Source organism: Phoca vitulina, unplaced genomic scaffold, assembly GCF_004348235.1.
Source record: "Phoca vitulina isolate PV1807 unplaced genomic scaffold, GSC_HSeal_1.0 scaffold61, whole genome shotgun sequence".
NCBI lineage: Eukaryota > Metazoa > Chordata > Mammalia > Carnivora > Phocidae > Phoca > Phoca vitulina.
Window position 1 is genome coordinate 6,792,959 of NW_022589764.1, and position 144,179 is coordinate 6,937,137.

The window sequence follows — 144,179 nt, forward strand, 5'->3', positions numbered from 1 at the left end:
GCAGAACTACAAGGATGCAGGGAGGAGGGGATGGAGGGATGGTGGGGGTCACGGGGAAAGCAGGGATGAGGGATGACAGTGTGAACCGTGCTGGGAGGCAGAATACAGAGCTGCAGAGACGCGGGCAAAGGGATACAGGATGCAGGTTTGAGAGATGGAAGGAGGAGAGAAGCCGTGTTGAGGAAAGCAGGTGCAGGGAGGTAACCAGTGGGGACCCAGGGATTAGGGATGTAGGGGTGTGGGGGGATGGATGCAAAACTGAATCATGTAGGGCTGAGGTGTGCAGCAATGGGGGGGGGAAGAGTGAGGGAGGCGGCACTGAAAATCCAGGTTTTATCTTAACTCTTCCAATATTTAAATGTGGGCGACAAATTTAAATTTGGGTAAAATACTGAGCCAGCTGAACAAAACATGAGACTCAAGCTCAGGGGCACCACACAGGCCTTTGGAGGTCAAGGTGAAGACGGTCCTGGGGAGCATGACATCGGGCAGCGAGCCCTCGCCGAGGCCGGCCGTGCATGCAGGGGCTTTGGTTCTGGGCGCAGAGGCCGCCGGGCCCCTGGCTGAGCTGCTCCTGCACATGGTAGGCTGTGACTGGAGGTTAAGTGTGGGGCAAGACCTGGCTGGCAGGCGAGGGCTGCCCGTGCCCCCTGGGGGAGCCCAGAGCCTGGGAGGCGGAGGCCCTGCAGGGAGGAGGTGCAGGTGACGCCCCTTGAAACCCTGGCTGGGCTGGTGCCCGGGCTCACACCCAGATGTCCCCAAGGGCACAAGCTGGAGGGTGGAGAGCATGGTGCTGGTTCACAGGGCACTGTGATCACGCCGCTGGCCCAGGGAGCCACGATGAAGGATCTGGCCCCATGGGGGTCCAAAGCAAGCACGAGGCCTAGGAGGCACAGAACCCAAGGCAGGCAGGTGGGGATGGGGTCCACCTGAGAGCTGTCTCCTGGTCCCTACCATCGCCACCGTCCCCACACATAGCTGGAGCTGTGTCCTTTTGCCAATAGCCTCCGTCCTCACTGACCTGTCTGCCCTCCCCGGTGCCAGGCTCCATCCTGTCCTGCACCCTGGCAAAGAGCGTTTGTCAACGTTTGTGCATGACAGCACGAGGCACCTTGCTTATTTCGCAGCCCCAAGGTACGTTTGAGAGAGGAGGACACCTGCAGAAGAGCATCCCTTGCCCAGTATCTCCAGGTAGTAATGAGGACACCAGGAATTCACAGCCTTCTTCCATTAGGCTAAGGTCCTGGGGGTGGGGAGAGTTGGGCCTGGCCCCAAGGCAGCAGCCAGATCAGCATTAGTGTTTGGAACCAACTGCTTGAGCCACCAACTGGGGCGGCGCAACCATAAGGGAATGTCAAGTTGATGCCTTGGAGAGCCGGAGGTAGGTGCGATGACAGGTGTATGTGCTTGGTGCGGGGTGGGGTTCAGAGGAGGAGAGCGGGCCGGGGGTGCTTGGAATCGGCTCAGAGCCAACTCTCCCCTGACGAAAGAGACCCTGGACTCCCTGAGGTCCCAGGCATGCCCAGGGCCCTGCTTCCTCAAACCCCCCCCCATTCCTCTGGGAGGGAATTTTCAACTCTCGGGACTCACAGCTGGTTCCGACACGTGGAGTCTCGGAAAATCAGACAACACGGGGCCCCCTCGGGAGGTTTTCATCTGTATGTGGCAACAGCAAGGCAGTGAATTAACAAAGCCTAAAGCAGAACAGTGCTGGGCCCGCCCCACCTGGCTCAGGTGAGGAAACGTGGAGAACATCCACCAAGGGATGCTCTTCTGTAGAGGCGGTTCCTATCCCCAGCAGAGACCTGGCTGTGAGATCCCACGCGTGGTCCAGGACACCGTCCAGGCAGGCAGAGCCGGGGGTGGAAATGTCCTCTCCGATCCCATGGTCCTGGGCTTCAAGGCTGCCAACAGGCTGAATTGAGCTCCCCAGAAAGAAGTCACCCCAAGGTCCTGTAGCGGGACAGCAGGCCCCCAGGCTTGGGAAATGCTGCGGGGTTCCAGAGCCACCCTTTCTGCCCTTTCCTCCGTTCCACCCTTCTCACTGCTCCAAGGTACACCCAGACCATCCTGATCATGACCATGGCGAGGGCGTTGTCCACCCTAGAAGGCAGGTGACGCTGCTGTGTGCACACCACGGTGACAGCTGGAGAAGGGCCACAGTCAGCTGTGACCTGCGAAGTGTAAGAGACCCCTCGGGGAGAAGGCAGGTCCAGGGCGGCCACGATGGGGTGGTGGTGGAGGAAGCAGAGGAAATGGTTGATGTTGAGGGAGGGACACATAGGAGGGGATAGGCAGCCCTGTGGCCCCTGGGACCTTCGGGCCCTCGGGTCGTGGCTCACCTGGGCTTACAACCCTCAGCCTGGCCTTGGTCCCCGCAGTGTCACAAACACCTCCTGAGAGAGCTTAATTGTACCCGATGAGCACGGTGTGGACCCCAGTCATACGAGACCCTAAGTACCGTCTCACCAGAGTCTGGGAAGGCAAGGAGCTCTCTGGTCTTTGGGTACAGCCCTCACAGCAGAGGTGTGCCCTCTGTTACACCCTGAACGTGGCATTTCCTGTTCCTGGGTCCTCCTAAGCTTCCAACTTCCTGAAAACCTTCCCTACCCACCCAGCGCCCCAAGACCCAGCCTGGGGTAACTCAGCCTTCCCCAAGCCCTCAGTCTGGCTTCCCCCCACCTAGCTCAGACCCCCCTGGGGCCCACGTAATGTCAGTAGAATCCATCAGCCATTCGGTCCCTGATGCCACCTGTGGGGCAGGTCTCCGGCTGCCAGAGCAGTCCTGATGAGGCCACCAAGCAGACACGCCACCAGGGCAGTGCAGTGAAGGCAAGGGACGTGACCCCCGGGGGGCTTGGGAGGGTCATCGCCTTCCGGGGCAAGAACCATGGAAGAAGGCTTGGGCCACATACTGGTCCTGCAGAGCTGAACGGGTGGAGTTGGGTTGGGGGGGGGAGGTCTCGTGTTGGGAAACCAGCCCCTTGACGTGGAGAGGACTTGACAATGCCACCCACAGAGGCAGGACGGCAAAGGGTGAGGCCTCGGGGGCTCTGCCACTCGCAGAGCAAGTGACTCCACGTCTTCCAGCCTCCGATCTCCACTGGGAACCCCGGACAGAGATTCACAAAGGGGCCTCGGGGACAAAATTAGCTTTATAGCTAGAGATCAATTATTACGCAAATTAATGTATGCGGAACAGACAAGTCACCAGAAGTACCCTTTTCTCGTCCGCTTTGGCTTGTTCGCCATCATTATGTCCCAACCTCCAAGCAGGCAGCACAAGGCAGGCATTGCATTGGGAAGCCAGATGTTAAACAGACGTGTGCCAAACGTCATCATTTAGCATTCGAATGTGCTGCAAGCAGCCTGGCCAGGTGCCCCCAGTCATATCGGAGTCCTGGACCGAGCACCCCATGTGGGACACGGGAGCTACAACTCAAAGTCATGGTTAAGTCACTCAGGGAGGACCAGTAGCGTCTCATTCCCATCAGGAAGCTGGTCTCCACTCCCTACCCACACTCCCCATGTCCCTTCATGTTCCCTGCCCTTCATATAATCCCCACGGCTCTCTAAACGCATGCCATTGTCATCGTCCAAATAGTGGGTGGGGCGGGGTCTTGGAAAACAAACACACATATGTGCACAACAGGTGGATCTGGTCGGTCGCTACTAGGTGGGCGAAATAAAATCTAACTTACAACCACAGTGAGGTGCGAGTGTGCGAGTGTGTGTGTGTGTGTGTGTGTATTTGGTGATGACACAGGATGGCGCGAGGGCCCCTTATCCTGTATCAGAAGATGCATGATTTGTAGAAACACTGACAAATGTGTTAATTGGAGGATGAACGGCTCTGGGCGCCGTAGGTCTGTCAACCTTGGATTATACATCATAAAGGAGATCTTGATAAAAGAGTGAGTGCACGGCAGTGACATCTCATTAATTCAGCCCTGGCAGGAAACAATGAAATCTAATTTTTCAAGATAACTTGGGTTACCCCTGTAATCACTCAAACTTACAAATTAGCATTTTATCAGAAACATTGTTATCCTTAACCGAAGTATTCCGACCACAATTTAATCTTCCTCGGGTACCTCGGGGCCGCCTGTGGGAGATGGGTCATTCTGCGGGCTGTGATCAGGACGGCTTCAGCAGTAAGGGCGACCGTTTGGCCCCAGAGGAAAGGGCTCCAGGTCACCGCATCTTTTTGCCTCGCATCTACCGTGTGGCTGAAGCAATTGACAAAGGACCATAGGGATCAATTATAGCAAAATGGCCGAGGTTAACATCATCATAATTGGTTGAAATGCTGGGGCTGAGCTGACACATAATGGATTGCATTGCCATCCGTCCAGACTTTGCCGAGGGGACAGAGAGGCTGGAGCTGGTGCTGGGAGGCAGGCACACGCACCCATCTCATAACCCCAGGGTGCTGGGAATGACCCCTGGGGCCGATCTGCAAGCTCTGGCAGTTTATACACCACAGCGCTCAAGACCATCCGCCTTGTTGTTACTGGTTGGGCTTTTACCCCACCACGTTCCATGGAGGATTTGAGGTGGCAACCACCTGTCACCCTGAGCTTGGACCCTCTGCCCACCATCACCAACTAAAGGCTAAACCCTCACTCATGGTGACTGTTGCCCGAGCACGCTGTGAGAACAGTCACAAGTCACTGCGACTGATGACAGTAAATAACAGTAAAAGTAAACCAAAGTTTGCCATCTTCTTGTTTGTAAATTAGCGGGGTTTATAAATATTAAATATAGTGGTCATGCATTATGCTGACTGTTTCATACAGATTGTCTCATCTGGTGTCCACATCAACTCAATGAGGTAGCAACCAATAATACCCCCATTTTACAGATGAAGAAATGGAGGCCTCAAGCAAAGACCACACTGAAGTATTCAAGAGCTCTGCAGCCCAAGCTTTCCGCAGCTTTGCTGCCTGCCTCCTCATCAAGCCCCACTGCCCGACCATTTCTGCCACATCACTTGTACTCTGGTTCAGGAGAGAGAGGGGCGCAGGGACGGCTGGCCCACTGGCCCTTGCCTGCCTCCCTCCTGAGTGTCACAGACCAGCAAAGTATTTATAAATCTCCGGTTTCATCATCTACTTTCAAAAGGTTTTCATGATTATTATACAAAAAATTAGCTGAATTATTTACTTCGTCGAGCAATTTCCTCCCTTATGTAGCCCACACCTCAGCTGTTCTGGTGGCATTAGACGCTGTATCAGGTCCTACAGGGGCAGGTCACTGAGGAACAGCACTTGGCTGCTAGGACCGGACCGTGGTGTAAACGAGAGAGCATTTTGTTTCTCCCTCATGGAAATGAAGGCAGAGGTGGGGTGGAGGCTCCGCTGTGTCCTCAGGGACCTTCTGTCTTTCTGCTCTACCTTCCTCGGTGTGTGACTCTGTCACGAAAGTCATCACATCCCTGTCCCAGCCAGAAGAAAGAGGAAAAAAAGAGCAGGCAGAAAGGACACAGGCTCCTTCTTAAGGAGTTGTGTTTGTCAGGGTTCGGCCCCCAAAACAAAACATCCAGAAACTACACTTGGTACGTCAATCCAAAGGAGGCCAACACAGGGAGCTGGAAGGTGGAAGGATAAAGAGTAAATACGGCTGCCTAGATAGTGGTGACGTCACCAGCCAGCCCATGCAGCCCTGCAGCTAGGGCGGGGGAACAAAGGGGAGAGGTGGCGTGGCCACAGCTCGCAGCTCAGAAGAGCGTTGTGCCGCACCTCCCAAGGAGCAGCAGGGCTGACGCTGGGAGAGCCCAAGGGAGCAAAGGCTCATTTGTCCTCCACTGCGCAGCGATGGAGTGTGTGCACAACCGGAAGTTCTGTGCCGTATGTGGGAAATTACAGCAACCCAGTAAAGTCAGAACTACTGAGGGTTGAGAGGCACCAGGAATGAAGTTTCTCCCTTGCTGCAGCCAGCTAATAAAGCTTACCTTTTTGGGCCATTGATGTGACCCTGGTGGTCTTAGGTTAGCGGGCTGCGACAGGTGGAGGGCCCAGCATGATCCAGCCAAGACCCTCAGTCCTGCAGACCAGGTCCTTGACGTAGTGATTGCATGCACACCCCTTGAGTCACCTTCTGTCTGAGGCCACATCCTGCCTGCGACAGCAAGGTGAGTGTCAGTCTGAGCTCCAAATATTTCACTAAGCCCTTCAGGGAATTGAGTGTTGTTTGTCTGTAAGGGGTTGTCTACAAGGAGAGGGCAGATGTGGATTGAGTAAGTCCCTCCTCAAGCCACCTCCAAGGGCTACGTCTGCCCTTGCTCTATAGATGTCTTCTTACAAATGAACAACACTCAAGACGTGGACAAGCACAGAGATCACAGGAGGGTCCTTGGCTCCACAGTTGAGGACAGCTGGTTCTGGGCCACGTTCTGGAGACATTAGACTGCATACACATCATTCTACCAACCACCACAATTCTTGAGGGATCACTTTAGTCTGAATCTGTGCCCCAACCAGGACAAATACCTGTTTATTCCATACCTCCACATTACAAGTCTTACTCATACAAATGCCATTATTTCCCTAAGGACAATCTGAAGTCACAGTGGCCACTTTGGGTAACTTTTGACATAGACAGGATTGCTATTTTGATTGGCATCTGAAAACAAGTAGAAAAAAAAGATAATCCTGAATATCCAATGGCTTACATTCTTTTACTTGACATGAGGGGACCTCTAAACTCAATTCAAATTCTAAAACTGTCTACCTAGAAGATTTCCCAAATCCCAGGTGAGAAAGGAAAAACTTCAGTGATGAATTCAGACTCATGCCTGGCACATACACCCCAAGCTTTTCTGACCTCCCCCGGCCAGTCCATGTGTGGTTGGGCCAGGAGATGGAAAGCCTTGCATGGGAGAAGCTAGTTGGCATGACCCTAAAATTTTGCACAAAAGGCTGCACACAAATCCTTAAAAACACAAAGTAGGAACTCTGCCAACAGAGACACTTGTCAATATTGCAAACAAAAGAGTAGCTGGCAGTTAATCATCCCACCCTAGCCACAAAGAAACAGCAACTCAAAAGTTCTGAGGTAGGGGCACGTGGGTGGCTCAGTTGGTTAAGCGGCTGCCTTCAGCTCAGGTCATGATCCCAGGGTCCCAGGATTGAGCCCCGCATCGGGCTCCCTGCTCTGCCAGAGGCCTGCTTCTCCCTCTCCCACTCCCCCTGCTTGTGTTCCCTCTCTCACTGTCTCTCTCTCTCTCTCTGTCAAATAAATAAATAAAAATCTTTAAAAATTAAAAATTAAAAATTAAAAAAAAAGACATCTATGTCTAAAAAAAAAAGTTCTGAGGTATTCTGAAGGGGCTCCAAGGGAGACGACAGCCAGTTCCCTCTCCTCTTCTTTTCCACCCCCTCTTCCTTCTTTTGTTCCATCTCATGAAAAACTTTGGAAATTAATTGCAATAGATTGTATTTTCTATAAATGTCTACTATAGTATTCCTAGTTTCCTATGCTTTTCCTGAGTCTACCTACTCCCTCAATAGGAGATGGAGTTCATGTCCATTCCCCTTGAGCTTGAATGGGCCTTTGTAACTGATTTAATGGCTATACTGGGGTAGAAGTCACGTTGCAATGACTTCTGGAGCTGGGCTAGAAGAGGCAATTCAACTTCTGTGTAGTCAACCACCATGCTGTAAAGGATGCCCAACGAGACCCATGCAGAGACCACATGGAGGGGTCCACATGGAGGGGAAGCACCAGGCAGGTGAAGAATGAGCCATCAGATGATTCTGGCCCCATTCTTGGAGTCTCCCAGCTGCAGTCCCTAGTGATCATGGGACAGAACACATCATTCTGCTGTGCTGTGTCCAAATCTCTGATCCACAGTATCTGTGAAAGTAAGTGATTGTTTTATACCTTTAAGCTCTGAGGCAATTGTTACACAGACAATGGAAATTCTTTTTTTTTTTTTTTAAGATTTTGTTTATTCATTTGACAGAGAGAGACACAGCGAGAGAGGGAACACAAGCAGGGGGAGTGGGAGAGGGGGAGAAGCAGGCTTCCTGCTGAGCAGGGAGCCCGATGTGGGGCTCGATCCCAGGACCCTGGGATCATGACCTGAGCCGAAGGCAGACGCTTAACAACTGAGCCACCCAGGCGCCCCAGGCCATGGAAATTCTAACATTAAATAATCACAAAAATGTTCTGTCATTATGTGCACACTCCAGAACTAACCACTCAGGCAAACAAACCTAACACAAAAGAAAAATAAACTAGGTTGTAAGGTCTCTTAAAATCCACAGGAGATACTGTCCTATTTGGTTATAGAGAGCTTATATAAATTTAAAAGTAGACAATTCAAGAACTTCCAAAGGAAAGAGAAAAAAATTCACCCATTGGTTTTGTGGTTGACTCAAATTTTTTCAAAGGGAAAGAGTTTAACTGTGATATTCATTAATGACCTTGGTTACAAAATAAGAATAAAAGCAGGTCATTCACAGCTTTTAGCTTTTAAATATGGCTGGGAAACTCTTTTAAAGCCATTTTATAAAATAGAAGGATATAATTGAATAAAAAGTTCATGAAATGTTCTTGATAGACGACTGTAGACAAATTAGAATGAGTTCATAATTTTAATTTGAAACATCTAATTTCTGCTTCCATATAGGATGTAGAAAGCTGCAAGGAACAATGAGAAAATCTGGATAGTTTACAATTAGGAGTACCCAATTTTTCTTGAGTCTATCAGAGATGTAAGGTTACAAGGGAACCAAATAAGCTGAATTCCAAAGAAGGAGCAGACCCTCCTGCAAGAGGAAATGCAGTGCACAACCCGTTTCCCCTTTGGCCAAGCACAGGAGAAGCATGGCCATCAGGAGGTATGAAGACATTAGGTAACATTTTAGCAAATCATTAAAAGCCAAGTGTGGGCCTGGATGTAAGTTTGGAAAGGCTGAGGAATCCAGATTTAGGCGAATCGGCACCCACTTGTTCTCAAGGGAAATATTTGGAGCGGAGCAGAGGTGTGGGGAGTGACAGGCATGTGAGGATGCAGGAAGAGGCAAGCTGCTTTTGGAGGATAGGCACAAGGCCTTGCCCTTTTCCTGGATCCAACCCTCCTATGAAGCAAAAGCCAGAGACAGAGAGGGAGGGGCACAGGTAAAAGTCCATTGCTTTTCAAGAAAGACTAAAAGCAAACCCCATTTGCCTCTGGGAGAGAGGTAGGAAACCTCTTGCCCCAAGAACACAGGGAAAAACCCATGGCTATGGTGGGAGGGAAAGGCAAGAAATCATTTTGGGCCTAGGATCTGACACCAATACAAGCAGAGGTCTGTTACCAGTGACGGGGGAAGGTCAGGAAACTCCCATTCAAAAGCAGAATTTAGAGACAAGGCAGAACTGAGTTGCCATGGGAAGGTTGGGCAGGAATGCTGAAAAAGCCCCGCACTGAGGTTTACAATCTGTCTCAGAGTGAGGCTGGACCAGGATAAGAGAGTGGCCCCTCTCACCAGAGGCCTAGTGTTGAGAAACAAGTCATAGCACAATCCCTGATGGAGAGACAAGAGTATAGAAGGAGCCTCCCAGTGGCACAGCTATGAAAGGAAAGGCTGAAAGGTGAAGGGATTATCAGAAACACTGAGAGAAACCATCTGGTGCCCCAGTCCCCACTATCAGCACAGGTAAAAGCATCCCACATTTAGAGAAATTGAAAGTGTCAGCTGCTCTACAGGTAGAAATAGTAACAACAAAACCCAAAGCTGGTTCAACTCCTAACTGGATGCACTGAACCTTGAATACTAAAATCCAGACAGAAGAGGCATGCTCATTTGCAGGTGTAAATGCAATTTACCTCAGTCTGTACTGTTCTTCTACACACAGTGTCTGGCATATAATCAAAAATTACAATTTAAAAAAAAGTAAGAGAAAACAATCTAGAGATAAAGCAACCAGCAGGAAATCGATTTGATGACCCAGATGGTTGGAACTATTAGACAGGGATTTAAAAATAACTATAATTAAAAATAACTATAAAAATAACTATAATAAAAAAATATTTATAATAACTATAACTATAAAAAGAACTTAACTTAATATGTTAATGCATCAGTGGAAAGGGGGGATACAAACATGAACAGATGGGGAATTTCACCAGAGAGATGCCAGCTATAACAAGGAGTGAAATAGCAATGCTAGAAATAAAGTATATGATATCATAGATGAAGAATTCTTGCGACCAGTGCATAAGTAAAATGAATATAGCTTTGGAAAAATCAACAAATTTGAAGATAGGTCAATAGAAATGCTGTGAGCTGAAACACAAGGAGAAAAAAGTGGTGAAAACAAATCAGAGCATTCAAGAGCTGTGGGTAGGACATCATCAGATGGTCTAACACACATGTAATTAAAGTCGCAGATGGAGAAGAATTTTAAGATAATGTGAAGAGAAGAAATATTAGAAGATAATAGTCAAGAATATTCCCCCAAAATAATAATAGGCATTCAACTACAGATTCAAGAATCCAGAGAACTCCAAGCAAAATAAACAGCAAAAAGAAAGAGGAAGAAAAAGAAAAAAAACACCAATACCACCAACCCCTCCCTCACCCCCCCCACACCTATACACATCATTGTCCAACTGCTCAAAGCTGAAGAAGAAAGGTTGAAGGCAGCCAGAGAAAAGCGGGAAGTTACACACAGAAGAGCAAAGAAAGAGTTATAGAACACTTCTGATCAGAAACTATGCAAACCAGAAGACAATGGAATGGCATCTTTAAAAGTGCTGAAAGGAAAAAAAAAAGCCTTTCAACTCAGAATTCTATACTCAGTGAAAATATCTTTCGAAATTAAGGTAAAACACATTTTCAAACAAACAAAACCAGACAGAATTCATTGACAGCAGGCTTGCATCATAAAAACTGTTAAAGGAACTTCGTGAGGCAGAAGGAGTGCTTGATAGTCACCCCAAGCAGGGCAGGATGAGCCTTCCCCACCCCCCACCCCACCTCCCATCCTGGAATAGTTGAGATGTTGAGACTGATAATGCCATATACACTAAGAAGATATGGAAAGGTTTATTATTCATGGGATTTCCTGAGGAGAGAAGGGCAGGCAAAAGCCAGTCCAAATGGCAAGAGCAAAGTGGGGCCAGTGACTTTGGCTTATACTGTGGCTGAGGATAGGGCTGAGGAAAGGGTTCAGGCACTCGGGCTGGGGTTTGTGTGGTTTGAACTTCCTGTGGGCACCACCAGAAGGAGTATTCAGGTTTTCTTATCAGCTTTCTTAATGGCTTTTGCCCCAGATGTGGGGCAAAAAGGGAAGAAGGAGGAGTGGGCCTCGCAAGCTGTGAATGGTCCAACATCAGAAGTGGAGTCTTACTCTTTATTACATGTAGTATGATAGCAGGTGGAAACTTGGATTTACACAGGAATGAAGAGCATTATTTTTAATCATAGTAAAAGATAAATTCACAGCTTCTGGTTCCAGACAAAATGAGTAATCACACATCACCTAATTCCTCCCACTATTTGCAACCATGAACAAAATACATAAAACAACCATCAGAAACTCTAAGAGATGGAGATGGGAAGTTGGGCTGACCAGAGACCTTGAGGAACAACCAGGCAGAGATTTCCTTGGGTTTTTTGTGTGTGCATGTGTGTGTGTGTGTGTGTGTGTGTGTGTGTGTGTGTGTTTAGCCTCCTACATACCCTCATCTGAGTGCTAGAGACACCCACAACCCAGAAATGTCAACAGACCCAGACCAAAAAACCCAAAAGCTCCAAAGAAACCTTGTTCTCTCTGGCCAAAAGCTTTGACAAAGGGGAGTCCTACAAGATGGAACCCACTCTACTCCAGATGGAACTCCTCACAAAAAGCTACACCACCACCCCCAACCTTCAGTGGCAGGGACTGGAGTCAGGGCTGTCAACCATCCCTGCCCTACACTAATGAGGAGGCAGCCTCCCTCCTCCCATTGGGAGGATGGCAATGGGGACCATACGCAGAGACCTGTTGACCATGCCTGCACTAATGAGGAGATCCACCTCCTCCACCCTGGGATTTGGGGCAGACTTTGGAGTGAACCCTCACTAACTTTTCTGATCCTACACTAACATGAGCAGAGGTGGTACCCCTCTCCCTCCATTCCTAGCACTGCAGAGACTATGGAGGGATCCCTGTCTACCATCTCTGTCCTGCACTAAGCAAATGTCAGCAAAAGGTGGTGCTCCTCCACCACCCACTGGTGTATCAGTTGCAGGGACTATAACTACTCCCCTGTGTGCTAAGCAAACAGCAACAGGGAGGGAGTACCCTTCCCCTCCAATCAGAAACTGAGTGAGGGGATAGGGCGGTTACAGGAATACAAAAAAACAACTGGAGACAGGGACACTTTACATCTGTGTATGATATCCTGAGCAGACCCCAAAGCAGTCAACGCATGACCAACCAGAATCAAAACATCAAGACTGGAGAACTTAACTTAACGTCAAATACTGCTCTTATTTCAGATTGGCCTCTGAGCAGCATACAAGATGAGCAGACCAGAATAGCACAGCAAACTAAACGGGCATTGGAACCACAGCCCACAAAAGTGTGCCAGAACATGCACTCTGAACCTAAACAGGTTGACTGCCTGCTGAGAAAGATTTAAATAGAAACCAGAATCTCTGTAACAACACTCAAAATGTCCTCGTTACGCACAATTACTCATCATACTAAGACCAGGGAAATCTCAACTTGAATGGGAAAAGACAATCAACAGACATGAACACCAGGATGATACAGATGCTATAATTATGGGACAAGGATTTTAAAGGAGCTACCACAAAAATGTTCCCAAAAGCAAGTACTAGAACTCTGGGGGAAAAAAGAAAAAAAATACAAACCTTAAGCAAAGAAAGAAGACTTGAGAAGAACGCAATAAAATATTGAGAGCTAAAAAATAAGGTAAGCAAAATTTTAAAGCTCACTGAATGGGCTGAATAGCAGATGGAGATGACATTAGAAGGAATCAATGAACCTGAAGATAGAATAATAGACATTATCTAATCTGAACAGATAGAGAATCGATTTTTAAAATGAATAGAATCTCAGAAACATGTGGGACAATAACAAAAAAAATCTAACATTCATGTCTTCAGAAACTCAGTAAGAGAAGAATGTGGTGTTGAACAAATACTTAAATAATGACTGAAAATTTCCCAAATTTGGCAAAAGACAAACTTACAGATTCAAGAACTTAAGCAAACCCCAAATAGGATAAACTCAAAGAAATCCATGCCTAGGTATATCATAATCAAATTTCTCAAAACTAAAGACAAAGAAAAAATCTTGAAAGCAGCCAGAAAAAAAAAATGTATTACCTGCAGCTGTAAAATATTTAAATGACAACACATTTCTCATCAGAAATTATGAAGGCCAGGGGCATCTGGGTGGCTCAGTCAGTTCAGCATCTGACTCTTGGTTTTGGCTCAGATCATGATCTAAGGTCATGAGATCGAGCCCCACGTCCAGCTCCACACTGAGCGTGGAGCCTGCTTAAAATTCTTGCTCTCCCTCGCCCTCTGCCCTCCCCCTCACTCCCACACACTCTCTGTCTCTAAAAAAAAAAAATCATGAAGGCCAGAAGGAAGTGTTATAACATTTTCCAAGCGCTGAAAGAAAAAATTGTCACCCAGAATTCTGTATTCAGCAAAACTATCTTTCCAAGATAAAGGTGAAATAAAAGTATCCTCATATGAAAAAAATTAAAGAAAAATTTCATCAGAAGACCTGCACACACACATACAAAAAGCTAAAGGAAGTTCTTTAGACAGAAAGTGATAACAGAAGGAAACCTGGAACATTAGGAATGAAAAAGAGCAACAGAAAGTGTGTATTAGTTTTCTGCTGCTATATAACTAATCACCAGAAACTGGGAAGCTTGAAAGAGCACATGGGGATCAGGAGTCTGGGATGGCTTACCTGGCTTCTCTGCTTCAGGGTCTCACCAAGCAGCAATCCAAGTGTCAGTGGGTCTGTGTTCCTTTCTGGATCTTAGGGTCTTCTTCCAAGCTCACATGGTTGTTGGAAGAATTCAATTCCTTGCAATTGTAGGACTGAGACCCTCAGCTCCTACAGCTGCCTACAGTTCCCTGCCATGTGGCCCCCCAAATATGTTCATATCATAGCAGCTTGTTTCTTCGAGGACTCTTGTGATTAGCTTACCCCCATCTGCAACAAGGCAATGTGAATCAGTGGTCCACTTCTGTCAGGGAGAAATCAATGAAGCCCAGCAGGGAGCTGAACATGCACCCCAACCTAAACAGAAGAATTTAAAAAAAAAAAAAAGAAAAAAATCAAACAGGTCTCACAACACAATACCCCAAATGCCCAAGATACAATAAAAAATCACTTGTTATATAATAATGAGGGCAATCACAACTTGAGTGAGAAAAGATAATCAAAAATGCCAACACTGAGATAACTCAGATTTGGAATTATCTGACAGGAATTTTAAAGCAGCAATAATAAAAATGCTTCAATTATGAACACTCTGAAAACAAATAAAAAATAGAAAATCTCAGCAAATAAATGGAAGATATAAAAAAGAACCAAAGAGGAACCATGTAACTAAAACTTCAATATTTTAAACTAAAAACGCACTGGACAGTCTCAGTAGTAGATTGGAGATGAATGAGGAAAGAATTAGTGAACTCAAAAAGAGATTAATAGAAATTTCCAATATGAACAACCTGAGAAGACAGACTAAAATTTTTTTTAAAAAGAACAGTGCTCAGTCAGTTAAGTGTCTGCCTTCGCTCAGGTCATGATCCCAGGGTCCTGGTATCAAGTCCCTCATCAGGCTCCCTGCTCAGCGGGGAGTCTGCTTCTCCCTCTGCCCTTCCCCTCTCCTCGTGCTCTCTCTCTTTTGCTTCTCTCTCTCTCAAATAAAAAAATATATAAAAAAAAGAACAGTGCTTCAGGAACCTATGCGACAATAAAATAGTAAAATCTAACATTTGTATAATTAGAGTCTCAGAAGAAGTGGAGAAAGAGTATGGGGCTGAAAAAATTTTTTGAAGAAAAATGGCTGAAAATAATTTTTAAAAATTCAACAAATCTAAAAGTAAGCAGGAAAAGAGGAAAAAGAATGGATGGAACAAATAGAAAATAACTAACACAATGGCAGATTTAAATCCAACCATATCGCTAGTGATGTTAAGTGTAAATGGTCTAAACCCCCCCCCCCAATTAAACAGAAGAGATTGTCAGATTACAGGGGAAAAACAAGACCAAATATATACGGTCTAAAAGAAAATCAGTTTAAATATGAAAACACAGGCAGGTTACAAAAGTAAAAGGATGAAAAAAGATACACCAAGCAAACACTAATAAAATAAAAGGGGAGGTGTTTATACTAATATCAGACAAAGTAGACTTCAGAACAAGGCATGTGACCAGGGTCATTTCATGATAATAAAAGGGTCAATCCATCAAGAAGACATCACAGGTTCCTCAAAAAATTAAACAGAATTACCACATGATTCAGCAATCCACTCTGAGATTACCCAGCGTAACTGAAAGCAGGGACTCAAACAGATATTTTTACAACCATGTTCATAACAGCATTATTCACAATAGCCAAAAGGTAGAGACAACCCAAATTTCTATCAACAGAAAAATGGATAAACAAAATGTGGTATATACAAATAATGGTATCTTATTCAGACTTACAAAGGAATACAAGTTTGACACATGCTCTAATATGGGTAAGCCTCAAAGACATTATGTTAACGGACACACAAAATAACAAATATTGTCTAGTTCCATTTATACGAGGTACCTAGGGTCATCAAATTCACAGCGACAGAAAGTAGAGTGGTGGTTGCCAGGGGCTGGGGGAGGGAGACTAAGGAGGTGTTTAATGGGGGAAGAGTTTCAGTTTGGGAAGATGAAAAACTTCTGGAGATGGATGGTAATGATGGTTGTACAACAATATGAACTTACTTAATCCCACCAAATTATACACATAAGATGGTTAAAATGGTAAATTTTGTGTTACATACATTTTACAACTAAAAAAGAGAAGTCATCACAATCCTAAATGTGTATGCTTAACAATAGAGCAACAATTGATAGAACTGAAATGAGAAATACATAAATCCACCATTACAGTTGGAGACCACAATATTCCTCTGTCAATAATTGATAGAATAAGTAGATAGAATATTGGCAAGTATGTGGAAATCCTGAAAAACACTATCAACCAACTTGACCTAAGTGACATTAATAAAACAATTACCTGGAGCAATAGAATACACATTCTTTTCAAGTGAGTATGACATCGGGCGACAGATATTTTGAGCCATAAAGCAAACCAACAAATTTAAAAGAATTAAAATACAAATTTTAGTCTCTGACCACAGTGGAGTTCAACTAGAAATTACAAAACTGTATCTTGAAAACTCCCATATATTTGGAAATTAAATGATATATTTAAAGATAATCCTTGGGTCAGGGTGCCTGGGTGGCTCATTCGGTTGAGCGTCCGACTCTTGATTTTAGCTCAGGTCATGATCTTGGGGTCGTGAGATCAGCCCCGCACCCAGTTCTGCCCCGGGCAGGGAGCCTGCTCGAGATTCTCTCTCCCTCTGCCCCTCCCCTGCTCATGCTGTCTCTAAAAAAATAAATAAATAAAATTAAAAAAATAACCCTTGGGTCAAAGAGGAAGCCAAATGAAGACTTACAAAACACTTTTAATTGGACACAACAGAATTTGTAAGATGTACCTAAAGTTTAGGGGGAAATTCACACCATTAAATACTTCTATTAGGAAATGAGAAATGTCTTAAATCAATGGCCCAAACTTCCACCTTAAGAAACTAGAAAAAAGTGGGGGAGTGTTGCTTGTATTTTGTCTTTTTTTTTTTTTTATCTAGGGGTTAAAATCACAGCCTGGCTACTAGATGTAGTACTGGTTACTACATTTTTCCCTTTCTCAGGATAAACTCACACTGGCTGCCCCTTTTCTTTTGCTGTGAAAGGAGTTCTTTGATCAGAAGCAATTTTGTGTGAAGCAGTGAAGGCGGCTACGGGAGGCAAATTCACATCCCAGATATACACTCCAGGCAGTTGCCATTTCTTTTTTAAAAACAGCTTTCTTGAGATATAATTTGTATATCATAAAGTTCACCTGCTTTTTTCACTAGCACAGTGTTTTTGAGGTTTATCCATGTTATAGCATGTATCAGCACTTCATTCTTTTTATGACTAATATTCCACTGTATGGATATACCACATTTGTGTATGCATTATTCTTCAGTTGATGGATACTTGGGTTGTTTCCACTTTTTGACTATTAAAAATAATGCTGCTATGAACAAGTTTTTGTATGGGCACATGTTTTCATTTTTCTTGGGCATATATATCCAGAACTGCTGAGTCACATGGTAACTGTTTTAAAAATTTAAGATCTTCTCAACTGTTTTCCAAAGTGGCTGCAATCATTTTACATTCCCATCAGCAGTGTAAGAGGGTTCCAATTTCTCCACCTCCTCACCAATACCTATCATTGTCTTTTTTTAAAAAAAAGATTTTATTTGACACACAGAGAGAAAGCGAGCGAGTGCAAGTGCACGAACAGGGTGAGCGGCAGGCAGAGGGAGAAGCAAGCTTCCCGCTGAGCAGGGAGCCTGACATGGGGCTCGATCCCAGGACCCTGAGATCATGACCTGAGCCAAAGGCAGATGCTGATCCGACTGAGCCACCCAGGCGCCCTGATTGTCTTTTTGATTATAGTCATCCTAGTGGGTATAAAGTGGTGTGTCATTTCTTGTGTTCTTGTGTAATGTGGGCAACTTCATGTTATCATGTGAATAAATTCCCCTGTTTTTCTTCTCTGACCCCATTTGGAAGTCCTATTTTGTGTTCTATTTAATGTTGTGTGGTCTGACAGCCAGAGAGAAGGCAGGGAAAGCTCAGCTGGAACTACCTTTCCTAGAATACCTAGTCTCTGGTCTCTTTACTGAGATTTTCATCATGTTTCTCTTCCCCTCACTAGGAAGTGCATTTCATGACCCACGGAGGTCACCTTGGGCTTTGGAGCCTTTCTCTGGTTTAGTGTGGGACCCCCATATCCATCAGAGAATCCGTGCTGGTGGTCCAGAAGCCCCCTCCCCTGTTTGTTCCCAGCAGCCCCTTCCGCTCCCCGCTGCAGTAACCGGGGAAGGATAAGGACATGCCCCTTCCCCAGACCAGTCTGTTCCTCTCGCGAGTCAGTTGCTGGATTTGGCGGATTCACCAGGACCATTTGCGGGAGTAGCCTGGCACACCCGAGCAAAATTGTTTTCTTCTCTGACCATTTTTTGACATTTTTGACATTTGGTTGTCTTTTTCCTTGTTTGCTGATGGGTTCTTTCTGTGTTTTTTGCAGGAAGGAAGCGCCAGTATTACTATATCGTGTTTGTGTCATCAGGCATTTTTTGCAAGGGAGCTGTTGTAAGCCACTTTCTCCAGACATTCTTAGGAATACTTTTAGAGATTTAGCTTACTTCTGGAGATTCCCCATTATTCACTCTTTGGACAAAGTCACTGTGCACCTGTGTGCCACGTAGGGGCCTCAAAGGGGGCTACGGCACAGCCCCAGAGTCCTGCCCTCATGGAACCTCCTACTTAGTAAATTACGTCCAAGTGTCTCAATCACAGCTTCCTTATTTTGCATAAAAATGTGTTTGTAAAAGACAACGTCAATACTCCAAATTGAAGGATTTATACCAAATTCATCCAGGTTACAAATTAACTTACATACCCTCCAACATTCTGTGACCCTTCTAGCGGATATAGTGTGGCCAGAAAGGAAGCTTCAGAGCAGAAGGGAAGGAACCTGCCTTCATTTTTAAGGTCCTGATGTTGTATGTGAAAAGCTGCATCAGATACAGCTCGTTTTCCACTCTTTGCTTACGGGAGGAGTTAAAATCATTTGCAAATTCCTTAGCTGATGATATGCCAAAAATAAATGCAATTCTGGCAGAAAGTATTAAAGACTTGTAGCAAAGAGAAGACAGTTTGAGATCTTGAAATATTAAGATGTTTAAAAAAATCTCTTTTTATAAGCACCATAAACCAGAGCTGTTCCTCAGCAATTTGCAGAAACCAGATTAACACGATGCTACAGCCAGTATTTACTCAGAGCCAGTTGCTGCACGTCGCCTCCCGGCAGCCACCTCAACTGCACCCCCCGGAAGACCGCAAGTCCTCCAGTACCTCTAAGGCAGCGATGGCATTAACTCAGCCAGCAAAAAATCAGAGCCACGGGGGCAAGACAGTGTGCTCTGGACGACGGGGGAGACAGAAATAAGTGACACGGCACCTGCCCGGGCAGAATTACTAAGGCGAGTGGAAGAGCCCTGCCAAAGCAAGGCGGAGATTCCTAGGACGAAGTAGTGACATACGGCACGCTGCTGTGATAAATTCTGAATTTCCAGAGAACTGTCAATAGAAGGTGATGACTGATACGGTCCTACCTGATAGGGACTTAACGGTCCCTAGTCAGAGCTCACAGCACACAGGCCTAGAGCCTGAAGGTCAGACCCAAACATGACCTTTTTGCTGCCAGCAGAGGCCCATGGAATTTTCTAGAGATCACACCCACCCTCTCTGGTGCCCTTGGGAAGTCTAGTTTTATTAGGCCTTTTTTTTTTTTTTTTTTAGGGGCCATGTATGAGCTCATCATTCACAAATTTGTTTAAACTGCATTTGGAAATCTTCTCCTCTTCCTGCTAGTTCTCTGTCGCAGAGGTCATCAGCTCCCCCAAATCCTGGATAGGAAGCATCCCTGATTTGCTTATAATTTTTAGGTCCCCAAGACTATCCCCTTCTAAAAGTTTCTCAGGAATTAGAGCAATTTCATTTATACGTCTCCTTTCACGGATTTTGAACCTTTCAAACACTGGAACTTCATGACTGAGCTCAGATCCCAAAGCCATAAAGATGCTCAACTGGCAAAGCAGGAGCTCCCTACTTCCTCCAAGAGCACTGAGTACAGCCGGTGATTCCCATCACTTCCCCGGCTCTTCATGGGCTAGCTCAACAGGGAAATGTTGGTGAGTCTCTTCTGCGTAGAGCTAACTACGGAGGAGATTCAGGGGAAATTTTTATATAGTTAGCAAAGGAGCTGCTTCCTTGTAGGAACAGAAGCCTACTAAAGAAATAGCGGCTCAAGCCAGAGTCTCATGTACCCATGACAGACGAGAATGTGTGTTTGCCCTGGAAAAGAAAGGTCCATGCAAACTAGGCTACTCCCATCTGAAGCACTGCCCATGCCCTGTGCCTCTGCTCATGTTCCTAGGAAAGAACCAGTTAACCTCAGCAGCTTCTAGAAACATAATGGAAATGTACCACCTAGTGACCAGGGCTAGAACTGTTAACTCAACTAGACCGAAAAAACCCCTCTGCAGAAGAGATTCTGAGCGTCAGGCCTTCTTAACTGGCAGGTTACTACACCAAGGTGGTTCAATTCCCCTGTGGTTTACAGGTAAACTATAATTAATAATCTTGTGAAGAAAAGATGCCTTTTCTTTCCATGAGATTTATGGGAACATGCTGAGAAATATTTTATAGCTTCTGGATCTGATAGGCTGGTTAAGCCTTCTAGCTATTAACACAGATGTTTAAAAAGTAATACTCAGATACTCTAATTTGAAATAATGGTCTTTCTTTCCACAAAAGGGCCTACAACAGATTTATAAAGACTTGATGACATTTCTCACACTGAAACACACTGTTTAACACTTCCACTGTGTGTCAATGAGCCAGCCAATTATGAATACATCTGTTGAAATGGAGTAAGGCTCTGAAAAATAAGACTTTTACCCCAGTAAGAGTTGTTACGATTACTCGATTCCATCCTAATACAGAAAACAGATCTATGTACTTCTTAAAGGAAACTGTAGTTTTATTAATTTTCCAGTACTCCTGCAAATATGTTACTAACAAAATTCAAACCAGAGCAACTACACACAAAAGTTCTGCCGTTTACTTCAAGCGTCATATATAAAGACCAGCCTACGGAGATAGTACACTGCGAAACGTAGAGGGAAGTTAGGTACAGAACTTTTTTTAGCGAGAGAATAAAAACACGTTCCACTTTCTGCAAACATAACTGAAAATCTTTTCAAGGCTGGAGATCCAAGTGACATACTGACTTAATCTTAAACTAAAGTCATAGGAATTACGCAGATTTTCAATCACTGCAGCTTCTGTTCTAGTTTAAATAAGTTCATATTTTTTACACTTGATCTTAGCCAAAAGGCCGAAAGCGATGAGTAAGTTTAAATTTTTTCACAGAAAAAAATAAATTTCAGGCAAATGAAAACAAATTCCAGATAAACATGGTTTGTTTTTTATTTATTTTTTATAATTTTACCTTCATCAAGGCAGGCAAAGTACAGATGCTGTACATAAAAACATACAAATACATTACTCACAGCACATCAATTCCTACGGGCAAAGAGACTGCTAAGCACTGCTCCTCTCTGAAGCACATAACCACAGCTAAATGTACAAAGAGCCATCTGCTGGTCCCACGTAGCCAACGCCGATCAGCAGGACGTCTATCAGCGTCCATATTCCCAGGCCGCCGAAGCTGAAGAGCTTGCCAAGGCCTTCCCGCCACTGGCCCAGGTAGAAACGGTCGGCTCCAAACCCGCCGAGGGTGATGCTGCAAGAGCAAACGGGTTATGGGGTGCGAGTCCATCAGTCACCCTCCAGCCACAGCCAGCTATGGCTCAATACCGGCACGAAGTCACACGTGTGAAAGGGCCTCAAATGATCACAATCCTTTGTGAGGACACAATGCCTACTTCCCAAATTCACGACACCAAATAATCACGGGCAAGAGGTCTGTTTAAATGTCAAAGGTAAACAAACAATTTTTAGCTGTGCTGAAATCTAATGGTTCCTCTTTTAAAGAAAAGTAATCCATCTCATTGCTTTTTAGTCTTGAAAATGGCACATGCGGGGGAACAAAGCAGGGAGCCAGTCCAACAGAAAGGACACGAACACGGAGTCGGGAGGTGGGGTCGTGAGGCCGTCCCAGATCCAAGTCGTCTGAACTCTGTCACTCATCTCCAAAAATGGAGTGTTAAGAACAAATGACTCTTAAGGTTCCTTCAAATTCCAAGATCTAACAATATTCAGACAACTTCTCACTGTACTTTTAAGCTTATTAAGGAACATTTCCAAACACATAAAAGAAAGTTGAAGACAACAGTAGCCCCGACCCAGCTCCACCACTGATCAGCATGTGGCCAGCCCTACTGCATCCGTAGCCCCCCTGCCCCCATGCCGGAGTACGGGGAAGCAAACCCTGGACATTATCCCATTCAGTGAATATTCTGAAAGAAACTATGTTGAGCTCTGAAAAGAAAATGATGCTTACTTTTTAAAAGTCAAGTTGTAAAATGCACCACGGTAACTTAAGACGTGAACAATCAAGGGGGAAGTGGCTGACAGGTGTACAGGAACGATCTCCATAACTCTTCTGTCTCAAGTTATTTCAAAATAAAAAGGTTATTTTAAAAAAAAAAAAAAAGTCCGTTGTTCATTTTCATTTGAACCACTGCTGACAAAGATGATGGCCAGTTATCAAATCTCATTTTTGTTGTATCGAATTTTCTACCTTGGACTATTCTTTTACTCTCCAGTTGGGCCTTCCCGCCAGGCAGGCTCTGCTCTGTCCCTCCCCAGCCCAAACCCTAAAGCAGTGCTGCTCAACAAGGGGCAACCTGGCAGTCTCTAAAGACATTTTTGCTTATCACACCGTGGAGTGCTACCGGCATCTAGTAAGTAGAGTCCAGAGAAGCTGCTAACCGCCCTGCTCGCCCCACAGCAAAGAATTATTTGGCCTGAATTTCAACAGTGACGAAGGTGAGAATCCCCTGACGTGTCACGCTACAGGCCACAGGGTCTTGGGCTCTAGCGCCAAACCTTCAACTGTAGATGCTCCAACTTTTTAATTAGTGAATAATCGGCATCACACCTGCCCTTCCCTCTGGGAGTAAGAATTGGTATTTTTTCCCCCAAACTGTTGAAAAGTTTTAACAAATTCAAGCACATTTTTATGTTAAAATTATAAGTCCATAATTATCTCTGGATGGTGGAATTAGAGGTGATTTTTAATGTTTTATCTCAATTTTTCCTGTTTTTAGTATGGAGTATATGTTAGTTTTTATAATAAAGGAGGAAGTTACTAAAAATTAAAACTACAAATCATAAACCTATCTATTTCAAATAGTATATACCATTTTACTGACTCACATACACTCAGGATGGAAAACCCTGACTGGTTCTAATGATCTATAATAGTAACTCAGTAAGGCATCTCTAGGATGTGCAGACATCTTGGGAGAAAAGCAAACATCCTGCCATTAATGTCCACGAAGGTCCTGGTCTGATCGTCTAAGTAACTCCCTGCAGCTACGTTTCCTAGGGCCTCCCTAACACATGTGAAAGAATCTAAGTCAAGGAGGAACTTGGCTGAGCTCAATGTATGGAAGATTCCACTGATCCCAATGAATCCGAATGGCATCCTTTACTTACTAGTAGCCAAGCTTACCTCAGGGCCAGAGCAGTAGACCACTTATAACCTCCAGTCCAGTTGCAGTACAGCATCTTTGGAAAAGTGCGGTTACCTAAAAAAAAAAAAAAAAAAAAGGGAAAACACTCTACATAGAAACAGGGGTATAAAAATATTCTTACACAGAGACTAGTGGCCTTGTAATTTAAAATCTAAAAGGCAACTCTCTCTACGATAATTAAAGTTTGCTACAGTGACTGGTAAAAAGAAAGCCCTTACCATCTACAAACATACATTTAATGTTCAAATCAGTTAAGTAAGGGTTACAGCTTTAAGTATGTGAAGCTATCAAGATTTAGATGAAGTTTAGGGCAAATAAGACAGTGTGGTCTTATTTATCAAACAGATAAATCAAGCAACGGGGAAAGGAGACAGAGCCCAGCCCAGGCACACAGAAACACTTCCTGTGGGACGCAGGGCACACACAGATTGGCCTGGAAGAGTCCAGAGACAACTAGCTATCCATGTGGGATAAAAAGTAAACCTGAATCTACTTCACACCATATACCAAAACCAATTCCAGGTGGATTACAGACCTATATGTGAAAGGTCAAACTTCAACTTTTAAAAGAAAATATAGGAAATAAAAGGGCTATGAGCTTTATTAAAAAAAAAGTCAAGCTCTATCCAAAAGATACCCCCAAAAGTGGGCGGAGGGGTAGTTAAAATCTGGGAAAGGATTTTAGGGACACCAAAAGGTTATTATCCAAAATATGAAAGAATTCCCGGAAATCTTCAAGAAAAAAGACAACATTTATGAATAATAAGTATTGGAGATCATGTGCATCAAGAAGAGTTACGTACCAATGGTGGGAATGTAAACTGTTAAAAGCATTTTGGACAATAATACATGCTACAGAGTATATTGCTAGACACAGCCCTGCACACGTGCAACCAGTAGGTATGTGCAAAAAATAATAGCACAACCTGTGAGAGCAAAAAACTGTAAATAATCCAAATACATAGAACAGAGAAACTATGACACAATCTTACAGTGGATTATTATACAGAAGTAAAAAAAAATAAGTTAATAAGACACATGGATCATCTTAGAGCCATAATGTTGAGAGGAAAAGAGGAAGGACAAGACCATAAACAGACTATTATTTTATGTAAGTCTAAAACAGGCACTACTGAATAATGTTATCATCCTTTAACTTATTATTTACATGTGATAGAAGGACACAAAATGTAAAGAAAAGCAAGCGGGATGATAAGAAAATTCATCTACGGGTGGTTAGCTCTCGAGAGAAGCGAGGACAAGCAGGTGCAGGAGAAGCACTCAGCCAGCTGGCATGGCATCCGACTGCTTTAGTCGGTAATTTGGGCAAAACGTTATTACTGTACATTATGCTTTATACCTTACACATTGTTTCTTGGGTTATCCTATACTACATTTTAAAATATAAGAGAATTGCACGGGGCGCCTGGGTGGCTCAGTTGGTTGAGCGACTGCCTTCAGCTCAGGTCATGATCCTGGAGTCCCGGGATCGAGTCCCGCATCGGGCTCCCTGCTCAGCAGGGAGTCTGCTTCTCCCTCTGACCCTCCCCTCTCTCATGTGCTCTCTCTCTCTCTCATTCTCTCTCTCAAATAAATAAATAAAATCTTAAAAAAAAAAAAAGATAAGAGAATTGCAAATTTTCTGGGTATTTTTTTTTTTTTAGTTCACTGAGTTTAATTTTTTATCTTTCAGTGGACACACAATGTTACATTAGTTTCAGGTGAACAACACAAGAAGTAATTTAACAACTATGTTATGCTATGCCGGCCACAAGCGTAGCTACCATCTGTCACCACTGAGTTTATTAATGGGGCTTGCTGTAACTAGAAAGTGCTAATAAATGTTTCTGATTAAACAATTTAAATTTAGGGCGCCTGGATGGCTCAGTCAGTTAAGCGTCTGACTCTTGGTTTCGGCTCAGGCTGTGATCTCACGGTGGTGGGAATGAGCCCTGCATTGGGCTCCATGCTCAGTGCAGAGTCTGCTTCAGATTCTTTCTCCTTCCGCCTCTGCCCCTCCCCACTCACTCTCCCCTTCTCTCAAATAAATAAAAATCTTAAAAATAAATAAATAAATAAATGGGCGCCTGGGTGGCTCAGTCAGTTAAGTGTCTGCCATCAGCTCAGGTCATGATCCCGGAGTCCTGGGATCGAGTTCCACACTGGCAGCCTGCTTTTCCCTCTGTCCCTCACCCTGCTCGTGCTCTCTCTCTCTCAAATAAATAAATAAACTCTTTAAATAAATAAATAAATAAATAATTTAAATTTAATTCTCAAACTGCTAATTAAAGTTCCATATGTAAGCTTAAAGAAAAGTATTTTGCTCATGAATTTCCTTGAACTCCAACTCACCCAAGCAATGAATGTGGTCCCTCACGGTGCAGTTGGCAGTGTAACGCTGCCTGGGACAGGACACCGTCATGCAGCTGGTGGAATTGGAACACTCATAATCAGTTTCTGGAAGCTGCCAGCAAAACCTGCAAGTCATGTTGATGATGAAGTTCTTCTGGGATTTGAAGTCTTGATCCTATATGCCAAAGGACAGAGAATGAATCTATCATAATAGTTCGTTAATACGTCAATAAAAATACAAGGCACAAAACTCCTAAAAGACTTGTGAATAATACTAGCAGGAAGTGGGAGGAAAATAGGTACCAAACCAGTATGTACGCAAAATAAACGTACACAGTATGATCCTTTCGTCATAAAAATATACACCCAAAAATATATGCCTAAGGAAAAAAACCTACATAAATTTACATCAAAATAACAAAGGTTATTCCAGGATGGTAAGATTATTTTACCACTTTCACTTGGCTAAATTTTTCATAATTGAGCATGGGTACTTCTGTAATACATAAAGAAAAAAGGGAAAATGTATTTTATCAAGCCACAGAGTCACAGGGAGCTGGAAGGACAGATGAGTACATCTGTTCAAGGTCACTGAGCTGCAAGTTATGTGCAGGACCCATGGTCCCGAACCGCAGTCTGACGCTCCTAGAAGTACAACACATGGACTGGCTGCCGAGTCTCAAATCCTCCTGAATATCTCCACCGGGGCCCAGGACCTCCGGGCTGTTACTGCTGCTCACACCTCTACTAAGCATAATCAACCAACATGTCGCCCCAGGAAATCACTCTCAACTTTGAAAGAGCCACATGTTGAGATTCAGCCAAGTTTTCATTGTTGGCGCTAAGCTTTTAAGACTAGATTTTTTTCACTTCAATTTAAAAAACCCATTATTTTGTTTTCTCTTGGAAGAGTAGCACGTGTTGTGTGCTGCACCTTTGGAAATTACAGGAAAAAACCGGTAACCTCTCCAGAGAGAACTACTTTTAATCTTTCATTTTTAATTCCTATAATACAGATTTATGTAAGTGCAATTATACTGAAAGCATTTTGTATCCTTTTTTCCCCACTTGACATTATAATATAATAGTTTTCAAAATCATTTTTAAATGGTCAATCACCTCTGGAAGTATAAATTTACTAATTTTTTTGATCAATGCAAAACTGCGGTTTCTGAATAACATCCAAAACTGGGGAAGGCACCATTTGATTTAGGCAGTATCGTCTGAAACATCTGTGTATCTCTAGTGATGCACTGATAATGCACGCTTCTTATCAACTGTTTTTTAAACGTCGTAGTCCGCGAATGTGGTACAGATTCCCAGACGAGACAGGAGCAAGGGGTAAGCTGGTCCTGTCTAGCCATGAGCAGCCACTGCCCTCCGCAGCAGCAAGCCCTGCTTAGTCTCTGGCCTTCCGGGGAATCTATTCTATGCATGAGCGTGTTTATGTCAGATATATTTCTTTTTTTTAATTTAACTTTCCCACTGATATTCACTTTTCACTGAATTCTGTAGCTATCAGTAAGTATCTTGAGAGCTGCCTAGTTCTTTTTAATAGCTGCTATTTATTTCATTTCATAGTGAATCATAAACAGTTCTCTCCTGGACATTAAGCTTGTTTTAAATCTCTGTCCGGGTGAACAACGCAGCTAAGAATATCCTTAGGCATATTTATTTGCATCCACGTACAGTATCTGTAAGATAAATTCCTAGACGTGGAATTGCTGGGACAAAAGATATATACATCTGTAAGATTCACGGATGTGACAACTGCCTACAAGAGGCTGACCAATCTGCCCACCCACTAACAAGACAGAGTGTCCCTTCTGTCCTCATGCACTCAGTGTTACCAAGCTTTTTTATTTCTTTGCCAGCCTGATAGGTTTAAAAATACATCCATTTACATTTCTTTAATTATGAGAAAAATTAAACATTTCCTCATATGTTGAAAGCCCATCTGTATTTCCTTTCCTCTGAGCCATCTACTTATGTCCTTATACCATTTTTCTATAGCACTGTCATGTTTTTCTCATTGGCTTTTAGGAAATCTTTACATATTATAGATATTAGTGCATTAGTTGTCACAGGTGTGAGAAATACTTTTTCCTAGTTTGCCATTGATCCTTTGCCTTTATGCTTTTTTAGGTCATTTTTAGCAGTCGAATGTATCAATTCTTTCTTTTATGGCTTCTAAGTTTTATTTCATATTTAGAAAAATATTTCCTACTTTGAGATTATAGCATAATAATCAAGCTTTCTCTGCTTACCTTGTGGCTTCATTTTATTACATTAAATTTCTGATCTCTCTGAATTTATTTTGGACAAGAGAGGGATTCCACTTTTCTCCCCAGAGCAACCCGGGCATCCCAGCACTGACTGAATCCATCTTCTCTCCGGAGAAGTACAGACCCCCTCAAAAGCTTATATATAGTAAAAAGATGTTACCTTTCCCTCTGTGAAACAGCTGTCATTACTAAGAGCCCAGAACCCATCGGAAGAAATTACACCTGCTTCAGATACACTAGCAGTCTGATAGCTTCTCCAAGTAACGCAAAACAACATTTCTGACAAGCACACTTCCAGCGGACATCAACTGGAGCAGGAGTGATAGGACATGGCAGGGGATGCACGGTTTTTACATTTATTTCTGTAAAAGAATCCAGGTGAGATTCCCTTAGCCTGGGAGTTCTTATTCAGCATGTCTGGAGAAGGACTAGAGGAGTTCATTTTTTGGCCAGTAAGTTCAAAATAAGAGGGGGCAGGGAGGCACCTGAGTGCATGCACGTGCAGATGAGAGAAAATAAGCATCTGCACGCTTACACGGGGATGGTCGTGGAGGATTCCTTCCTGAAATGGTAACTTATTTACCAAGAAGGGACCCTACAGATCTTCGTAAAACAAATAAACACACGTGACTTGCCCTGGCTCACCAGGCAACAGTGGTCCCAGGACCCATGTCTGCAGGCAGTCAATTCATGTTTTTACTGCTCTCCACTTTCAAGAACAGACCACACCCTCTTGGGGCAGACTTCCAAGTCCTACACCTGAGGACGGGGCACCTGTGATTTGACAGGACTCAGGGTCACTGGCCAAGGGAGGAGGCAGGTGATGTGAAAGCTCCTGGAGGAGGAGGAGAGAAAAAAATCCCGCCCAGGACACATCTCAGCCAGGGCCTGAGCACGGCACCAGGCACCATGACCGAGGAGTTCAGAAACTTCCCTTAAGCTTTGTAACTTCTCTCTACCTTTGTTATTTTTCCTATCTTCTGCTATTTCCTACTAAATGAAACAGTTTATTTTGGAAACATCTAAAGAAGGAAGAAACTGAGTATCCTGTCTCACCCAGTAACCAGTGCTGGGAGTGAACATCAAAGCCGCCGAGGCAAACCACAAAGGAGGCTAATTCTGGAAGAGTTCCCCCATTTTTCACGAAGTACCTACTATCTGTCAGACCTATAACATTTTTTATTTTTACATTGGAGTACAGCTGACACACAATGTTATGTTAGTTTCAGGTGGAGAGAACATTTTTCAAAGCCTTCAAATTAGTAAGTTTCACCATTAGGTAATTAGGGAGACCACTGTATTTAAGATTCAGCAACAAAGACTAATAATTCAAGGGCAGTCATGAACACTATCTGGCACGTACGCTCAATTTTCCGGTGTGCTGATACAAGATATAAAACGGCAATACTTAAGTTTTATGAAAACTAAACTGAGACACTGAGAGCACAAAATCTTATTTCCCCTTTGAAGAGAAGCCTTCCTTGCTCCCTCTCTGATACTAGACTTCATCAGGAAAATTACAGAAAGAGTGCAGGGGTGTAAGAAACTTTCCAGTCTAGCCCTCCACAGACCAAGTTCCAAAGATTGAAGGGGGAAGGTACCCTGTTCAAGTGACAGAAATGCTAGGACTGCCAAGTCAAAAGAGATCTGCAAGAGAGGACATGGTATGGAATCTGTTTCTTCCTCTTCAACCATTTCCCAAAAGTAGGGTTCCACGGAAACACTTTAGGAAAAGCTGTTCTGGGCCCATCTGCTCATTTCCCTCATTTGACAAGAGACAGATTAATAAGTCACACAGCTAGTTACGGCAGGGCCAAGAGTAAAACACTACTTCATTATTCGTTTCTACTCTTCCTCTCACCCAGAGAGTGGCCCCAAACAAGGGAGTGTGCAATAATTTTAACCTGGTCCACTTGTTAAAAAATGCAGATACCTGAGTCTCCCTGCCCTGCTCACGTTTAGCAGGCCAGGGGCTGGCTCCAGAAGTGATTCTAATGGCAGCCAGAGTCAAGCAGCTTGGAAGCAGGTATCCCTAGAGCACTCTATGGAACACCCAACTATGAAAGCCTTCCTAGGCCTCTTCCTGTCTGTCAAAATATCAGGAGATGGGATACAGGGGTGATGACTGTAATAGGGTCATTTCTAATAGGCAACAGTGCACGTGAGCCTTTTCTATTTCTGACTTTCTGTAAGGAGTCTGATAGTTGCTCCAATTTCGTTTGTCAAGAAATTGCCATCTGAACCCTGGCAACCAAACCTCACTTGGAAAGGAAAGTTTCAGTCTTCTGATCACCGTCTTTGTTCCTAAAATATGACTTGCAGAATGCAGAGCACTTTCTTTCAGGATTTCCCCCACAGTCAAGTCTAAACTGTACTTAGAACTTGAGGTTTACAGTGAGTTCATTTAAAATTAGTAAGTTGCAGTACTTACAACACAGGTGACGGAAGGTTTGACCGTGCAGTCAAAGGTGACAGGCTTGCCATAGACACAGGAGAAATTTGTCTTGCATTCTACACAGTCTGCAGGAAGTCTGCTACACAAACCATTACTTGGACACTTCATCACATAAGGTGGGATATCAGTACTTTCTGTGAAAAGTTAAGAGAGATGCATATTCTCATATAATATTGATCAGCATCACAGGAGAAAACAATTTCCTGAGGGTAAGGGACACGATTGCCAGCGATGAAATGCTGCACTGGAATGGAAAATGACAGGGCTGGAATCAGAGACACCTGCAATTAAAGCAAGGTTCTGCCACCAAGCTGTGTGACCTGGTCCAAGAGTTCAACAGCTAAGTAAAAAGAATTTAATTACTGCCCCCCAAATGAGCATGAAAACCAAAGGTACTTATGTACATACAATGTATACACAAAGCTAGGTGTAAGCTGGGGCCTCAAAAAAAATCTACTCTGTAACAAGATGAAAAATTAAGGCTTAGAGAGGGTAAGATTTGTTCATGATCACAGAGTGACAAAACTGGAACCACGACCCAAATCTCTGTTTCTAATCCAATATTCTTTTATCTGAATTCACTGATTTGGTAATTACGACACTGACCCTCCAACTGAATCAATCAGTACAACAGGGTACCAACTATAGAAAATGTTCTCTGTCATTATTCCACACTGGTACTTCAAAAAGCCATAATTTGCTAGTACCACTTACAGTTTTATACTACCAAAGTTCAACATAGTTCTCCATATTAATAGCTTGTTTGGTGGGTTATAATTTTTTTCCCAGCCAACCTTCCCAGGAGTACAATATATTTTTATCAATTAAGAGAGGCTCATTTGCAAGTATACTTGGGGGAGGAAGAGACACTTCCAAAAACATCCAAAAGAATAAAAAATTCTTGTGCTTTCTCTATAATTTGTGTTTTAAATTCAAGTATGCTCCTGTCTTGTAGTAGTCTTAACATCCAAATAACAATCAGTAAAATACCTCTGCCAGGTTCAATTCATTGAAATAATGGAACTTTAAAGGGATGAACTATAGAGACAAAGGTTCTGTTTAGCAAAACACACTAAGACTCATTTAAAACTGATCCTACTTAAAGTCACTGGATTACGTAGTCAATTCTACTTTTCTTTTCTTTTATTCTGATTACTCTTGTGGCTGGAAGTTGGACACTTAGAAATCACAAAGCCAAAACGACTTTAGAGGGCCAGGCTAACTTCACCACCTTAAAGATGAGGAAAGTGATGCTGAAGGGGTGAATAATTTGCTCAAGCTCCCAGTAGCTCAACCAGACCTACTGTCCAAGTCTTAATCTGTCTGTGATCCTTCCATTTCACACAGTGCTGGGAGGGAGCCTCTAATGTCCAACATCAGGAATGGGGCTTAAGAAGAAAAAGAAAATTTCTGAAGGGAAAGAAGCACTGGTTGAAGGTGATCTTGATGAACGAGGCGGAAAAATAATAAAGAGATAGAAATGAGGAATGTGGAACTGGAAAAAGAGATGAGGCTGGAATTGGTACTGCAATATCAAGACAGTCTACAGAAAAACATCTGTGTATCTGTCTTTAGTTCACATAACCTAAAATACAATAAAAATTTCAAAAAAAACTGTAAAGTTATTTTATCTAAAAAAAGAAGAAAGAAACCACTAGATATAAATATACACATTTACTAGAATAGAAAATGTCTAGTACCTGCTGCCCTGGGAACTACTGTGAAAGTACGTGTTGGGCCCGGATCCTTTACTGACTGAGCCAGCGGCTGCGACTGCTCTAAATTTAAGGATCCTACAATTAGAGAAACATGTTATCCTGGGATATGAAAACCTTGGTTTGTGTGGTTAAGACGCAAGGTCCACACCAGGCCAATAAATGCTCATGAAAACATCACAGCTTGACTGCCCAGAAAACTAAACAAAGAAACGCCAATGGGGTCGACACCAATGTGGATCGATAGGCAACGAGGGAACAAAGCGTGGTCTCGGGTTCCAGGTCCGCTTCCCCGGCCGAGACCCCAACCCTCGGTCCCCCGCTCCAGGGCTCATCAGCCGAGCTCGAGGCTCTGGGGTTCTTGAGAGGAGGGGCGGCCGCGGAGCGGGCGGTCAGGACCCCCCATACCCGGCTGCAGAGACCTGCTGCCCCGCGCCCGGCACTCAGCCTCCGCCCTCCGCCCGCGGGCCTAGCGCGGACGCTTCCCGCAGCTCCCGGGGGCCTCGCTACCGCTCAGCCCGACCCCGCGTGGACCCCGACCTTTAACTCACCCCCGCCGGACAAGATATAGAACTGGAAGAGGAAGAGCAGCACCCGGCAGAGGCGGCGCAGGGCCCGCAGCGGGACCGCCGCAGCCTCCATATCCCCGGCGCGCGCACTTCCGGGCCGCGAGGCGGGACTAGGCAGAGGGGCGGGGCGCCGGCGCGCGCCGTAGGGGCGTGTGCAGGCGCGTCCCCGGGCAGCCCAGGGCGCAGGCGCGGGCCGGCTCCGCGTGGGTTCTGCAGAACCTCGCGGGCCGCCCTCCCCGCTGCGGGGGTGAACGTGGGGTGGCCGCGACCTGTGAGGTTGTTTGGTTTCCCAGATTTCCCCACGGACGAGGCGCTCACTTCTCCTTCCATGGCTAGCGACCGGGAAGTGTCACCGGGACCGAAATTCACACCTGAAGTGGCTGCAATCAGAGGCGGGCAGATTGGGGAAGTTAGCCATCATCTCTATGTGGATGGATATGTATGTTTAGAGGTTAAAAACTGCTCAGTACTCTGCGAAGGTGTTGATGACGTATTTGATTGCATACCGAAAAGGTACTTATTTGCAAATGAAGAAACTGGCACAAACCCAGTAGGGGAAGTGACACCCCACGCCAAGGTGTGACAGGCAGCCTCAAAGGACGCCACCCTTTCCTGCGTTGCTGACCTGACCAGTGCCCAGCTAGCATCTCTCTGCGGTCAGCTTTGGGTTCACCTCTAGCCAACTCTTTAAAGACACTCCAGAAAGTTCCTTTGAGATTGGGAGAGGGCAGTAAATATACCTGGCAAGTATTCAGGTCCAGAAGTACTGGGACAAGAACCCTGGGATGTGAAAGGGGGGTCCAAAGCATGGGCCCCTCCCTGGAGAAGGCCAGCCTTGGGGAGGGGAGCTGCACCCCCGGGGCCTCTGGCTCCCTGTGTGCTCAGATGGCAGACTGCACCTATTTTTGTCACAGCATACTTTCTCCTGTGTTGTTGACGTGCGTTCCTCCTTCCCACCCACCTGCCACAAGATTCTTTTGGGGGCCTTCTGACTCCCCACTCCTTCACTAGCAGTTCTGATGAATGAAAAGAATATACCGAATGGTGTCTGGCACACAATAAGACCTCAATAAATATTACCTTAAAAATTACATCACACAATTTGCACCTCTTAGTACTATACAGGTCTGATACATAATACAGTTTTGTTTACTAACTGTTCAGGATGCTAAATAATAAAGATGTTGAGAAGAGAGAGCATGTCTTAAATTTATTTTGAATTCCACAGCATCTAGCCATATAACACCCAATAAATACTTCTTGATTGGTAAATAAATTCTCTACTGGCATAAAGCTATTTCAATTCGGTTCTGAGCAGTAAGGCGTTCCTCTCAGTTAAAATCAGAAATCCCTTTGAATTGTGAAACTGAATAAAGGGAACCTCATTTAAGATGGAGCCAGGAGGCCAGAAGGGGGAGCTCTCATGCCCTACCACTCCTAATGGACTACAGAATTGTACTCCAAGAGAGGCACCTTGTATTCCCAACAGGAAGAACCTATACTTTATTACCCCAGCAAAAAGAAGACAGATTTTCTCTTTGCCTGGGGACGGTCCAGCCAACGAGAAACTGTCACAACCCAGCCAATGAAAAGCCGCTACACTTAAACTCCCAGTTTACTCCAGTGGACTTTTTGTTTATAACAGCCCTTCCAAACTCCCTCCTGACCCCTTTATAAAAAAGCAGCCCCCTCTCCTTTGTTCTCCAGACTTGTCTATGGTTTTGTGATAGCTTACATGTCTCAAATTAAAATTATCTGCTATTCCCGAATGAACCCATTTTTGCTGGTAAAATAATGGACAGTTTTATTTTTAAGGTTAACAGAGTCTGTAAATCAGTAGAATGTCATCTCATGAAAAAAGTAATTTAACTCTAGGGGAGCAGCTTACTGTGGTATAAGCCCATAGCTGAAATACTGGAAACACTGTGTGTTGTCTTTTATTTAGGAATTTATTTTTTCTACAGATGAACAGTTGTCAATTAGAAGCATTAAAACAGCAACTCTTAACCTACACCGCAAACAACAGTAGATTCCACAATACTGAATTTGAGGTTCTGAGTCCTTTGTCAATAATCCAGTATTTAGTACTAGTCGCTTCTTTTGTGGCTGTTGGTTAATTAAAACAAATTAAGTGACGATTCCAATTTCGGAGATAACGTTTCAGTGTGAACTTTAGTAAAACAATCATAAAAATACCTGAGATGTATTGTCCTAGAAAATAAGATTTTCCCTTATATTTAAACAAGCTTTGCAGGTTTTAATCTGAAGTCTATCTTTTGAAAACCACAATCTCAGCAATAACCTCTCCAAATCTTCATATCCTAGTATTTCCCTCTTTCAATAAATAACATTTCCCACTTAAGTCTTTCAAGGCATTTGGGAAATTAAAAATCTCCCAAGCTTGTCCTCATATTCTCTTCAGACACATTAATGAACTAAACTTTTTATATCAGCTACTTATGGTCTCCTTTCTCACTGTGCCCATCAGTGAGTCAAAAGTTCTTAGAAGTACTAGCGATAAAGAAAAATGCATTTTTAGGGGTCAAAACAAGGTTACATAGAAGCAAGTACAAGGAAGAACTTCAAAAGTCTTCCTCAGCATTTAGTGTACGTGATTTCTTGAGATTCTTCAACTTATCAATGGCAGAAGTTACAGAAATCTCTCCATGAATTTTGTTGTCTCTTGTTCGAACATTTACAGCATTATTTGTCTTCTCCTTTTCTCCAACCACTGTGGAAAAGAAAGGGTAATAAACATATCTTAAATAAGTGATTTACTAAATATTAAGTCAATAGTCATATGACACATGTCTTGAGTTCTTCTTCAGTATTAATCACTAATTATTAATCTAATGGCCATGAAGTCAGCCTCTGACAGTAAGTTTCTTGAGAGAAGGAATGACTTTTAATCCCCTCTTCCTTATTGTCCACTTGCACAAACACATATTGTAGTCTTGGGGCACAAACTGGAGCAGGGAGAAAGGTCTCCCTGACTCCATATGGCATATGGCATATGGGTATGACAGACCCCCTGACTCCATATAGCAATATGGGTAGGCACCAGACCCATGCCCAACCAGACAATCAAAATTTTCTGGAAAGTAGGTAGAAAGTTTCTCTCTAGTGCCCCTTACTGTGGGATGATGCAGCAATCTGCAGGCTTGTTTCTTGCCATGTGGAAGGAAGAAATTGGTCACCAGGTAAGGGGAATAAAGTAGATATTCAAGAGAAGCACAAAGAACCAGAGCAAAGTAGGAGCTAGAAATGAGGAGAAACAGTCCTGATAAGGGTTGAGCAGCTTGCTCCAGTTACTCTTCTAATACTCTTCTAATTTAATTCTACCTTCCATGTTAGGAGATACTCCATTACCCTTCCAATAAATTCCATCTTTGTCTAAGTCAATGTGAGAGTTCTGTCACCAGAAGGAGCCTGATTGAAACATCACAATATCTACTACACAGTCAAATACTTTCGATGACAAATTGCGGATAGGACAACCCTATGCATATTTATTTTACCTCCTACAGAATCATTCAACTTACTGGAGATAACAATATCATGCCTGGAGGCATCCAGGATCAGCTTCTCTTGATTTCTGAATCATTTTAAAGTCAAAATTTTAGATACTGCATCCAAGTACTCATATGTCTTAAGGACACTTTTTCACTTAAATTCTTTTCTTCTGATCACCTTAAATTTGGCATCTTTCCCACTGATTAATTTAATCCCAAAGATTAATAATAAATCAGAAAAGCAAGGGAGAATATTTGAGGCCTGTCACATGACTGAAACATAAACAGCATAATTCTACTGATGAAATCATTTTCACATTTTTTTCCTTGTTGGCTTGAGATATTAACTACTGCTAGTGATACTATCCCACAGGATTCACGTGAGGTTTTATAACTCTTATTCCAGCAAATAACAAAGAGTATTTAAGAACAACTAACCAGGAACACCATGGACTGTTCTTGTGTACAGGTAATAAACTGTCATAATCACATAGTTATACCATATTCATGTAGTTACACCATTCACCACTCACATAGTTATACCATACTCATGTAGTTTATACTATATTCAGATATTCAGATAGACCAGTTTTTGGAATTAAAGTGAAAAAAAAAAAAAACAAGCATTTGAGAAAATATAAACTTAAGTTACCCAAAATAAAATTATACTGAGCCAGCTGCGCATTTCGTATTTTCTTATTTAGTGTACAGCTATGATCTAAGTCAACGTCGGCCATGAACCCTTCTTCAAAAAATGCACTGGACACCTACAAGAAAATAAAACACTTTCATTATGACGATATTTATGGTAGCCAGCCTCTGAGATGACCCACAGGGTATTCACACCTTGTGTCATCTCCGCCACATTGTACCAAGTGGCTCTATGTGACCACAGAGAAGGGCAGAAGTGATGGCATGTCACTTCTGAGATGAAGCTAGAAGACTATGGCTTCCACATCTTTAACATCACTCCCTCTGGGGAAACCAGCTGCCACGTTGGGAGGGATATTCAGGGAACCTCTGAAAAAGCACCCGGGGTGCAGAACTGAGGCCTCCAACAACGAAGTGAGTGAGCCCGCGGAAGGCAGCCCTGGCCGGCGGCACAACCAGAGGCTCTTGAGGGGCCCTGAGCCAGCAGCGCCCAGCCTCGCTGCTCCCAGATTCTGACTCGCAGAAACTGTGACATAATAAATGCTTGTGGTCTCAGGTTGTTGAGTTTTGGAGTTATCTGTTATACAGCAATAGACAAGTATTCTTCCTTAATAGAGCCATGTGGAAAAGAATAACAAGTATGAGATGTTTTAAAATCCCCATTTCTCAAAAACATTAAGAAATAAAATAGTCCTGATCCAGCTACACAGACGTGACTCAGATGTTACTCTCAATTACTGAAAATGTGGGTTGCTAAAGTAATGTATTAGTTATGCAATATTTTAAGGCACAAATAACGTTCCAAGTCAATAACCTTCACAGATGACATGCCGAGATTATTATGTACTTTTCTATCTCTGATTTTACCTGAAGTGCGTATTTTTCACAAGTTGGCCCCACAGGGATGACCATTATCTGACGAGGAGAGAGCCAGAAAGGCCTGAAAAATATATAAAATATGTATTTTCAAAATCTAATGATGATTATGTATTATGTGATTTAAAACATAGCCAAAGATTTTTTTAAAGTAAGACTTCACAAGAGAGCAGATTCAGCAGAGTGGTGTGGAAGTAAACCAAACCATATTGAAAGCTAAAAAGCAACAGGGTAGACAAAAGGGGAAGCTGGGAATTATGGGAGGAAAGGGAGGGAAGAACAGGTCAGCCACTGGGTCACACCACAGGGCAACTGCATTCCTGGGTATTTACCCCAGAGAAAGGAAAACATGTTCACACAGAAACCTTCCCACTAATGTTCATAGCAGCTTTATTTATAATAGCCCCAAACTGGAAACACTCCAAATGTCCTTCAATGGATGAATGATCAAACTGGCGAATCCACACCATGGAACACTATCAGCAATAAAAGGGGACCGACCACTGAGACTTGAAACGAGTTGGATGGATCTCAGTGGAATTCCACCAAGTGATTAAAGCCAATCCCACACAGTTGCACACTGTGTGATTCCATTTATGTAACACTCTTGAAATGACAAAATTATGGAGATGGAGAACAGATGAGTGGCTGTCGGAGGAGGGTGATGGGGGTGGGGTAGGAGGTGTGTGACAATAAAATGGTAGCACGAGGAGTCCTCATAAGTAACAGAACTGTCCTCTATCTTAACTGATGGTGGGTACACAGGTGATCAAATTTTATAGAACTCAACACACACAGACACACAAGTGCATGTGAACTGGTGAGACCTAAATAAGGTTGGTGGATTGTATCAAAAATTTTCTGGTCATGATATTGTATAGAGTTCTGTAAGATGCTGCCATTGAGGAAAACTGAGTAAAGGGTATGCTGGACCTTTCTCCATGATTTCTTACCACTACATGTGAATCTACAATTATCTCAAAATGAAATTAAAAAAAAAAAAAGATGGGAAGTTGGGTATAAGCAATGTTTAATGCGGGAAATATTTCTTCATCAGTACTTTGTCTGAAGGTGAAAGGAAATGCCGTGGGCACTACTACCTGGCGGCACCTTATGAACACTTAGAAATTTATTCTTAAATTACAAAAGCAAAATAACGCATATGATAAAAGTAATAATACGTATAATAAAACACAGGAATACAGTGGATAAAGTGAAAAGTAAGCATTTCCTTTTGAGTTCTGTCCTCACCCCAACCCCAGGGGAGCCACATTTTAACAATTTCTATTTTGAGCTCTTGGAGAGGTGTCTACCGCAACTCTGGCAGGTGTCTGAACTCTGGATAAATGGATTGCACAGCCTGTGCCCTAAGTCTGCACGGTGAGGGACAGCCCATTGAGTGCACAGCACCATCTCCTGTCTCCCACTCCATCTCCTGATTCCACTAGTTCTTTTTAGTTTTTCTAGCACATTCACTGCCACCACTCTCGGGCGAGACACCACCATCTCTTACCTACATTAAACTATTTAAAACACGATCAACCGGAAAGAAATGTTGACGTGTTAACTCATACTTAGGTAGCATGCATGTTCTTTTGGCTTATCTGTAACTTTAACAGCTTGGACAACCCATGATACCTAAGTACATTTCTCTAAGATCACAAATCAAACTTCAGGGATGTACACAGACTCTAGCTACCCAGGACCTCTTAGAGACCCTCTGCTTGGGGAATTTCCCACCTTGTAGTGCCTGCTGAGAAATTTGCTTTCCCCAGCTGCCCTAGACATGTTCGAGTCCAGGCACGTGATCTGGCATGTACAAGCATGGTGCACGGATTTGGGACAGAGTAGCACCTGGGGGGAGGTACTACATGGAATCAATTCTGGCAGGGGAGTGGTGTGGAGGGTGTGGAGACATGGAGCTCTGGGGGAGACCTGTGGGTCAACAATGGGAGCGCCCCAGGGTCAACAATGGGAGCTACAGGGACTGTGCCCATCGACAGCAGCACAAAACTAAATCACAACTAAACTGCGTGAGCAGATCTCAGTCAATTTCTTCAAAATGAGACGGGAGACAAAGATGTCACATGTGGTTGCTGGGCTGCAGCATTTCCACTTCCACTGGATGCGCCATCACAAGATGGATCATCTGCCACCTGGTGCCTTGACTGCCAGTAAGGCCAGTTGCTTCTGGGGGCACAGTAATACTAGCAAATCCCACCATGTCAGCTCAGCACCTTCCTTCTTCTGCTAAAAAAAAAAAGAAATTACTTCCATGGTCAGGAGCATTATCGTGTTTCTGACCATTGAAGCCCAGTGAGTATTTACATGGTGCTGTTGACAGATGCATGGGAGGAAGGAAGAGCTAAGCAAATTCCAGAACTGATACCTTCTCCAGTGAGGACAAGTCACTGGCCCTTGCATGATGAGAAGGACCCAGAAAGCTGACTGTTCCCCAGGATTATGGTTCCACAGGAGGGACCAGGACTGAACCCTACTGATGGTTTAAAAACACCCAACAGTGAGGGTTTGGGGTGGGTGATGTCACCGTCATGGCCCATTCTGAGTGATGATCCATGTTCCTCCCCCTCATATCTACTTGTCATCTATTTTCCAATCTAATTACTTCTAGGTCTCTGACCTTGTGGCCAAAGCAGTCACCAGAGCCCAGGCATGGCTGTAACTCCATATGTCTGGCCATTTTTCCTTCCAAGGAAAGAGGACTATGAGATGTACTCAAATTCCTGCACTCGGGGGCATTTCCCTTCCACACTTCTCCCCTAAGTGGTACTGTAGCTGTCCTCATTAGGTTTGTGCCAAAGTATTTTTCAGAGCCATTTGTGAACCAGGTTTATGTGTTTTTCTCCCCATGTTGATTGGGCACCCCCAGGAGGTGAACAACAAGGGTTGAAGGAGGGATGGCCATTCAGCAAGGGGTTGAACTGTACTCCCAGGGTCACCAGACGCAACCAGATCTTTAAAGGACTTGAAATAGGTGAAAAGATAACTCTTCAATTCTACTGCATTCCCCAAAAGGTAAATGATACAGTTTTAGGTTGTGCTGCTTTTGTCTTCTTTGTTTTGCTTTCCTGACATGGCAGATTCAATAAGAATTGATTACTTGCTATTTGGATACTTGCTAATTATAAGGCAAGAGCCACCAATTTTTTCGCAGTAATCCTATCTTGTTCAAAATGTTCAAAACGATAGACATACAGCTTTTCTTTTCCATATCACTTACCATTTCCCCCCATAGTTTTCTGAGAGGATGGCTATCATCCGTTCCACTGACCCCAAAATGGCTCGATGAATGATCACAGGGTTCCTCTTATCATCTCCATCCTTACTAAAAAATGAAAATTATACATTTATGTATTCTCTTAAGGTTCAATAATAACTTTATCTTCTTGCCTTCTATTTAAAAGTTATTTTCCTGAACTAGGAAAAACAACAGATTCCTTATAAATCATCTTTAAGCATATAATGTGCTATGTATTAGAAATAATAATACAAACCAAGGGAAAATGAAATATGCAGGAAAAAGCCAGGTAATATTAGAACACTATTTCTACTATAAGTCTACTGATTATCTTTGATTCTAAACTATTGGCTGTGATCAGTTTACTAATATTGATGGGCAATCTTGCAAATCATAATTTTTTAAAAATTAACTTTATTTTGGGGGCGACTGGGTGGCTCACTCGTTAAGCGTCTGCCTTTGGCTCAGGTCGTGATCCCAGGGTCCTGGGATCGAGCCCCACATCAGGCTCTCTGCTCCGCGGGAAGCCTGCTTCTCCCTGTCCCCCTGCTTGTGTTCCCTCTCTCGCTGTCTCTCTCTCTAATAAATAAAATCTAAAAAAAAAAAAAAAGAATATATAAAAAAAATAATAAAAAAAAAAAAATTAAAATTAACTTTATTTTGAACTATGGCTTACTTCACCAGTACTATGTTGAACAATTGTCAGGCACTAAAGAAATAAAGAAAATGGATTTGTTTCTAAATTCTCATTTTCTCAGGGCACCTGAGTGGTGTAGTCGGTTGAGGGACTGACTCTTGGTTTCGGCTCAGTTGATGATCTCGGGGTGTTGGGATGGAGCCCCAGGTCAGGCACTGTACTCAGCGGGGAGCCTGCGTGAGATTCTCTCTCTCCCTGTCCTTCTGCTCCCCCCACCCCCGCACTCTCTCTGTCTCTAAAATAAGTAAATCTTAAAAAAATAGATTTTAAATTCTCATTTTCTCATAAACACTAAAGATGAATCATGGGATGAATTGTTTTGTGAGTTATAAAGATAGAAAATGAAATTTAAAAAAAAACTTGTACTGCTGTAATTAGTTAAGCTGAATGTCATTTTACATGTTTAATGATTGCTTATATTTCTAATTTTTCTTCAGTTGCCTACTGTGCCTCTTGTCCATTGTCTATTGGGAATGCGGGAGTAATTAATTTTTAAACATATATGTGAAAAAGTGTCTATATATAGTATACACACACACACACACATATATATATACAGTAAACAAATATATGAAGACATATTAAGGAAATTAACTCCTTTTCTAATGTGGGAAATTGAAAATACTTCTTCCAAGCACATTTATTTACTTGTCCTTTGCCTGTTTTGGTACTATCTTTTCTATCATAAGTTTTTAATTTTGGACAAGTCAAGGCTGTCTTTCTCTCTCTCTCTTTTTAAATTTTTATTTATTTATTAGAGAGAGAGAAAGACAGCAAGAGAGAGCATGAGCAGAGGGGAGGGACACAGGGCAAGGGAGAAACAGACTTCCCACCAAACAGGGAGCCCCATGTGGGGCTCGATCCCAGTACCCCAAGATCATGACCTGAGCTGAAGGCAGATGCTTCAACAGCCACCCAGGCACCCAAAGCTGTCTTCTTCTTTATGAATTTTAACAGTAATGTTATATAAAGAAAGAACTTTCTCCAACATAATAGAGATATTCAATATATTTTCTTCTACTACTTTGGATTTTTAAAAATTCCAGTGTAGTTAACATACAGTGTTATATTAGTTTCAGGCGTACAATATAGTGATTCAATAATTCCATATATTACTCAGTGCTCATAATGACAAGTGTACTCTTAATCCCCTTCACCTCTTCACCCATCCCCCCACCCTCCACCCCTCTGGTAACCATCTGTTTGTTCTCTAATAATTAAGAGTCTGTTTTTTGGTTTGTCTCTTTTTCTTCCTTTGTTCATTTGTTTTGTTTCCACATATGAGTGAAATCATATGGTATTTGTCTTTCTGACTGGCTTATTTTGCTTAGCATTATACTCTCTAGCTATACCCAGGTTGTTGCAAATGGCAAGATCTCATCCCGTTTTATGGCTGAGTAATATTCCATTGTAATATATATACCACATCTTCTTCATCCATTCATCTATTGATGGACAACTGGGCTGCTTCCATAGTTTGGCTATTGCAAGTAATTCTGCAATAAACACAGGGGTGCATATAACCTTTCAAATTAGTGTTTTTGTATTCTTTGGGTAAATACCCAGTAGCGCGCTTACTGGATCACAGGGTAGTCCTATTTTTAATTTTTTGAGGACCTGCCATGCTGTCTTCCAGAGTGGCTACACCAGCTTGCATTCCTACCAACAGTGGAGGAGTGTCCCCTTTCTCCACATCCCCACCGTTTGTTGTTGATTTTAGCCATTCTGAAAGGTGTGAGGTGACACCTCATTGTGATTTTGATTTGCATTTCCCTGATGGTGAGTGATATTTAGCATCTTTTCAGGTGTCTGTTGGCCATATGGACGGCTTCTTTGGAGAAATGTCTGTTCATGTCTGCCCATTTTTAATTGGATTATTTGTGCTTTTTTGTATTGAGTTGTATAAGTTCTTTATATATTTTGGATACTAACCCTTTATCGGATGTGTCATTTGCAAATATCTTCTCCCAGTCAGTAGGTTGTCTTTTAGTTTTGTTGATTGTTTCCTTCACTATGCAAAAACTTTTTATTTTGATGTAGTCCCAATAGTTCGTTTTTGCATTTGTTTTCCTTGCCTCAGGAGACATATCTAGGAAGATGTTGTTATGGCCAATGTCAGAAAAACTACTGCCTGTGTTCTCTCCTAGGATTTTTATTGTTTCATGTCTCACATTTAGGTCCTTAAGCAATTTGGAGTTTATATTTCTGTATGGTCTAAGAAAGTGGTTCAATTTCATTCTTTTGCAGGTAGCTGTCCAGTTTTCTCAACACCATTTGTTGAAGAGACTGTCCTTTTCCCATTGCATATCTTTGCCTCCTTTGTCAAAAATTAATTGACCATGTAATTGTGGGTTTATTTCTGGGATTTCTATTCTGTTCCACTGATCTGTGTGTCTATTTTTGTGCCAATACCATACTGTTTTGATTACTCCAGCTTTGTAATATAACTTAAAATCTGGATTTGTGATGCCTCCAGCTTTGTTTTTATTTTTCAAGATTGCTTTGGCTATTCAGCGTCTTTTGTGGTTCCATACAAATTTTAGGATTGTTTGTTCTAGCTCTGTGAAAAATGCTGGTGGTATTTTGATAGGGATTGCATTCAGTGTGCAGATTGCCTTGGGTAATATGGACATTTTAACATTTGTTCTTCCAATCCATGAGCATGATATGTCTTTCCATTTGTTTGTGTTGCCTTCAATTTCTTTCATCAATGTTTCATAGTTTTCAGAGTACAGGTGTTTCACCTTCTTTGTTAAGTTTATTCCTAGGTATTTTATTATTTTTGGTGTAACTATAAACGGGATTGTCTTCTTAATTTCTCTTTCTGCTGCTTCATTATTGATGTACAGAAAGGCAACAGATTTCTGTACATTGATATTGTATCCTGTGACCTTACTGAATTCTTTTTTCAGTTCTAGTAATGTTTTGGTGGTCTTTAGGGTTTTCTCTAGGTAGTATCATGTCAGTACTACTTTAATGAATTTTTTAAAAATAGTTTATCCAGCTATAATTAATTTTTGTATCTAGTGTGCAATCTAGAATTTCACATTTTCCCTCCAAATGGACAGCCCAGCCAACTGTCCCAATGTCATTTATTGAACCCACCCCCTCCCCACAGGTTTGAAATGCCTCATTTCCCATGTACTATATCCTCACATAAGTCTATATCTGGATGGTATTGCTTCATTCATATATAGCACTATTTTTTATTTGAAAAATTTAACATGTACAATTTGTGGTGAAGACTCTTTAAAACATTTATAGCTACTCTTTTTTTTTTTTAAAGATTTTCTTTATTTATTTGACAGAGAGAGAGAGATAGCGAGAGCAGGCACACAAGCAGGGAGAGTGGGTGAGGGAGAAGCAGGCTTCCCGTGGAGCAGGGAGCCCAATGGAGGGCTTGATCCCAGGACCCTGGGATCATGACCTGAGCCGAAGGCAGACACTTAACCGACTGAGCCACCCAGACATCCCTATGTCTACTTTCAAGAATAATTTTTTAAAATTGTGTTAAGAAATACAATATTACCAGTACTTTAAAAACCTCTCATGCACCCCTCCTCAGTCATATTCCCCTTCCTCCCATCATTGCTTTTCTTGGGGGTTTTACTACCACTGAGTTTCTAAGAAAACCAACAAGCAACACACACTGTGTAGCTGTGTAATGCTGGGGTGGGACCACCAGTGGTGAGGGAAGACTCCTTAAAGAAGAAGCCCTAACGAGTTTAGAATGAAGTAATAAACTCTTTGGTTTCCCTGAGACTTTACAGAAGCCCCTTCCATGGGAGTCAGCATGAGTCCAGGGCAACACAGGTTCACCACGGTCCAGGCACCTGGCAGCAGCTGGTGTGGACCAGGTTCAGGTCATCCCACAGTAGGGCAGTCAGGGAAGTGGCCATCGGTACTCTCTGCTTCTAAGATCTTCAGCAATCTCTAAATCTCAAGAGGTGGGGGCAGAGCAGAGTGCCTTGGGTTCTTCTCACAGTGTTTTGATTACAGATTTAGATGAGTATTTTTGGATATCTCTCCTATGAACCTTATTTCTTTGGTTTTGGGACTGTCTTGTTTTCTTAAAACAAAAGACGGCTCTATTTGCTAATCTCTGTTCTTTTATTTTTAAAACGTTTTATTAGAGAACATGAAACATATAGAAAAGTAAAGAGACTAGTAAAATGAACTCCCACATAACCCTCTCTCAGCTTCACCCAAATGTCAACTCACAGCTAATTTTATTTGATCTGAATGCAACCCATTCCTGACACTATCCACTGCTCCCATTGTAAGCCTCATGAAAATGTTCCTGGTATTTGTTCCTAAAGTCCACTGGTCAAATTCCTTAAATAGACATGAAACTTTGATGACATGTACCTTACACTTAATGATTCCCTCCTTCTCTTCCAAAAAAAGATGGAAAAAACAAATTATGACTGTTAATTGTAATGAAGTGAGTTACCCCAAGATCTGTGCATAATTTTCTCAGAAACATAAATTTCACATTATTGCAATAAATGTTATGTGCTATGCTTACAAATTTCTCATAAGAAATTTGTATCTAAAAATTATATTAGCTAGCTACTATTAAAATATACACATACAAGGCAAACAAACAAATAAAAACAGAGAAATCCATTCATTAAAGTCACTTCAAACATTAAAATTGGATATCATCATTGCCAATCATTTCTGCTAAGAGCCATTACAACCTGACTGCAGGCCAAATCCTATCTAGATCCCACAGAAAGCTCTGGGGTGGGGGTAGGTAGCTGAGTCCCGTCCTGCTCAGATATATGAAGAAATAATTCATTCTATAAAATAACCAGTATGGTATACTCCTGAATGTTACATAACATTGTTTTTCTATAGGGAATGAAAGAGAAGCAGGATGATTCTTTCATAAACCCCCAGGTACCAGAAATTTCTGTCCCATCATTTCTATCAAAAGAACTAAAATCAGGTCTAGCCTTAAGAAGGGCAAATAGTGACATAACCTGTATGCACACATCTATACATTCAGATAAACATTAGAATTAATGCCAGCATCCCCAAAAATAATCCCAGTGGATTTTGTTGGCATTACATTAGATTTATAGATAAATCTGAAGAGAATTAATATCTTCCCAATATTGATTCTTCCCATTCCAAGAGTGTGGTATGAATTTTCATTTAAACAACTCTTTTTTCTTAAATTCCACATATGAGTGAGATTATATGATATTTGTCTTTCCCTGACTGACTTATTTCACTTAGCATAATACACTCTAGCTCCATCCACATCATTGCAAATGGCAGGATTTCATTCCTTTTGATGGCTGAATACAAGAAAGAAACAGACGAACATATGGGAATGGGGAAAGAAAAAAAGGGAGAGAGGGAAACAAGCCATAAGTGACTCTTAATGACAGAAAACAAACTGAGGGTTGATGGAGGGAGGAGGGTGGGGGATGGGCTAGATGGGCGATAGGTATTAAGGAGGGCACTTGTCATGTTGAGCACTCTGTGTTGACGTAAGTGATGAATCACTGAATTCTACTCCTGAAACCAATACTGCACTGTATGTTAAATAACAAAATTTAAATTAAAAAAACCACACACACAAAATAAATAAACAATGCTTTTTTAATAGTTTTTGATAAAATTTTATGGCGTATATTCCATATAAATATTATACATTTATAATTGTTGTTAAGTTTACTCCTAGGTATTTTACTTCAGTATTGTTGCTTCTGAAATGTTTTTTCCCCACTGCATTTCCTAGCAGGTTATTGCTAATATATATGAAAGCAAATTGATTTCTGCATTTTGACCTTACTTAACTTTATCATTAGTTGCCATTTTTCTCCATTTGATTCTGGTAGATTTCAAGACATCTTAACATCTACAAGTAATAACAATTTTATCTTTTTACTTCAAATATTTGTACTCCCAGAACAATTCTAAGTAACAGTACAAACAGTAGGCATAATCCCCTTCTTTCCAAAAAAGTTGAGGTGTTCTTGTTATTTTCTAATAAATATTCTTTATAATAGTAAGGAAATTTCTTTCTGTTCATCTCACGAGTATGGATGTTAAATTTTGTTGATTGAATTTCAGCATTGTTGAATGTAATGAATGACAATAATATACTTTTTAATGCTGAACCAGCCCTGCTTTCTTAGAAAAAACCTTATTTGATCACGACGATGACCTTGATGCTCTTCTCTCCTTTTCCCTTCATATCTAAGCTATGAACAAATCACACTGGTTCTACCTTCAAAATATACCCGAAGTATCTCTTTAAAAAAAAATCTCTATTACTACCACCTATTCTAACTGTCATCATCTCTTACCTGGCCTCCAGACCACTGCCTCCACTCTTGCTCTCCTACTCTGTTTTCTACCCAACACCTAGGATGGATGGATGGATGGATGGATGGATGAATGGATGGATGGATGGACAAATGGAAAGAGGAATGGATGATGGATGGACAGACTGATAGACGGATGAATAGAGGATGGAAATTGCCTTAGCTGATCTGCTTCTCCTCCACATCCTCCTTGAATGCCCATTAATGCTCAAATTTTGTTGAACAAGTTGGGTCATTTCAGCATTAACAGAGTGCCATCACTCCTCATTCTTTTTGATCATTTTAGTAGGTTCCTGGGAAAAGATGGGTTTGGAAACATGAACTTAAGATACCATCTTTCCTAAAAGGCCCAAATTTATTTTTGAAAGGTCTGTGCTTTCTCCCTCATTCTCCTAAGCATTTTTATTATTTTCATGTGTTGATGTAACTCTCAATATGTAACACTTCGACTATTCCTTCAGCTCTTTAACTTATAACTCTTAGTGTAGCTCTGTAACTAGGAATCAAAACACAAGATAAAGAATACAAAATAAAAGATTTTTTGAGGCTTGGACACAAATTGAGATCAATCCATAAAATCATACTGGGAAAATGGTGGTTGTTCATTTATTATAAGAATTTTATTAGGGGGGTGCCTGGATGGCTCAGTTGTTAAGCAGCTGCCTTCTGCTCAGGTCATGGTCCCAGGGTCTGGGATCGAGCCCCACATCGGGCTCCCTGCTCGGCGGGAAGCCTGCTTCTCCTTCTCCCACTCCCCCTGCTTGTGGTCCCCTCTCTCACTATGTCTCTATCTGTCAAATAAATAAATAAAATCTTAAAAAAAAAAAAAAAAAGAATCTTATTAGGAAGGGCTCTGGGTGGCTCAGCCGGTTAAGTGTCTGCCTTTGGCTCAGGTCATGATCCCAGGGTCCTGGGATCGAGTCCCACATCAGGCTCCCTTTTCGGTGGAGAGTCTGCTTCTCCTTCTGCCCCTCCCTCTCCCACTCATGCACACTCTCTCTCTCTTGCAAAAATAAATAAAATCTTTTTTAAAAAAAGAATCTTATTAGGAAAATATTCTATTAAAATTATTGGATTTGAAACATGCCAGTAATTTTTCCTTTTTTGTCTTTATTAATGTTGAATGAAAGACAACTCAGGGCACGTGGGTGGCTCAGTTGGTTAAGCATCTGCCTTTGGTTCAGGTCATGATCCCAGGGTCCTGGGATCGAGTTCTGCATCGGGCTCCCTGTTCTGCAGGGAGCCTGCTTCTCCCTCTGCCTTTGCCTCTCTCTCTCTGTCTCTCATGAATAAACAAATAAAACCTTTAAAAAAAAAAAAAGACAACTCAGCACATTATCTAATCAACACTATATCCAAAACTTAGACATGCTGATAAGAGAAGAGTTTAAAGGGATGTTGTCATTTTGTCTAACTCAGATCAGGATGCTGGTTCCAGGCAAAATGGAGTAAGCATGCTCCATCCTAGTTCTCTCACTGAATACAAACATATACCCTGGAAAGAATGCATGGAACAGCCATCCGAGAACTCTGAAAAGTAAATGGTGCCAGGTGGATTGCTAAAGGAGACCAGAATTTGAAGTACCACCAAACCAGCAGTTAGTTTCCTGTAACTTTGTCTTCCAGTATTGTGTGGCCTGATGGTCTGGACTAAAAGGCAGCCCCAAACCAAGAAGTATGCACCAGAAGCAGCTTCAAGAGAAATCCTCATTTCCTGGTCAGGAGTCAGAACAAATAACTCCTAAATTTCAGAAAGAGTAGGGGTTGAGGAAATCCTAGGGTTTCTTTTTCTCTTTTTTCTGTTCTCTTCTGTCCAGCCCCCAGGCATTCCCACAGAGGCAGGGACTAAACTGGCACTTAAAACTCTAAGAAAGGGGATCCTTCTCTCTGACCAGAAGAGCTATGGTCCCACATGTCAGGAATGAATCACAGTTGCTTTTTTTTTTCTCTCTCTCTCACCTCCTGATGCTTGGTTTCTAGCACAGATACAGTCACAGAAAGAGCATGGAGAAGAGGGGGAGCTAAAGCCCCAGCTTTCTGGCCATAGGACTGTAAAAAGGTACCCTAGGGAATCAAAAGTGCCAGGGAAATCAGAGACAGGGAGTGCAATAGAGCTATCCCATAAAGCAGTGTATGAACTCACCCGGCCTCACCTCTGAACTGCAAATGCATAGGTCTGACCCTGAATAGCAAACACCAGGCTTGAGAACTGAACCGTGTATGGGACTTGGCCACTAGGTGGCACACACACAGGACACATCTGAATAGCACTACCAAGGCTTTGAAAATTGAACTCACATTGGAACCACAGCCCACAGAAGACATGTTGGAAATTAAGGCCTGAACTTAATTAACCCTTCAAATCGACCGCTAAAAAAAAAAAAAGAAATCAACAATCTCTTTATGATTTAAACAAACCCAGCATCTCCTAATATTCAAACTGTCTGGGATGCAATCCAAAGCTACATGGCATGTCAATCACCAGTTTAATCTCAATAGGTAAAGGGAAAAGACAACAGATTCCAACAGTGAGATGACAAAGATGGTGGAATTACTGAAGACTATAAAACAGCTATTATAAGCATACTCCAAGTGAAGGTGAACACACTTGAAAGGACTAGAAAGATAAAAGTCTTAGAAAAGAAACTGTAAAACTAAAAAAATACAATGATGGGAATGAACAAAATTCACTAGATGGACATGGCAGCAAAGGCGATGACAGAAAAGAGTCAGTGAATTTAAAGATTAAAGGTAAAGGTAAAAGGATAGGAAAACCCCAAACAAGCAAAAGGAAGAAAATAATAAAGAGCAGGCATCAATTAAATTAAAAACATAATAGAGAAAAATCAATGAAATTAAAAGTCAGTTCTTTGAAAAGGTCAGTAAAATTGATGAACCTCTAGAAAAATTGACAAAGAAGAGAACAAAGATAGATATATTATGAATGAAAGAGAAGATATCACTACAGTCTCACAGAAATTAAAAGCATAATATGTGTAATATTATGAACACTCTCTGCATATAAATTCAACAACTTAAATGAATCAATTCCTTGAAAAGCACAAACTATCTCAATTTAACCAAAAAGAAATAGGTAACATAAACATCTTCTATCTCAATGAAAATGAACTCATAATTAAAAACCTTCCCAAAGAAAACCTCCAGCAGTGGATGGTTTTAATGGTATATTCTACCAAACATTTGAAAAAGAAATAACCAATTCTACATAGTATCTTCCAGAAAATAAAAGACAGTGGACTACTTCCTAATTCATTTTGTGAGGCCGGCATTACTCAAATACCAAAACCAGTGAAAGATAGTGCAAGAAAAGAAAACCACAGACCAATATCCCATATGAACATACATGCAAACTATTAGGAGCTCAAATCCAGTAATATATAAAAACAGTACACCATGAGCAAGTGGAATTTATTCCAGCAATGCAAAGCTGGTTCAACATTCTAAATCAATGTAATCCACCATATGAATGGGCTAAAAAAGAAAAGTCACATATCAATTGATCCAGAAAAGGAATTTGACAAAATTCAAAATCAATTTTGGGGGTGCCTGGGTGGCCCAGTCGGTTAAGTGTCTGTCTTCGGCTCAGGTCATGATCCCAGGGTCCTGGGATCAAGACCAATATCGGGTTTCCTGCTCAGTGGGGAGCCTGCTTCTCCCTCTCCCTCTAACACTTACCCTGCTTGTGTTCTCTTTCTCTAATAAATAAATAAAATCTTTTTTAAAAATCCACTTATGATAAAAACTCTCAGAAAACTAAGAGTAGAGGAAAACTCCCTTAATTTGATAAAGAGCACCTACAAAGTCCTACACCTAACAATTGTACTTAAAGGTGAAACAACTATATGCTTTTCCTCCTAAGATTGGGAAGAAGGTGAGCATCTCCACCCTCATCCCTCTATTCAACCTAGAGCTGAAAGTTCTAGCCAGTGCCGTGAGGCAAGAGAAGGCAATAAAAAGCATACAGATGAGAAAGGAAGGGTAAAACTGTCTCTATTTGCAGATGGCATGACTGTCTACATAGAAAAATCCCAAGAATTCTACCAAAAAAAAAATAAAAAACAAAAACAAACAAACAAAAAACCTGCCCAAACTCCTAGAATATGTAAGTTCAGCAAACAAGATCAATATACAAAAATCAGCTGTATTTCCCAATGAACACACAGGTGCCAAAATTAAGAACACAATACACCATCTACAACTGCTCCACTCAAATGAAATACTTAGGTATAAATCTAATAAGACATGTATAGGACTTGTATGCTGAAATCTATAAAAACTGATGAAAGAAATCAAAGAAGTTCATAGATTGAAAGATTCAATACAGTTAAGTCACTTCTACCCTAAACTAATCTTTAGATTTAATGCAATTCCAATCAAAATTCTCACTAGGGTTTTTTGTTTGTTTTGTTTTTTGTTGTTGTTTTTTTTAATAGATCTATTGAAAGCAAAAGAGTTGGAAAAGCCAAAACAACTCTGAAAAAGAATAAAAGATTCACATTATCTAATTTTAAAACAATATCAAGCTACAGTAATTGAATCAGTATGGTATTAATAAAGGGATAATAATCAATGAATCAGTGGAACAGAATTGAAAATCTAAAAATAGGACCACACAAATGTGTCTGGTTGATTTTTGACAAAGGCCCAAAGGCAAGTCAGTGCAGAAAGAACAGTTTTTACAAAAATGGTGTTAGAACAATTAGACATCTAGATGCAAACAATGAACTGTGACTTAAACATCACATCATACACAAACACAAGCTCAAAGTGGATCTTAGATCCAAAGGTAAAACCTAATATTAGAATACTTTTAAAATAAAACATAAAGGAAAACCTTGTGCTTAGGCAAAGGTTTGTGCTTAGGCAAAGTGTTTATAGACATGATGCCAAAAGCATGATCCATAAAAGAAAAAATTTACAAATTAGAATTCATTGAAATTAAAAACTCAAGATTGAAGGGAGAGTTAAGACTTTCACTGTAAAAAATGAAAAAACAACAGCTATAGATAAGGAGAAACTGTTTGCAAATCACGTATCTATCAAAGGGCTTGAATTATATAAAGAACTCTCAAAACTCAACAGTAAGAAAACAACCCAATTTAAAAATGAGCAGAAGACTTGAACAGACACTTAACCAAAGAGAATGTATGAATGGCATATAAATATATGAAAAGATGTTAACATCATTAGCTACTAGAGAAATACAAAATTAAACCAAGGGGAAATACTACTACACCCCTATTAGAATGGCTTAAAAAAAAGAAAAAAAGAAAAAAAGAAAGAAACAAATCCTGAGAAAACCAAGGGCTGGCAAGAATACAGAACACCTGGAATTCTCATATATTGCTAGTGAGAATGCAAAATGGCACAGCCACTCTGGAAAATAGTGTGTCAGTTTCTTAAAAGTTAAACACACACTTACCATATGCCCCATTCCTAGGTCTATACCCCAGAGAAATGAAAACTTACATTCACTCAAAAGCCTATACATTAGTGTTTATAGCAGCTCTACTCATAATCACCCAAAACTGGAAATGAACCAAATGCCTTTTTATGAGTGATTGGAAAAACAAATTGTGGTGCATCCATATAACAGCATACTAGTCAGTAGTAAAAGGAATAAATTACTGATACATGCAAAAGCATGGATGAATCTCTAAGACATTATGCTGAGTGAAAAAAGCCAGTCTCAAAACGTTTTATACTATATCATTCCATATATATAGCATTCTGTAAAAGGCAAAATTATAGGGACGGACAACATATTCATGATTGCTAAGGGCAAGGGATGGGAGGAGAATATGATGACAGGGGAGCAGCACAGGAGTTTGCTGGAATGATGGAATCATAATTTGGTGGTGGCACACAACTATGGGTGTGAAAATTCATAGAACTGTACACACACATACACACACCACACACATATGCAACTTTACTATATATTAAGAATTATTTTTTTTAAAAAGCTGTTGGTGTGCAGTGACAAAATTGCCTTTTTACTCTGCTCTCCCTGGCAAATACCTCACCCTCAAGATACAGACCCAATGTTCACTCTTTATAAAGTCATCCCTCCTCACATCAGGGAGTTAGCAGCTTTGATTGTTTTAAAGTACTTTGTTCATATCTCTAATCTTATACTTACTTATCTTCCTTCCCCCACTAGATCATGTCCTCAGAAAATTCTCGTTGATCCCCAAATACATTATAAGCAGGTACATAAATATATGAGTATATTGGGAACCGGGGACAGGAAGATAGTGGTGAAGTAAGAGGACCTTAGGCTTGCCTCATCCCATGAATACAGCTAGCTAACTATCAAATCATCCTAAATACCCCAGAAATCAAAAACATTCAACTGAAGACTGAAAGAACAAACTCCACAACTAAAGGGAGAGAAGAAGACACATCAAAGAAGGTAGAAAGTGCAGAGACATGGTTTAGGGGAGAAAAGGATCCTAGCTGCTGTGGTGTGGAGGGAGCCATGGTCGTGCTGAAAGGCAAGAGAGAGACAAGCACACGGGGGAACACACAAGGAAAATGTTTCCCCATAGCCATTGGCTTAGAAAATAGAGGGACTGAATTTCATGAGTTCTTGCAACTAGTGGGGCTTTAAGTCTAGAATTTTAGAATCAGCAGGCTTGGCTGGGATAGAGCCTAGAGGGCACTGCCCTAGTCCTAGAGAGAAGGCAGGCAAACAACCCGGGGGGCAGGCAGCATGGAAAAAGCAATCTGAAGAGTACCTGGGGCACACAGTGGGGAGAATATTTGCTCTTCTTGGAGTGAGTCCCTGAGAGGAAGCATTCATGGACAGGCCTCTCCAGGAACAAAGGAGCTAGCCAGCGTCATTTCCCTCCCCCAGGCTTCAGGATAAACAGAGCCACCTTTGGGAAGCAGCGCAGTGTGGACACTGGCTGCCTAACTTGCTCACACCAAATCCCACCTCCCCACCCCCGCACTCCAATGGAACTGCCCTTCTCGGTCACACTTACCTCAGTCCCAGTGCAGTGGGCCTCTCCCCCAGAAGACTACAGACCCCTGCCCATAACACATCTCCCAATCAGAAAGTTCTACAGGACCTCAGTTCTAGTGGAGGTGATGACATGTCTCATTTCAGAAGCAGACCAGAGCACCCCTAGTTAAAACTCACCACACTCAGCCCAGGGACCAAACACTGCCCACATCAGGCAAGGAGAGCCTCTGCAGATGACCAGCTTGAAGGAAAGAACAGCCAGAACACAAGAGCAGAGCACACAGCACACAATGGAGACACTCCCTAAAGTGCCAGGCCTGGGCACTACAAGACCTCTTCTTCATAAGGCCATTACTTTCAGGAGTAGAAGACATAACTAGATTTTCTAACACAGAGAAGCAGGCAGAGATGTAGACAAAATGAGACGACAGAGGAACTTATATCAAATGAATGAACAAGATAAGGCCACGACCAGAGATCTAAGTGAAACACATGTAAGTAACATGCTTGATGAGAATTTAAAGTAATGATCATAATGATACTCACTGGAATTGAGAAAAGAAAGGAAGACGTCAGTGAGATCCTTACCACAGAGATAAGAATTAAAAAAGAATCACACAGAGATGAAGTATGTAATAAACAAGATTAAGAAAACACTTGATGCAAAGAACAGCAGGCTGGAAGAGGTAGAGGAACGAATTAATGACCTATAAGACAAAGTAATAGGAAGTAATTAAGCTGAACAAAAGAGACAAAGAATTATGCAAAACAACAATAGGCTTGGGGTTCTCAGTGACTCCATCAAATGTAACAACATTCATATTATAGGAGTCCCAGAAGAGAGAGAAAAGAGGGCAAAAACTGTATTTGAGAAAATCATAGCTGAAAACTACCCTAATCTGGGGAAGGAAACAGGCATCCAGATCTAGGAGGCACAGAGAACTCCCATCAAAATCAACAAAAGCAGGCCCACATCAAGATATATTGCAATTAAATTTGCAAAGTATAGTGATAAAGAAAAAATCTTAAAAAGAGCAAGACAAAAGAAGTCAATAACTCACCAGAGAAAACCCATAAGGCTAGCAGAAGATTTTTCAACAGAAACTTTGCAAGCCAGAGGATAGTGACATGATACACTGAAAGTGCTAAATGGGAAAAATCTGCAGCAAAGAATACTCTATCCAGCAAGACTATCATTCAGAATAGAAGGAGAGATAAAAAGTTTCACAAACAAGAACTGAAGGAGTTTGTGACCACTAAACCAGCCCTGCAAGAAATATTAAAGGGGGCTCTCTGAGTGGAAGAGAGAGACCAAAAGTGACAGTATAAAGGTAGGAAACACAAACGTGGTAAAAATGAATATTTCTGTAAAAAATCAGTCAAAGAATTCACCAAAAAAGGATGTAAAATACAATAACATACACCTAAAACATGGGGAGGAGAGGAGAAGAATGGGTTCAAACTTAAACAACCAACAACTTAATACAGACTGCTATATGCAGAAAAGGTTATATACAAACCTAATGGTAACCATAAATCAAAAACCACTAATAAACATGCAAAGAATAAAAACAAAGAAATCCAAATATATCACTAAACAAAATCAGCAAAACACGAAAGACGAAAGAAAGGATCAGAGAAAATCTCCAGAAACAACCAAAAAACAAGTAATAAAATGGCAATAAATACATATCTATCAATAATTACTTTGAATGTAAATGTACTAAATGTTCCAATCAAAAGACACAGGGTGCCAGAATGGATTAAAAAAAAAAAAGAACCATCAAATGCTGTCTACAAGAGACTCATTTTAGACCTAAAAACATCTGCAGATTGAAAGTGAGAGAATGAAGAAACATTTATCATGCAAATAGATGTTAAAAGAAAGCCAGGGTAACAATCAATACTTACATTGGACAAACTAGACTTTAAAACAAGACTGTAACAAGAGGCAAAGAAGGACACTATATAATCATAAAGGGGACAATCCAACAAGAAGATATAACAATTGTAAATAGTTATGCACCCAACATAGAAGCACCCAAATATGTAAAATAATTAATAACAAACATAAAGGAACTCATTGATAATAACACAATAATATTATGGAACTTTAACACTCCACTTACATCAATGTATGGACATCTAAGCAGAAGAAGGAAACAATGGCTTTGAATGACACACTGTACCAAATGGACTTAAGAGATATATTCAGAACATTCCATCCTAAAACAGCAGAATACACATTCTTTTCAAGCGCACATGGAACATTCTCCAGAACAGATCACATATTAGGCCACAAAACAGGCCTCAACAAATTTAAGAAGATCGAAGTCATACCATGCACCTTTTCTGATCACAATGCTGTGGAACTAGAACTCAACTACAAGAAAAAATCTGGAAAGACCACAAATACATGGAAGTTGAATAATAGGCTACTGAAAAATAAATGGGCCAACCAGGAAATAAAAGAAGAAATTGAAAAATACATGGAAACAAATGTAAACACAGGGGTCCAAAACCTTTGGGATGCAACGAAGTGGTCCTAAGAGGGATGTTTACAGTAATACAGTACTACCTAAAGAAGCAAGAAAAATCTCAAATGAACAACCTAACCTTATACTTAATAGAGCTGGAAAAAGAAAAACAAATGAAACCTAAAGCCAGCAGAAGGAATGAAATAATAAAGATTAGAGCAGAAATAAATGATATAGAAACTAAAACAATAGAACAGATCAATGAAACCAGGAGCTGATTTTTTGAAAAAATTAATAAAATTAATAAACCTCTAGTCAGATTTATCAAAAAGAGTAAGGACCCAAATAAGTAAAATCACAGATGAGAGAGGAGAAATATCAACCAACACCACAGAAATACAACAAATTATAAGAGAATATTATGAAAAACTACATGCCAACAAGTTGGACAACCTCGAAGAAATGCATAAATTTCTAGAAACATATGTTTCTATTTCTAAATTACCAAAACTGAAACAGGAAGAAATAGAAAACTTGAGCAGATTGATAACCAGCAAAGAAATGGAATCAGTAATGAAAAACTCCCAACAAACACAAGTCCAGTACTAGATGGCTTCACAGCGAATTCTACCAAACTTTAATTTAAAGAGTTAATACCTATTCTTCTCAAACTATTCCAAAAAATATAAAAGGAAGGAAAAATTCCAAATTCATTCCATGAGGCCAGCAAAACTCTGATAACAAACCCAGATAAGACACCACAAAAAAAGAGAACTACAGGCTAATGTCTCTGGTGAACATAGATGCAAAAATCCTCAACAAAATATTCGCAAACTGAGTCCAACAATACATTAAAAAACCATTCACCACGATCAAGTGGGATTTATTCCTGAGTTGCAAGAGTGGTTCAATATTTGCAAATCAATCAACATGATACATCGCATTAATGAAAGGATATGAACCATATGATCATTTCAATAGATACAGAAAAAGCATTTTACAAAGTACAACACCCATTCATGATAAAAACCCTCAACAAAGTAGGTTTAGAGGAAACATCATAAAGGCCATATATGAAAAACCCACAGCTAATATCATCCTCAATGGGGGAAAAACTGAGACTGTTTCCTCTACCGTCAGGAACAAGACAGGGATGTCCACTCTCACCACTTTTATTCAACATAGTACTGGAAGTCCTAGCCATAGCAATCACACAACAAAAAGAAATAAAAGGCATCCAAATTAGCAAGGAAGAAGTAAAACTTTTGTAATTTGTGGATCACATGATACTCTATATAGAAAACCCCAAAGACTCCACCAAAAAACTGCTAGAACTAATACATGAATTCAGCAAAGTCACAGGATATAAAGGCAATGTACAGAAATCTGTTGCATTTCTATACACTAATAATGAAACAGCAGAAAAAGAAATTAAGGAATCAATCCCATTTACAACTGAATCAAAAACAGTAAGATACCCAAGAACGAACCTAACCAAAGAGGTAAAAGACCTGTACTCTGAAAACCATAAAACACTGATGAAAGAAATTAAAGATGACAAAAAGAAATGGAAAGACATTCCATGCTCATGGATTGGAAGAACAAATATTGTTAAAATGTCCATACTACCCAAAGCAATCTGCACATTTAATGCAATCCATATCAAAATAGCAATAGCATTTTTCATAGCTAGAACAAACAATCCTAAAATTTGTATGGAACCCCAAAAGACCCCAAATAGCCAAAGCAGTCTTGAAAAAGAAAAGCAAAGGTGGAGGCACCACAATTCTGGACTTCAAGTTATATTACAAAGCTGGAGTAATCAAAACAGTATGGTATTGGCACAAAATCAGACACCTAGATCAACAGAAAAGTACTGAAAATCCTGAAATGAACCTACAATTATATGGTCAATTAATCTTCAAGAAAGCAGGAAATAACATCCAATGGGGAAACGACAGTCTCTTCAACAAATGGTGTTGGGAAAACTGGACAGCTATATGCAAAAAAATGAAACTGGACCACTTTCTTACACCATATACAAAAATAAATTCAAAATGGATTAAAGACCTACATGTGAGACCTGAAACCATAAAAATCCTAGAAGAGAACACAGGCAGTAACTTTGACAATGGCCATAGCAACTTCTTTCTAGATATGTCTTTTCAGGCAAGGGAAACAAAAGCAAAAATAAACTATTGGACTAAATCAAAATAAAAAGCTTCTGCACAGTGAAGGAAACAAAACTAAAAGGCAACCTACTGAATGGGAGAATATTTATAAGTGACATATCTAATAAAGGGTTAGCCTCCAAAATACATAAAGAACTATACAAATCAACACACAATAAAATAAGTAATCCAATTAAAAAATGGGCACAAGACATGAATAGACATTTTTCCAAGGAAGGCATCCAGGTGGCCAACAGTCACATGAAAAGATGCTCAACATCACTCACCATCAAGGAAATGCTAATCAAAACTACAATGAAATCAAATGCAAATCAAAACTACCTCACACCTGTCAGAATGGCTAAATCAACAAGAAACAACAGGTACTGGAGAGGATATGAAGAAAGAGGAACCCTCTAGTACTGCTGGTGGGAATGCAAACTGGTACCGCTGCTGTAGAAAACAGTATGGAGGTTCCTCAGAAAGTTAAAAATAGAACTACACTATGATACAGCAATTGCACTATTAGGTATTTACCCAAAGAATACAAAAATAGTAATTCAAAAGGGTACATGCATCCTGATGTTTACAGCAGCATTATCTACAATAGCCAAACTGTGGAAACAGCCCAAGTGTCCACTAATCAACGAATGGATAAAGAAGTAGTACAGGGGTGCCTGGGTGGCTCAGTTGGTTAAGTGTCTGCCTTTGGCTCAGGTCATGATCCCAGGGTCCTGGAATCAAGCCCATGTCAGGCTCCCTGTTCAGTGGGGGATCTGCTTCTCCCTCTGTCCCTCTCCCTGCTTGTGTTCTCTCTCTCTCTCTCTCTCAAATAAATATTTTTTAAAAAGTGGTATATATATACACAATGTAATATTACTCATCCATAAAAAAGAATGAAATCTTGCCATTTTTAACAACATGGATGGAGCCAGAGAGTATTATGCTAAGTGAAATAAGTCAGTCAGAGAGAGACATTCATATGTGGAACTCAATCCTATGTGAAATTTAAGAAACAAAACTAACAAGCAAAGGGTAGGGGGGAGAAAGAGACAAACCAAGAAACAGAGTCTTAACTATAAAGAACAAACTGATGGTTACCAGAAGGGAATGGGTGGGAGGATGGGTGAAGTAGGTGATGTGGATTAAGGAGGCACGTGTGATAGAGCACTGGGTGTTGTATGGCAGTGTTGAGTCACCATATTGTACACCTGAAACTGATATTACATTGTATGTGAACTAACTGGAATTTAAATAAAAACTTGAAAAAATCATATATAAAAAATATATGAGTATATCACACATATAATAATAGACATTTACTAGTCCATGTATTGATGTTTATTTTTGTATTGCTAATGTTCAAATGACAAATGATTGGCATATTAGTACTACTTTATTTGTCATATTCAATTACTCACCTAACATATGTAAGATTAAATCTAATAGGTAGTTGGAAGTCCAGCTGAATTGTAGCACATTGATGATATCTGCCAATAGCATCCTTGATTTTTATATCAATCTGTAAATTAAATGATATTTGCTTAAAGACAGCTTTTATTTTTCCTTTAAATTTTTACTCTTTTTGAGGCATATAGTCTACTTACTTTAGGGCCATAAAATGCTCCATCTCCTGGGTTCATCTTCCATGGTTTTCCAAATTCCACCAAGCTGTTCTGTAGTTGCTATTTTTTTTTTAAAGAAGAGAACATTTAAAACTTATATGTCATTGTACTCTTTATTTTTTGCCACATAGCTCAAAAAAATAAGTTATTACAAATCTTAATTATATTCTATTTTAGCTTAACATATATTTATTGGGCATGTTTTATATCCAATAAATTACTGAGCAGGGGCTACATAAAGATGATTAAGATGGTACTTGCTCTCATACACACTGTAACTGGAAAAATTAAAAGACAATGTACTAAGCTGTTCCAGTGAATTCCAGGCAAGTGTTTAGGGAAGCCAATGCAGGCCCCCTCCGCCTACACACTTCCCAACTCTTAGTAGGTGATGCCTCCACTCATTAAAAGGCATGAAACTTTGATCTTTCTCCTTTATCCACCCTGTGTTCCCCCATCCGCTCTGTGTTTAGGTGGGTAAGAAGGTCAAGGGGAAGGGCCTTGCTACTGTCTCTTGCTTTTCTATACCTCTGTACATGTAGCTAGGGAGGGGTGTCCTTTATGATTTATAGTGGGTGGGAGCAGGAGGCCCACTTTGATCTTCAGCCTAAGCCACATAAATTCTTTGATTTTAGACTGTAGTGAAAACCCTCAGAACTGCTGGTGATTGGGTATAAGTATTAATATAAGTGTCTTTGAGTCTTCTGGCTATTTCCTATGGATATAGCTTCCTTGGGAAGCACCTGGGCATTCCTAAGTCCCTGGCCAGAATACTGCCATACCAGCATCCAAAGTCCTGTCATCACCTCAATATATCGGTGCCCATGAGGGGGTTGACATTTGGGAATAAACTGCTAACAGGGAAGTCAAAGCAGTGGTGGTGGCTGGGGTCCAAAGCCAGAGTCATCAAGAAAGCTAACTCATGGGGTCCTGGCAGGATTTTCTAGGATCTCAGTTAGAGTGCGTCAGGTGCTGGTCTTGGCTGAGATCCCAGGAGGCTCCCTCATGGGCCTGACCCTCCTAGAGCAGCTTGCGTTCTACCTAGGACTGGAGAAGGCCACCACCACAGATTCATTTCACAGGTTGGGAGGCTAGCCTCTGCCTTACTCTGCTTCTGCAAGAAGAGATACTGGAATATATTCCCAGAGAAAATGAGGACCTGCTGCAGGAGGGAACTAAGTGATAGGGAGAATTTAGGGGGCTCTCAGGGAATTAAAAAGCCAAAAAAGGGCCAGTTTGGGGGGAAAAGCATAAAGTAGAGGGCACTGATCCTCACTGGGCCTCTGAGGACACAGTAATCAGACGGCCTAATAGGAACAGCCAAAGCTAAGAAAGCTTTCAGTTTATGCAAGGTATGGGAGGAAGTGTATGTCTGAGGGGAGACTGAACCACTGTAATTCACATCTGTGGACACTGCCTGCACCCTGGTAGAGGAGAAATCAATATCTCCTTTTCTCCCCTACTGGCTGGCTATCCTTCTTTTCCAGGTAAACCAAGTCTCTGGCTCCCAATAGCACTGTGGGTCTATGCTGTGGTACAGGCTGGGCTCTAAACATATCAATTTGCTTGGAATTTTGTGGGTGTGGGCTTGGAATGTTCTTAGGGATCTCAATGGCTCACTGGAATGCTGGAAAAGTGGGATGCAGGAGAGATTTGGAGAGGGGTTATTCCGGCTCCAAGGAGCAGGTGGATTTACATAGATTCCAGGGGCAGAGGCCAGATCAGGTCTGCTGAAGCAGCAGCCCAGACTCCCTTCACATTTATCTGAGTGGGAACCCCAAAGCTGAGCTTAGGTTAAATTAAAAAATTGGACATATAGAACATTAAACTATTTCTTTTGGATTTTAATTTTCACAAGAAAAAGTAGATTTTCTTTAGGTCACAGATTTCGTGAGGAAACTTAATAGAAAACAGGACTCACATCATTCAAATCTAGGGTATTTTTTGCTCCTGACATTTTGGTTATTTGGACAAGCTGTCATCTGATGGTTACACTGCATAGCTCTCCAGTGAGTTCTGCTGGGTTCCATAACTACACACAATCTGAGATAAGAAATAAGGTAATGGTGAACTGATGACCCAGGAACAATGTGGCCTTGGAGCTGACTTAACTACTGTCTCTTTCAAAGCATTTCAAAGACATCTGAAGACAAAAAAAATATATTCATCTCACTGATTCCCAGATCAGGGGTAGACATCATGGGAGAAATTCCCCCAGAGTGGAAGGATTCCCATCTTCTAAAGGAACAATCAGTGAGCTAAAAGAGAGCAAAATGTTGGTGGGACAGCCCGGCCCATTCTCCCCGTGCCAGGCCCACACCTGGTCCACCCACTTTTTGGCCCCCTGAACTCCATGTATGGAGTGGTAATAATGATAATACTACTACTATTAATAATACCAACACGTAGCATTTACTGAACACTTACATGTGCCTGGCACTATGACAAATTCCTCACATAAATTATTCCACTTAAGCCCACCATAACCTTAGGTGTTATCACCATCATCGTCATCATCATCATCATTTCAGACCTTAATGCTTATTCTATAATTCACTCATGGAGCTAACCTTTTTGAAAATAGGCAAAACGTGTTCCAGAGTCAAGCTTTGTGCCCTCTTTTCCTCTTCCTACCTCCATGTGGCTAGGCAGGGGCAGGCTGTCTAATTTGACTGTCTTCCTCTATGCAACAGATACGGAAGAAGGTGCATTTAGGATGGGCATGGGACAGTGGGGAGGAGAAGGCCGTAATTAGATCTCAAGCCTAAACTGCTTCTACCCACTCTCTGCCTGCCTCAGTACCGAACAGAAAACTAACTAACACTATCAATATAGTGTTCCTCTGATTCTAGTTCCTTAATGATCTATATGATCATCGTCTGTGAATATTCTATGAAAAGGTGGATCAATAGGCAGGTCAGGGTTTAGGCATTCCTGGGGTGTCTGGCCATAATACCATCCTCATTTCAAATAAAAACTGACACAGGAAATGTACTGTATTCTTTTCATGTTTAGTAAGAAGGGAAAAAAAAGAGAGAGAGAGAGAAGCATCATGAGCTCCTTAATCTTGTTCTCCAAAGCTGAGATGTTACATGTGAGTCTCTGGGTGCCTTTAGATAGAGGATAGCACTAGAGGCTGTGACTGCGGAGAGGATTCAAGCATCGGGTGTGTGCATCTACATCTATGAATCACACTAAGCTGGCTCAACAGGCAACAGTTTAAAATAAGCTGAACACACACCAAGAGTACCTGCAAATCAGAGGATTCCTTTAAAAACTTAGGAAATTGGTTATTAGTGACTGAGACTGAAAGAGTATAAATAAAAACCTGATATAAATTTTAAACTATTTGAAACAAATATATTGTTATTATCACTGTTACGAAGAAAACTGGACAACCACATTCTATAATCTGTGTATTTATCCCATAACTTCCAATTTAAACCCTTCTATTGCAAAGCATGGCATCCTCCTCATGCAAAGTAACTACAGTCACTCAGGTGGTTTCCACACTCACAGAAAGGAAGGTGTGCACTCTGTCTCCCCCTACCTTTTCAGCTTCATCCCATATCTCAACCTCTCCTAGGAAGTTTTCAGGTCTTGTTGACAAATTTAATTGAAAGGAGAAGCCAAATGTTGAGTAAACAGATTGCAAAAACTGCAAACAGCCATTTATTTCTTCTTCAATCTGAAATGGGAGCAAAAGAAATATTCTGAAGAGTTAACACCAAATTAAATTAAATTAAGAAATAAAGTATGGTTTGGAGGAGCAAGATGGCAGAGGAGCAGGAAACCTAAATTTCATCTGGTGCCAGGAATTCAGTTAGATACGGATCAAACCATTCTGAACACCTACAAACTCAACAGGAGATAAAAAAAAAGAATAGCAGCAACTCTCTGAACAGAAAAACGACCACTTTCTGGAAGGTAGGATGTGCGGAGAAGTGAATCTGAGGCGATATTCGGGAAAATAGATGGCGGGGGAGGGGGCCTCCGTCGGCCGCTTCTGGCAAGTGATAGAGCCGCGGAGCACAAAATCAGAACTTTTAGAAGTCAGCTCCGCTGAGGGACGTCGCTCCAGTGGCTAAGCGGGGGGTGGAACCCTCTCAGGGACAGTGTGGTCTCAGGACCCTCGTGGTCACAGAAAGACTGGGGGTGCCTGAGTGCAGCAGAGCTCCCAGGTGTTGGAGCAGGGAAGCTGGCTGCAGAGACGGAGCCTAGGCGCGGGCTCTGAGCTCAGGCGGGGTTGCCATAAACCATGATCCGCGGCACAGTCGGGCCACTGCTCCTCCAGCAGGGACCCAACAAGCGGCAGATCCGGGGAGACTCCCCTTCCTCCCCCGGAAGTAGTGGCACGGAAGCACACCACAGGGATCTGCTGGTTTTGGAGACTCCACGTGGGGTCGTGAGCCAGAGATAGAAACGCTTGGTCACAGGCCAGGTGAGCACGGAGCGCGGCCGGAGACCGGGGAGACAGGAGTGATTGACTGCTTTTCTCTGTGGGCGCACTGAGGAGCGGGGCCCCGAGTTCTCGGCTCCTCTGGCTCCTCCAGGGAGGAGATTGGGAGGCCGCCGTTTTCACTCTCGTCCTCCAAAGCTGTATGGAAAGCTTGCAGGGAACAAGCTCCCAAGAGCAAACCCGAGCAGATTACTTTAGCCCGGACCAGCAAGGGCGGGGCAATTCTGCCTCCGGCAAAGACATTTGGGAATCACGGCAACAGGCCCCTCCCCCAGAAGATCAGCAAGAACAGCCAGCCAAGACCAAGTTTACCGATCAATGAGAACAGCAGAACTCCAGCGCTAGGGGAATACTGCACATAGAATTCATGGCTTTTTTCCCATGATTCTTTAGTCTTTCAAAGTTATTTTTTTTAACTTTCTTTTTCTTTTTTTTTTTTTGAATTTTTCTTTTTCCCTTTTTCAACCAACATTTTATCAATCCTTTTTTAAAAAATCTTTTTTTATTTTTCATTTTTAGAGTCATATTCTATCCCTTCATAGTAGTTAACCTTATTTTTGGTATATATATATACATGTAAGTTATTCTCTCTATAAAATTTTGGGATACAGTTTCCTCTAACAGACCAAAATATACCCTAAGTCTCTAGTGTATGGCTTTGTTCTAGTCTCCTGCCTGATCACATTTTTTTTTAATCCTCTTCTTTCTTTTTTCAACCAACTTCTTATCAATTCCTTTTATAAAATCTTTTATAATTTTCATCTTTACAGTCATATTCCATCCCTTCATCGTATTAACCCTTATTTTTGTACATATGTAAGTTTTTCTTTCTTTAAAATTTTGGGAGGCACTTTCTTCTAACAGACCAAAATACACCCAAAATCTAGTGTGTGGCACTGATCTATGCACCAGCCTGATCATATTTGATCATATTCTGTTTTTTTGTTTGTTTGTTTTTTATCTTTTTTTTTTTTCTCTTTTCTTTCTTTCCCTTTCTTTTCCCCCGGTTTCAGGTCTCTTCTGATTTGTTTAGTGTATATTTTTCTGGGGATGTTGTTACCCTGTTAGCATTTTGTTCTCTCATTCATCTATTCTCCTCTGGACAAAATGACAAGACGGAAAAAATCACCTCAAAAAAAAAAAAAAAACAAGAGGCAGTACCAACTGCCAGGGACCTAATCAATATGGACATTAGTAAGACATCAGAACTAGAGTTCAGAATGATGATTTTAAAGATACTAGCTGGGCTTGAAAAAAGCATGGAAGATATTAGAGAAACCCTTTCTGGAGAAATAAAAGAACTAAAATCTAACCAAGTTGAAATCAAAAAGGCTATTAAACCAAAGACTGTAATAAGAGATGAGGAAGGACACTGTATCCTACTTAAAGGGTCTACCCAACAAGAAGATCTAACAATTGTAAATATCTATGCCCCTAACATGGGAGCAGCCAATTATATAAGCCAATTAATAACAGAAGCAAAGAAACACATTGACAACAATACAATAATAGTGGGGGACTTTAACACCCCCCTCACTGAAATGGACAGATCGTCTAAGCAAAAGATCAACAAGGAAATAAAGACTTTAAATGACATACTGGACCAAATGAACTTCACAGATATATTCAGAACATTCCATCCCAAAGCAACAGAATACACATTCTTCTCTAGTGCCCATGGAACATTCTCCAGAATAGATCACATCCTAGGTCATAAATCACATCTCAACCGGTACCAAAAGACTGGAAACATTCCCTGCATATTTTCAGACCACAATGCTTTGAAACTAGAGCTCAATCACAAGAGGAAAGTTGAAAAGAACTCAAATACATGGAGGCTAAAGAGCATCCTACTAAAGAATGAATGGGTCAACCAGGAAATTAAAGAAGAATTAAAAAATTTCATGGAAAACAAATGAAAATGAAAACAACTGTTCAAAATCTTTGGGATGGAGCAAAGGCAGTCCTAAGAGGAAAGTATATAGCAATACAAGCCTTTCTCAAGAAACAAGAAAAGTCTCAAATACACAACCTAACCCTACACCTAAAGGAGCTGGAGAAAGAACAGCAAATAAAGCCTAAACCCATCAGGAGAAGAGAAATAATAAAGATCAGAGCAGAAATCAATGAAATAGAAACCAAAAGAACAGTAGAACAGATCAACGAAACAAGGAGCTGGTTCTTTGAAAGAATTAACAAGATTGATAAACCCCTGGCCAGACTTATCAAAAAGAAAACAGAAATGACCCAAATCAACAAAATCATGAATGAAAGAGGAGAGATCACAATCAACACCAGAGAAATACAAACAATTACAAGAACATATTATGAGCAACTCTATGCCAGCAAATTAGATAATCTGGAAGAAATGGATGCATTCCTAGAGATGTATCAACTCCCAAAACTGAACCAGGAAGAAATAGAAAACCTGAACAGACCTATAACCACTAAAGAAATTGAAGCAGTAATCAAAAATCTCCCAACAAACAAAAGCCCAGGGCCAGATGGCTTCCCAGGGGAATTCTACCAAACATTTAAAGAAGAATTACTACCTATTCTTCTGAAACTGTTCCAAAAAATAGAAATGGAAGGAAAACTTCCAAACTCGTTTTATGAGGCCACCATTACCTTGATCCCAAAACCAAAGACCCCATCCAAAAGGAGAATTACAGACAAATAGCCTTGATGAACATGGAGGCAAAAATTCTTACCAAAATACTAGCCAATAGGATCCAACAGTCCATTAAAAGGATTATTCACCACGACCAAGTGGGATTTATCCCTGGACTGCAAGGTTGGTTCAACATCTGCAAATCAATCAGTGTGATACAATACATTAATAAAAGAAAAAACAAGAACCATATGATCCTCTCAATAGATGCAGAAAAAGCATTTGACAAAGTACAGCATCCTTTCTTGACCAAAACTCTTCAGCGTATAGGGACAGAAGGTACATACCTCAATATTTTTGTGCCAGTACCAGACTGTCTTGTCTGGTATCATTCTCAATGGGGAAAAACTGAGAGCTTTCCCCCTAAGGTCAGGAACGCGGCAGGGATGTCCACTATCACCACTGCTATTCAACATAGTATTAGAAGTTCTAGACACAGCAATCAGACAACAAAAAGAAATCAAAGGCATCCAAATTGGCAAAGAAGAAGTCAAACTCTCACTCTTTGCAGATGATATGATACTTTATGTGGAAAACCCAAAAGACTCCACCCCAAAACTGCTAGAACTCATACAGAAATTCAGTAAAGTGGCAGGATATAAAATCAATGCACAGAAATCAGTGGCATTCCTATACACCAACAAGACAGAAGAAAGAGAAATTAAGGAGTCGATCCCATTTACAGTTGCACCCAAAACCATAAGATACCTAGGAATAAATCTAACCAAAGAGGCAAAGAATCTGTACTCAGAAAACTATAAAATACTCATGAAAGAAATTGAGGAAGACACAAAGAAATGGAAAAATGTTCCATGCTCATGGATTGGAAGAACAAATATTGTGAAGATGTCAATGCTACCTAGAGCAATCTACACATTTAATGCAATCCCTATCAAAATACCATCCACTTTTTTCAAAGAAATGGAACAAAGAATCCTAAAATTTGTATGGAACCAGAAAAGACCCCAAATAGACAGAGGAATGTTGAAAAAGAAAAGCAGAGCTGGTGACATCACAATTCCGGACTTCAAGCTCTATTACAAATAGAGCTTTTTTTTTTTTTTAATACGTGTTGTGTCTCCATTTTGGGGAAGGTGAGATCTTGATTTTGAGATCTTGATTGCCATCTGTGGTGTTCTTAAGATGACGTCAAGCTCTATTACAAAGCTGGAATCATCAAGACAGTCTGGTACTGGCACAAAAACAGACACATAGATCAATAGAACAGAACAGAGAGCACAGAAATGGACCCTCAACTCTATGTTCAACTAATCTTTGACAAAGCAGGAAAGAATGTCCAATGGAAAAAAGAGAGTCTCTTCAACAAATGGTGTTGGGAAAATTGGACAGCCACATGCACAAGAATGAAACTGGACCATTTCCTTACACCACACACAAAAATAGATGCAAAATGGATGAAAGACCTAAATGTGAGACAGGTGTCCATCAAAATCCTAAAGGGGAACACAGGCAGCAACCTCTTCGATCTCAGCTGCAGCAACTTCTTCCTAGAAACATTGCCAAAGGCAAGGGAAGCAAGGGCAAAAATGAACTATTGGGACTTGATCAAGATAAAAAGCTTTTGCACAACAAAAGAAACAGTCAACAAAACCAAAAGACAACCGACAGTATAGGAGAAGATATTTGCAAATGACATAGCAGATAAAGGGCTAGTATCCAAAATCTATAAACCACTTATTAAACTCAACACCCAAAGAACAAATGATCCAATCAAGAAATGGGCAGAAGACATGAACAGACGTTTTTCCAAAGAAGACATCCAAATGGCCAACAGACACATGAAAAAGTGCTCAACATCGCTTGGCATCAGGGAAATCCAAATCAAAACCTCAATGAGATACCACCTCACGCCAGTCAGAATGGCTAAAATTAACAAGTCAGGAAATGACAGATGTCGGCGGGGATGCGGAGAAAGGGGAACCTTCCTACACTGTTAGTGGGAATGCAAGCTGGTGCAGCCACTCTGGAAAACAGTATGGAGGTTCCTCAAAAAGTTGAAAATAGAGCTACCATACGATCCAGCAATTGCACTACTGGGTATTTACCCCAAAGATACAAATGTAGGGATCCGAAGGGGTACGGGCACCCCGATGTCTATAGCAGCAATGTCCACAATAGCCAAACTATGGGAAGAGCCAAGATGTCCATCGACAGATGAACGGATAAAGAAGATGTGGTATATATATACAATGGAATATTAGGCAGCCATCAAAAGGAATGAAATCTTGCCATTTGCAACGATGTGGATGGAACTGAAGGGTATTATGCTGAACGAAATAAGTCAATCAGAGAAAGACATGTATCATATGACCTCACTGATATGAGGAATTCTTAATCTCAGGAAACAAACTGAGGGTTGCTGGAGTGGTGGGGGGTGGGAGGGATGGGGTGGCTGGGTGACAGACATTGGGGAGGGTATGTGCTATGGTGAGTGCTGTGAATTGTGTTAAGACTGTTGAATCACAGGGGCGCATGGGTGGCTCAGTCGTTAAGCATCTGCCTTCGGCTCAGGTCATGATCCCAGGGTCCTGGGATCGAGCCCCGCATCGGGCTCCCTGCTCCGCTTCTCCCTCTCCCACTCCTCCTGCTTCTCCCTCTCCCACTCCTCCTGCTTGTGTTCCCTCTCTCGCGGTGTCTCTTTCTGTCAAATAAATAAAATCTTTAAAGAAAAAAAAAAAAAGACTGTTGAATCACAGACCTGTACCTCTGAAACAAATAATACATTATATGTTAAAAAAAAAAAAAAAAAAAAAAAAAAGAAGGAAGGGAAAAATGAAGGGGGGGAATCAGAGGGGAGACGAACCATGAGAGACTGTGGACTCTGAGAAACAAACTGAGGGTTCTAGAGGGGAGGGGGGTGGGGAATGGGTTAGCCCGGTGATGGGTATTAAAGAGGGCACGTTCTGCATGGAGCACTGGGTGTTATATGCAAACAATGAATCATGGAACACTACATCAAAAACTAGTGATGTAATATATGGTGATTAACATAAAAAAAAAGAAAGTATGTTTTTACCTCATAGTCGATGACACTGTTTTGGTTGTTCCTCCACTACTTACCCAAATATTCAGGGAATGCCCACCACATGCCAGGTGTGAGCAGGCTACCAGCAGCTCCCAGGTGTAGGGGGTGGACCAAGAAGCAGGCAAGGCTACCTCACCATGAGCAGTGCTACACAATAGGGGGAAGTGCGGCTGTCCACAGGAAGTGATAGCCAAGCTGCAGCCAGAGGGTAGGGCACAGCTTTTGGAGCAGAGGAAATACTGAGAGTATGGACCCAGAGGACAGAGGAGCAGGCTAGGGCAGGGGAGCCACAGGAAGCTGCCATGGGGCCGAGCTGTGTATGACAGGGAAGAGGGCACAGAAGGGCAGTAGGTTACCAGGCTAGAGGCAGGCAGGGGACAGGGAAAAATGAAAGGTCTTCAAAGCTAGTATAATGTCTGTACTTTTTAACCTGAGAGCAATGAGAAACCAATGAAGGGTTCTTCAGCAAGAGACTAACACAGTCCAATCTGTTCCTTTCAAGTACGGGAAATGGATTGGTAAGACTAGAAGGCAGGCCCATTGGGAAGCTGGTAGAGTCATTTAGGAGTGAGGTGATGGTGGTTTGAACCAGAGAGAAGTAGCTGGAATGCAAGAAATTTGTGCAGGATGTTGGAAATCCAGGAATGAACAAAATTATTCAGGAATGGATAATACATTTAGGAAGAGCTTTCAATAAGGCTTGTGATTAACTGGACACGAGCAGTGAAGAGTAACAGGCACCGGGACTCCTGGCCTGGGCACTGGAGAGGATGTTGGTGCATCCCCTGAAAAAGTGAACAGGGAAGGCAGAGGCAGTGGTGTGGGAGGCAGAAACAGACAGGTCTACCAGGCCCTGTGAGGTTGAGATCTGGAGCTCAGGAAGGAGAGCTGAGATGCAGGTGAGACTGGCAGCTGAGCCTAGAACGTAAGTGAGGTTCCAGAGAGTGCAGCGAGATCAGAGCTAGGGGCTGTGAGGGCGGGGGAAAGGAGGGTGGGGGGAAAGGAGGGCACCTTTAAATGCAAACAGAACAGGGCTAACAAAACTAGAGCCCTTTAGGAAGGGGCAGGGGGACAGGCAAGGATCTGCATTCTGTCACTATGGATCAGTTTGACTTTTTCAGAATTTTTATCTGTGGGATCATGCAGCACATGCTCTATTTTTGGCTGGCTTTTTTCACTCAGCATAATTATTTTGAGATAAACCCATGTTATATGTGTCAATAGACCATTCCTTCCCATTGTTGAATAGTTTTCCATTGAATGGATGTACCACAGTTACTTTTTACATCTATCTGTTATTGGGCTTTAGGTTGTTTCTATATTTTGGCTATTTCAAATAAAACTGCAATGAACGTTTGTGTTCAAGTCTTTGTATGGACGTGTGCTTTCTTTTTCTCTTGGGGAAAAAAAGGAGTAAGATGACTGGGTCATATGGTAGGTGTGTGTTTAAGTTTTTAAGAAACTGCCCAAATGTTTTTGAAAGTGACTGTACCATTTTATATTCCCATGAATGGGCCTGTCATAGGTGGATTACACTGACAGATTTCTGACACTGAATCAGCCTCATATCCCTGAAGGCTAAACTTCAATTGCTAATGATGTGTAATTATTTTAATATATTGTTGAATTCTATTTGCTAATATTATGTTAAGGACTTTTGCATCTGTATCCATGTGGGATACTGGTCTGTAGTTCTGTCTGGTTTTAGTATCAGTTAATACTAGCTTCATAAAATGAACTAGGAAGTGTTCTCTTCTATTTCAGAACAGAGTGTATAGAATTGGTACTAATTCTTTAAATGTTCAATAGAATTCTTCAGTGAAAAAAATCTGAGCCTGGAGTTTTCTTTTTGGGGAGTTTTTAAATTACATATTCATTTCCTTAATAGTGATAGGGCTTTTCAAATGATCTATTTCCTATCAGGTGATTGTGGTAGTTTGTGCTTTTTAAGGAATTAGTACATTTCAACTAAGTTATCAAACTAATTCATGTACAGTTGTTCATTATATTCATTTTTTATGCTTCTGGTGATTTCAAGGTCTTTAGGGATATCCCCTATTGATTCCTGATATTGGTTAATTTGTGTCTTCCCAACTTTTTTCTTTGTTAGTCTTGAAGGAAGTTGCCAATTTCTTAATCTTTTCAAAGAACCAGTTTTTTGTCTCATTAATTTTTTCCATTATTTTTCTGTCTTCAATTTCATTGATTTCTGCTCTGGTCTTTATTGCTTCCTTCCTTGTTATTTTGGGTTTATTTTACCCTTCTTTTTTTCTAGATCTTGAGGTGGGAGCCTAGATACTGATTTGAGACTTTTCTTCTTTTATAATATATGCATTTAGTGTTATCTGTTTACTTTTTAGCACTGCTTTTGCTGTGCCCCATACATTTTGATATATTTCCATTTTAACTGATAATTTTAACCATCTACATTTAACATATGTTAGGATTTCAGTTTGTCTTTTTTGTTGTTTTTATTGTTTCTTTCTTGTACTGTCATATTATTCATTTCTGTTTTCTTTTTCCTGCCTTCCCTTGGCTTAATTTAATATTTTTTAGAATTCCATTTCTTCTATTTTTAAGCATATAGCTATGTATCTTTTTTTCAGTGGTTTCTCTAGGTATTACATAACAGCCTACTGATGTCATCATTTTGCCAGTTCAAGTATAGAAACCTTACCTCCTTTACTCGATTTATAGTATAATTTTCTTACACATTTCCTCTTACATATGCTCAGAACCATATCAGACAGTGTTATAATTTTTGCTTCAACCATCAAGCATAATTCAGAAAACTTAAAAGGAAAAGGAAATTATGTTTTACTTTTACAATTTTTCCTTCTTCCTTCTTCATGTTCCAAGACTCTTTATCATTTCCTTTCTGTCTGGAGAACTTCCAATAGCCATTATTTTAAGGTAGGCTTAATGTCTTGATTTATCCTTCATCCCTGAAGAATATTTCTTCTGTATATAGAATTCTGAATTGACAGTTCTTTCAGCATTTGAAAAGTGTTGTTCACTTCCTTCTGACATCCATGGTTTTTGATGAGAAATCTCTTGTGCAAACAAAACAAAACAAAACATCTTTTATTAAAGATAATGTTGATTTCTTTCTCACTGCTTTCAAAAATTTTCTTTGTCATTAGTTTTCAGAAGTTTGGTTATGCTTTATCATGGTGGGGATTTCTTTGGCCTTATCCTTTTTAGAGTTTTCTCAGCTTCTTGAATCTGTAGGCTTAGGTCTTTTGCCAAATTTGGCAAGTTTTCAGCCATACGTCTTTGAGTACTTTTCACCTCCACCCTTATTCCCCTCTTCTTCCAGAACTCTGGTGACATAAATATTAGACATTCTGTTTTAGTCCCATCGGCCTAGGAAGTTGTGTTCATTATTCTTTCAGTCTCTTTTCTCTTTGTTGTTCAAACTGGGTCATTTCTATTGTTGCCTTGAAGTTCACTGATTCTTTGCTTTGTCCCCTCCATTCTACTCATGAATCCATCCACTATTTTATTTCAGTTGTTATATTTTTCAGTTCTAAGATTTCCATTTGGTTCTTCTTTATAACTTTTATTTCTTTAAAAAAAAAAAATTTATTTGAGAGAGAGAAAGAGAGCAGGGGAAGGGGTAGAGGGAGGGAATCCTCAAGCAGGCTCCACACCCAGCATGTGAGGTGGAGGCTCGATCCCAGGATCCCAAGATCATGACCTGAGCCAGAACCAAGAGTTGGCCACTTAACCAACTGAGCCACCCAGGCACCCCTCTTTTATTTATTTCCTGAGATTTTCTATTTCTTTCTTGAGGCTATTTTTTCATTTGTTTTCAAGTGTATTTGTAATTGCTTGGTAAGACATTCTTATGATGGCTTCTTTAAAATCTTAGTCAGATAATGCAATATCCTTGTCATTGCCACATTAGTGTAGATTGTCCTTTTTCATTAAGTTGAGATTTTCCTAATTCTTGGCATGAATGACTTTTGATTTATAAAATTTAAAATTTGGGTAGTATAAGACCTTTAATTTTATTTAAACCTCTGTTTTAGCTGGCTCCCATAGACTCTGCTCCAACAGGGAGGGTGAAGTACTTCCTGGTTACTGCAAAGTAGGAATAGATGATCTAGGTTTTCTACTGAGGACCCATGAAAGAAGTAGGAACCCCTCATTACTGATGGTGACAGTGGGATTTACGGCTCCCCACTAGGTTTCCTCTGATAACACGTTGGCAGGGAGAGGTAGGAGTATCTTGTTACTGTTCCTCATGTGGCCATCACTGACGACATTGAATGCATGGGGTGGTAGTAAAAGTCCTGTCTCTCCACTAGACCTCCTCTGACAGCTCTCAAAACAGGGACTAGGAGAGGCACCTTGTTACTGCCAGATGATGGTGGAAGTCTAGGTCCACACTGTCTCCACTGGCACTATGAAGTGCGTGGGAGGTCCTTGTTAATGCCTGGCAAGGATATGAAGAATTGGTATTATTTTTTCTTTCAGTGCTTGGTACAATTCACCAAGGATTCCATCATGGCTTGGAGTTTTCTCTGTGCAAAGGCTGTTCACTACCAATTCAATTTCTTTAATAGACAAAGGGTACTCAGATTATCTATTTCTTCTTGAGTGAAGTTTAGTAGTTTGTCTTTCAAAGAATTTGTCCATTTTATCTAAGTTGACAAATTTACTGGCATAAAATTGTTCATCATATTGCCTTACTATTCTTTCACTATTTATAGAATCTGAAGTAATGTCATGTCTCTCATTTCTAGTATTTTTAATTTGTATCTTCTCTTTTTTTCTGATCAGTCTGACTGAAAGTTTATATTTGATTGATCTTCTCAGAGAACCAGACTTTGGTTTTTACTGAAAGTTTGTATTGTTTTTCTTTTCTATTTCATTGATTTCTGCTGTTGTTTTCTTTCTTCTGCTTCTGATGTAATTTGGTATTTTTTTCTAGTCTATTAAGCGGAAACTGAGGTTACTGATTTGAAACTATTTTTCTTTTCTGATATAGGCATTTAGTGCTATAAATGTCCCTCAAAGTACCATTTTAATGGTGTCCCATAAATTTTGATGTATTTCCTTTCATTTCATTTGATATATAATATTTTCAAATTTCCCCTTTGATTTCTTCTTTGATCCATGGATTATTTAGAAGCGTGTTATTTACTTTCCAAATATTTGGGGATTTTCCAGATAGCTTTCTGTTACTGATTTCGACTTTAATTCCACTGTAGCCAGAGAACATATTTTGTATGAATTGAATCCTTTAAATTTATTGAGAATTCCTTTAGTCCCAGAATATGGTCTATTTTGGTAAATGTTCTGTGTGCACTTTCGAAGAATGCATACTCTGCTGTTATTGGTTGAAGTGTTCTATGAGTGTCAATTAGGTCAAATCATTTGATGGCATACTATTTCATGGCAATTTTTATTTGAACTGACATGAAAACCTGAAAAAGTAAGCTCTCACTTCTAGGCAATATTGAAAAACAAACAAACAGAAAAACCAAAATTCTACCAAGTCCCTTAAAATATCCCACTTAATGTATTTAAGTTAATAAAACTGGAAGAAACTTGATAGAAAAAGACAATAAATTTCATGACAAGAAATTACTGTTCTATTACCAAATTAGAGGATCAAAAATATTAGAGCTGAAGGAGACCTCAGAGATGAGAACAGACATCTTATTTTATAGCGACTCTGAAACTAAGAGATGTGTCCAAGGCAACACACTGAATTTATGTCAACCATGCTTCACCCTGTGTTACTGTTTACCTGCTCTACTGTGCAGAAGATATGGGCATCATCCTGCTGGAAGCGCCTAACTCGAGTCAAACCACTTAACGTTCCTGATAATTCATTCCTATGAAGAACTCCAAAATCAGCGAATCTGATAGGCATTTCCCTCCATGATCGTGGACGATGAGCAAACATTAGACTAGAAAAGATGCAACAACACACAGCTTTTACTTAGCACAGAAAAGATTAAGTAATTATCTAAATGTTAATAAGTTACAGTTAAAATTCCTCAAGGACACCTGGGTGGCTCAGTTGGTTAAGCATCCAACTCTTGATTTCAGCTCAGGTCATGATCTCAGGGTTGTGAGACTGAGCCCCAACATTGGGGCTTAAGATTCTCTCTCCCTCTCCCTCTGCCCCTCCCCGTGCTCACTCTCCCTCACAAAAAAAAAAAAATCTTCTAGGAATTTTTGAACCTTGGATTTATATCACTGCAGCACTCTGAGAAAGAACCCTGTCTGTTATCTCTTCCAGAAATTCTGTTCCTTATTCTTTTTCACCCAGTGAATTTCCACTTACTGTGTACAATTCATTTCAAAGGCTACTTCTTAAGTGAAGGCCCCCTGGACACTTCCCTAGATGGGGCTAGGCAGTCTCTCCTCAGGCTCTGAGATCACCTGGAACATGCCACTAATTTGACACTGAACTTACTTTTTCAAAACTGATTGTCTACATATCTGCTTCTGTCCCACTCTGCTCATGAGCTCCCTAAGGAAATGGACGGTGTCTTAATCACCTCTGCATTCCTAGCACCAAGCGCCATAAGCGCTCAAGTGTTCCCTGTTGAATAAAAGACCTCTCTTCCAGGGACAAAAAAAAAAAAAAACCACTCCTGGCTCTCACCTTCTGTTTAAAAAGAGAGCAAACAGAATGTTTACACACCAGTTTTCACAAAATTAAAGTATATATTTTTTTACATGCTGTCATCGTAAAGTTGAATTTCTTTTAGTCTTTAACGTAAAGGGCAAAAAGTTTCCTTCAGTTTGTTTTGAGGTTTTATAGTTACCTTCTAAGGCCAATTTACTTGAAACTATGTATGCTGATGATACAAAACCACAACACTTGGGAAATTTTTTGGTGGATACTCATGTCTGTTCACATCCTATTGTGAAATATGCTTGTCTTACAAGGTTGAATTTGCATACCAGCTTTATGATAATTACATTCTTTCAAAGAATCTAAGACAACACTGTAAGATGTAGCACTGTATTATGTACCACTAGAAAGGAAATAACCATTAAGTTATGACATAATGCTAAGATGCCCCTGATAATATGATGCATTCTGATTTCAGGGATGTTGAAATGGGAGTGGGTGGGAAGTTATCTTAGAATCAATGAAATCCAGTAACCCATTGATTATGACTTCACCGGTCTTGTTTTAATCAACCCAAACAGTATATAAGAACTAAATGTTCTGCAAATATGTGTATTTGAAGTGTATTACTATTACAAAAACAAATATAATAATTTATAAAATTGATATATAATTCTGTCTCTAAGAGGCACAAAAACTAAATGGTTTCCAGTTAACATTCTACACCTGCCCAAGATCAAACATATCTTAAAGAGTAAATGTATTCTCCAGAATGAAATAACTTGGTAAAGATAACTGGTAGCCACCACTCCTCAGATTAAAGGAATCCCTTAACTCCAAAAAAGCAAACTAGTAATATTCAAAGCTGACTGTGATGAAGTGTGCTATGTGCTCTTATGCAAAGATCTGCTTCACTTTTAATACTCACCAGTGCCCTGGACAGTTCATGGGCTTAAGGGCGAATGTGTCCTTTTCAATATCAAAGGTAAACATGTTCTCACTATAATGCTGCCAGTGACCTGAGGTTTCCCAGAGTCTGCTGTTGTACATGTTGGGAGAGAGCACTTCTGTGAAGTTACGTCGGTGATATTCCTCCTTTAAGATAAACACATTTAATGTTAAAATGTGGCACGACAGATCACAATTCCATGCAAAGTAACACTAGGAGTGAATATTTCTTAATTTGGGATTACATCTCATATTAATTTGTGGTTAATGTGCCCTCAGTTTTAGGTGGGGTGTTCTGGATCATGAAAGAAAGATTAATGTACTCTCAGTCTCATTTTCACATTAAGTATCTTTATTTTATACTATATAATAGTATATAGTACATAATCTGTTAATTCTTTGAAAATTAGTAACTAAAATTATATGTATAATATATATCACATATAATATTATGTATATATAAACTTCCTATAACTACAAATTCCAAAATCCTTTACATTCTAGATAAACAGCAGGTATTTTTCTATTACTTAAGAGGGAGAATCACTTTATAACTCAGTAAGTCTGAATGCTATGTTGCATGCAAATTTAGTTTTGATCTATTTAGTTTTAAACAGAAATGAAGCTGAGAATTTTAATATATAACACATTAAGTGGCTGGTATCTATAAAGTCATAAGCTGGTTTCTCTTCCTCCCTACCTATCAACAGCTTCCCTAATTCAATCACTCGGGACCGGAAAACAGAGTCTTTCAACCAAAGTTCTTATTTTATTTAAACTTTTTTTCCTTCAAGATATCGATCAGATGATCTCTGTTGGTGGTTTCTTAGGTTCTTACCATTTGTTAATCATTTAAGGGGTATCTGGCACAGATCTAGACCAGCATATTTTAATGAAGTAAAAAAAAATTTTTCTTACAATTAAAAAAAGTATAAAACATAATGTTTTAAAATTATGAACAACACTCGTTTCATATCACTTAAAGGGATGCCATTGTTACTCTTCGGCAGAGCATGTTTTCAGTCCAGTTGTGGATAGCTGGGTCTCAGCCATTCAGTAAGCTGCTTTACCTATCCCTCATTTTTACTAAATTTACTAAATTAGAAAGTTTTAACAAAATTATAGATCATTACAAATGGCAGTAATTATTCTGTGGCTATGTCAGATGCCTCTATATATTCAGATTAAACAAGGACCTAGAAATTGAAGAATTTTTTGTGTTTGCTTGTTTGTTCTGACTAGAGACTATTTTAAAGCTTGGCTCAGGAGATAATAATCAATGGACTTTTAATCCACTCTGGATAATATTGCTAATCATTTTAGCATTTCATGTGTTTGGGAATGATTTTAAAGTATGCTCTATGATGGGAAATGTTATTATGTTTATAGCTTACTTTGTGCAAGTTTGCTACTATAAATAAAGTTTCTGTGGAAATACAAGACAATACAAGTCTCTGTATGGGCATGTTTATTTTTCTTGGGTAAAAAACTAGGAGTGGAACTCTGTAAGAAACTGCCCAAACTGTTTTACAAAGTAGCAGTACTATTTTTGCATTCCCACCAATGGCAGTTAGAATTTTCACATTCTTGCCAATCTCTGGTATTTTCAGGTTTGTTGTTGTTGTTGTTTTGCCATGGGGTGGGGTGGGGGGATATTCTAGTGGACATGTAGCTTACTGCAGCTTTAATTTTCATATCTTTCTTTTTTTTGAGAGAGAGAGAGAGAGAGCAAGCATTGGTGGGGGTAGAGACTGACTGAGCCACCCAGGTGCCTCTAATTTTCATTTCTTTGATGACTAATGATGTTGGGTACCTTTTTTTTTTTTTTTAAAGATTTTATCTATTTATCTGAGAGAGAGAGAGAGCATGCACTCACACGAGCAGGGGGAGGGAGGGACGAGGGAGAAGCAGACTCCCCGCTGAGCAGGGAGCCCGACAAGGGGCTTGATCCCAGGACCCCAGAATCATGACCTGAGCCAAAGGCAGAGGCCCAACCAACTGAGCCACCGAGGCGTGTTGGGCACCTTTGTCTGTGTTTCTCCACCATTTCCACTCAAAAAATTAAATGTCTAGGGACAAACCTGATGAAAGATGTGCAAGGCCTCTAAAACAGAAGTTACAAAATACTGCTGAGGGAAAAGAAAGAACTAAATGAACCGACAAAATTTCCATGTTCATAGATTAGAAAACTCAATGTGGTTAAGGTGTCAATTATCTGCAAATTAATCTATAGAATGAATGCAATTCCAATCAAAATCCCAGCAGTTATTTTTTAGGAAATGAAAAGCATGATATAAAATTTATATGGAAGTACAAAGAATCTAGAATAGCCAAAATAGTCCTGAATAAGAATAAAATTTTAAAACTTAATTAAACTACTGATATTAAGACAATACATAGTTACAGTAAGTTACAGTAATCAAAGCAGTGTGGTGTTAATGCAAGGACAGACAACAAAGGGACCAAAAGAACAGAATAAATATCCAGAAATATATAATGGTTTAGGACAAAGATTCTACTGCAGTAATAAATGGTACTGAAGCTACTGGATAAGCCTGTGGATAAAAATCAACCTTGACCCCTCTCTTCCACAAAACCTAAAAATGAATTCAAGATAGATCACGGCATTGAGTCTAAAAACAAATACAATCAAGCTTCTAGAATAGGACAAAGAAGAATATTTTCATGACTCCGAAATAGGCAAAGATTTCCTAAAGAGGGCATGAAAAGCCCTAACCAGAAAAGAAAAAAAATAATAAACCAGACTTTGTTAACATGAGAACTACTGGTTAAAAGGCATCATTAAGAAAGTGAATCAATAAGCTGCAGCTTGAAAAAATGCACTCACAATATACACGTTTAGCAAATGACTCGTATCAGAATAAAGAAAGAGCCCCTAAAAATCAATCATAAAAAGAAAACTCAGTTTTTTAAAATGGGAAAAATACTTAAACAGGAACTTCACAAAAGAGGATATCCAAATGACCAACAAACATATGGAAAGGTTGTCACATCGTTATTCATCAGGGAAATGCAGAATAATACCATGGTACCTGCCCGAATGGCAAACTGATAATACCAAGTGTTGAAGAGGATGCAGAGTAACTGGAATGTTCATACATTTCTGGAAGGCACATTATATGGATCAACCACATAAAAACTACTTAGTATTTTCTTAAGTTAGTCATTATCACCCTATGACCTAGCAATTCCACTCCTAGGTACATGCCCAAGAGAAGCGAGTACTTGTGCCCACCAAAAGACATGTACAAAAATGTTTGTAATAGCTCCAAAGTGGAAACAACATAAATGTAAATGTACACCTACAGGAGAACAAATAAATACCCTGTTCTACAGTCACAAAATGAAATACCTCAAACAACAGAAAAAAATTATACATAAAACGTGGATGAGTCTCAGACATTAAGTTGAACAAAAGAAGCCAGAAACACAATAGCTAATACTGTGTGAGTCCATTTACATGAGGTTTAAGACTAGGCACAATTGATCTATGGTTAATAGAAATCAGCAAGATCATCTCAGGTGAGCAAAGGGGAGGCAGGTATTGACGGGGAAGATACAAGAGGATCTTATGAAAGGATGGAACTGTCCTAGGGATGCCTGGGGGGCTCAGTCAGTTAAGCATCCAACTCTTGATTTCGGCTCAGGTCATGATCGCAGGGTTGTGGGACCGAGCCCCGCATTGGGCTCCACACTCAGCAGGGAGCCTGCTTGTCCCTCTCCCTGTTCCTCCCTCTGCTCTCTCTCAAATAAGTAAATAAATAAAATATTTTTAAAAAGGATGGAACCGCTCTATGTCTTGATTTGGGTGGTGGTTGTACAGATTGTACACACGTGTGGAAATTTCTTGAGCTGTAAGCTTCAGATTTATGCATTTTAACAAATGTAACTTAAACTTCAATCAGCAACTCTGGCATTGGCCTCCATCTGAATGCAGTCGTATAAGGAACTCAATGTAAGAACCACCTTGATAAGCCTAATGCATAGACCATTAGAGATAATAATCCAAAAAATGGAGCCCAATGTGGGGCTCGGTCCCACAACCCTGCGATCATGACCTGAGCCGAAATCAAGAGTTGGATGCTTAACTGACTGAGCCCCCCAGGCATTTTAAGTAACTAAGCTTCGGGACACTCTGTTATGCTGCAATAGACAACCACAACAGAATTTGCACTGGATGTGGGTGCTGCTTTGGGGCCAGGTGGTGGGCGGGAGCTAGAAGGCTAGAGACTATCTGCGAGGACTTGGAAGGACAGTGAGAAAAATGTATTGGAGGATGAAGAAAAGGGGACTCTTGTTATGTGGTGCCAGAACACTGGTAACACTATCACCTGAGGTGATGAAAAACAGAAAGGGTACTCAAAGAATTCATGGACCGTAGCTAGGGATGTGTCTAGGCAGAAAGAAGAAAGGGACAACTGACTTCTTATGGCTGCCTATGACAAAATACAAAAGAGATATAAACTAAACTGGGTACTATTAAGTTTTTGAGAGGAAATATCAAAATGCCAGGACCTGCTGGTTTCATAAATAAAACTATTGCATCCTTAGACTCACAAGGTAAGAATGACTTCAGCACAAAGAAAAAACACAGGTTACCACCCATAAAGCATGGCCTAGGGTAAAGCTCTTGAGGGTATGGCTGTATACCACTTGGGAAGACCTCAGAATGATCTATGCAAGTAGCTGGTAGAGCTTCTGAGAGTCTTAAGACTGTGCTTGGTAGACTCTCTCAGCTAAACATTGGTAGACATGCTTGGTAGACGCTTAACTGACTGAGCCACCCAGGTGTCCCTCAGTTCAGTCTTTAACTGGATTGAGCAATTAGTCTTCAGTCTTGGCAGGGGGTAAATGCTGTAGTGGGAGATGACATTATCTACAGCCTCTGAAGTTCTTTTTATATACAATATTTAGATATAATAAAAAATTACTAAATATGGGAAAAGGCAAGACCATATAACAGAAAATCAAGAGAAAAAACAGGTAAAGTCCCTGAATGTTTTTTATTTTTGTTTTGTTTGCATGGAAAGGCCAATTTCTTCAGACAAAGGTATCTGGGAGTTCAAAGTCTTCTGCCTCATCTGTGTCTGCCAAAAATTCTTATTCCAAAACTCAGGAACCCACTCTTTCCCACAGGTGCCCTTACCTTAGCATAAGAGACCACTGGGGTTGTGAATTTAAATGCCTTTATAATTGTGCAGCCCGTACAAATCAGGCCATATAAATCAGGCCTAATCATCAGCCATGTGGGTCTTGCATCTATAAAGATAAGAGATTCCTTTCAGGCCACCATAGAGGCTTTCTATTTATTCTCCAAAACTAGACCTCCAACCTTGAGAGGTCAAGGCGCCAGGGGCTGTGCTGATTTTCCAGCATAGCCCATCCAACAGCAGCGTCATGGTCATCACCACCTGCTGAAGTCTCAGATAATCTTCAGTGATTCTTCAAGGCCCTCTGGCCTACCATGGCTTCACACTGGCCGATCCCTACTAGAAAATAGGTAGCCCAGGTGGTAGAGTCCACAGAGCTTAGCCTCCAGGGACACAGCACAAGAGAAGGAAGGGAAATGAGACTGGTGAGGGGGACAGAGAAAAACCAGCTCACGCCATTAACCTTTTCTCAGGAAGTTACTGAAGAAAGTGCTTCCCCAGATGAGATGGATAAGGAAGAGGAAGATATGGTATCAGGAAAGAGGAGAATCAACATAGCAGAGACATGAGGGGAGTAGCTAGAATGATGAATAAAACAAGTCCTAAGACATCAGTTGGCAAGAATCCTTGTAGCAAGTTAATTCTAGAACAAGAGGACCACGTTTTTTAAATTACTGAGACATTACCTGAATCATCAGAATACACTGTAAGGAGTTTTGCAGTTTTGAGGAAAAATTTGAGGATGAATAAGTGATAAGAATTAAATAAGTCAGTGATATAAAACTGAGTGTATGAAAATTTTAGGTAATTATTAATTACAGGAACACAAAAAACACACAAAAAAGGAAACGTAATCCTAATAGTCTACATGGATCATCTCTGGACAGTATCTATAGTTCAAATGATGTAAAATAAAGAATTTCTAATCTATAAACTTTATTACAAGAAGGTATTTTACACAATTGTCTTTACCCTTTGCTCTGGATGGAGCTGCCAAGTCACTTGGGAGTCAATGGAGGGGGACCATGGACCATGGACCACACTTCATCATTTAGCATTGTGTACCAGATAGGGTACTTCCTCCTTTCTTCTTCACAGAGAGTTCCACACTTAATCTAATGCTTATCTCTGTACTGTTCATGCTCTAGAAATGTATATGGACAATAGGTGCACTTACTGAAATCCCAAGAATGCATTTTATTTAGGGAATATAGGATTTAGCTCAATTTTTTCTGAGGTGCAACCCAGTATTTCTCTTTTAGGTTCAAAATTCTTATTAATATTACTAAACTAAAGTTAATGAAAACGCTTGGCGTTTCATTCAATTTTATTATGAGAGAAAATAGTAAAATGTAAAATGGGGCTGAATAAGAAAAACATTTTAAAAGTTAACTTACTCGTATGAAATCCATAAGTGTATTATAAATGAAGGCTCCTCTGGGAAGAAAAAAGCAGCTTCCAGGACTCAGATCATGGAAAAAGAACAGTTCTTGTTCCTAGATTAAAACAATAAGTGCATCTCAAATCTCACTGCCATAGATCAATATTTACTGTATGCATGTGATATGCTAGGAGTGACTCAGTTACAATTTCCATCTTCTAATAACTGACTTCCCAAAGCCCTTCAATACTTACCTCTAACTATATGTACTAGCACATGTAAAATTACAATCCATTTTTGTGGTTAGTTAGCTTCTCATTCACCTTTTATTTACTGCTGACTTCTGACTTGGCACCTGGGAGTGTGTATCTCATGGGGAGAGAACACGGCACAAAGATCAGAAAAGCTCACGGTGGGAGGTGGGCTCTAACTGGTGGTGATCATCATCATGGCTGTCACTACTGAACACCTGCCCCATACTGCCACCAAGATCCAGCATCTGTCCTTGTATCAGCCCTGCAAAGGCTACCAAGTAAGAGACCAGCACATGGAGTCCCATAAGCGAATACCTGGCCCACCACATAACACAGTTCGTAAGTGGCCAGATGGGAGACTGAAACCCAAATCTGCTTGCTCTCAAATCTCATTCTTTCTTTCTGCTCTGTTTCCCAAATACAAAGTATGTTATTAAGTACATACAATTTTTTAAAACATTATTTTTATATCATGGTAAGAATGAGAGAATGGTGTGATTTCTAAATTTAATAAAAGACACGGGAAGGGAAGAGGTGAGAGGACATTTGGGGGATTAGCATACAAGAACGCAACAGCAAACTCTGAGTGCCAGCAAAACAGAAGACCGGACAAGTGCAGAAGAAATACCAAACAATTTGATCATAGGCCAAAGAACGTCCCCATCCTGCTGGGGATTAGGATGCACGGCGTACCTTTCCAATCTTCCTGTGATCTCGGTTCTTGGCTTCCTCTTGGAACTTTTCCCAGGTCTTCATCATCTTGTTATCAGGGAAGGATATCCCATAGACCCTCTGCAGTGTTTCCATTTCGGGATTGCCCTCCCAATATGTTGAGGAATTCTAAGCACCAAACAAGATTTGGGTCAACACACCAAACATTTGGTGATCAATAAAACCACTCTTAAATATGTGCACAATTTTCTGCTACATCATCAACATAGCTTTACTTAAAGATGACTTTCTGTAGCACTGGAAAGACATTGAAATTGATTCTAATTAAACCTGCCCAGCCGGAATTCATCAGAAAACGATGTAGTCTGCTGTGGATTGTGGGAAAGGAAAGTGAGGAAGGGGAAGGCAGCAGGGCCAAGAGTAACTGCACCACCGACGGGAGGAGCAGCAGAGGAAGCAGGATCGGGGACGTGAAGATCCCAGTCAAGTGTTCTTGTTCACATTAGGGTGATTCGAGAAAACCATGATATGCAGAACAACATGTTAACATAGCATATGAGAAAGAAAGGCACTGTCACATGTATAGTGAGTTTAGATAATAAACAAAACTACATATAAGGTCCTAATTATCAAAAAATCTAAAAAATTATAGTATTTTTAGAAGTTTTTGTAAGAATCAAATAATGAACTATTTTACAATACCATGATATTCAGATTATAAAAGATGTGATTGAAATTCCTCATTATCTGGGTCATCTTAAGTTTGCTGTATTAAAAAAAAAAATCCTTACCTTGAAAATTTTTATGGTTTTAATTTTTCCAGTGTGTCTTACATGGGGGCCTTTGCAAAGGTCAATTAGCGGACCGCACCTATAATGAAATATTTCAGACATGCCCAGATATAGTTATAGCTTTTTGGACCATTCGTTACAAACCATGTTTTCATATGTTTTAAGTGAAGGATCTCACTTATTTGTACCTCTTAGGTCAACTTTTGATTTGGGGACAATTTAAAATAATTTAAATTAATTTTTAATTTAGGATGAAGAGGCAATCTATCTAGCCTTAGATCCCAGTCTTCCCTCCTTTGCTCAAATTCAAAAGTTACAGAATCTTCTGAAAGTAACTGTACATAAAGACATCACTTTTCACTGTCATATCCCAAGGCTCTTAAAAACCTTCTACTTTCATAAAATCAAAAAGCCATTCCCCTGCTCTACACTAACTTTCAAAACCAAAATTACCTCCAATTTATACAAAATGCACTAACTTCATACCTTACTTTAAAAATAAACTTCACCAAACCCATAGAATGTACCCCAACAAGAGTGAACCATAATGCAAACTCTGGACTCTGTGACTATGATGTGTCCGTGTGGATCCATCAACTGTTACTAATGCGCCAGTCTACGGGGGATGTTGATAGTGGGGGAGGCTGTGCATGTGTGGGGTAGGGGGTACGGAAGAAATCATTGTACCTTCTCAATTTTGCTGTGGACCTAAACCTGCTCTAAAAAATCAGGTCTGGAGGCGCCTGGGTGGCTCAGTCGGTTAAGCATCTGCCTTCAAGCAGGTCATGATCTCAGGGTCCTAGGATCAAGCCCCGCATCGTGTGCTGGGCATGGAACCTACTTAAGATTCTCTCTCTCCCTCTCCCTCTGTCCCTTCCCTACTGTCTGCGTATGCTCTCTCTCTCTCTAAAAAAAACAAAACAAACAAAAAAACACATGATACTATCGCTGGGGATTCACTTGCACCTCTAACAAACATGGACCCCCAAACCTTAATAAGCACAGACTTTTTTTCAAGTACAGAAACATTTAAAAAGTTAAAATACTAATGACACTGGTTGGAGGGAAGGTCCTTAACAACAACTAATTTAAGGAAAATTTAGTAAAGAAAGTAAGTTTCCTTAACTATTCCAACCAATTTTAAATATTTTTGAAGTTCACTGGTTAAAAAGTTAAAAATTACAATGAATACATAAAGGGACTGGTTTATTCACCAAAGTGAAATAAGCTTTAAAGATGAAAATATCAGGGCGCCTGGGTGGCTCAGTCGTTAAGCGTCTGCCTTTGGCTCAGGTCATGATCCCAGGGTTCTGGGATTGAGCCCCACATCGGGCTCCCTGCTCTGCCGGAAGCCTGCTTCTCCCTCTCCCCCTCCCCCTGCTTGTGTTCCCTCTCTCGCTGTGTCTCTCTCTGTCAAATAAATAAATAAAATCTTAAAAAAAAAAAAAGATGAAAATATCATTTCTTCAAATGACCAGGCTTTATTGTTCTCTGTCCAAGATGGAAGCGGTAAATCAACGCTCAGAGGAGTGGAAGGAATGCCTAATTAGCACGAAGGATTTCAATACTCTGATCTTTGAACCCTATAGAACGAAAAGCAATTCATTTTCCAAAAATTAAACTGACAGAATAAGAAGCGTCAGTGTTGATCTGTGTCTTTCTCTGTCAAATAAATAAATAAAATCTTAAGAAAAAAAAATAACCACAAAGGCTCAAGTATTAGAAGCCAGAATTTTAAAACAGCATATCTTTTTTATTTATTCATGTATTTTTAAGCTTTAAAATGCATATACTAACAATTATTTGAATTACAGGTAATGAATAATAAAACCTTATCTGGTCATTGGAGAATGGCAAAAATAAGGTAAGCACAGTATCTACCCCGCTTCAATGTCAAAGGGCAACGAGTTCATATTGTAACGTAAGACATAACCTGTGCATAGCTTTGCTTAGAGGGGAGATGACTTTACTTACAGCACCATTAAACCCCAGAACCATAAGTACTTGACTGTGGAAAGTAAATGCCCTTGTGGAGGGTATTTGTGATTTCAAATACACAGACAGCAGATCTTCTACGATGGGACCGTGAAGGTCACAGACACAGCCAGAACACACAGACACGGGGAACAGCAATTACCCGTCAGGCAGCTTAAAAGACGCACGAAAAAAAAGGGGCTCAGATGTTAAAGGAACAGAACTAAGTCATGGTGGTACTGACTTCACTTGCCTCTTCCTACCATTTGATTTGCCTTTGGTTCCCCAAGGTTGTCTTTCATTGTGTTTCATGATGAATATCTGGCTAACGCATGAAAGTTAATGCTCCTGGACTCCAGGAAATGGGGAGTATAGTAAGAGGCAGAAAATCACCGTAGGAGGCAGATGACATATAGCAACTCCCGCTGCTACATCAATAAGAACGTGGGAGGACAGAATAAAATTCCCTTCCCTAACAGCCCCCACTAAAACATAAGGCACTGGGCAAACAGTCTCACCCACACGGGGAAAGATGCTGTCACAGCTAACGTCTGGAAAACAAAAATTCGGGTTTTAGCACCAGCCTGATAAATACAAATGAAGAGGGGAATAAGTTCCCTTTGCTGATAACATTTCAGAGTCCCAAACTAAAGTAGTATATCAACTACGCAAATTTATAAATACACCACCCACCCAAAGACCAACTGCTTCTACTTCTAACACCTTCAAGTTTACCACAGAGCAGGGCTTAAAATTTACACACACGTTACCTGTAAACCGTCGTAGTTGGAGTGTTAATTTTCTCATTCAGGATGCGGCATTTAAATTTATTGTACTACAAAGAAAAATATATTTACATATTATTACATAAAGTGTTTAAATGGGGGAAAAACAACTTTTACTTTTTTTTTTTTTTTAAAGATTTTATTTATTTATTTGAGAGAGAGAGAATGAGAGAGAGAGAGAGAGCACATGAGAGGGGGGAGGGTCAGGGGGAGAAGTAGACTCCCTGCCGAGCAGGGAGCCCAATGCGGGACTCGATCCAGGGACTCCAGGATCATGACCTGAGCCGAAGGCAGTCGCTTAACCAACTGAGCCACCCAGGCGCCCAAACAGCTTTTACTTTTTTCAACAAACACTGAATGGGTGTCTACTATGTTCTAGGTACTGAGACCCGGGGAATACCCGAGCTCACAGCGTAGAGCTGTAGTGTCTAAACCAGGAACCACGAGCCCGAGTGGCTACTGAGCACTTGCAACGGAACCAGTCTGAAATGAGATGAGCTTAAGTGCAAAACACACGGGATTTCAGAGACGTACTGTGAAAGACAGAATGTAAAATAGCTCATTAATTATTTTTATGTTAGTTACATGTTGAAGTGATATTTTTGATATAATGGGTTAAATAAAATGTCATAAAAATTCATTCCCCCATTCTTTTACTTTTAAAATGTGGCTACCAGAAAATTTAAGAATACATATGGGGCTCAGATTCGTGGATCACATTATATTTTTATTTTTTAAAAAATTTTTATTTAAATTCAATTAGCCAACATACAGTTAAGTACATCATTATCACATTATATTTTTATTGAACAGCACTGTTCTAGAAGACTATGATTTTTTTCATCTCATTTTCAGAATGTATTTAAGTTTTTATTTAAATTCCAGTTAGTTAACATACCGTGTAATATTAGTTTCAGGTGTACAATATAGTGATTCAACACTTCCTTACATCACCCGGTGCTCATCACCTATTTCATCCATCCCCCCACCCACCTCCCCTCTGGTAACCCTCAGTTTGTTCTCTATAGTTAAGAGTCTGTTTCTTGGCTTGCCTCTCTCTCTCTCTTTTATTTTCTCTTTGCTCATTTGTTTTGTTTCTTAAATTTCACATATGAGTGAAATCATGTATTTGTCTTTCTCTTATTTTGTTTAGCATTATACTCTCTAGCTCAATCCATGTCTTGGTAGGAAACATTTCATTCTTTTTATGGCTGAATATACTCCATTGTAGATTATACCACATCTTCTTTATCCATTCATCAGTTGATGGATACTTCGGTTGTTTCCATACTTTGGCTAGTGTAGATAATGCTGCTACAAACACTGGGGTGTAAGTATGTCTTTGAATTAGTATTTTTGTGTTCTTTGGGTAAATCCCTAGTGGTGTGATTACTGGATCATAGGGTAGTCTATTTCTAACTTTTTGAGGCACCTCCATACTGTTCTCCAGAGTGGCTGCACCAGTTTCCATTCCCACCAATAGTGCAAGAGGGTTCCCCTTTCTCCACATCCTTGCCAACACCTCTTATTTCTTGTGTTGTTGATTTTAGCCATTCTGACAGGTGTGAGGTGATATATCATTGCAGTTTTGATTTGTATTTCCCTGGTGATGAGTGATGACGCGCATCTTCTCATGTGTCTGTTGGCCATCTGAATGTATTCTTTGGAAAAATGTCTATCCATGTCTTCTGCCTGTTTTTTAATTGGATTACTCTTTTTGGGGTGTGTTGTTTGATAAGTTCTTTTTATATTTTGGATACTAACCTTTTATCAGATATGTTATTTGCAAATCTCTTCTCCCACTCAGTAGGTTGCCTTTTATTTTGTTGATTATTTCCATTGCTGTGCAGAAGCTTTTTATTTTGATGCAGTCCCAATAGTTTATTTTTGCTTTTATATCCCTTGCCTCGGGAGACATAGCTAGTAAGAAGCTGCCGCAGCCTCTGGCAAAGAGGATACTGCCTGTGCTCTCCAGGATTTTTGTGGTTTCAGGTCTCACATTTAGGTCTGAAGATTCGAATTTTAACTATTTCATTTATTTCATTAACATGAAATAAAATTCTGAGGACATAGCTGCATTATTAATTTGCATAAAACAAAAACAAAGTTTATAGTAAATGATCCTATCGTTACATTAAAAACTCAGCAGACACTTTTCTTTTCTTTCCTGCTTTCATCACTACTGCCTTGGTGCCAGGTACTTTTTATTAAATAACTATTTAAAGAGGATAGTTGTTGAGAGAAAAAAATAGATTTGTATGATTTAACTGTTTCATACTTATATGTTCAAATCAAATCATGTTTCTTCACAGAGATTTCATTAAGTTTAGGTCTTAAGAGTGGCTGCAAAAAGGCAACCCACAGAATAGAAGAAAATAATTGCAAATCACATATCTGATACAGGATTAATATCCAGAATATAAAAGAACTCTTATAATTCAACAACAAAAAACAAACAACCCAATTACAAAATGGGCAAAGGACTGGAATAGACATTTCTCCAAATAAGACATACAACTGGCCAATAAGTCCATGAAAGTATGCTTAACATCACTCGTCATTAGGGAAATGCAAGTCAAAAGCACAATGAGATACCACCTCACACACATTAGGATGGCTACTATCAACAAAACAGAAAACTACAAGTGTTGGCGAGGATGTAGAGAAATTGGAACCCTTGTGCACCGCTGGTGGGAATGTAAAACGGTGCAGCTGCGTGGCAAACAGTCTGGCAGTTGACAAAACAGAGAATTTCCATATGATCCAACAGCTTCTGGGTATACACCCCAAGGAATTGAAAGCAGGGACTAGAACAGATATTTGTACAGCTATGTTCACAGCGACACTTTTCACAATAGTCAAAAGGTGGAAACAACCCAAGTGTCCACCAATAGATGAATGAATAAACAAAATGTGGTCTATACATACAACGGAGTATTATTCAGCCTTAAAAAGGAAGGAAATTCTGACATATGCTACAACATGGACAAACCTTGGGAACATTACGTTAGTGAAATAAGGAGGTCACAAAAGGACAAATACTGTATGATTCCACTTATATCGTTCTTAGAGTAGTCAAATTCATAGAGGCAGAAAAAGGGGAAGTGGGAACGGGGAGTTACTGTTTACTAGGTTGGGGTTCCAGGTGGGGAAGAGGAAAAAGCTCTGGAGATGGATGGTAGTGATGGTTGCACAATATGAATGTACCAAATGCCACAGAACTGTATACTTAAAAATGGTTAATATAATAAATTTTTCTATTTTGTGTATTTTACCACACACACATACACGCACATACACAGACACACACACACACACGAGCACCTGCAACTTTACCAAGCCCAAACCTATTTTTTAATTCAAGCCCACAAAATTAACAATATTCTGTGTTCAAATTACGTGCTTTCTTTGATATGATTTAAAAAATAAAATCAGGGGGCGCCTGGGTGGTTCAGTCTGTTAAGCATCCAACTCTTGATTTCAGCTCCAATCATGATCTTAGGGTCGTGAGATCGAGCCCTGAGTCAGGCTCCACACTGGGCTGGATGTGGAATCTGCTTAAGATTCTCTCTCTCTGCCTCTGCCCCTCCCCTCCCCCATGCCCCACCCCCGCTCGCACGCTAAATAAAAATTAAATTAAATTAAGAATATATTTACATACATTGGTCAAAACAATATAAAGAGAAAGCAGAAGTATTATTGAATTTAGTAGTCAAAATATTAACAATACTCAAAATTAATCAGATTTATAAACACACACATGAAAATTATCACCTGGTCCTTCACCTACATATAACTGCATTAAAATTTTCAGGACATAGTAGGGACATATCACATTGGGTGACTAGTGACAACCTCACAGTAGGCTGCCAAACTGATTGGAACAATGTGGCAAGCAACACTCAATTATTTGTTTAAAAAAGAAAAAGCTATGTCAATGAATCATTTTTAATATCCCTGGCAAAAGGTTTTCTTATTCTAAAGAGTTTCCTGAAATTACCTTAAACATTTCGAGGAGCACTTCCTTGCTGACTTCCAGTCTTTCGAAAGGTTGCTTTTCTTTTATGATAGCCTTACAGATGTTCTCCAGGGCTGACAGTTCTGTGCTGGACACTGCTCTAAAAAGAAGAGCAAGTGAGAGTCAACTCAGATTTCTCAGCCTTCCTGACCTTTCTGTGGACCCTTGTCACTGACATTGAGGAATTTCGTGTTTTATTGTACCAGGACTTCAGAAAGTCATACGTCCACATGCAAGGCAGATAATCTCATTTCTCAAAGAAGAATCCTGAGGCCCCAACAGAGGAAATGATTTGCCTGCAGTTCTTCTCTGCAATGAGGTGTGTAATTTGAAAAGCCCTGTTAGAATCTTCCCCGGTTAGACTAAGCTCCTTTGAGACCTGTTCTTCATGCAGTCGACCTTATACTTCACACATCTACATTTTTGTTCAAAAGAGATGTGGTAAGTGCTCACAAATCCCCGCCCTCGGTGACTGTGGAATTGGGTTGGGAGAAAGATCTGTGGGTGTGAACTGCAGCATCCAGTCTGGTACTCACAGGGAATGGGCCTCCGGGAGCCATCGGCTGACCTCTTTCAGCTGCTCTCTGGTTTACCCTCACCCCCCTCCACCCACGCTGGCTTCCTTGCCTTTCCTCAAACAACCCAGGCACAGGCCCACACCAGGGAGGTCCCAGAGGCCGAGAATGTTCTACCCCCAAAGGTCCATAAATACACCCTCCCACACACACAACAGCCTCAGCACTTGCTCCCTTCCTCCATTCTGGTCCCTGCTTCAGCATCACTTTACCCTTTCCTGACCACCTGTCATCGCACACACCTCCCCACACCTGGTTTCTTTTCCTCCATACCACTCATCACCACCTGACAGGTGGCTGTTCGTTTGTTTATTGTCTAAGCTACCCAGACTGTTAGCTCCACGGGAACAGACTAATCTGTTCACTGCTGAATCACCAGCACCAAGCACAGAGCACAGTCAAAACATCTTGTTGAATGAATCTTGGGGTGGTGGGAACAGGAGATGAAGCTGGACAAGGCTGTACGCAGGAGCTATAGAGTACTGGGTGCTCAGTTAGGGAGATCATTTGAGCAGTGCGGTGGTGACAAGGACAAAATGTACCAAAGTCATCCGGCAAGAGATGTTATGGGTCTAATTCAGGCAGAAGTACAGAGGAAGAAGGGAGGATGGGAGAACTATTTAGGAGATAGGACTGGAAGAACTGCACTGAGGGAGGGACAGGAATTAAAAGGACCCTCAGGTTTCAGCTTTGGCAGCTCGTCCTTAAGAGCTATGGGGAATACAGGTGGTGGGCTGGGGCTGGGCCTGCTGCTAATGATTTCAAGCACAGACCTACAGAATGCGAGGCCTCTGTGCCTACTCTGCATGGTACTTGTCTGCGTGAGATGTCTGGCCAAGGTGGATAGCACCCTTCATCATCATGGAGCAGAACTGAACCAGCCACTCTCTGGGGATTAAATTTGAGATTCTGTTCTTAATTTAGTACTAGGCTCTAGCAGGTCTCATGTGAGATAAATAGTATTATCACTTCCTTCTGGGGACAAGAAAGAAAGTTCAAGAAGTTCCTCTGGAATCTAAACTCATAAAAGAATAATTTTCAAACATAGCCAATCTATGCTCAAGTTACAGAACATATACACATTCACTGAATTAATATGTAACCATTATAAACGCATGCCTTCAGAAGTGACTGTGCAGCGGTATTACCTGTCTCCAATGAACATGTCATAATAAAATCCATTTTCAATGGGTGGACCATAGCACAGGTGGCCTCCGTAGTAAAGCTCCATGGCCTCCCCAAGGACGTGAGCACTGGAGTGCCAGTACACCTGTGTGGAACACAGAGGCCAGTGGCTATCGAAGTTACGGCATGGGAAACTGTTAGTCCAATCACACAAGGAAGCAAGTGGATCACCTTTAAGGGGACAAACGCCAAGACACAGAGCAACATCAATTTGAAAAGAAACGCTTCAATGCCCACGTCAAAGAGAACACTTCCTGAGCGCTCCTGGCAATTACACCAGGGCCACAAGCTGGGTTCTAGTGTAAACTGCTGTCTTGAGTCGCAGCTAAAGCGCAGCTCCGAAACCACGTCCTTCCAAATCCATCTTCACTCGCAGAGAGGTTGTCTGTCAAAGCCTCAACCATCCGCTTGGAAGGCTGAGCGGAGGAGTCGCGCGGCAGCCCGGCTCAGCCCAGAGTGGAGGAAAGCCAAGGGTGACAGACACCGGTTTCCTTCCTTTCTCTCCAGGGACAGCCTCGAAGCTGAACACAGAGGGCCAAAGTAGTTTGCATCTACACGGCAGTCTCCGCAGGTTGAACAGCTTTTGACAAGATGGCCCTGGAGGGAGACGAGTGTGGCCTGGGAATGTGGCCTGAGAGTCCCGGGCAGCACCCACATGAGTTTATTTACCACCATCCAAGGGCCGCTCATCAGGTCTACAAGGTCGGAAAGTTGGGTCTTGAATCTGGTTTTGAATTCGCAAGGGATCAGTGGTTTACGGATAAACTAAAACTAACCGAAGTCACCAAATAAATATAGGTGCCGAAGAAGCAAGACGACGGAGTCCCCTGGCAGCACTTTCCTTCCCTTATCAAATAGGAAACGTTACAATGAGAAAGCTGTTTGACAAATAAAATCAATCGGAACAGAGGGAGGCTGGCTGGCTGAGCAGGCTATGTGTAATCCCAACCCGCAGCATTAGGCTGGGATAGGACCTGCCAACGGCCCCAGAGGGTCGGTCCCCAGGAGGGCAGGCCAACGTGAACCCAAGTCTCTTCTTTGGTGCTCTGTCCACACCTAGATATTTGTTGAGCCAAACTCTGTGTTAGGTGTTGGGGATACAACAGTGAACAAAAAGGAGTCACCGGCCTCCTGCAGTTTGCAGCGCAGCGTGGGAGAGACAGGCATAAACAAACTAGTAAGTGCATAATCACAAGACGAGAAGAAGATTTAAAAGGAGATGAACAGGGCACTGGAATGAAGAGTAACAATGAAGGCTCCACCTTCACAGAGAGTCAGGAACATGTAAGGGGAAAGCAGGGTAGCCTGAGAAAGGCTGCAGAGAGAAGAACGGGCCAGCAGCCATGCAGGCCTTGGGCCGGGGGAGGAAGGAAGCTGAGTTTTATTCTAAATGCAGTGAGATGCAGTGAAGGGCTTTAAGCAGAAAAAATTTCAATTTACCTTTTAAAACACCATTTGGTAGCAGTACAGGAATGGATTTTAGGGGAATAGGACAGCAGGTGGGCAGTTTCTTGGGTTGTGCTATAATAACACCATCGTGGACTCTTGGACGGTGGCAGTGGAGATGGGGAGAAGTGGGCAGATTCAAGATACATCGGGAAAGTAACGGCTTACCAATTAATTCGAGCCTGGAGCTGGGAGAGCAGGCTGTAATCACACACAACCTCTGAGACTCTAGGTTGAGCAGTTAGGCGTGTTGTGGAGGTGTACACTGAGATGGGGCTAAAATCAAGAGTTCCGCCGTGGACATACTCAGGATTTCTGTACGATCTCTGGATGGAGATAGCGCATGGCCAGCAGCGTACACAAGACTGAGACGTGTCTAGCCACAGACAGAAGAATTGACAGCGGACAGTTAATAGAACCACTTGGAACGGGAATCTAAAGACAGATGGTGCCATGACTGGGCACCGAGGAAGTCTTCACTCTGCGGGCAGATGAAGAAGAAAAAGCCAGCAAAGGAGACTGAGAAAGAACCGATGGTGGGAATGAAACCAGAAAAGCAGTGGCACCATAAAGGACCTTAAAAGAAGGGCGTGGTTCATTGTCACTGCTGAGAGAATCCAGAGGATGGGGGAAGTGGCCATTGAAATGGGGGGTGAAGCCCGACTCATGCCCTGATGTACTGGAAGAGACCCCTGAGCTGCACTAAAAGCACAGAACTAGCAGCTTTGGTTCTTATGTAAATCTGCTTTTCTGGTTCACACCTCTAAGTACCACCAAGTACCTTGTGTTTTCTTGAGCATGAAATCATAGCTGCACATCACTGGTTTCCCTGGGACTTCCCCCAAAGATTTAAAGTAGAATAGTATCTACCTACATATATTCTTTTAGTGGACAATACGCTTACAAAAGGAAACACCATTAGATACGTTTTAAACTTGCAAGCTGTATCATTTTATAAAATGCCCCTTGTTTCTGTTGTGTATATTTATCAGCTTTATGTGAATATTCTTCCTGTCATTTTCTATATGAACTTATCTGAAGGGCAGAGGGTGTTTCTTCTGTATGTTACGTTATGCTCTAACTATTCTTATAAATAGAATCATCTTTTACAATATAAAGGAGTCTTGAAATTTTCCATAAAGCAAAAAATGCTTTTAAAAAATCATTAATTTCTCATTTTTTTAGATCTGGGTTTTCAAGATTTGTTTTTCTATAGGGTTTCTTTTTCATGGATATGTGCTAAATATTCATAAGTTGGTTTATGTTCAGTATCTTACTATGTTTATAGCAACAGGAAAATAAATTCCAGGAACAACAACAAAAAAAATCTTTGTTACTAAACTACATTAAAAGAAGCATCAAGATCTTGGAAAAGTTACTTCACCATTCTGAGCTCTGGTTACTTCATCTGTAAAACAGGGATTAAAACATACATGTGTGCTAGGGTAACTGGGAACTCAAGGGGCCAGGGTCACTTGGTAAATGTTTGGTAAATAAACATTTGGTAAATGTTTTTGCCTATTATCATTTTCATCAACAACCACACATACTTATGGTAACCCTACAATCTGAGGTCCGATACCATGTTATGAGCATGGCAAGCAGGGGGGCCTGCTGGTTCGGCACTCTAGAAAGATTTCCCATGATAACAAATGTTTTCTTTTTCATGAGGTCACTGAATGCAAGGAGAGAAGAATCTCAAAGATGCCCACATCTCCATGGAACATTAAAGTTGGTAGTTCTTCCATCCCCTACCACCCCAGTACCTGGCAGATTGAAGAAGTTCAACAGCCAACTATGTAAAAAGAGTCTCAGGAGCAACACCTGCATATAAACCAAGAGCCTGCCAGTGTGGGAAAATGCAAGGCTTTCAGGCAGGATCTGGGCCCTTAGTTGAGGATCAAAACTAATTGTCCCACCAGCTATCATGGTGGCTCTTGGTTCCAGCCCCTATTGGACTTTCTCCAGAAACTGACACTATCTGAAACCTCTAGTTGTTTGTTTTCTTGTTTACTACCTCCTCCCACTGGATGTAAACTCTTAAAACTCTTGGAAGTGGGAGTCTCCATGCTTTGTCCACTGTAGCCCTACAGTGTCTTTATGTGCCTCCAGGGCCTTAGATGCTGGTCAGTTGACTGAAGGAATTTATAAAATTTTAAAGTCTAGGGATGAAATCTGGGATGAAGTTAAGTGACAGCTGTTAACAACTCATGAGAAAAACTAAGTAATACATGGGGCGCCTGGGTGGCTCAGCCGTTAAGCGTCTGCCTTCGGCTCAGGTCGTGATCTCAGGGTCCTGGGATCGAGCCCCACATCGGGCTCCCTGCTCGGTGGGAAGCCTGCTTCTCCCTCTCCCACTCCCCCTGCTTGTGTTCCCTCTCTCGCTGTGTCTCTCTCTGTCAAATAAATAAATAAAAAATCTTTAAAAAAAAAAAAAAAACTAAGTAATACATATATGCTATGTATTTCTTCTAAAAATTGCTCTTTCCAAATCACTTTTAAATGTGATTTTATTAATATTGTATTATTTAGCTACTGAATTGTTATACCTCACATATTTCACACAGAAAAGTAATTATAATATGCTTCTTATAAGTTTGGGTTAATAAATCAAGAAATTTAGCCTAAGTTTCAAGATTAATATAACCTAAACTAATCACAGGTTAGGTTTTAGGTGGACAGTGGGCCACATGAAAGGAAAACTGCAAAGTTAAGGTAACGATGCATATCAGAGACCTACATAAAAATCTGGTATCTATTTTACAGAATATTACATTAATAACTATTTAAAAGATATCTGAGTTTTGATAATGTTTTCCAATTCTCCTACACATATTATATTATAAAGTAGACCCATTTTTAAGAATCTATTAAAATTCACTTGGAATATACATTGATTTTATAATAAAGCATTATAGCTTAAAGAAATAATTATTTTAAAAAATGATAAATAGGGGCTTCTTTAAAAGCTGATATATATTTGTACATATGCATTCCATAGAAACTCATGAAATACTTACTAACCACCAATAAACAAATTTTAAATCTTAGAAGGTTACAAAACTCATCATTCTTGACTTCAATATGTGTCTTCTTTGTACATAATATTGTTTACAATACAATTACTCAAAGTTTCATTGATTGGTTTTTACATACTTACAGCTTGAGCTTCCTCATTATCAAACGTAAGCAGCTCTAGAGTGGAATCCCCTTCCAATGGACGGTCCAAGTCCCATAATTCACCATTTACTTTGGCTACAACCGTGCTTTCAGCCAGCTCTGGACTAGGAAGGAAGAGAAAAGTCACTTGGGAGTTAACCTTATCACACGCTACAATGATTCATTAAAACAAAAGATTAGAATACTTTCCAGGGTTGTTTTTTTTTAAGTGAACAGAAAGTACAAATGTAAACTAACAGAGCAGATTTTTTTTAATTTCGTACATTTATTTTAGATACAAAAGTAGTATACATCCACTGTAAACAACCACCACCACCACCACACTTGGAAAACAGAGAAAACACAAAGAATAAAATAAAAATCACATCTAAATCTTACCACCCTGAAAATAACTACTCCTAGCATTTGAGTACGTCTTTCTAGTCTTTTTCTACATCCACCCCTCCTTCTGTCTCTCTCTCTCACTGCCCCCCACACACATTTATTGTTGTTTGAAAATTATTGACAAAAATAACACATTAAGAACCTGGAAAGCACAGGAAAGCAAAGAAAAAAAAAAAAAAAAAAACACCCTCAATCCCACCACCCAGAGATTACTTGTTAACATTTTGTTCTATGTCCTTCCACATTTTTTGATAAATATATACACCACAATAAAAACCTAATGAGTACCATTCTGTATATGTTATCTGGTAATGTACTTTTTAAACTTTGTAAGTCACACGTTTTCCCTGACAATAGACAGACTTGAAAAACACACTAGTAATTAGTTGCAGAAGAAACAAGACTTGCTTACTAAGCCCTCTCTGGCTGGGCATTTTGGTTATTTCTTTGTGGGGGTTTTTTGCTTTGTTTTGTTTTGGGACAAATAACACTGCAGTGAACATTCCTGAACACACATCTTCGTGTCCAATCGTTTTCTCTGGAAAAATTCAAGAAGTAAAACTGCTGGGTCAAGGGAAATATGCTTTAATGACATCTGTTGGAATATACTGCCAAATTTTCCGACCAGGAAAGGTGCAAGAATACCTTTTCTCTTTCCCCTCATAACATCAGGTACTATGAAACCACGTCCTCTTTCCAATATGATGTTTTAACTTGCATTTCTGTGAGTAACTTGAGCTTCGGTACAGTGCTGTGGTTAAGAGCACCTGCTCTGGGTTTGAACACTGAACAATTTACTCTAAGCCTCGGCTCTCTCATCTGTAAAATGGGGATTTACAGGACCTTCCTCATCCATTTATTCTAAGGATTAAATAAGGCATACTCACAATAAAAACTTCTTAATAAATGCTAGCTACTGTTATTAATGAAGCAGAATTTTATTTTCACTTTTACTGGCTGTGTAGACTGCTAAGGGTTCTTCAAATCCATTCTCTCCTTGTATAGGAGTTTGCAGCCTTCCTTGCAGCCAGATGTGGCCATGTGACTAGGTCTGGAAGCAATGGATACAAGCAGAGGTGGCCGTAGCACTTCTGCATCTCAGCCTTAAGACAACGGAGAGCCCTTCTCCATCCCCTCCCCGCGTCCTGCACACCACAGCGCACGTGCGCCCTTCCCCCCGACCGTGCAGACAAGCGCAACACTGGACATACATACAGATGGTCCCGCAACCAAACGGAAGGAATTCAGGTCTCCAGATACTTATGAAGAAGAGTGCTGTCCCGCCAAGTCGGCCCCCCGCACCTCCAGACTGCTACCGGAGAGAGACTCCGATCATATTTACGCCACTGAATTTTTTGTTGCAGCAGCTTAGCCTGTATCTTAACTAATACAAAAAAGTAAGGACCTGGAGGTGAGTAACAAAATCAAAACACATCGCACTGGCTTAGCAAACGGGCAGCAAGATGTGGCCAACACCCCTTGTCGTGGCATCATTTCGTATTTGATAAGTATCAAATATTGATAGATACGTGATTAAATAGTTGAGATCATATTTGGTAAAGCCTGAAAGCAAACGAATGCGCTTACAATGCTTGTAGCATATAAGGAAGCAGGCATAAAAAGGCAGAATGTTGGTAAACGCTGGACAGCTACTGCAGCTTTTGCAAAATACCACCAGACCCAGCTCAGCCCGGGTGAGAATTATACGGTTTGCAGGCAGGAGATGAAAGGCACAGGACTTTGCCAAGAGAGGCTCTGCCTGTGGCCTGTAATCCAAACTGACTAAGAGTCCAGAAATGTGAGGCTGTGCCAGATTGGAGAAACAGTCATTTGTCCCAAACAGCAGGAGAGACAGGCACGGACAGCCCTTCTCAAAGGCCAACGTCAAGACTGACAATAGGGGCCAGGCCCACTGCAGGGATCAGAGTAAGGGTGCTGCCCTCCCACAGCCTGTTGTTTCATATGACTTCAGGCCATTAAACTGAGGGACAGAGGAATGAGCCAAGCACAAAAGCCAGGAAAAAAAGGGGTGAGAAGTCTCTCTCTAGAATTCTTAGATGATGGAACTGTCTAGATGATGGACAACTAGGAACCTCCCCAAGAGCAAAACCAGGGCCTCCGGGGGACTGTGGACCAGAAAACAAAGGGTGGCCAGATGGGCTGACCCAAGCACTGCCCACTGCCAGGCTGTGGGCCTCCCGATCGCTGCTAGCAGAATCTGATGGCTTCTGTCCACTACCGGATGCCCTGCTGCTCCTTCCTCTTTTTTCCAAATACACTTCAATCGTGTTGGCCTCGTGTGTATTCCACCACTGTATGTATACACATGTGGGGTGGGCAGCCCTGTCTATCAGCTTATTTGTTGCTAGAGTGTAAGGGGCCAGCCTAACGAATGGGGTGTTCTGCACATCGCTTGGAAATCCCACGCTTTCAGCTGTTGGGACCCACAGCTGTCTCGCCTGGGGAGCGACCAAGTGTGCAGGATGATGAGAAAGGGATCTCACAGATTTCTGGATGTCACAGGGACACACTGTGGCAGATGCTGTCCCCTACACCATGCTCTCCCTCTTCCACGGGGAGAATGCTTTAGCTGGACATGTGGCTGGCCAGCAGAAGCGACATTTCCATTCTCTCTTACTGCTAGGGGTGGCCAGGTGACTAAAGGTGAGCTAATAGGATGTAAGAGGAAATTAGTGCCATTGTGGGGTCTGGCCCTCAAAGCATTATTGTTCCTCAGCTGTCTTCCCCCTGCCTCCAAGCAAGTCCGTGAGTCCATGAACTCAGCTTCTACCCCTAAACATGGATGAACTGTGACCTAGGAGATGGCAGATCAACAAAACAGAAGGAATCCAGGTCCATAAATGACTGCATGGACCAGGGATGTCCACTAGCCTGGACTGGTCATCTCTGGACTGCCATACGAGAGAACGTGAGGTCTACCTTATTCAAGCAATGGCCGTTGGGGGAGATCTCTTAAGACAGCAGTGTAGCCTAACTCAGTGGTTCTCAAACTTGAACTTGCATCAGAAACTCCTGGTGGGGCTTACAAACACAGAGACTAATTATTCAAGAGGTATGGAGCAGGACCCAAGAATTTGCTCTCCTAAGTTCCCAGGTAATGCTCATGCTGTTGGTTTGGGGACCACACTCTGCGAACAATTCTTTCATGAACTACTACAAACTGTCCTTTGCCCCGTTTTTCTACAGGGGTCTTTTCTTTTTTTTGAAGATTTTATTTATTTATTTGACATAGAGAGTATGCACACACAAGCAGAGGGAAGCTGCAGAGGGAGAGGGAGAAGCAGACTCCCCATTGAGCAGTGAGCCCCACCTCTACAGGGGTATTTCCTTAGGACAAATGGCTATGTATAGAATTACTGGGTCCAAGGTTAGGGTTTGCATGTTTTTAAGGCTTTAAAAGTTTGAAAGAGACTAGACCTATTTATCCACCCTCCAGCAGTGCCATTTCCCCAAGACTGTATCAATGTTAACTGCTATGCATAAACCTTGGTCAAATCGAGAACACGTAATTTTCATTTATACTTCTAAGATAATCTGATCCTCTCTTGAAGTTTTCATCTTTTTCCTGTTAATCTGAAAAACACTTAGGGAGCAATCATTTGTTTTATATGGTACATTTTTTTTACATCTGTCATTTCCCGTTTTATGTGTCATTTTTACACATCGCCATTTTTCTTAAGCATTTTATTTTGTGTGCCGTTTGAATTTATCCATCTTTTCCTTAATGATTTCCACATTACATGTTATGCTTAGACTCCCCCAGAGCAGGAATAATCATCTATGCAATCAATTCTCAGTAACCCAAGAGAATAGGCAGTATAATTTAATAAAACTATTAATTTCTCATTTATTTTATATCCAGCCACCTCACTGAACCCTTACTTATTCAAACAGTTTTCCAGTTAATACTATTCTCTAATTCACTTTTTTTTTTAAGTAGGAGCCCAACAACACAGCGCCCCACTCACAACCCTGAGATCAAGACCTGAGCTGAGATCAAGAGCCTGTCGTCCCACCAACTGCGCCACGCAGGTGCCCCTCTCTAATTCACCTTGGAGCTCCCCCCTTTTTCTTTTTTTTTTTTTAAAGATTTTATTTATTTATTCATGAGACAGAGAGAGAGAGAGAGAAGCAGACGGAGAAGCAGGCTCCCAAGGAGCAGGGAGCCCGATGCGGGACTCGATCCCAGGACCCTGGGATCATGACCTGAGCTGAAGGCAGATGCTTAACCATCTGAGCCACCCAGGCGCCCTCCCCCCTTTTTCTAACTGCCTGAGTTGAATTCTTAGTCTGTTTCTTCTTCTTTCTCATTAGAAAAACCTTTGACACTACAAATCTGTTTCTGATCACTACTTTGGCCCTATTCCACAGATTTCTGATATATATTCTCCTCATTAAAGTATTTTCTAAAAATCCTGTGGTTTTTATTTTCTTTTACCTGAGTTATTTTGAAGTGTTTATTTTTGTAATTTTCAAGTTTTATTTTGTTTTGTCTTGCTGTCATTTAATGTTTACTCAGTTCATAACGGATTTCATTTTACCTACAGAATATGTGAACTGTACTTCCACATGTAATTAAGGTTCTGAGGAGCCAAAAACCCAACCACAGGTGCTGAGATATCTCTGTCTGTAGACCAGAGAGATTGGTGAGCAACCACTAAGTCCCCCTCACAGTGTTATTATTCAGACACATATAACCCTAATGTTTACCTATGTGATCGGTCCAAAACCGGTCCAAAGACAGGTTAAAGCCTACCACTCCTGAGTGTCTTTAATTTTGTATTTCTGATCTGATGCTACATCATTTAACTCCTAAAGTTCTGTGACAAATAGTCGTTGTGGATTACACTGTTTGTCTATTTTTGAAATAAGCCTCCCATTTGATGATTTAAGCCCTGAATTCTGGTGTCTTGAAGTAATACTATGATCCCGGCTCTCTTCTTAACAGGTTTGCTTGATATGCCCGCTTTGCTCGTCTTTTGGTTTAGGCTAACTTTACTTTTTAGACGCTCCTACAATCCCACTATCATGAAATTTGATTGTATGATTTGTAAGCTGATACCCTGTGGAAATGCAGATTATGAAGGGTACAATGAAGAACCTGTCCTATAATCCAATAACTTTGCTTCCCAAGTTCGAACAGGATTCTTCTGTGCAGAACCAGTCTCTAATATGCCAACATGCAAACTGACTCGCCATGAAGAAACATAATTTATTTTTGCCTCAAAGCCCGTTTTTTCCCAAGCACATCTAATCATCTCTCTCCTGGAAAACATGGGAATAGGTTGGGAGAGGCCGTTAGAGTGCAAGATATGATGGGATGGAAAAAAATATATATAATTTTAATCATAGTTTTCCAAGGAAATCTGAAGATTTCAACTGTTGAAAAAGCTTGCTTTTTAAATAGTAAAAGTTTATTTACATGGCAGTCTTGAGCTATAGCTTCCATAGAATTATATTTAATGCTAGGAATTAACATTGGTCAAAAGAACATAACTTCACTAATGTATCTAATTTCTAGGAAAGTCAAAGTATTTATTCCAGGGTTGATAATAGCTCTAACACATACACCTTCAATCTATAATAAGTTGCTTTGTACATTTCTAGAAGCACTTTAATTTTCAGAGCATTTTTCATATGCAGTATTTTATTTAATTTTTACAACCTCATTAGGTAAATGGGAAAAGCAGTATTATTCCACAGAGATAAAAAGAAACAGGCTTGAAAACCTTCAGGGATCTGCCCAACGTGGTTCGAAGAACCACCCATGGTTATTTACTGGTGGGACGATGACTTGACTTGGAGTCAAGTCCAGCAAAGGATCAGTAAAATCTCATGGAAATACTGTGATGATGAACAAAGTCAATGTAAAGTGACCTATCAAGGATTATACATTTTTCTCTACTATATATTTTTCTTAGAACTTTAAAACATGGGGAGGGGGGGCACCTGGATGGCTCAGTTGGTTAAGCGTCTGCCTTTGGCTCGGGTCATAATCTCAGGGTCCTGGGATCGAGCCCCACATCAGGCTCTCTGCTCAGCGAGAGCCGGCTTCTCCTGCTCCTTGCTGCTTCCCCTGTTTGTACTCTCTCTCTGTCAAATAAATAAATAAAATCTTAAAAAAAAAAAAAAAGAACTTTAAAATACATTTTAAAGAAGAAGAGATTTTATTCTGGTATTCAACTACTTATTTAAATGCCCTATTTCGAAGCCAGAGGGAAAAAATTAATGACATTTAACTTATTCAAATAAGAAAAAAAAAATATTTTCACAGTCCCCAGGGAACACACTGTCACCAAGCTCTGGCACAATACTATATAATGAATATCTTCTCCAAACTATGGTTTTACCTAATTTCAGCGGCCACTTGATAAGGTGTTGTTTTCCAGACTTCCCCTTCCACGGTTTTCCCACCAGCCACTCTCACTGTGATCACATTGCTTGTATTCCCCTTTTTGTCAGTAACGGCAAATAAGAGCTGATGGTCTTGCTTCAATATTTCAAACAGCTTCAATCTTTCCTTCACAAAATCTGGTCGATTTGTCACCTGAAAGTCATTAGAATACAAGAAGGTTAACATACACAGCCCACTTTTTTCTACCTGTTCACCCTGCAGTAAGGCTCACCCCATTCTCTGCACACCCAGGTCATTTCCAACTCTCCTGCCAGTCACTTCCCACCTCCTTCTTAGGTCTTAGGGTCCAGCTCAAAGCCCACCTCTTCTAACTACCATATCTCCCTCCACCATATGTTTAACACTCGTCTATGCACAGTCGCACAATTCAGCACCTACCCATATACTATCCTACTTCGTTCTCTGTTGTCTTTCCTGTTTGTCTGATCTCAACCAGACTGATTCCTCCGTGGCCAGGTTTTCCTCCTTTGTTCCTGCCAAGTGTTAATCCTCAAAACCTACTCTGGTTTGTTTTCATGATTGATATGGTAGCTAATTTCCTTAACACAAAAGTAAAGCTCTGCCATCTCAACTTAAATAGACAAAGAAGCACTTAAAGAGAGCTGTGTGGCTAGCTCAGCTCGAAGTTAAGACATCTTGTAGCTAAGGCTTGGAAGGTTTTGAATATACTACTAGTGTTGTAATTTAATTAGTAACTATGTTTTAATTTAAAATCTGGGCAATTAACTGTATCAGCATGTTTAAATTACAGGTAGTATTTTACATTATTTCCATAGCAACAACTCACCTCGCTCTCAGGCCTGCTATCCTCCTTCACTTTAGTGTTCTTTTCTTGGGTTTGACTGGAAGGAGGCTGAGAAATAAAGGTAAGTTATAAATAACTCATACCAATGACAAGAAAGAGGAACACATCAGAAACAGAGGAGAGAGCAGTCAGCAAGTGTCCCACGTTGGAGCCTGGGCTTCCCTGACCACCACCTAAACTCTAGGTGGGCAACTCACTTTCTGGGGTTCCATCCTTCCTGTCTGTGCATTTTCACACACTCTTGCTAAGCACATTTAACATATTTTGCTCTCTAAAGTTTTTTCCCCTAAACTTTAAACATAATGTCACTGGAAAATGGTTGTGTAGCTGCCGCCGCACTGTAAATACACTATTTCAGGAAGATGTTGCCAGTGCACCACAGTTACCCTTGGTAAAGAACTCAAGAACACCCCACAGTCTGAGAAAGCTTTTAAACTTCAGAAAATGTATTATGTTACACGACGATAATCTGTCCTTCAATGAGCCAAAATATTAAAACACTCTATTAAGTAATAACGCTAAATATACAGATCTCAACAAGTGAACAACAACAAAAGCCCCCAAAACCACCTGTCGTAAACAGCTCAGAACCAGCCATTCATTAGACGAAATGGATGAGTCTACTTTCGTAGCTGTTGGTCTTCCTGCTAAGAATAGTGAGTTTTAAACACTCCAGCATTTTTTTACAAACAAAGGAAAATGCTATTTCTGCTACTGAAGAAAATATGTGGCAATTTACTGGAAGAGCTGAGAAATGACACCATTAAGTCAGTCTGGCGACTGCGGGAAACACAGGGCTCCAAGGGGTGTCCAGGCGCCTCACTGGTTCCCCAGGCCGTAGCAGGTGCACAGGGCAGCGCTCCGCCAGGCGCGGGTCCAGCAGTGCGCCGCGGCCGCACCCGTCCTTCCGGCGGGACCACCGCCACCCGTGCACCACGCAGCCCGCGGCGCCGCCCGCCCGGGGCTCTAGGCGGCACCCGCCCCCGTTCCCCGCAGCGAGCCCGCCGCCCCGTTACCTGCGCGCCGGCAGCCGCGCGCCCGGCCTCCTCCTGCGCCTCCGCCGCCTGCGCCCCCCTCTCCAGCGGCGCCTGCTGGCTCAGCTCCTCGGCGAGGCACAGCCGCAGGCGGTAGAGGCGGTGGCGCAGGTCGCGGTTCTCCGCCCGGAGCTGCGCCACCTCCCGCGTCAGGCACGGCCCCTCGGCCTGGCCGCGGTCGGGCGCGTTCAGCTGCTCGTCCCTCAGGCGCTGGACCTCCGCCCACAGCCAGCGGATGTCCTCCTCCTGCCGCTCCAGGCGTGAAGCCACGGCCTCGGCTGCCAGGGCCTCCGCCGCCATAGCGGCCGGGTCCCCAAGCCACCGACGCCACTCAGGTGGCAGCCGCTGCGGTGGGGGCAGTGGCGGCGGCCGGGCTATAGAGACCGCGGGGAGGCGGGGCGTCGTGGACAGGCGGGGCGACGAGGAGAGAGGGGCGGGGCTCACTGCAGGGCGGGGACTATAGGAGCCGCGGGGAGGCGGACTGACGGGGAGAGGCGGGGCGACGAGGAGAGGAGGGGCGGGGCTCACCGCGGGCTGGGACCATAGAAACCGCGGGGAGGCGGGGCGAGGAGGAGAGGCGGGGCAATAGAGAAGGGCAGAGGAGGCACACTGCAGGGCGGGGACTATACTCTGGAGCCTCGGGGAGGCGGGGGGAGGGGGGGAGGGGGGAGGCGGGGCGGGGGGGGCGACTGCAGGGGTAGGGCTGAGGCTGGGCACGCTGCTGGGGTGCAGCGGTTGGGTACCCGCACGCGCGGTGGTCAGGGCGTGGGGAGTGGCGTGGGGCCTGAACAGGCAGACCGTGCCTTCGGGGCTAGCCATGAATATCACCATGAGCTGGTTGAAACGCAGTGTCCAAAATCTTGGGAAGGTTAACATCTCCCTTCCCAGCGTGGCTCTGTCTTTCCTCTCGCGAATTCTAGCAGTCACCATCCTTCCAACTTGCAGCTAGGTTCTGAGAAGTGACTATTGAGAGTCCACCATCTTTGGCTTTCATGCCAAAGCTGACCATGTGCAGAGGCCGCTGGGCCAAGGCACAGAAGATCTCTAAGAAAATTTAAAGCTGACGGGCAATTGCTAGCTCCTCGCTCCAGGTTAAGGCAAATGCCGCAGACATCCCTGTATACCACATAACTGTGAGCATGAATCTTCCTGTAATAGGAACACAAATTGATTTTTATTAACATTCTTAGGGCTTAGAATGTGGCAAACGCTGGTTTAAGCTCTTTATAAATACTAACTCCTCTAATATTTATAGCAAAAAGTACTCTTATTATGCCCGGTAAATTAATGGATAAACTGAAGCACAGAGAGGCTAAGCAACTTCACCAAGGTCACACAGCCACTGCATGACAGAGCTGAGATTCAAACTCAGATAATCTGATGCCAGCGTCTATGTGCTTAACACCATGGTGCCTTTCAACATTGGTGAAATTGAATTGAACACATCATATGATGAGAAAGAGGTAATAAATGCCCTCAGAATTCCAAAATGGGAGAACTTAGTTGGACTGATGAAGTTACACAGAGAGCAATTGCTCTGGAAAATAAAGGCTGGCAGTTATTAGAAAGGTAGAGAGGCGAATGAATGCCACTCTGGGAGCAGATCCGCATTCCAGGGGCTGAGGGGGGCAGCTAATTGGAGTAAGCTAACTGGAATCACAAACAGCTCCCAGGAGGAAGTTCCGTAACATATGGCACTGAAACCACTGTATTATTCCCTTCCCTGGTAAGCTTCCGGACAGAGTTACACAGACTCACTGTCTGCACACTCTTCCCAGTCACTTCTCAACACGCTGCCATCTGGTTTCTGCTCCTCCCATTCTGCCATGACTCATGTATTGTCAAATGCTATGGCCCGGCGTAGCCCCCTCCCCAGCCCCCGAAGTTTTCTCAGGCTCCGTTGTAATTTGTCTCTCTTCAGCCTCCACCTACAATCCTCAGGCGACAAGTGATCTGCTGTCTGTCGCTACAGATTAGTTTGCATTTTCTACAGTTTTCTATAAACAGAATCATATACCATGTACTGTTTTTTTGGCTCCTTTCATTCAGCATAATTTTGAGATCTATCCATGTCTTTGGGTGTATCTGTTGTTCATTCCCTCATCCATCCCTGGTAATATTCCATTATATGGCTATACCACAATTTGTTTATCCATTTATCTGTTGTTGGACATTTGGGTTGTTTCCAGGTTCTGGCTAGGATTTACCTGATGGTGAGCTTATCAGGTTACTGTGGTTATTTCCCCAGTTTCAGAAAGCAGGATTTGAACAGACGTATTCAGCAACTGGCAGAATATCCACAGTGGTTCCCTAACCCATGGACTTAAAGCTATTCTGGTAGGAAAGACCAAGTGGAAGCCAGTAGAACTTTCTCGATCATGGAAAATAGTAAACCAAAAGCAATACTATAGTCCTGGAGGAATTGCAGAGATTACTGCCACCCTCAATGACTTGACAGATGCAGCGTGGTGATTCTCACCACACCATTTATCTCCCCTATTTGGCCTATAGGGAAGGCAAATGGATGAAGAATTACAGTGGATCGTCATAAATTTCATTAGATGGCGACTCTAGTAGCAGCTGCTCTTCCAGATATGCTCTCATTGGTGGAGTAAATCAGCATCCTCTCTGGCACCTTATATGCAGCTATTGATCTGGCCAATGCTTTTACTTTATGCCTATTAGTTAAAGGCCCTCAAAAGCAGTTTTCATTCAGTTGCCAAGACAAGCAATACATTCATCGTTTCACCCTAGGACTCTCTAGCTTTACGTCATAATCTAGTCCACAAGGACTTTGATTGCTGCTCCATTTCAAAGACATCATGCCAATGTCCTGTCGTGAATAATATCCTGCTTATTCTACTTGGTGAGCAGGAAATAGCAAACCCAGTTGACCCTTAAACAATACGGGGGTTAGGGACACCTATGCCCTGTGCAGTCAAAAATCTGCATATAACTTTTGACTCCCCAAAAACTTAACTATGAACAACAGAAGTCTTGAGTTGACCAGAAGCCTTACCAATAATGTTAGGTCAATTAACACATATTCTGTATGTTATATGTATTATGTGCTATATTCTTACAATAAAGTAAGCTAGAAAAAAGAAAATGTTAAGAAAATCATAAAGAAGAGAAAATACACTTTCAGTACTCTACTGTATTTATTTAAAAAAAAATCCACATATAAGTGGACCCATGCATTTCAAGCCTGTGTTGTTCAAGGGTCAACTATGCTATAGTCACCTTGAGAAGGCATGTGAAAGATTTGGGAGGAAAATAAATCCTAAAATTAAAAATTGCAGGAAACTGCCATTCAGTGAAACTTTTAAGGGCCCAGTAGGTCAGGGCATCTAGAGATGTCATTTCCAGAGTGAAAGAAAAGTTGCTGAATCTTGACTTGTCTCACTAAGAGGCACAATGCCTAGGGGTCCTTTTTGGATTTTGGAGACAACATACACCTCATTTGAGCACGTATGTTACTCTGACTCAATTACCGTGCCACTGAAAAGACTACAGTTTTGAGTAGGAGTGAGAGCAGAAGGCTCTAAATAGGTCAAGCTGCTGTGCAAGCTCTTTTACCCATGGGCCACAATGATGCAACAGATTTGATGGTGCTTGAAGTGTCCATTATAGGTAAGAGTAATATATGTAACCTTTGATGCAACTTATAAGGAAATCAGAGTCATAGTCCTTTAGGAGTGGGGAAAAAAACATGTCATTTTTTATTTCTGAGAAGCAACTCTGGTTTGCTCCTGGACCACAGTGGAGACTGATTTCTTTTTTTTTTTTTTTAAGGTTTTATTTATTTATTTGACAGAGAGAGACAAAGAGAGAGAAGGAACACAAGCAGGGGAGTGGGAGAGGGAGAAGCAGGCTTCCCACTGAGCAGGGAGCCCAACCCTAGGCTGGATCCCAGGACCCTGGGATCATGACCTGAGCCGAAGGCAGACGCTTAACGACTGAGCCACCCAGGCGCCCCTGGAGACTGATTTCTTGATCATGGGCCGTCAAGTTACCGAGCTACCTAAGTTGTCCATCATGAACTGGGTGTTGTCTGACCCACCAAGCCCTAAATTTAGGCATGTATAGTAGCACTCTATGATCAATAAAAAGGTGGTACGCATAAGGTCAAGCTCAAACAGATTCTAAAGGCACAAGTTAGTTGCACAATCACCCATAGGACCACAGCTCCTATGGCCTCATGGGAAATTCTATATCACCAGTTCACTGAGGAAGAAAAAACTTGAGCCTGGTTTATAGATGTCTCTGCACTCTTGTGGAGTAGAAGCCTCTTCAAACTGACTCCTGAGACATTTCATTGCTGCCTTTCTTTCTGGTGTGATAAAATATTCTAGACTCATCTGTATACGCGGGATCTGTCATGTCTCCAAGGTGCCATGCCTAGTTGCTTTTAGTGAGAATTGATATTTAGTTTGCACAGTCTGGGTACTGGCAATGATCCTTATTTCTAGGACTTGTCTGTATTTAGCGTTGTAGATAAAATATATGAGGCACAGTTAAATTTGAATTTCAGATAAATAATAAGTAATTGGGGGTGTAAGTATGCCCCATGCAATACTTAGAACGTATTTATACTAAAGAAGCAAGCCAAAAAACATTCAGTGAGACAAAGGACACTTTATAATGTAAAAAATATCACATTCTGGGGACGCCTGGGTGGCTCAGTCATTAGGCGTCTGCCTTAGGCTCAGGTCATGATCCCAGGGTCCTGGGATCAAGCCCCGCATCGGGCTCCCTGCTCGGCGGGAAGCCTCCTTCTCCCTCTCCCACTCCCTCTGCTTGTGTTCCCTCTCTCGCTGTGTCTCTCTCTGTCAAATAAATAAATAAAATCTTTAAAAAAATAAAATAAAATAATGATAATGAAAATACTCACACATAAGAATCTACGGGATACATTTAAAGCAATGGTGAAAGAAAAATTCATAACCCTAATATCTGTGTCAGTAAAAACAAAACAATGAAGGAGCACATGGGTCACACAGTGGCTTAAGCCACTGACTCAAGGTTTTGGTTCAGGTTGTGATCTCAGGGTCCTGAGATTGAGCCCTGAGTCGGGCTCCGCACACTCAGCGTGGAGTCTGTTTAAGACTCTCCCTCTCCCTTTGCCCCTCCCCCTACTTTCTGTCTCTGTCTCTCTCTGTCTCTCTCTCGCTTTCAAAATAAGTAAATAAATCTTTTTAAAAAACAATGAAAATAAATAAATTCTCAATTCAAAACCTAAAAAAATAACAAAATAAAGGAAGGCAGGAAGCACATAAAATAATAAAGAAAAAAGAAGAAATTCATGAGATAGAGAAGAGAAAATCTTTCATTCAGATTAGTAAACCAAGATCCCAAACCCTGAAAAATAAAATGGACAAGCACCGACTTCCAAAATCAAAGAAAAAAGGAAAAAAAAGCCTAAATATGCAAGATAAGAAAAGATAGAGAAAATAACTATTGATACATAAGGAATTTAATAAATTATAAGACACTACTTTCTATACCTCTACAAATAAACTTGGAAAACAGAAGGAAATGGATAATTTCTTAAGCAAATAAAGTTTACCCCAGCAGAAATAGAAACCTTAGACATACCAGTTTCCATAGAAGAAGTAAAGTTATATCAAAGAACTACCCCATGAAAAGCATCAGGCCCAGATGATTTTCAGAGGAACTCAATCAAACCATTAAAGATCATAGAGTCTCGGTGATAATAAATTGTCACAGAGCATGGAAAATAAAGAAAAATGTTTAAACTGTTTTTTATGAAACAAGTATAACATACCTACACCTGATAAAGATAGCACTAAAAAAGAAAATTTATCAACATCACTTATGAATGCTGATGCAAAAATCTTAAATACAATGTTAATGAAAATGAACAGGGTTCCACGCTATATAAAGAAAACAGTATGTCATGATCAAGTGGGGTTTAGGCCAGGAATACAATGATGATTTGATAATGGAAAATATATTAATATAATTCATCATATTAGCCTAAAAAGAAAAACCATATAATTACTCCATAGATGCCAGAAAGGCTTTTGACAGAATGCAGCACCCATTCTTAATAAAAGCTTGTGAAAAAGCAGAAATGGGTGTATATTTTTTAACATGAATATATATACCTCAATCATAAAACCACAGTTTTACTTAAATTCTAACTTAAGGGGGAGACCCAGAGGTATTTGCCCCAAAGTCACAAGCCAGACATGGATGCCGACTCACTCCACTATCATTTAATATTGCTATGGAGGTACAAGTAAATGGAATCTGGCTGAGAAAACAATAGAAAAATAAGGGAGAGGAGCACCTGAGTGGCTCAGTCGTTAAGCGTCTGCCTTCGGCTCAGGTCATGATCCCAGGGTCCAGGGATCGAGCCCCGCATCGGGCTCCTTGCTCAGAGGGAAGCCTGCTTCTCCCTCTCCACTCCCCCTGCTTGTGTTCCCTCTCTCGCTGTGTCTCTCTCTGTCAAATAGATAAAATCTTAAAAAAAAAAAAGAAAGAAAAGAAAAAGAAGGGAGAAAGAAAATAAGTTATCTCTGTTCAAGATGACATGATAGTATACCTTGAAAATTCTAAATAATCAATTGTAAAGCCAACACAAAATCAAAAAGAATTTATCCAGATAAAAGGGTATAAAACTGGGTGCTTGGGTGGCTCAGTCGGTTAAGCGCCAGACTCTTGATTTCAGCTCATGTCATGATCTCAGGGTTGTGAGATAGAGCCCTGTGTCGGGCATGAAGCTGCATAAGATCCTCTCTCTCTGCCCCTCCCACCCCCACCCCCTGCTGACAGGCTCTTTTTCTCTCTCTCTCTTAAAAAAAAAAGAAAGAAAGAAAAAGAAGCCTAAACTTAATGTGCAAAAATCAATAGTATTCACACACATAAGTAATATCCAGTCAGAAGGCACAATGAATGGAAGAATCCCAATTAAGTTCAGAGCAATAAAGAGAAAATATTAGAAATAAGGCAGCAAGGAATGTAGGCATATCTCAGAGATATTGCAGGTTCAGTTCCAGGCTGCTCCAATGGAAAGAATATTCCAATAAAGCGAGTCAAATTTTTTGGTTTCCCAGCGCATATAATACTTATGTTTATACTATAGCCTATTTAGTATGCAATAACGTTATGTCTAATAAAAAATAAGGTACACACCTTAATTTAAAAACACTTTATTTCTGAAAAATGCTAACCATCATCAGACCTCTCAATGAGTCATCACCTTTTTGCTGATGGAGGGCTTTGCCTTGACATTGATGGATGCCGGCTGGTCAGGGTGGTGGTAGCTGAAGGTTGGGGTGGCTGTGGCAATTTCTTAAAATAAGACAACAATCAAGTTTGTTGCTTCAATGAACACTTCCTGTCACTTGAATACTTAGAGTTAATAATTAAATTTATTCATTGGTCTAATTTCAATGTCTCTGTGTCTCATGGCACAGGGAGGCCAGAGGAGAGGGACAGAGACGGGGGAACAGCTTGTTGGTGGGGCAGTCAGAACACACACAACATTTATCAGTTAAGTTTGCCGTCATAGTAACATCAAAAATCACTGATCACAGGTCAGCATAACAAATATAATGATAATGAAAAAGCTAGAGGGGTACCTGGGTGGCTCCATGATCCCAGGGTCCTGGGATGGAGTCCCACATCGGGCTCCCTGCTCAGCGGGGAGCCTGCTCCTTCCTCTCCCTCTGCCTCTCCCCCTGCTTGTGCTCTTTCTCTCTGTCACATAAATAAATACTTTTTAAAAAAAGCAAATTGCAATAAATAAAGTATGCCTGTACTTAAAACTTATATGAAGAAAACCCTAAAACACTTCTGAAAGTCACAGGAGACTTGAGCCAATGGGAAAACATCCTCATTCTTGGTTAGGCTTTCTCAATATCCTTATATGTCAGCCCACCCTCAGTTTATTTATAAATCTAATGTGACCCCAATAAAAATTCCAGTGACCATTTTCAGGAAACTAGAAAAGCCAATTCTAACATTCACATGAAAAAATAAACACAAAAGAATAACTAGGAAAACAATGAAGAGAAAGAGCTATAAGGAGCTATATCTAGCCCAACTAGATATTAAAACATACTACAAAGGCTCTAACATGAAGAATATGGAACTGGTAAATCGACAGATGTATCTAAAGAACAGAAAAGAAAGTCCAAAAGTAGACCAAACTTCGTACAAAAAAAAAAAATAGTAGATGATCAAGGTGGTATCTCAAGTAACTGGGCAAATATGGTTGTTTTAAAAATAGTCTTGGGGCGAAAGGGGTCAAAAGGTACAAGCTTCCATTTATAAAATAAATCAGTCATGGGGATGTAATGTACAACATGGCAACTGTGGTTAATAACGCTGCATTGCATATTTGTAAATTGCTAAGAGAGTAGATCTTAAAAGTTCTCACAAGAAAAAAATGTAACTATGTACGGGGACGAATGTTAACTAAATTTATTGTAGTGATAATTTTGTAAGACATACAAATACTGAAGCTTTACGTTGTACACCTGAAACCATATACTGTAGATCAATTACACCTCAATTAAAAAGTAACTTAAAAAATAAATTTTAAAACCTCAAATTGGACCGGGGGTGGGATTGTTAAAAAAGCTATCGAGGGCATTATTAGATCAACCGGACAAAATTGGAAAAGGAATGGTGTATAGATAAAATATCTAATGTGATACTATGTTAATGTGAATTTATGAAGTTGATAATTGTTCCAAAGCTATGTAAGAGAACATCTCCAATCTTAGTAAAAACAAGCTGATGTTATTCAGAGGTAAAAGGTCACAGTGATATATGTAATTTAATGTCCAAATAGTTCAGAAAAAAATATTATGGAAAGAGAGCAAGTGACAAAGCAAAGGGTAAAATGTTAGCAGCTTCTGAACCCATCCATCAGATGATATCCCTCTCCTGGGTAAAGCCTTCAGGAGCTTCCTATTGCGAACAGAGGAAAATCCAAATTTCTTTTTTTTTTAATATTTAATTTATTTATTTAATTTGAGAGAGAGAGAGAAACAGCATGAGAGGGAAGAGGGTCAGAGGGAGAAGTAGGCTCCCCGCTGAGTCGGGAGCCCAATGTGGGACTCGATCCCAGGACTCCGGGATCATGACCTGAGCTGAAGGCAGTCACTTAACCACCTGAGCCACCCAGGTGCCTGGAAAATCCAAATTTCTTATCAGGACCTAGCAGACAAGCAAGACTGAGCTCCTGATGGCCTCCGCAATATTATCCCATGACCCCCATCCTACAGCCCCATCCACTGGTTCACGGAGCCCTCACTTTTTCCTGACACTGGGATTTTACACGTCCTGGGAGCATCTTCTTTTCGCGGTAATATCTGCCTTCTTGTCATCCTGGCCGTTTTAGCTTCCGTGCCTCCTCTGCTTTTTATTTAAGGTTGCCCCTACCCTCATTTTCCCTCAACTTCTTTTTTTTTTTTTTTTTTTTTTTTAAGATTTTATTTATTTATTTGAGAGAGAGAGAATGAGAGACAGAGAGCATGAGAGGGAGGAGGGTCAGAGGGAGAAGCAGACTCCCTGCCGAGCAGGGAGCCCGATGCGGGACTCGATCCCGGGACTCCAGGATCATGACCTGAGCCGAAGGCAGTCGCTTAACCCACTGAGCCACCCAGGCGTCCCTTCCCTCAACTTCTTTTTCAGCTATATTGTAATTATTTTATTTGTCTACTTGACTTTTTTTTTTAAATCTCTATCTGCACCTCCTCTCCAGGGTGGGATGCTGTCTGTCTTACACATCATTATTCTATATCACGCACCAGCCAAAGTGGGCATCCAAATAAAGACAATCTTAGAGTAAAGATCACCTGCGGGAAAATTTGGAGCCAGTAAAAACTCAGTGGGTGCCAGGCGTTGGGGGTGGGGAGCAGCGATGAATGGGCGGATCACAGGGGATTTTTACGGCAGTGCAACTATTCTGTATGATGCTGTAATGATGGATGTGTGTCATTACAGTTGTCCAAACCCATGAAATATACAACACCCAGAGTGAACTCTAAGCTATGGACTGTGGGTGATGATAATGTATCAGTGCAGGTTCATAAGTGTAACAAATGTACCACTGGTGGAATATGTTGACAGTGGGGAGGCTGTGTGTGGGTGGGTGGGGGAGTCAGGGGGGATGAGAACTGTGTACTTTCTGTTCAACTTTGCTGTAACCTAAAACTGCTTTTTTAAAAAAAAGCCTTAGGGCGCCTGGGTGGCTCAGTGGGTTAAGCGTCTGCCTTCAGCTCAGGTCATGATCTCAGGGTCCTGGGATCGAGCCCCACATCGGGCTCCCTGCTCGGCGGGAAGCCTGCTTCTCCCTCTCCCACTCCCCCTGCCTGTGTTCCCTCTCTCGCTGTGTCTCTTCCCGTCAAATAAATAAATGAAATCTTTAAAAAAAAAAAAAAAAGTCTTAAAAAGAAAGAAGAAATGCCCTGAGAGACCACAACACACCACAAGATGGCACTCTTTCCCTCCCAAGCTTCAACATGGGGCACATTTACCTTAATTGTTGGTAGTGAAGAAATTGCTGGGTTCTGTCACTGCCTGTCCCCGTTCTTCATGGGGCTCAGAGCACTTTGTGATATTGTCCCAGCCCAGTCCCAGATTTGTACTTTCAATGGATGTCTTAAAATGTAGAGTTCATTGTTATTCAGGTATATTGAAGCCAACAGATCAAGAGACCACCACCGATGAAAAGACAATTTGTGGGGCGCGTGGGTGGCTCAGTTGGTTAAGCGTCTGCCTTCCGCTCAGGTCATGATCCCAGTGTCCTGGGATCGAGCCCCACATCGGGGTCCTTGCTCAGGGGGGGAGCCTGCTTCTCCCTCAGCCTGCTGCTCCCCTGCTTGTGCTCGCACTCTTTCTCTGCCAAATAAATAAAATCTTAACAAAAAAGAAAGAAAAGATCATTTGTTACCGATCCCAAGTGGAAGGGGCGTGCCACACCAGGCAGGGCCACATGGGGAAGCACCGGGGTAGGTCAGGAGGTGAATGGCGTGGGAAGAAAATGTGAAAGAGCCTTTATTGTGATTTCTGCAGGAAAATCATGGGCGATTCAGGGGAAGCAGGCTGAGGAGTGGCTAGTTTGCATACTTTCGGGGCGCTCTAGGACATAGGAGCTGTCCCTAGTCATCTGGCCCCTGGCCAGGGGTGATTAGGGCAGGTGGATGGTGGCCTGAAATGTGAGCCTCTGATAAAAGAGGTGCTTGGGGTTGGGGGCTCTGGATTGGTCGGCTTGCATGTGAAAGTCACTCGAGCATGCTGGCTTCCCAAAGTCACACAAGAGGTCAGAAGCAAAGCCAGGAAAAGTCTTCTCCTGTGGTTATACAATCACATCACTCCAAGGGAGTTTTGATTTCTGAAAAATAAATCTCCCACCCAGATTCTATAGAAAAATATCTAATTGCTTCTATAAACCAAACTGAATGTCACAATAACCACTGATCTTTTCGTCAATTTCCTAAGTGGAAAAATGTAAGAGAACTTTGGACTTCTTTAAATCATTCCTCTTTATCTGGGGTGATTTTAGGGTGACTTTTAGAGAGAAGACACATATGATACAGGTAGGAGAAGGACCCCAAAGCCATAATTCTCATGCACAGATGGAGAGAAAGTATGGGCAAGCAAAGAATTGATCACCTGCAGACCCAGACAGGGACACTCCAGGGTTACTCCGGGGCCTGGGAGGTTCCGGGCAGGTGGAAACACGAAGGCTCACTTGGAGCAATTGAATTATATCTGTGGAATCTGCAGTGAGGCATCACTGATGTCAGAGGCCTCCCCTGAGCCAGCAATAATCCCTTCTTCTAATCTGGCTTCATTAAGTGGACACCAGGGTCAGATCAGAGGAGAGGGGTTATTCATGAGATTGAATCATTTAACCAAGTGATCACATAGAAGTGCTTGAATTTCTTAGGAGGAAGGGGACCATGCCAGGAAGAAATAGCACTCAGTAGATAGTTGAATAAAACTGAAACACCGTTAAACAACCACTGGCTTTGGCTACTTTGCTCTACCATCTGTAGTTTTACTGCAAGGCCAAGTCTAACCCCAGACTGGGGGGTTGGGAAGAGATGAGCCGCAGGGTTCCTGAAACCCCTTCCAACATCGTGATGAGACCATGCAATTAGATGGTGAGCGTGTTACGTTCATAACATTAAAAACAACCATTTGGGGGAACTCAAGGGGAAATGATCACCTGGGGCCCAGAGGAAGAATTTCAATGGAACAGGCGGTAGCCAGACTGTTTCTTCATCTTTTAAAGTTAGCGGCTGCAAGGGGCTAATCAGTGCAGTACAATCCTCTTAGGGCCATGCGGGTCAGCATGCGGGTTTAATCCGAGGCCTTCCCTCTCCCCGCAGATCTATAATAATTCCAGACAGTAGGTGAGTCTGCCTCCAGATGTCCGTGCAGTGCGGACGTTGCCTGAGGAGGCCGCCGAGCACCCAGGCCCCGGAGGGAGACATTTCACCGGCTCTATATAGGATGGGGGAGGGAGGGGCCAGGTCGTGGTTCTATTACTGCGAGTCAACAGCACAGAGAGAAAAGGAGGAGAGAAACAAGCAGCTCTCAGAAATACTGATGAGTTACAGAGAGAGGATACTGAGGGATTTCAACGTGAGCCAGGTGCTCCTGCATTTGGTGTATGATGGTGTGTTCTCCTTGAGGGAGCACAGCGAGATCCTCTCCTGGGATTGCTCCTGGAAGAGAGTGGAGTCTTTTTTTCTGAAGCTTTGCTCCAAAGGTCCAAAGGCTTTCTGTGCTTTCTGCTCTCGCCTGGAGGAATTCTGTCCTTACCTGCTCACCTGCTTTTTCCTTTATTACCAAGGTAAGAACATAGTTTGCTCTGGAAAGTAGTGAGCTTAAGGATAGTCTAAGCAGAATCTCTGGCACCCCACCCTCACGATGTAATAGTGAGCTTCAACATAGCATTTGATTAAAAACTCCGATGCTTCTCTCTCAAATCTCATGATACGGAAGTAAATTTTTGTGATGCCAAGTAAAACCTGATGTAACCCCCAAACAACCTGGGGGATGATTTCAGTTGACTAATAGAAAAATATGCACCTTTCTTGTTTTAATGAGGACTTTGAAGTACGAGGCAGAAAAGAGTAGTAAGTTAAGGAAGCTGGACTGAACTTTCATTCTATAGGCCAATGCACGGAAATGATCATAGTTCCTCCAAATGTTGTCATATGACCCAGCAATTCCTCTCCTAGGTATAAACCCAAGAGAAATGAAAATATATACCCACACAAAAACCTGTGTAAGAATGTTCATAACGGCCGAGCTCCTGGGTGGCTCATTCAGTCAAGTGTCTGACTTCAGCTCAGGTCATGATCTCCCGGTCCTATGATCAAGCCCCACGTCAAGCTCCACGCTCAGCAGGGAGTCTGCTACTCCCGCTCCCTTTCTCGCTCTCTCGCTCTCTTTCTCTCTCAAATAAATAAATAAAATATTTTTTAAAAGTTTATCAATTAAAAAAAAAAAGAATGTTCATAATGGCATTACTTAAAATAGCCCCAAAGTAGAAACAACACAAATGTCGGTCAACTGATAAATGCATAAACAGAATGTGGTATATTCCTAAGTGGAATATTATTCTGCCCTAAAAAGGGATAAAGACCTGACACATGCTACAATACAACACGGATGAACCTTGAATATCTTTTGTTAAGATAAAGAAGCCAGTCACAAAAGGCCACATACTGTTACAATTCCTTCCACTGAAATGTCCAGAATAGATAAATCTGTAGACAGGAGTAGATGAGTGGTTGCCAGGGGCTGGAATTAGAGGGAATGCACAATGACTGCTAGGGGGTACAGGGTATTTTTTTAGGGGGGCAGTGAAAATGTTGTGAAATTAGTGGTTGAGCACATCTATGAAAACACTAAAAACCACCAAATTGTATTACTTTGAAGGTGAATTTTATGATATGTGCACTGTATCTCAATAAAGCTATTTTATTTTTTTTAAGATTTTTAAAAATTTATTTATTTGACAGAGAGAGAGAGCAAGGGGAGCTGCAGGCAGAGGGAGAGGGAGAAGCAGGCTCCACAATAAGCAAAGAACCCGATTGCGGGGCTCGATCCCATGACCCTGGGATCATGACCTGAGCCAAGGGCAGATACTTAACTGACTGAGCCACCCAGGCATCCCAAAGCTGTTATGTTTTTAAAACTAGCACAGCGATCTTCTTAGCTGTTTCTCTTCTCCTAGCCTTCCAAAGAGAACCCTGTAATTGCCTCTCTCAATTTCCCTACCTCCTAACATTGAAAGAGAAAGGACCCTTTCTGCTAAGAGAGGGTTTGGGTTGGGCCATAGAAAAAGGAACGAAGAGTTGGGGAGGGGAAGGTGAGCGTGGGTGAGAAAAGCTGCGCAGAGCTGGACACAAGAGGAGGGTTTGGGGGGCAGCAGGTGTTCTGGGGCAGTGGTAGGAGTCATGGGGGCAGAAGCAAAAGAAAAGGATCCCTCTCTGTGATGCTGTGGTCTGCGTGTGTGGGGATACTCACTCACCTCTTTGAGAATTGCAGAGCAGGACAAAGCAGTGTTTGGTTGTTGGTCCGCAGCACTTCCTCAAGCCTGAACCATCAGGGTCCCAACTGGACATGTATTACATGTATTTTAAGATTCGTCTTAATGGAAAAATTATCCTTGGTTATTAAGATAGTTGTTGTGAATCGTAGTCTTATTGTAACCTCACCCCTACCACAGCCCCCATAATCTTCAGTAAAATGGCCCATCCACTGAAAAAGTCAAGTTGGTGAAAATAAATATTTAGACATGATTTTTTATTTATACACTATTTTAGTCTGTCATGTAATACATTCTTATAGCCTGTGATGTAATATGTTTATCAGAGAAGTATTCATCTATGCATTTATTAATTCCATACAACTTCATAGAGTACTATGATAAACAAGATTACTGCAAACTTTATTTTTTATTGCCAAATTCTTTATTTCTATTAAATATCTAATATCTATAATACATTTAAAAAAACTTTGATGAATATTTTTTACAATGTAACTTAAAATTCTTGTAAGTCAAAAATAGCCTGAATATCTATCATAGTAATCATTTCACTTTTTAGGTAAGGGACAATTACAGAGTGAGGTTTGTTTCCTGGGTTTGCCAGTTAATTTTGCTGATAAAGAAATAACCTTGGCTGAGAAGGAAGAGGGAGAGGGAAGGGATCAGGTGGCTTTTAGCTGCATCTTTAATATTTTAATTCTTTAACAAATTGTGAAAGGTATGTGTCAAAATGTTATCACCTGTTAAATCCAGAGTTAGAAACATGGATATTCTTATATCATTTTTTATACTTTTCTGCATATTTGAACATGTTTATAAGTAAAAATAGAATAGAAATATTTCATTTAAAAAAATCACGTGATTGTGCTGGTAGTTGCACAAATCTATACCAATGATAAAATGTTATAGAACTATACAACAACCACACGCACACACACACACACACACACAAAGTGAGTGCATGTAAAACCCAGTACAGTCTGAATCAGTCTATAGTTTAGTATTGCACCAATATCAATTTCCTGGTTTTGATTAACATACTAGGGTTATGTAACATGCTATCTGTGGGGGGAAACTGAGTGAAGGGTACATGGGAACTTTCTGTACAACTTTTATATGAGCCTAAAACTACTTAAAAATTAAAAATTGTAGGGGTGCCTGGATGGTTCACTTGGTAGAGCATGCAGGTCTTGATCTCAGGGTTGTGAGTTCCAGCCCAAAGCTGGGTGTAGAGATTACTTAAAAATAAAATCTTAATAAAAAAATAAAAATTGTAAAAAATAGATATACATATAGCACTAACATTGTCAAAATGTAGCCAAAGAGATTATGTTTTAGATTTTTTTTAATAAAATTCTAAAATATTCCAGATCTTTTGCCACTTGCACATCAGATCCATGGGCAGCATTTTGAGTTTGAGATTGACCTTTGTAGGTGATTCCCTAGGTAATAATTCCAGGCTTTTAAGTAAAGGTTGCTTCCCTCCAGCATTGGGTGATCCATCTGCGCTCCATGGGGTTTCTCCTTTGTGGGTGCTCCAGAAGGGGCTGCTTTATGATGAGCTATAATGGCATCCACCTTCAGAAGGAAATCCATTTCCTCTCACTGTGCGGGGGTAGATTTCAGCTTGTGTAAGCACCAAGGAGGCCTTGCAGCTCTTACAATACAAAAAGAGCCAGCTGCCGTCATTAGAAATACATCCTATTAAATAAATGTATCCCAGAGTAACCAAGCTGGAAGGCTCCAAATTAGCAGTTATGCTTTAGAGAGCTCTGTGGAAGGAAAAATGATCTAATCAGCATAAAGGTAGAGGCAAGAGGTTATTGCATTTCACTCCATAATACCAGATCACGGGACCCAGGAGCACGATAGTGTTTCAAGTTTTATGTCCACATTTTAATACTGTTCGTGGACAACATGGGTTGTACAACAGGTTACTTGTGCTATCAGTGATGAAAAGAATGTCCAACGTCCCTGAGTACAGGGGAGAAGCCACTGCACCGGGGCAAGAGGCTCATCCCCATGACAATTCCCACCCCTTAAGGTGGCCACTGCATTTCTCTTATTCCCACCCCTGTCCCATTGGGAGGAGGCAAGATCTACAGCTGGATGGACAATTTAAGTGTGGAGCATACAAAGAGACCTCAGGGAGAGCCATGCCAATGTCATCCTTTCCCATAGCCTGTCTCTTGGGATGAGCCTTTCCACCACAATGTGATTCAGTGTGACAGCATAGATCATGACAAGTCTGCACCTCACAGGTTCAGGACCCAGCACTGGGCACATGTGGATGGGAGGATGGGGGCTGCCTTCCAGAAGCTCAAGGAGGAAAGGGGCATGACAGAGGGGGGTGTATGTAAGGATGAGTGGCAGTGCAGGGCAGGGGTGGGCCAAGAGGTTGATGGGATGGACTTGGATGATAAAGGGTCCCCCAGAAGGTTTTAATCGGGGTGCCATCAGCCCTTTGCTAGGGAACATCACCCCTTGTGACTGTTGCAAGGTGGGGTGAAGAGGCTCATGAGTCTCAGAGGTTTAGAATTCAGTGTGTGGAAAAGGTGCTGCCCCAAACTAAGGCAGATGTCATGGTCCATGGTGGAGTCCTGGAGAGGAGGAAAATGAGCTTTACTGGTGAGCGTTAAAAGTCAGTAGAAACTCCCTGTGACTCTGGTTCCCAAACCCAAGAGAAACCAAATCCAAACCCAAACCCAAACCCAAGGTAGGGAAGTCATTGGCCAGTAGTTCAGGAAGACGCTACATTTGAAAGGGATTTTGCTTTCTCTTTTTCCTTCTTTCACTCTTTCCATGAAACCCATTTTTATCTATTGCAAAGAAGGGGGGTACTTACTGCAACCCCCATAACTAGAAAAATACCAACATGCACTTTTGAAAAATGGCCACTCTATTCCTAGCCAAAACAAGCAATTATTTATTTTGAATGACTTGTAATGAACCATTTTCTCAATGAACTAATGGATGTTTGGTTAGAAAAATGTGAAATAGGAACTGAATAATCATCCTTTTGTAGACAGTTGGGAATAGCCAAATCCCTAGCAACATATAGCTTTAGGGAAGAAAAGAAAGGCAGCAAGAAGTAGGTGAGCTTCTTGCCAGAACCGTGATACCTGTTTATGTTATAATGCAGAACAAACCCACAGGATCTTACAAGATGCATCCACTGCAGAAGACAAAGCAAGGGTTGGAACTCTGTCTGAACCCAGCGATGCCCGTGAGACTGAAGATCAAGAGCAAGGTCTTCAATTATTTAACAAGTATGTGAACATTCTCTGTGTGTTTCCAACCTTTAAAAAGTCCTATCTTTTTGCTTTTTGTTTTCTTCCTCCCTTTCTCTTTCCACCGTGTCCTCTGGCCACTTACAAACTGTTTTGCTGATGCCTATATTTTCTGGGATGTGCTCAGACCACTGTGTGACTTCTTGGCTTGCTCTGCCATATATAAAGAATGGTACTTGAAAAGCACCATTTTATTGCAGGCAGTTGATGTGATGCTGTTCAAGTGTGAACCTGACTGTTCTTACTTTTTGTTCTTTGTCAGAGCCCGAAACAGGCTGATATTGTTCATTTCTCAGCGTCCCAGATAATTATGCACTTCAGATGTGATATATATATATATACATATACAACAGAATATTACTCAGCCATCCAAAAGAATGAAACTTTGTCATTTGCAATGACGTGGATGGAGCTAGAGTGTATTATGCTAAGCGAAATAAGTCAGTCAGAGAAAGACAAGTACCATATGATTTCATTCAATGTGGAATTTAAGAAACAAAACAGGTGAACATAGGGGAAGGAAGAAAAAAAAGGAAGGCAACCCATAAGAGACTCTCAACTACAGAGAACAAACTGAGGGTTGCTGGAGAGGAGGTACACAGAGAATGGGCTAAATGGGTGATGGGGATGAAGGAGGGCACTTGCGATGAGCACCGGGTGTTGTATGTAGGTGATAATCACTCAATTTTACTCCTGAAACCAATATTGCGCTGTATGTTAACTAACTAGAATTTAAATAAAAACTTGAAACAAAAAAAAATTATGCACTTCAGTAGTAAAATTCTAAAACCTAAAGAATTGTTTAGTGGTCCTCTAAAATCTATGCTCATGCTTCTCTCCCACAAAACACCTGCATTCTCAACTCATTGGGGGATGCTCCGGAGTTGCTCAAATATATGAGTTGCCTTCATCCTCATTTCTGGCTCACAAATTATGTGTTTTATGGACTAGAATAAAACCTGAACTGTGGTAAGCCTTTATGGCATTTCTGATCGGAAGAACTTGAATAAATTCAAGAACTCAAATCAACCATGGAAATGGTTGTCCTTCCTCCTTCCAAAGGCGTGAAAAATGTAAATCATCAGTTTTCTTTGATTTTTTAATGGCTTGCTTATAAATATCTAAGTTATGGTAATTAGAAAGTATTGTAGAAAAGTGCACAAGCCAACATTTACTGTGTTTAATTAGCATATATAATTGATTTTCCATTCATCAGACTTATTAACTCAAATATGTACTTGGGGCCCCATTATCGTGGTCTATACACATCCTGCTCTCTGTCCCTTTTCTGGCTGTGTGGAGAACCATGTAGTCTTGGGGCAGAACTCCCAGAGGTCCCATAAACTGACCTGGGTGGTCTTGGGGTCCCTGTAATAATGGCCCCTCTTGCAGGCTCCTCCTGGTTTTCTCTGGCAGGGGGTGGGGTTGCAGGTTCTGGAGTGAATCCCCTACATGGAGAGCATGACCTCCTGCCTGCCCTGTTCAGGAGGCAGAGGCCTGGTCCCCACTGATCACAGCCCTTCCTAGTATAGGATTCTGCATTAACAGGTGCCTCTGGCATTTGTTAAAGAGGTGATTTTCCCCTTCTAGTTTTTGTTTTCGGTAAGGAGAAGTATAGATAGATTAGATAGATAGATAGATGATAGATAGATAGATAGATAGATAGATAGATAGATAGATAGATGATAGATAGATAAGGAGAGAAAGAAAGTTATTTTAAGGAATTAACTCATGCAATGGTTTGGGCTGGCAAGTCCAAAATTCACAGGGCAAGCCCCACCAGGGTGGAAATTCAAATAAGAGTTGATGTTGCAGTCTTGAGTCTGGATTCCACAGGGCAGCAAACTAGAAACTCTGGCAAGTTTCTTTTTCTTTATTTCTTTTTTTAAAGATTTTATTTATTTGAGAGAGAGAGAGAGAGCACAAGCGGGTGTGCAGGAAGGGGCAGAGGGAGAGGCAGGCTCCCTGCTGAGCAGGGAGCCCGATGCGGGACTTGATCCCAGGATCCTGATGCCAAACTCGATCCCAGGACCCTGGGGATCACAACCCGAGCAGAAGGCAGATGCTTAACTGACTGAGACACCCAGGCGCCCTACTGGCAGGTTTCTATGTTGCAGTCTTGAGGAGAATTCCTTTGGTTTTGAGAAACCTCAGTCTTTACTCTTAAGGACTTCAAGTGATTGGGTGTGGCCCACCCACATTTTGGAGCGTAAGCTGCTTTACTTAATGTTTATTGGTTTAGATATTAATCTCATCCCCAAATACCTTCACAGCAACATCTAGACTGGCGTTTGGGCAGACAAGTGGGCACCGTGGCCCAGCCAAGTTCACACATACAAACAAGCATCACAGGTGTTGTGTGGCCTTGGGCAAGCTGTTAACCTCTATCCCTGCATTTTGCTTGTGGAAAATGAGAATAATGAATTATCGGTGTGGGGAATAAATGCACAAAAACATGTCAAGCAGCCTCCCCTGACCTATTCTTCCTTTTCTGTGCCCCAGACTACTCTGTGCCTGGCATATAGTTGGCACCCAATGCCTGCTAAGTAGTTATTGACTGAGCAGTCTACACACTGAATTTCCTAGCTTGGCTCCTCTCTACAATTAAGTCCCCTGTTACCAGCGTTTTCTCTGTGCAACTAGTCCCTGCACACTGGACCTGCTAACTAAGCTCGTCCCACCACTTTTGTTCCCTGTTTCTCTGGATCTGACCACACACCAGCCCCGGGGGCACCTGTGGGACCCTGGCTGCATTAATAAGGGCTGCAGATCATCCTGGATTTTGACTTTCTGTCTCCTGTGCAAACACGGTATCTGGATTATTATTTCTTGGCCCTTCCTACTTTTCCCCAAGTCCTAGATCCTTCTTTCCTCTCTCCCTTTCCTTGTTCAGCCCCTATCCAGGGATCATATGAGGACAGAAAGAATAGTCCTCAGATCATAACTCTGTTAGATATGAAGAGAGTGGGAAGTCTGGGCTCCGAAGTAGCCACCCTGCTATAGTTGGCTTTCTTTGAGTTTCTAAGGCATCTGGTTTCCCTGATTCCTGGGGAGAGCCTCCCAAGGTCCACATCTGCCACCAAGCTTTCCTTCAGGTTCTACACATGGGGTAAGATGTACCCTGAAGTGGTCTAAGAGTAGAGAGCCATCTCCCCTTGCCTCCTGCCCCCAGCCTCAGGCCCTTCTGAGTTTAAGACTAGACTAAGGTTATTCCTGAGCTTCCATTTCCCAAGGAAAAGTTGCAGCCTACCCCACCCATGTCCCTAGGTTGGCCTTTCTCTGCATGGCAATGAGCTACACTCCCACCAGCTTCCCCACCCCGTTCTTCCCTCACAGCTCATGCTTTTCTTCTCTCTGACTTCACTGTCCTTTTCTAGCCTAAAATCCTAAACAGGATACCCACAACTCTGCTGGAGAACATGTGGAGAACCTTCCAAGCAGCGACCATCAGTGGACATTCTATCCGTGTTGGTTTATCCTTATGTTACCACTCCCTCTGAGCTCACTGTCTGTGGCTTACAACTTCTGCCTACTTCCCCACACACTCCCAAATGTATCATGCCGTGCTGCCGTATGTATTGGATACATTCTAGAACAATAGTTAAGTCTGTTAGGTTAACCTACAGGGTGCATGATGTAAGCCCTGTTTTGTTCATGAAAACAACCTGTGACATGTAGATTGTTCTGCACCCGTGAAACATTGGCCTAAAATTATAATTAATCATCTCATACTCATGTTGAAATGTAGGCCTGTGAAAAATGCACCTCATTAGGTTATTGTATCATACCAGGAACAACAGTATGGTATTATTAAGCACCGGTACGGTCAGCTCTTAAACCTGCCTCTTGAGGAGAACAGTAGTGTAGATAATAGCAAAATTAATTTATATTTAGGTTCTCTGAGTTAATGAATAGGTTAGAGATGCACCATGGGGTTTTATCAGGAGGTGAGGAAAGTTTCTCTCCTGAATGGGTTTTGCCACTCATGTCAGGACCCACTTTGATTCCACCAACTGTTAGAAGACGTTTCCATGGCACAAATGTTGGCTGAGTGGTTGTCATCATCAAAGTCCTATTCTGCTCCCAGTGGGTCCCCATGCTTTCCCCTCATCCCCACGCTCATCAATGGAGGACAAGGTGAAATGGAATACGACCTCCCCCACATGACATGCTGAAATGAAGGCCCTCAAAGTGGATCACTCCCACTCAACCTTGAGAGCTGACTTCCGAAAAATGATGGTGCGTGCTTTGTAATTTTTATCTCTCCACTCCAGGAAGGGCTGGAGAGGGGAAACCACTGGGACACAGGAGATATTTGCTTTTCCTCATTTTTCTGCTCATTCAGCTGTCAATAAAAGAGCATTACTTGCTCACTGAAGCATAAATTGAAGAAAAATAAAACAGTGGAGGGGGATAGTCATAATTTAAGCTTCATTTGGGGATAACCTCAACTTTTAAGAGCAGAGGATAAATCAGAGAAGCTTCCGCCCCTACCCACACACGATGTTGGGAATTCACCAAGGCAACCGTATCCAGGACCTATGATCAGCCAATGAGAAGCCAGCAGCAGCGGTCCTGAGGACAGGCAGGTGGAGGTGGGAACACGGGCATCCCGCTCCACAAAGACAAGGCTATAAGATGCAGGGAGAAGTCAAGCCAACGTTGTGTTTCTATTTACACACATTAAATGCATGGTAAAAAAGAACAATGTTGGACAAACATAAAGGAATACTGGTCTTTTTTTAAACACCTAAAACTTTTCCACTCATGGAGAATGACCCTCAGCTGTCTGTTTGAAGCTCTCAATGGGTCTGGTACTTCCATGGAGTACGGAGCACATTCTCCTCACACTCACGACCCTCAGGTTCACAAGCAGTTTCCACATGTTATCTTAAGTCACCTCTGAGGCATCACAAAGTGTGATTGTCCCCAAGTCACAGGTATAGAAATGCAGCCATGGGTTCTGTGCCCTTTCTGGAGCCCTGCTGCCTCCAAGGACTTGGTGTTCCTCGTTCACAGACACAGACCTAAGGATTTGGCCAGCCTGGTTCTGAACACCCTTGGATGGAAAGAAATGTAGGTCTCCTGCCCACCCTTGCCCACCAAGCCTCTGCTGTGATGGAAAGGGCTGAACCTCTGCTGGCCTGACTCAGCCCACGGACACGTGGTCACCTTGCTGACCTCGCACGTGGGGTCCAGGCTCTTCAGTTGACCAAACCCTGGGGAACCTTATGGTGCAAAATGCCCCCTCTATCCTCCATGGAACACAGACTGGGCAAATGGGATGGGATTCTCCTCTGTTTCCATACACCTTTGCACTGGCCCTTAACTTCATGCTTCTCAGAAGAGATAGGCTGTTTCCATGTGTCACCCTTTTCCCACAACCAACCCAGCCCCACCCCACACACACAGAAGGAAGCTTTTTGTCCCCCTTGTCATTCTCAGAGCCCAGCGCAGCCTGGGACCAAGCTTGCTGGTTGGAGGACCCGCTCTGCTGCCTAATCGCGGCAGGTCTCCAGGTGCCCAGCTTGGCTTCCTGGCCACATTTCCCTGCTTGAACCTATTCTGTACCCCGACCCTACCGCCCTTCTTAGGTCACCTGGGAGAATGGTTCTCATCTTTTGGCCTTTGATTGGCACTTCCCTTGGCTCGCAGGATGCATGCTTTCCTGGGTCTCTCCTGCTCGCCTGCACCACCACCACTGGCCACTGCCGGGGACACATCAGCCTTTTGCTGGTTCTCCTTCCTGGCTTGGGACTTCGCGCTCCTCTTTCCCGGGAACAGGTCCCCACTCCCTCCCCACCACACAGCACATCCTCAGCCTCTTTCTGATGGTCACATACCTCTCAAGGAGGCTTTCTAACCCCCCTTTCTAAAACTGTGCCATCCGCACCTCCAGTATTCTCTATCTGTTTTATTTTCTTCATTGTAATTATTAATCCCTGACATTTTTTTATTTTTTATTTGCACATTGTCCATTTTCTCCCAGTCGAATGCAACCTGCCTGAGCATGGTGACTCCATTCGGCTCACTGCTATATCCCTAGTCCCGAGAGCAGTGCCTGGAACATAGTAGGTGCTCAATAAATATTTGTTAAATGACTACAACATTGGACAGAGGTTTAGTAAAATGCATCAAAATACCAATTTCCCCATTCCTGATAGAGATCAGAGTTAGCAAAGTATGGCGGAGGACCAAATCCAACCTACAGCCTGTTTTTGTGAATAAAATTTTATTAGGACATAGGCACACCTATTCATTTATGTATCATTTGTGGTTGCTTTTGTGTTAGCCACGAAGTTGAGCAGCTGTGACAAAGACTGTATGAGCCCCAAAAGGCTAAAGTATTTACTATCTGGCCCTGCACCGAAAAAAATTTGCCAACTTCTGATACAGATACTTCCTACTTATTCTTTTAGTTGAAAAAGTAATAATAAATAAAATAATGAATGCTTTCAAAATTACTACATAGTTAATCCATCAATGTGTATTTATGGAGAAAAATCAAACTACAGAAATGTGTAGGGTAGGAAGTGAAAACCCCCTTCACCCAGCCTAGTCCCCGTCCTTCCCAGGAGGCAGCCTGCTAGGACCTGGATTCCTTCTAGATGACTTGTATGCATGCACATGCAAACCTCTATACCTCTCAAATGCAGATGAGTTTTGATATTAGGACTTTGCTAGACTTTGAGAATGAGAAGGGAAACGTTTCATCTGTTCCTGTGCTCTGAAACAGTTTGAATAATAAGAACCACGTGTTTCTTGGAAGGTCACAAGAACTCCCCCCAAACGTTGCCTGACTCTGGGGGCTGTTTTAGGACCAGACCTCTGACTACCTTTTCAATGTTTTTCAGTGGAACCATCAAGGATTTAGGTCTTCTGATCCTGTTGTTAATTTTAGTAATTTATACTTTCCTAAAAAAATATTCAATTCATTCAGATTTTCAAATTTATAAAGGTGATTACAATTCTGAATGTCTCTCCTTCCTTGGTAATGATTTTTCTCATTCCTTTTTTTTTTTTTAGATCAAGGCTGCAAATGGTTTGCCATTGTATTGGTTATTAGTATTCGTTATTTTCAAAGAACTTGATTTTGGTCTTATCAAAGTTCATTGTTTGCCCTGTTTCGTGGATGTCTGCTTCTTTTATCTGTTAAATTTTCTTTTTTCTTTTCTCATTTTCAGTCATTTGCTAGCTTTTGGAGCTGATTTCCTTTCCTCTTGTCTTCTCTGTGACTTCACTACACAGAGTCTTCATTGTCCAAGTAGAAACTGTGGGCAGTGCCAACCATGACTTTCTGCTTTGCCCAAGAATAACAGAATGCCGCTCTGTATTGCTTTGATCTCCAAGGACATACATCTTTTGCTTCTTTTTTTGATTGGGGTATTCTTTTCTGTGTTATTTTAAAGTTTTTATTTAAATTCCAGTTAGTTAACATAGAGTGTGATATTAGATTCCGGTACAATTTAATGATTCAACACGTCCATACATTCTGTGTTATTTCTGATCTCTGGTTTTACTGCATTGACATTAGAAAGTTAGCCTGAGTGTCTTCCACTTTTTGAAGTTTATTGAGACTTTTTAGTTTAAAACTATATCAATTTTTCTTTTTGTTTGTATAGTGTAGACACAATATATGTCATAGAACCTGGTAACTAGTGAGTGCTAAATATGTATTGTTGAATGAATCAATAAATTAATGAATTAACAAACAACAACAACAACAAAACACTATATCAATTTTTCCATGTGTGCTTACGAGGAGTGTGTATTCTTTCCTGGGTTCAAAATCCTATATGTTACTATTGAATCAAGCTTGTGATTTCAATATTTAAAACCCTACGTCGGGGGTGCCTGGGTGCCTCAGTCAGTTAAGTGTCTGCCTTCGGCTCAGGTCATGATCTTGGGGTCCTGGGATGGAGCCCAGCATCGGGGTCCCTGCTCAGCAAGGCACCTGCTTCTCTCTCTCCGTCTGTGCTCTCTCTCTCTCTCAACTAAATAATAAAATCTTTTAAAAAGATAAAAATAAAACCCCATGGCATTTATTTTTGTCTATTTAATCAGTCATTTTAGAAATTTGCTAAATTCTCTCATTTTTACTCAATTTCTTTTGCTTTATATATTTTGATTCCATGTTGTTTGATACCATGTTGTTCAGGCATAAAGGCTCATTGCCATTGTTTTCATAGTTTTTTTTATTATAAATATAAAATATGTCCTATTTAATACTTTTTGGCTTAGAATTCTATCTTTCTGATTTCACTATTTCTTGTCTTTTGTTGTTTTTGAAAGAGTGCGACTACCCTTGTCATTGTTACTTTTGAAGATTTCTGCATCATTTTATTTTAGACATCTTCAAACATGGAATGTGGTAGCATATTTATTTTTAACATAGCTGATGGTCTGTTAATATTAATAACGATAGACACTTAGCTAAGCAGATCTGAGTCTTACTCTGTTCAGGCACTTTTTGAGCACTTTACCTTTTATTTTATATACTGCTCAAACCTACCCTACGCAGCGGTTCCTCTGGTTGTCACCCGTTCACAGCTGAAAAAACTGAGGAATTGAGCCATGATGGGACTTACCCAAGATCAGAGAGTTAATAAAGGATTGGGCAGGATTTGAACCCAGGGACTACGTTGAGCCACTACACATGAATGGTGTTCATCGTACTTGCCTTCAGTTTTATCCTTGACATCTTGTTTTGCACTGCATTCTGGGAGAATTGGTCTGCTGAAGCTTTCAGCTCCCGCTTAGACCTTGGGAGTCAGGCCCATTATGGATGAAGCACATCTACTCAATTTTTCACTTAAGAACTCATTTCTAATTTTCCAGAACTGATGACTTTTTGGATATGGCAACTTGTTGATTTTTAGTAGGCCATGTGACTAGACAGGCTGACATTTAGGTTCTGAGGGTCACTTGACTTCTTAGTATGGGTTCTCTTTGTCCCTCAAAGCAGCTGACAACTCAGGGCACTGACCCTTTACTCCCGCCCCAATATCCACTCTGGACACCACCGTAGCACATTTCTTCTTTTATTCGGGAGCAACGTGAGACGATGGATCCCAGAGACAAATTCTAGAGCTGCCACCAACCCCGATTCCATCTGCCTTATATCTTAGGAAATATTTTTGTGTGTCTTCTGATCTCTTAAAAGCATCCTTCCCAGATTCCCAATGCTACTATGGACTTTCTCTTTAATGTTTCTTTGGTCATTGCAATAGGACTCTTAGAGGGAGGAGGAGTAAATTCGTGTGTTTAGTGGGCCATCTTCAACTGGAAATTTTTCCATTCTCATTACTCACTAGTTAGAGCCATTGTTATCGAAGACATCAAAAGGGAATTGCTTTGTTTCCCTGCCATTCCTCTGGACTATATCAACATAGGAAGCCAAAACCCACACTCTTGTCATATGGTGGACACTTGCCCACGGTACAAGGGGTGTCCTGAAAACCTCCAAAAGAGATCAGCCTGAAGGTGGAGTCACTCACACATATGTGTGAGCTATGAGCTGACTCAGCGGCAGGTGAGCTGCTTGTCACTGAAGGGGTTACGTGACCATTGATACTGAAAGGTAAGTTTCAAGTGCCCAAACTCTCCCCTTCAAATCTTCTCTCTCACCCCCATCCAGTTCCCTTGCCATGAACAGCCACAATGACCAGATTTTTATACTTCATTCCAGAGATATTTTGTGCATGTAGAAACTATATACATTTTCCTCTTTAAAAAAAGCCCCACACAATTAATACAGTATATTGCACACACGTTCTGCAACTTGTCTTTTTCATTCAGTCAGATGCGTGGGAGATAAATCCATGTCCGTTCTTGAGTTTCTTCATTCTTTGTTACAGTTACGGAATATTTTATTGTGTGTTGTTTAAGCAATCTCCTCTCCCTTTCCAGGTCCTTCTAGCTGGACTTAGAATCAAATTGACATGACACAAATTAACAGGAGAAAATCAAATTTAATAGCATACATATGGGGAATCCACATAAACATGGAAATTATAAAGACAATAATGCAACACGAAGTTTATATGAGCTAAAGAAAGGGGTAGAATCTGAGGAAAGGATGGGGAGGAAGGCTATTACCAGGAAGGTGAAAGAAGATGTTTTAAAAACAAAAGTTGTCCTATTATGCATATAAGTTTCTCAGGTAAAAGGGAATCTTTTAATAGTCTCTTCCTGGTACAGGCTCTCCTTCCCAATGTAAATTTAGGCAGTTGGGGACCAGGAAGAGAGCTTTACCTCCATCTGCTGGGTTTTGATTACTTTGAACTCAAAAGACTATTCATGCCAAAGTGGCCCATCTTGGGGCAGCCTGCCCTTGGCCCCTACGTTGACACTTAGCTCATCTCTTGTCTCTACTGTTACAAGCAATGTTGCTAGGCTATGCTGATATCCTTTCACATATCTGCAGATATGGAGAAAGTTCTAAAAGAAGGTTGCTGGGTCAAAGAGTATTTGCAAAGATGTCGTCAAATTGTACTCTGTAAGGACTGTCGTAATTTACACACCCATGAGTAATTTATGACAGTGCTCATTTCCTGTATCCTCAATAATACAGCATGCTATCAAATTCTGGGATCTTTGCCAGTATCTGGTAGGTGAAAAATGATGTCCCTTTGTAGTTTCAATGTGAAATGACTTACTACGGGTGAGATCGAGCATTATATCATCTTTTAAGATCCATGTATGTTTCCTTCTATCTCCGTTCATATCATTTGCACATTTTCTTGCTAAGTTATTGGTCTTTCTCTTGCAGATTTGCAGGAGCATTTTGTGTATTAGGGAAATTATTCTTTAGAAGTGAATTGAGTTGAAAATACTTTCCCAGTTTATTATTTGTCTTCTGGCTTTGCTTATGGGGGTTTTCACGTATAGATTTTTTCCCTTTACCTTTAAATAATGGAATCTACCAATATCTTCTCCATGGCTATGAAGGTTTTATGTCATACCTTGAAAAAGCCTCCCCAGTACTTGGTTCTAAACAATTATCATTATTTCTTCTAATTTTATGGTATCATGTTTTACATTTAATTATTTGACCAACTAGAATTTATCCTGGAGTCATGTGCGAGATCTGAATTTAACTTTATTTTTCTTCAAAATTTTCCTTTCCGTATTAACTTTAGAATGAGATTGTTTAGTTTTCCCCTCAAAAAAAATAATATGCTGTTGGTATATTTATAGGGATGACATCACCTTCATGATTAATACACTTTCCACTACGGGTACTGTTAGACCATGAATCTTCTTTTCTAGGAGTACAGATTTCCATTTGTTTGAGTTTTCTTTGTGTCCCTCAGGAGTGTTCTAAATTTTTCTTCATATGAATGGTGCACCTAAGAAATGTTTATTCCACTGAGGGCTGTTGCAATTTAAAAAGAAGAAAGAAACCATGCCGTCTTAGATTAGCACAGCAATGTTTATTTTCTACTCTTGTAAAAAAGCAGGTTGGCAGGTGGTTCTCCATCCTGCGATTCAGGCATCCAGGCTCTATCTTGAGAGGTGCTTTTAAACACATGTCCTCCAAAGTTCCTGTGGTGGGGGAAACAGAGCATGGAGGGGCACCCAAGCTCTCAGTTCCCTGGGCCTGGAAGTGATATACTTCTTCCATCACAATTCACTGGCTGAATTTATCACAACACCACCTCACTGCAAAGGATCTAGAAAGGTACTCAGGAGAGAGAGGAGGACAAGGTATGGATAACATTGGGAGTCTCTCTCATTCCAGCAAAACTACTAATCAAGCACAAAGGTAAACTAAAGAAACATTCTGGCCTTACAAAATCTCAGAAGGGAATATTTAATTCTAGTCATCTTCTCTCAGGCAGCTACTAGAGGGGATGTTCTGCCGAAATGAAGAATAAACCGGGGAAGATGGTACCATAGGATAAGGAAATAAAGACTCTAACTCAAGGCTGAGTCAAAGAGTATTGCCAGGACGATGGTGAACATTCCAGGAGAGTAGCTGGGCTTCTTAACTGAAAGTATATAACCGAGAGCTACCGCTTTGCCTCCTTGAGGGAAGACCCACCTGAGAAGGAACAGGAAGAGAGGAAGCTAGCCAAGGGCCAGAGCAGGGCCAGGGCAAGTGAACAGCCTATATCCAGCTCTCTGAAGCTGTACCTATTCTTAAAGAATTCAGTTACACAAGCCAACAACTTTCCCTTGTGTTTTAGCTAGTTAGGTTCTGATTTCCTGTCACTTAACCAAAAAAAAAAAAAAAAAAAAAAAATTCAGACTGAGACCAGGAAAAAACAGAAACAGAAGAAATGACCCATGTCCTCAAAGAATTTTAAATCTTCTTGGGGAAATTTTATCTAGCATCACCCACTAGGCATCACCCACTGCCTTTGCTTCTAGAGTCTCGTCTCTGCAAGGACTATGTCAAATTTTTATCCAATTTCCTCACATGCAGGGGGCCTTAGGAGCTAAGCAGTTTTCAGAAATTAAAACTACCTTGTCTTGATGGTGCTGTTCTTTCACGAAAGCATTCACTATTTAAACATTGTAACATTTTCTTTCATTTAAATGAAAATTTTTCATTTTTATCTCAAAGAAATAAACAGAGATGTTTCCAAAGGTTTATCATAGATAGAAGCATTGTGAGCAACTTGAGTTCTACACTGTGGAGCTAATTAAGAAAATTGTTATATGCCTGTACAATGGAAAACTAAATGATTTTAGATAATTTCATAAAAAGTATCTTTCTGGCATGGAAAGTTACTCACAATTTATTATTAGGTGAAAGAGGTCAGGTGGCAAACAAGTTTGTTAGTTTTTAAAAATTGGGAAAATAGTTTAAGTAGTTTTCTGAGTGTTGAGATTTCAAGTGGTTTTTTTGTTTGTTTTTAGAGAGAGAGAGTGCATGTGAGTGGGGTAAGAGGGGCAGAGGAAGAGAGAGAGACAGAATCTTAAGCAGGCTCCATGCTCAGCGCAGAGCCCAATGCAGGGCTCGATCTCACAACCCCAAGATCTTGACCTGAGCCGAAATCAAGTGTCGGACGCTTAACTGACTAAACCACACAGGTGCCCCGCTAAGTGAAGTTTCTTAATTTCTTTCTAATTTCCTGTTTTCTTAATTTTCTGCAGTTGATGTGGATTAATTTTATAATGAGAAAAAGGTATTTATAAGATTGATTGTGACTTCAAACAAAGGTATTTTGTCAGCATTAAGCACAAGACTAAATTGCAGAAATATGTATATATTTTTTAAGATTTTATTCTTAAGTAACTTCTACACCCAATGTGGGGCTTGAACTCATGACCCCGAGATCAAGAGTCGCATGCTCTCCTGACTGAGCCAGCCAGGTGCCCCTGCAGAAGTATTTTTACCTTGATCGTGCTGCTTTTTTACAAAAGCACTTGTGATTTAGATACGGTAACATTTCCTCATCTTTTCAAGGAAGTTACAATTGAATGTGAGAGAAATTCTCACATTCAATAAAATTTCTCTCACAGTCAATAAAACATATCACTATATGGCATAATCATATCACCATCATACATATGAAGGAGTTTTTCAAACATTTTTTAATTCAGTAAGCAAAATAGAATAGACATGTTATATGAGTTTTTTTAAAAATAATTCTGGGCCTAGACATTAACATTTATTCTTTAGGCCCTTTGTTGTAGAGATACGACATTTAACAGATTAAATTGTTCCATTTACTTATGGCAAACAAATCAAGGCCACTTTAATAAAGCAACACTTGAAATAAGAAAAAAAAGGGGCGCCTGGGTGGCTCAGATGGTTAAGCGTCTGCCTTCGGCTCAGGTCATGATCCCAGGGTCCTGGGATCGAGTCCCGCATCGGGCTCCCTGCTAGGCGGGGAGCCTGCTTCTCCCTCTGCCTCTCTCTCTCTCTCTCTCTCTGACTCTCGTGAATAAATAAATAAAACATTAAAAAAAAAAAGAAAAGAAATAAGAAAAAATGATAGATTCACACTGAATCTCACCTGTCAGTGTTTAAATTAGAATTAGGCCAGAAGACTGAAAATGGGCTTATAATTACAAATATTGGTAAACCAAGTACAAGTGCTTTTTTATGTCTGAATTTGATCTCAAAGTGCCCAAATTACCAGTAACAATAATGATGATTTCAGGTTCTCATAAGAGAAAGTGTCCCTTTAAAAAAAATCATTTTCTCCACCCTCTATAAACTCATTAAATAAAGATAACTGTTCCAACAACACCTACCATATCAAAAGTGTTTGTTTTCCAGATCATATTTACTGGAAGAAATGCACAAACTACAGTTGTTCAGAGTAAAAAAAAAAAAAAAAAAAAACAAAGAAACCAGCACTCAATATTCTATGGTATAACCCTAAAACAAATTGCCCTAATTATTGTAAAAAAAAAACCAACAAAAAAAACCACAAAAACCGCAGTACTTGTTCAATATCCTAAAACACAGTTTATTGAGGATCCATATCGAACATACCTGAGATCTAGGAAATTTTTTTTAAAGATTTATTTATTTATTCATCTGACTGAGAGAGAGAGCGTGCGCATGAGCAGGGCCAGAGGCAGAGGGAGAAGCAGATTCCCCCCTGAGCAGGGAGCCCGATGTAGGGCTCGATCCCAGGACTCCAGGATCATGACCTGAGCCAAAGGCAGATGCTTAACCAACTGCGCCACCCAGGAACCCCGCTAGGAACACTTTTAAATGTACTTTTTAAACTGTTTTTGTTTATTTATTTATTTATTTATTTATTTATTTATTTAAGAATCTCTACCCCCAACATGGGGCTCAAACTCATGACCCCAAGATCAAGAGTCATATGCTCTTCCAACTGAGCCAGCTAGGCACCCCAGAACATCTTTAAATTTAATACATGGCATATGGCCTGCTAATACTTTGTTTATATTAATTCACTTTATCCTCTGAAACACATTCTGATGATAAAAGATACCCTTCTCCTTGCACACTTTTAGTAGTTTACAGTCACAGATTGTGTAATTGACTAATGACCTGGAGCTGCTCATTTCAGGCTAAGATAAACTACAATCCTCATTTAGCATAAGGATGGAGCTCTATCACCACTAGGTGGTACTATAAAGTAGGCGTTAAATTCCACATTGCTTAAACTTGGTGTTGACAGCGATTTTTTTCTTCAAGGAATAAATCCCTCTGAAGGCATCTTTGTCACTCCCATTAGCTCTATCTTCTCCTCTCCTAACTTTAATTTGTTAAATCACCCCGTGGTGAAGGAATGACAGCCTTTGATTCATAACAAAATCTCTTACGTAAAAGTTCTTTGGTTTAAATAAAATGAGGGCTTCTGAGAAGTGATATTAATTTCCTGTATTCTTTCACAGTTACCTTCAAGCTCTAAACGATATTGCAAAAGAATGCAAATAATAGTTTTCATAGCCAACTAAGCAGAAAAACCAAAATAGCATTAACAACAAACAAAACTTCACCACTCTTCATGATATATGACAAGCTAAAGCTTTTGTTTATTTTCATTGCTAAATCTTGCATGGAAAGAATGTTTCTGGTAGATATGGTGAGTTTTGTCTTTATCAGTGTGGTTCAAGCAATCAGGCTCTGGTTAATACCCAATTTAATCAAAGCTTTGCTGTTCCTGTCAACTTCTCTGATGGACATTACTAGTGGACTCAGTCCCCCAGGAGAACACAATGGGTTCACTCCAGACAGCATTTGCCAACTTTACTCTGTGCTGCTGAAGGTTTCCATTATTCATTGGAAAAAAAGAATTCTACACCTTTTATGCATGAAGGTCACTCTGGTGCTGATTTGTCTATGTAGATATAGTTCCTCTCTCATTTGTGGTTAACTGGTAAGAATGATTCCATTCTCAGGGTACCCAACTGGCTCGGTCCGTGGAGTGTATGACTCTTGATCTCAGGGTTGTGGGTTCAAGCCCCACGTTGGGTGTAGAGATTACTTAAAAATAAAATCTTAAAAAAAAAGAAAGAATGATTCCATTCTCCAAGGCCTAAGTCAGTTCAGTTCAATTCCCAGTAACCCCCTTAGAACCAATGTTTCCAAACACACACACACACACACACACACACACACAGAACAAATGTTTCCCCTACAAACACCTCAGGTCTGGAATGATATGCATAGCAAAAATAATATAGATAGAAATCTGTTAAATAGGAAATAACATTGAATTGGCAAATCCCAAAATTAAATAACTAAAAAGGTTATGTCTACATTTATACTTATTTTTATTTCTTTCATGAAAGAACGCATCCCAACAACAATCTTTTAGTTCAGTACCTTGAGAAAAAATTCTTGGCATATTTATAAATATAAAAATATGTCTTATTCCATTTGGGTTGTTACACAGACTGGGTGGCTTATAACAATAAACATTTATTTCTCACAGTCCTGGAGGCTAAGAAGTCCAAGATCATGGTGTCCACAGATTTGATGTCTGGAGAGGGCTTCCTGGTTCACAGACAGCTATTTTCTCTCTGCCTCTTCACATGGCAGAAGGAGCTCTCTGGTTCTCTTTTACAAACTAATCCTGTTTATAAGGGTTCCACCAACCCTCATGATCTAATCACCTCCCAAAGGCCCCACTTCCAAATACCCTCACACGGGGAGTTAGGATTTCCACATATGAATTTGGAGGGGACACAAGCATTGAGACCATAAGACCATATATATGTGGGGAGGGGGTGTATGAGAGAGATAAAGAATACAGGCAATTTTTAGTAAGAAAATAGTCCATTATTTTCTAAGTAAGAATCTGAACAATTGTCTACTGAGCACCATAGTTCTAAGTGTTGTGAGGAATGTAAAGAAGTAAAGGATGGATCTTACCCTCAAGAACACATGTCCACACATTCTCATTGAAGAAGCCAAAACACGAATTTAAACCAGTTTAAAACAGTACAAAGCCTCTATGACTAGACAGCAGACTGGAAGTCAGCCATGTTAAGGAGTCGGCTAAAAGAAAGTCTTC

At 41.3% G+C, this 144,179-nt stretch overlaps 2 protein-coding genes across 4 annotated transcripts; both read right to left on the minus strand.

The window, feature by feature from the left end:
- Positions 1-21,300: 21,300 nt before the first annotated feature.
- On the minus strand, positions 21,301-33,062 carry TM2D3 (TM2 domain containing 3). Of its 3 annotated transcripts, none has more exons than XM_032391312.1 (6): positions 32,944-33,062; positions 32,378-32,470; positions 30,654-30,811; positions 25,938-26,112; positions 23,564-23,639; positions 21,301-21,667 (listed from the first exon to the last, which is right to left on the minus strand). In XM_032391312.1, exons 1-6 carry the CDS (start codon positions 33,032-33,034, stop codon positions 21,502-21,504), a joined length of 759 nt encoding a protein of 252 aa, XP_032247203.1. In that variant the 5' UTR covers positions 33,035-33,062; the 3' UTR covers positions 21,301-21,501. The 3 variants fall into 3 exon arrangements, with proteins under 3 accessions (XP_032247203.1, XP_032247206.1, XP_032247204.1); XM_032391313.1 differs by lacking the exon at positions 21,301-21,667 and adding an exon at positions 21,674-22,489; XM_032391315.1 differs by lacking the exon at positions 32,378-32,470.
- A 1,103-nt stretch (positions 33,063-34,165) lies between these two features.
- TARS3 (threonyl-tRNA synthetase 3) lies at positions 34,166-109,778 on the minus strand. Its single transcript, XM_032391248.1, has 19 exons — positions 109,363-109,778; positions 108,329-108,394; positions 107,477-107,673; positions 100,702-100,825; positions 96,059-96,180; positions 94,318-94,435; positions 90,303-90,367; positions 87,559-87,637; positions 86,789-86,935; positions 85,858-85,956; positions 79,270-79,436; positions 77,502-77,664; positions 65,115-65,252; positions 61,547-61,624; positions 61,361-61,461; positions 41,242-41,346; positions 37,992-38,064; positions 37,126-37,240; positions 34,166-35,692 (listed from the first exon to the last, which is right to left on the minus strand). Exons 1-19 carry the CDS (start codon positions 109,678-109,680, stop codon positions 35,544-35,546), a joined length of 2,424 nt encoding a protein of 807 aa, XP_032247139.1. The 5' UTR covers positions 109,681-109,778; the 3' UTR covers positions 34,166-35,543.
- Positions 109,779-144,179: the final 34,401 nt, after the last annotated feature.

Excerpts from the sequence above, each read along its gene's own strand:
- TM2D3 (XM_032391312.1), bottom strand. The coding sequence starts at position 33,034 with ATGGAGGCTGCGGCGGTCCCGCTGCGGGCCCTGCGCCGCCTCTGCCGG. Across the intron at positions 26,113-30,653 it reads AACCTTCCGTCACCTGTGTT|GATCAAGACTTCAAATCCCA; the intron begins GTAAGTACTGCA and ends TTTGGCATATAG. Across the intron at positions 21,668-23,563 it reads TCTACTGCTCTGGCCCTGAG|CATCACCCTCGGCGGGTTTG; the intron begins GTAAGCTTGGCT and ends TTGCTCTTGCAG.
- TARS3 (XM_032391248.1), bottom strand. The coding sequence starts at position 109,680 with ATGGCGGCGGAGGCCCTGGCAGCCGAGGCCGTGGCTTCACGCCTGGAG. Across the intron at positions 38,065-41,241 it reads GAAAACTATGGGGGGAAATG|GCCTTTCTGGCTCTCTCCTC; the intron begins GTAAGTGATATG and ends TATATTTTTCAG. Across the intron at positions 35,693-37,125 it reads TCAGTATAATTTTATTTTGG|TGGTTGGAGAAAAGGAGAAG; the intron begins GTAACTTAAGTT and ends TCTTTTCCACAG.